At 35.3% G+C, this 144179-nt stretch overlaps 1 protein-coding gene across 1 annotated transcript; it reads right to left on the bottom strand.

Moving 5' to 3' along the window:
- Positions 1 to 37767: 37767 nt before the first annotated feature.
- LOC133326276 (type-2 histone deacetylase 1-like) lies at positions 37768 to 111028 on the bottom strand. The gene is made up of 4 exons (XM_061534958.1): positions 110025 to 111028; positions 67757 to 68094; positions 56442 to 56524; positions 37768 to 37837 (listed from the first exon to the last, which is right to left on the bottom strand). The coding sequence occupies exons 1-4, from the start codon at positions 111026 to 111028 to the stop codon at positions 37781 to 37783; spliced, it is 1482 nt and encodes a 493-aa protein (XP_061390942.1). The 3' UTR covers positions 37768 to 37780.
- Between the last annotated feature and the right edge of the window lie 33151 nt (positions 111029 to 144179).

The following is a 144179-nucleotide window of genomic DNA, read 5'->3' on the forward strand; positions in this document are numbered from 1 at the left end:
GGAATTGTTAATACCTTATCGGATACTTGAAATATACGATTACTGAATAACCACCGGAATTATTTTTTACTTTTTTAATTCACTATAGTGTACAACATCCAGTCCGACCCTCGGGCCTTCTGTTGACCTTAACAATGCTTTTATTTTTTTGGACATTATTTTTTCGTTGAGCCCTTAATGGTACGACACGTTTAGTAATTATATTCCTGATGCGTAACCAATTCATTTTTAAAAGGTTTTTAGTTTCCATTTTCGGAAAAAGTCCGCCCATCACCTCATTAACCTTTAAAAGTCTCTATTTGAAATTACAAAATTTTGATTTTTCCGAAAACCATGCATCGATAATAGTTTTGTTGCATCAAACAAACAGACAGACATACAACAACTAACCACACTGTTGCATGCACGCATACATACATCGCGAACACAACTAATTAATGAATAATTTATCCGTACATGATTCTAATTAATTATTTTCAATGTGCAGAGACAAACAGAGACACACATGAATACATACATTTTAATTAAACACAACAATAAATAAAATTATACACGTAAATAATATTATAAATGCAAGTGTACGTACATATGTATGTGTCCACTTAAAATCTGTCAAGAGCAGACAAATGCTGGTTTACAAAATATTTGTTTGTAATTGTCATAGCCAAAAAATATATACGAAAAAGAGATCGATCGAAACGAATCGTAATTACTCTGCATTTTGGGATATGGGATTTATTGAAATGACAAAGATATAATATTTTAAATTCGACTTAAAATCTAAAACAAAATAATGTTGTTCGTTCCAAGAAAATTGTGGCGGAATCATTGTCTGGTTGCTATTAAATACTATGAGGATTTTTATTATTACCAGAAATACCAAATTACAACCAAAACGGTGGCCTTGTTATGGGCCTTGAAAAATATTCTTTAAAGTAAAACCCCTTCTATAAGGCTCTAAAATATGTACTTAAAAAATCTATGTCTTCTTTAAGGCTATAAAATATTTTCTTCAAAAATAAAAAAATCCACGCCTTCTTTGAGGCTCTAAAAATATTCTTTAAAAAATCCATGCCTTCTTTAAGGCTCTAAAAAATATTCTGAGAAAAATCCACGTCTTCTATAGAGCTCTGAAAAAAATCACGCAATCTATGGAGCCTTGAGAAATATTGTGTAAAAAAATCCACACCTATGGAGCCAAGGCCATCTGGATTTCTCCTGATCAAGAAACGAGAAATTAAATTGATCATGTTGTGATAGACGGAAGGCATCCAGTCAGTGTATTAGACGTTCGATTGATTCGAACAGCGAATATCGATTCGGACCACTACCTCGTAGCAGCAAAAGTGCTATCTAACACAATACCAACACTCGACGTCGAAAAGCTGCAAACACACAGCAAAAGCAACACTTGGGTACCAAAGACCACCATCAAGAAACCCATGGTACGATCACGTAATGCGATGGAGAATTATCAGGAGAAAAGGAGAGAGAGGAGAAACGTATTTGTAGAAAACGGAAGAAAGAACAAAAAAAAAAACGTGAGCGTGAGCAAATCAAGATGTATAGGAGTCAGAATGAAATCCGGAAATTTTACCAACGAGTAAAACACCAAACTGAAGGTTTTGGTGCAGGCACATCTTTCTGTAGAGATGAAGAAGGAAACCTGGAAACCAGACAGCGTATTGAGGATTTTGAAGGAGCATTTTGAAAATAGTGGCGGTGAAGAAGATACTCCAGAATCAGTAAGAGATGACGGTATATAGTGTATACCACCTTACCAAGATGAGGTCAGAATAGCAACCAATCGGCTGAAGAGGAATAAATCAGCAGGAGCCGATGGGTTACCAGCCGAACTATTCAAGACTGGTGTTCAGAAGCTAGTCATGCATGGAGCATGCACAAGCTGATTAGTACAATTTGGCTAGAGGAATACATGCCCAATGATTGGAACCACAGCAACCTGTGTCCCGTGCACAAAAAGGAGCCAAGAAGATATGTGCAATTTATAGAGGAATTAGTTTTCTTCCTATCGCATATAAAGTGCTATCCAGTGTGCTGTGTGAACGACTAAAGCCAATGGTCAATGACATTATTGGACCATACCAATGCGGATTCAAAACTGGCAAATCCACCATTGACCAGATTTTCACTCGGCGCCAGATCCTGGAAAAAAACCACGAAGAACACATCGACACATTCCACCTATTCGTCGACTAAAAATCCGCATTCTACAATCCTATCCGTTCAGAGGTGTTTAAAGCCATGTCTGTTTTTGGAATTCCTTCAAAATTACTACGGCTATGCAGGATAACTTTAAATGGCACAAGGTCAGCAGTTAAAGTCGGAAAGAACCTATCGGAGCCCTTCAATACCGAACGAGGATTCAGACAAGGTGACAGTTTGTCATGTGATCTTTTTAACATCCTGCTGGAAAATGTAATACGAGACGCAAAGGTGAACAGATATGGCACTCTATAGACTAAACAACAAATTTAACCCGCCTACGCCGATGACAGCCATATAATGGGACAAACATTGCTAGCCGTAACAGCCACATTTGAACAGGAGTCTGCCAAAGTGGGTCTGGCGGTAAATGGCGAGAAGACAAAGCTATACCATCAGCGCAAGACGTCCAATAGACTCGGACCCACTGTGGAACTTGAGAACTACAGCTTCGAGTTAGTTAAAGGTTTTATATACCTCGGTACCGCCATAAATAAAATTAATGACATCAGTTTGAAATTCGGAGAATGATAGTGTTGGCTAAAAGATGCTAATGCAGTGTATTTACGCAAGCAGATGAGTGTTTGAGAGAAAAATTCTCCGAAAGATCTATAGGCCGATCTGCGTCGACGGCTATTCTCGGACATCGGCATTGTTAGACGTATTGAGCCGCAGCGACTATGCCAAAAGGCATATAAGTGCGAACCAGCTAATGTTTCACGCAGAAGGGGAAGGCCACGAATAAGATGGAAAGATCAAGTGGGATATAACATTTCTTTCAAATTGGATAGAGCCTTGCAGACATATTCTTAAAAAAATCCACGCCCTCTATAGAGCTTTGAGAAACTATTCTTTAAAAAAATCCACGCCCTCTATATAGCTTTGAGAAACTATTCTTTAAAAAATCCACGCCCTCTATAGAGCTTTGAGAAACTATTCTTTAAAAAATCCACGCCCTCTATAGAGCTTTGAGAAACTATTCTTTAAAAAATCCACGCCCTCTATAGAGCTTTGAGAAACTATTCTTTAAAAAATCCACGCCTTCCAAAGAGCCTTGAGAAAATATTCTTTTAAAAATCAACTCCATCTACAGAGCCTTCAAAAACTATATTCTTAAAAATTCACATTGAAACATATTTAAAAAACTCTCGCTCCGTTGATCATCTCAATAAAATCTTCAAAAAATTCGATCAAAGCCTTGTAACAAAACCAATTTTTGTTTCCCTTTTCCAAGTAGTTCTGCAAAATATTATAATGTTACATTTGTATTGAAATATATTTTTATACGTGTGTATATAATTTATATACTCTTTGTCTATTTTTCATTCATTGTAAACAAAATTCAGGCGCTGTTGTTGTTTTTGTTGTTTTCGATGCTTTACTCTTTTTTTCAACAAACTCATTTAAAAATCAAATGAAAATCATATTGAAATGATTGGTTGTTGTAAATTTCAATCGATACAAAAACAGAAAATATTTTGAATGAATAAAGAGCTGAACAAAAATATAAACGAATATTCATTTTAAATAGCTCTTTCATATTTAAGTAAATACACAAATGGAAAAAATGTATTTTTTCATTATTTCGAATTTTTTGTTGTTGTGTGTTTGTGGTACAATAAAAGTGTTTATAAATTAATAATTATATGAACTAGAAAGGCACACATACATACACACGCATTGAAATGTTAATAAAAGCGAGTTAGAGTGGTAAACCCAGTGAAGAATTGTTTCTGTATAAAAGGGAACATTTGGTCAATAATCTCAAAAAATAATTGGTAAGAAAAAAAAATATAGAATGGGTACAAATCATAGCATGGGCCTACGAATATTATCGGTTAATATAGCGGATCAGAAATTTCAACATCGATACTTTATCAAGTTTGACTGTATTACATTTTGACATATTCCTACTATAGCTTTTATTTATTTTTATTTACGGTACATTTTCCATACCGACAGTCGATGAAATCCGAATTAGCCTTAATTTTTTTTCGTATTTTCCCATTTTTATTAAAAATCAAATCAAATTGTTCGCTGGGTTATTGGGAAATAAAATGAAAATCATCTGTGTTTTCACATCACATCAGCGATACATCAAATCGCAAACTGCTGACAGATGGGGAAGCACTTTTGTTATAGCTAGCATTCAATCATTCAAACGCTTGTGTTATTATTTTATGACCATTTTTTCAGAATATTATGATTTGTTTTGACCATTCATATATAGATAGAACAAACGCATTTATTTATTTTAATATTTATGTGGCTGTTGAAAGATGTTGTTAATATGATATGCTATTTAAAAATTAAAATATATAGCTGCACCACATTAATACTGTGTATCATGATGTTCTAAAACTTACCGATATGTAAACAAATATATTTCACATAATAATAATAATGGGCTTACCTGAAATGAGAAAAAATAAATAAATTAATATATTATATATATTTATGAAAATATTATATTAAAAATTTAAAAAATAAAATAAAATAAATTCTTTAAAAAATCCACGTCTTCTATAGGGCCTTGAAAAAATATTCATTAATAAATCCACGCCTTCTATAGGGCCTAGAAAAAATATTCATTAAAAAGTCCACGCCTTCTATAGGGCCTAGAAAAAATATTCATTAAAAATCCACGCCTTTAAAAAATATTCTTTAAAAAATCCACGTCTTCCATAGAGCCTTGAAAAATATTCTTTAAAAAATCCACGCCTTTAATAGAGCCTTGAAAAATATTCTTTAAAAAATCCACGCTTCTCTAGAGCCTTGAAAAAATATTCTTTAAAAAATCCACGCCTTCTATAGAGCCTTAAAACAATATTCTTTAAGAAATCCACGCCTTTTCTAGAGCCTTCAAAAAATATTCTTTAAAAAATCCACGCCTTCTATTGAGCCTTGAAAAAATATTCTTTTAAAAATCCACTCCTCTTTGGTGCCTTAAATATATTCTTTAAAAAATTCATGAATATATTAAAATTTTATTTCATTGTTGCTTATTCATTTCAAAAATAACATGTTTCAATTAAGTTCGCAATGTTGGTTGTTAGATTTGCTTTTACTGCGATTGAATTTTTGATCAATTTACCACAAAAGCACTTAAATTTCCATTTACAGGCGTATTGTCATCATCACTGTTCCGAACGATTTCTTTGTATGTTGGCCACAAAATAATTAACAATGAGAGATAGTTATTTTTGAGATTCTAATGAAACATTTACTATGGCATTGGGTCATCATAGGGTGGAAGGGAAAAATATCAAAAACATTTTTTTTTTGTAATATAATACTGGAGAAAATTTTGGCCATAGAAAACATTGGATTTTAATAAAAAATGCGAACAAAATGGCCCCAATGTTACAAAATTTCGTATCGCAGTTCCGGACCAAACATTTTAAGGAATTGAACTCCGAATCACTCCTCCATACTCCAATCCAACCCAATCAATTTTTATTCACTTAACTAGACAAACACACATGTACCGAACATTTTGAATATGCACATTCTGATACTAATCGATAATGTGCTGGAAATTCCGCACAACATGAAAATGTAGTTTCGGCGGTATAAATTCAAAGAATAATTAAAGAACCACATTAAATATTCGCAGTGATACAATGCCGCTGTAAAATGCATTACATGTTGGTTTGTATGCTTGTGTGCATGGGTGTGTGTATGTGTGTGTTTGAGCTTCACAAGGGAAATATTCTATGCAGTTCATTGTTTCGCATTTGCCTGGTATTCTAATTGTATATTAGAAAATGCGGGTCGAACCGACCGATAGATAAATACATTGAAGTTTGAAAAGCGAGCCAGTGCATTAATGCAATCAATTTGTTGTAACATATTCTAGTTATGTAGCACAGGCACATACAAACAGACATACATAAATGTTAAAATCCATTTATGTTTTCATTGGTAATAGTATGCGCAAATGTTGATAAAACATTGATAATTTGAGAACACATTTCTACATTAAATTTTGTTTTTCAATACTTCTTTGATTATTGAACTAATGTATTTCAATAAAAATCATAATTTTTGAAAGAAGGCCTTATGAAAGGCGTAGATTTTATAAAAAATATTTTTCGATGATTTATAGACGGCGTGGATTTTATAAAAAAAATGTCCAAGGTTTTACAGAAGGCATGGATTTTATAAAAATAATTTAAATCCTTATTGAAGGCTTGGATTTTATAAAAATCATTTTTCGAAGCCTTCTAGATTTGTGGATTTTATAAAAATCATTTTTCGAAACCTTATAGATTTGTGGATATTTCAACAAATATTTTTTGAAGTCCCTTTAGGAAGTGTGGATGCCTTATAGAAGGCGTAGATATTATAAAAAGTATATTTTTGAGGACTTATAGAAGGCGTGGATTCTATAAAAATATGTTTTTCGTAGATTTAAAAAAATAATTTTCTGAAACCTTAAAGAAGGCGTAGATTTCATAAACATTATTTTTTCGAGGCCTTAAAGAAGGCCTAGATTTTATAAACATTATTTTTGCGAGGCCTTATAGAAGGCGTAGATTTTATAAACATTATTTTTTTTTAACAATTATTTTTTTATAGAAGGCGTAGATTTTATAAACATTATTTTTTCGAGGCCTTATAGAAGGCGTAGATTTTATAAACATTATTTTTTCGAGGCCTTATAGAAGGCGTAGATTTTATAAACATTATTTTTTCGAGGCCTTATAGAAGGCGTAGATTTTATAAACATTATTTTTGATTTTATAAACATTATTTTTTCGAGGCCTTATAGAAGGCGATTTTATAAACATTATTTTTTCGATTTTAGATTTTATAAACATTATTTTTTCGAGGCCTTATAGAAGGCGTAGATTTTATAAACATTATTTTTTCGAGGCCTTATAGAAGGCGTGGATTTTAAAAAAAATATTTTTTCGAGGCCTTATAGAAGGCGTGGATTTAAAAAAAATATTTTTTCGAGGCCTTATAGAAGGCGTGGATTTTAAAAAAAAAAAATATTTTTTTGAGGCCTTGTAACAGTATTCTTTAAAAAATATAATCTTTCTACAGCGGCTTGTAAAAGTAGTCTTTAAAAAAATCACGCCTTGTACAGAGCTTTAAAAAGTAGTCTCTATACATCAATGTCTTCTATAAGGCCTTAAACGTATTAGTGTTAATAGAGCCTTGAATATGTATTTTTTAAAAAATCTGCGCTTTCTGGAGGGTCATGGGAAATCATGCCTTCAAAAGAGCCTTGGAAATTATTCTTAAGGAAGTCCACGCCTTCTATGGAGCTTTGAAAAATTTTCTTAAGAAAAATCGCGTCTGCTATGAAGCGTTGAAAAATGTTCTTTATCCATCCACGCCATTTAGTGAGCCTTGAAAAATATTTTAAAGGAAATCCACGCCTTCTATTGAGCCTTGAAAATTATTCTGTAAAAATTCACACCTCTTATATGCCCTTGAATTTTTTTTAAATCCTCGTCTACTATAGAGCCTAAAAAATATTATTATTACAATCTACGTCTTTTATAGTGTACCCTAAAAAATAATCTTAAAAAAACCACGCCTTCCATACAGCCATAACAAATATTTTTTTTAAAAAAGCCACGCCTTTTATTGGCTCTTGTAAACGATTCATAAAAATCCGCGCCATGTATCGGTTCTAGAAAAAAACAGTAAAGAAAGCAGTAAAGTCAGACGGGGCACTATGAGTACATTAAAAAGATGTATACTAACAGAAGGGCCATTAACATGAAATTGGTGTGACCTTTATCTAAATGTGAACCGACTTAGATCAATCTATAAACATGTCATTAGTTTGTTACAATGGGACAAAATTATTTAAATCGATTTAAAGCAAATATCAATTTTGTAAGTTGTGCAAAATTTCATGTCAATATTACAAACATGAGGAGTTTGGTGCATCATTTTCTTAAAATCGGATGAAAATAGATATGGAAGCTATATCCAAATATGAACCAATTTAAACGAAACTTGTCACAGGTTTGATTATACTAATTCCAGCAGGTTTTTTTGAACATATATATCTATATCTAATGGATTTTCAAGAAATGATATTTTGACTCAATCCAGTACGCTATAACAAATTTCATGGAAATCGAAGGATATGAAGGGACTTTTTTGAACCATTTACCTATATATATATATATATATATATGAACTTTTACACACATAATTCAGACACAATTATATTTAAATTTCGTGCAAATCCTTTGGATTTTCTAAAAGAAATGTATATGGGAGCTATATCAAAATCTGAACTGATTTTCACAAAACTTAGCACACGTCATTCTAGACTTAATTCAGTACGCTATGCCAAAATTCGTGCAAATCGAATGATTTTCAGGGATTTTGGTGCACCATTTACCTAAAATCGAGCGAAATTTTACAAGCATCATTCTAGATTTAATCCAGTACGCAATGCCAAATTTCGTGCAAAACGAAGGATATATAGGGACTTTGGTGCACCATTTACCTTATGTTAGGTTGGGGATGTACGGTTGTTTTTAACAACCGTCCACTCGGAAACTATGTCCATTGTGATCATCCTTTATATATAGGTATACCTATAAAGAAAAGAGAAAAGATTGTGGAAGAGTAGAGAGAAGAATAGTGAGTAACTTGCGGTCTAGGAAAGCGCCAAGATATTTAGCTTCATCAGAAAGGGTTAAAGTCACTCAACCAAGTGATGGCGAGCGGAAACTAGGAATTTTGTGTTTCCTAGTGAAGAGCACCAGTTCGGTTTTAGTGGGGTTTACACCAAGACCCTTGGTGCAAGCCCAATTTGACAGGATTGAAAGGGCACCCTCCAGGATGTCTGATATTGTCGTTACAAACTTACCCCCAACCAGCAAGACTACATCATCGGCATAGGCTACAACTTTTATCCTGAGATGATTGAATTTCATAAGTATCTCATTTATCACCAGAAGCCACAAAAGGGGGGAAAGTACTCCTCCCGGAGCTCTGCCTCTGTTGACAGATTTCCTCACGGAACTCTCTCCTAAGGATGAGTTGATAATTCTGCTTTCCAGCATTCTATCAATCCATTCCGTAAGGAGTGAGGGGATACCTATGCCTACGAGAGCAGAATGGGTTGCCTCTAGCTTCACATTGTTGAAAGCTCCTTCGATATCGAGGAATGCTGCCAACGTGTAGCCAGAGGACTCCATATTCTTCTCGATGCATCCAACCACCTCATGCAGAGCTGTATCCACTGATTTGCCTTTGATGTAGGCATGCTGGCATTTACAAAGTTTACTACGGTCAATGGTATTTCTAATTTCTGAGTCTAGTAACCTTTTTAAAGTTTTTAGAAAGGAAGAAAGGCTAATCGGTCTATAGTCTTTAGGTAACGTATGACTCGGCTTCCCGGCTTTCGGGATGAAGGTCACGTTAACCTCTTGGTAGACTTGGTATGTACGACAGAAGTAAACAAGCTCTAAAAATGTCCTGCAGAAATGATATAATACGTTCATCTGCGTGTTGCAGCATGACCGGTATTATACCATCTGGACCAGGAAATTTATAGGGTTGAAAACTGTTTATCGCCTATACCAGTTTTGGGTATCTTATAGTATCTTCTATCATCTTCTCCTCTTAACTCGTCCGAACTGTAGGCTGATGCACACACTGCGCATCTTCCCTATAGTCCTTGCAACCAGGAAAGTGGGTTGATGATAGAAGATCAAGAGTCTCACTACTAGAGTTTGTCCACGTACCATCACTTTATTTTAAATCGGACGAAACTATATATAGGAGCTATATCTAAATCTTAACCGATTTTCCCAATTTCAACAGGGTTCGGCCTTGGGCCTAATAAGTGACCCATGCCAACTTTCATCCCATTCGGATCATAAATACGACCTGTACTTTGTTTATAATTTAACATGGACAGTCAGACGGACGGACATGCAAAAATCGGCTTAAAAATTGATTCTATGCATATTCTCAAAAGGAACCATGTGTCTCGTTTCCTTTCGCCTGATACAAACATATGCAGAAAGAAATAATACCCTGTACCACAGTGTGGTGAAGGGTATAAAAAGCCCCGCCTATTATCGACTCTCGAACAAGATTTTTGAAAAAATCCAAGCCTCTGTTTCAACCTGAAAAATATATATTTTTTTAAATCCACGCCTTCTGTGGATGCCTGAAAAATATAATTTTTTAAAAATCCACGCCTTGTATGGGCCATTGAAAAAATATTCTTTTAAGAATCTGTATTGGTCTAGAAAAAAAATTTACCAAATCCTAGCATCTAGGTTCCTTTTTTTGAAAAAAATAGCTCGTGTTTGAAGTTGAATATGTTTATATGTTTGAAATATGTTTATATATTTTTCATTTTAAATAACTTTTATTTTCAGTTAATACACTCAAATGCACTCGTACGTATATATAGATTTTAATCAAATATATCGATGTCAATTGTTGTGAAAATTAATTTCTGTGCTTTTGTTGTTCTGAGCTGAGCGTTTTCATTTGTTTTAACTTCTAGCAAATAAACAATTTTAACGATTGATTTAACCTGTCACCATTGTTAATTTGCAAATTAATAAAGTCATTAATTAAACATATCAAATATGCGTGCGTGTGTGTGTGAGTGTATGTAAATACACTCAGACGCATATATAAATATAAATATTATATATATGGACAGCCTTTAGCTGGAATAGCGTACGTAAAAATAAATACATTGTTCGTGACAAAAAACTCACCCACACAACAAAAATGAAATATCTTTTGAAAAATCATTTAATAAGGGATAGGACAATTTGAGAAAAATACATCCTAGAAGGACTAGCAGCCCTTAATAAAAAAATCCTCATATGTGTCTAACATTCTTTAAAAATATATCAATTTAAAAATCCTTTCCTTGAAAAAAAATAAATTTCAAACAATGATGCGTTTGATAGTACTTCGAAAAATATTTTTTAAGAAATGTTGGTGTTTTATAAATAAAAAAATTTTCCTTGAAAAATCGTCGCATTTGATAGTCCATGGTAAAATATTCTTTACAAATACAAGCTTGTCCTTTTAAAAAATTCACGTTTGTGGAAGTCCTAAAAAATCCTCGAATGTGGATCAGATTGTTGGACAAATATTTTTAACTAAAATTCTATCTCGGACAACCCTTAAAATCTATTCAAAAACGTCTACCCCTGAATTTCACTTCCAATAAATCTGCACACCTGCATGTCCTTGCTACGATTCTCCATTGAATTATTCGCGAAATGTTTCCCCCATCAACGAACATCGAACATAAATATTTGTCGATATCATCACGGACAATGTTTATTGCACTTTGCATGACATTCCGGCATATTTGTTTGTTTACATGGTGTTCATGTTGTTTCTGCTGTTTGTTGTTAGTATGATGTTCGTTGTGTTTTCATTTCTTCTATGACATAGAGGCACAACCGGCAGCAATCATACCAGAAGGAGGGGGAGGACATCATTCACTGGCATTACGAAAATAATAAATATTATTGTAAACGTAAGCATTTGCAGTTAATTTATGCTTTATTATGCGTAGAATCCGATTACATGCGAAATGTAAACAATGCTGAATTTTTTGGTGGGGCATGAGGAGATGTATGTATGGACGAATGTGGGGACAATGGAACACAGTGGAAAGAAAATTCTAAAATGGGCTAAAAATGTATTATTTAAATATTCACACTTATATAGATCCTTAAAAACATATTCTTTAAAAATCCATGTCTTCATTGGAGACTTGAAAAAATATTCTTTAAAAATCCACGCCTTCTCTAGAACCTTGAAAAAATATTCTTTAAAAATCCACGCCTTCATTGGAGGCTTGAAAAAATATTCTTTAAAAATCCACGCCTTCTCTGGAGGCTTGAAAAAATATTCTTTAAAAATCCACGCCTTCATTGGAGGCTTGAAAAAATATTCTTTAAAAATCCACGCCTTCTCTGGAGGCTTGAAAAAATATTCTTTAAAAATCCACGCCTTCATTGGAGGCTTGAAAAAATATTCTTTAAAAATCCACGCCTTCATTGGAGGCTTGAAAAAATATTCTTTAAAAATCCACGCCTTCATTGGAGGCTTGAAAAAATATTCTTTAAAAATCCACGCCTTCAGTGGAGGCTTGAAAAAATATTCTTTAAAAATCCACGCCTTCATTGGAGGCTTGAAAAAATATTCTTTAAAAATCCACGCCTTCATTGGAGGCTTGAAAAAATATTCTTTAAAAATCCACGCCTTCATTGGAGGCTTGAAAAAATATTCTTTAAAAAATCCACGCCTTCATTGGAGGCTTGAAAAAATATTCTTTAAAAAATCCACGCCTTCATTGGAGGCTTGAAAAAATATTCTTTAAAAAATCCACGCCTTCTATAAGGCTTTGAAAAAATATTCTTTAAAAAATCCACGCCTTCTATAAGGCTCGGAAAAATATTCTTTAGAAAATCCACGCCTTCTATAAGGCTCGGAAAAATATTCTTTAGAAAATCCACGTCTTCTATAAGGCTATGAAAAAATATTCTTAAAAAAATCCACGCCTTCTATAAGGCTTTGAAAAAATATTCTTTAAAAAATCCACGCCTTCTATAAGGCTTTGAAAAAATATTCTTTAAAAAATCCACGCCTTCTATAAGGCTTTGAAAAAATATTCTTTAAAAAATCCACGCCTTCTATAAGGCTTTGAAAAAATATACTTTAAAAAATCCACGCCTTCTATACGTTTGAAAAAATATTCTTTAAAAAATCCACGCCTTCTATAAGGCTTTGAAAAAATATTCTTTAAAAAATCCTCGCCTTCTATAAGGCTTTGAAAAAATATTCTTTAAAAAATCCACGCCTTCTATAAGGCTTTGAAAAAATATTCTTTAGAAAATCCACGCCTTCTATAAGGCTCGGAAAAATATTCTTTAGAAAATCCACGCCTTCGATAATGCTCGGAAGAATATTCTTTAGAAAATCCACGCCTTCTTTAAGGCTCGGAAAAATATTCTTTAGAAAATCCACGCCTTCTATAAGGCTCGGAAAAATATCCTTTAGAAAATCCACGCCTTCTATAAGGCTCGGAAAAATATTCTTTAGAAAATCCACGCCTTCTATAAGGCTCGGAAAAATATTCTTTAAAAAAATCCACGCCTTCTGTAGAACCTTAAAAAATATTCTTTAAAAAATCCACGCCTTCTATAGAGCCTTGAAAAAATATTCCTAGCCTTATATAGAACCTCGGAAAAAAATTCTTTAGAAAATCCACGCCTTCTATAAGGCTCGGAAAAATATTCTTTAGAAAATCCACGCCTTCTATAAGGCTCGGAAAAATATTCTTTAGAAAATCCACGCCTTCTATAAGGCTCGGAAAAAAATCGACGCCTTAATAGAATCCCCGCTTCCTGTAGGGACATTTTTTATATTTATTCAATATCAATTTGGATATTTTGGTTGGATAACTATTTTTTATCTGTCATTGTATTTCTTAAAGGTGCTGCATTTCACACCTTAAGAAAATTTCCCGCCGTTTTCGTTTTTGATTTTTGTTGGAGTTCTGCCCGTTCAGTATGTTCTGCATTGTAACAAACGACCGAACAAAATGGGATTGAATTGTTAGAATATCTGGCATATTATCAAATGTCACCGCGGATAAAAAGACAACCAGCGAGAATGCATTGCTTGAATTGTATTTCAAGTCAAAAGAAAACGACAGGCACATATATATTCACATAAACATGTCACTATCCAAATATCCCAGCAAACATTTTGGTTTGTATTTTTTTAATTTGAAATAAATTTCTACGCCATTTTAAAATTGTTCCTCACTAGACAGTAATGAGGCATCAATTATTTATTTTTTATCTTTTGGACTAATTTTGAGTTAAAAATGTTTGTTGGGTATTCCCAAAGTTACATATGTTCTACTACAATGGATATCGTGGCGTGAGTATGAATCGCTGCCAAGTAGGAGATAGGCAAAATTAATAGTCAAATAGACACATGAATATAAATAAACTTATGTCGTGCATTTTGGATCGCAAAGCAGCAGGCGGGGGTTACAAGGGAGGGTGAGATATGGCAGAAAAAAGAAAACAAATAAAGTTTAATATAAAAATATCTTTACCCTACATTTTAAAATAGATTATAACATAGTGGATATATTAAATCAGGAACAATTAAAGAAGGTGTTACAATTATTCTAAATTTTATGGCAGAGTTCTCCCCATCCTTCAGCAACGTCATTACATACACACATATATGCAATTTTCGCAAACAAAAACTATTCATGCACATGAAAGCAAGTGAAGGGTAAAAATGAATCGTCAACGCCTGTCAACAGTTTAATTTTTGTAGTTTGACAGGAGAAGGCGTAAAGGGCTTAACATTTGCAATTTAATTAATTCCCATGATGTTTCAGTTCATGTTGCTTTTGTTGTCTTGGGGAGAATGCAAACGTTTATATTATTCTGTTTTGATTTTGCGATAAATACTTTGCTTGTTGTAAATAAAAAGGAATAATAGATGGGGACGAGCAAAGATTTTTAAAAATAACTTGAACTATTTAAAGCATATTTTTTCAAGCTTCCAAATAAGGCGTGGATTTATCTATATATATATATATATATATATATAAGAGCTTAGTGTTAAGTAAGTGAGTGAGTGACTGACTGACAGATCATTGCCCAGACGAAACGGCTAAAGCTAGAAGCTGAAATTTTGAGTATGGGTTGTAGTTGGTGTGTAGGCGTGAGATAGGGCTGGAAATTCGAAACAGGAAGGGTACGAAATGTACCAAATATGGTACCCTTTGTATTAGGCAAACGGGAAGAGCTAGTATTCTGAAATTTGGAATGTGGGTCACTGATGGAAAGTTAGAAAGATGTACAAAAATGGTTTTTGGAAATTCGAAAAGTACTAAAATTACTAAACATTACTAAATTTAGTTCTATGTGTACATATATTGAACATATATATAGCTTGAATCTTGAAATTTTATATGGAATACAGGTTGGAAAGTGGTGTTGATGGAAATGGTTCAAAAAATTCGTATACAAAGTACAAAATTGAACTAAATTTGGTACTATTTACATTTAGTTGGGTGTATAGTGATGGAATCCTGAAAATTGAAATTAGGACTACTATTGGAGTACAGGATTGAGATAGCTTAAAAAATCGTACTTATGTGTACAAAAAGTACTAAATGGTAATAAATTTGGTGCAAGTTGGATTTAGGTGAATATAGAGAGCTGGGGTCTTCAAATGGGGAATTAAAATGACTTTTGGAGTGTAGGATTGAGGTAATTTAGGAAACTCGTACTTATTGGTACGAAAAAGACTATATGGTACCAAATTTAGTGCCATTTGGATTTTGATTGAAAGGATAGAGCTAAAAACCTGAAATTTGGAATTATGATTACTGTTGAAGATTGAGCAATTGATACATTATTGAAAATTCGTATTTATTTGTACTAAACGGCACTAGATTTGGCACAATTAGGACTTGGGTGAACGGAGACAGCTGGAAACCTAAAACTTGGAATAATGGTTGCTGTTGGAATATAGAATTGATATATGAAAGCATAGTAACTATGTGTTCTAAATGGTACTATATTTGGTATAACATGATTATGTGTGAACTGATAGAGGTGGACTCCAGAATTTTTGAATTAAAATTACTGTTGGTAAATGGTACTAAATTTGGTACAATTAAGATTTGAGTGAACGGATGGAGACGGAAAACTTAAATTTGGAATGAAAGTACAGATTTGAGATAGTATTGGAATTTTGTACTTATGGACACGAGCAAAACTAAATGGCACTAAATATGTTAGAGTTCGTTTTGTGTGAGCGGGAATTATAAAATTAGGAATTAAGGTTAGTGTTTAGGATGAAACATGGACTTAGTTTTGACAATTAGTACAATATTGATTTGAGTGAAAGGATAGAGATGGAAAACTTATACTTGATAATGAAATTACTGTTAGAGTACAAGATTGAGACAGTGTTGGAAATTCGAACTTATAAGTACGAAATGTACTAAATATGGTACAATTTGGATCTATGTGAACGGATAGGGCTGGGATCCCAGAAATTATGTTTAAAATTACTCTTGCAGTGTGGAAGTGAGGCAGTTTTAGAAACTCGAATTGATGTGTGCAAATAGTAAATAGAATAGAAAATTCTCTAAATTTGGAACAATTTGGATTTGGGTAACTAAGAGAGCTGGAAGCCTAATATTTGGAATGTGGGTTACTCACAGTGATTTAGAAAGAAAAACCAAAGGGTTTTTGGTACTTAATTTAGTGGTGGTATGAAGGTAGTCTTGAAAATTTCTACTCATGTGTTCGAAAAGTGCTAAATGTGGAATCTGTAAATATTCTCTAAAGTAAATAATTGAAATTCTGATCTATTTTTAATCTGTGTAATGGAAGTAAGAAAGGGATTTCGGAAAATAGTGCTTATTTGTATGAATAGCACTTAATTATAAAAAAACTTAATATTAGATGTAGAAATAGGGGTGGAATTCGGAACCATAGTACAGCAAATTATAAAGTATTCAGGGCTCCCATATGAAATATTATTTTTTTGATTTAGAAAGAAAAAGTTAAAGAATATTTTTTAAGCCACCAAATAAGGTGTGGATTTAGCCTTTAAAGAAGGCGTAAATTTATTGAAGAACATAGGTTCAAGTCTCTATAAAAGGAGTAAATTTATTAAAGAATATTGGTTTAAGGCTCAATAGAAGGCGTGGAGGCTTGAAAAAAATACTCTTTAATAAATCTGTAATGACTATTTTCCAAGCATCCAAAGAAAACGTGGATTTTTAATGCAAATTTTTTTTCAAGGCTCTATGGAAGCGTGATTTTTAATTACATTTTTTTCAATGCTCTATGGAAGGCGCGGATTTTAATGACAATTTTTTTTAAGGCTCTATGGAAGACGTGAATTTTTAAGAATATTTTGTAAGGAATTATAAATTGTAATTAATTTCACTTTTGGCGTCGACCCACCCTAACAAATTCGACCGCTAACATGTGTAGGTACTTTGTGAGAAATTAATTCATTTCGAGAGGAGGAAAAAAACTAATGTACTAACAAACCGCTGACATTTTGCCATAACTCATTGCACCAGTGATTTTTAATATGGTTCTTGATTAATATATTTATAGGGTGGCCATTGACACAACAATGTAAAAGTCTACATTTCACTGAGGATTGATAAAATATAAAATAATAATATAAAAATCTGCAGGTTATTAATCCTAAGACTCCTTATAGACTTTTTAAATAATTTCAAATAAGTCGTCTACAATTCAATTTTTTTTTGGAAAATATGGCAACTTTGCATTTATATATAAACACCGATGACATGCAGACTTATTATGCATTCTTGACCATAAGACCAATACACATTTCATCAACAGCGCTACATATAAACGTTTGTTTTATCTAAAATCACTTTATAACCATAGTGGTGGACCATAGATTTAGTTAGTAAATGATTTAGAACCTATCATGTCGAACACAAGTGCAGACCATAAACTAAAAGTAAGAATCCGAACTGTCTATGAATGAAATTCAACGAGAATGTCATCATCTAAATGAGACACAAGACATATAGATACGATATATTTTTGGGCCAAACAAAAATTATAAATATAAACGCTTAATTTATATGTTAATGTCGAGGATCGCCCTTTTATCTTGTCTGGGGTGTGTGTGCTTTGCATTGGCATTGCTCATTAGATTTGTTTTTGGCATTGCGGGTAGTGCTATTTAGCAATTATTGAGTTCATTAAGAAATTTGTAAATATTTTTGTTATGTTGTAAATATGTTTCGATATTAGGAGAAAGTACTTGTAAACCAATTCTTATGAAATTGCATTCAAATTCAATGGGCTTCCTTTAATATTGTTTACATTTCTTTGTTATTGATAGAATTTTGTTTAAAATCGGGACAACACAATGAGCCAATTTTTTTTTTTTTTAAGAAATATAAATGAAATTGGATAAACTGGTATTGCTCCATATAACGGTACTCCCAATATTCCATATTTTGTGAATTTTGAAGGCTTTTCAATCGAACTGGCTGTAAATACGATACAGGCCAAAGTTATGGACCAAATTTTGCTTGTAGGATTGGTACTGATCAAGTAAGACTTCTATTGTTTTGGTAATTATCCGTTATTATTTAGGGGATGCAATCGACCAAAAAATTAAATTTTCTGCTCGATGAAACTTCACACCAGGAAGTGAATCTGGCCAAGGATGACTGTTAAAAAAATGCAACATTTATATTCTGGGAGTATATAGTTACTTCTGAAGGACAAAGACCCAGGAAGCTGATGGTATATCCAAGAGGAGTGGTTGACATTTAAATTTTACATGAACATCCGTTTATGGTCAAGGATGACGCCTATAATTTTCGGTAGTGTTAAGTTCATATTTAGGGTTTAGTTTTCGGTCAAAACGTTATTTTTGTAAGATTTTCTATTCGCTCTATATATCATTATTATTTAGAACGGCTTTTTAGATGATGGTCGGTCAATATTCCGAGGGTAAAATCAATCAAAACATAATGTTACCAAATTTTTATTTTATGTCGAAAATATTCACCTGGGAAAACAAGATATAGAATATATACCAGGGTTTTGGAAGTTGAGTGGTGTAGGTCGGCCCGTCCGACTTCGCAGCATCCTAGTAGCACATGGACTATGCGAGTATAAGATAAAGATAGGGAAAAAGACGAAATTTTAACAATTAGGACCCATTTTCGGAATATATCTAGATTTATCTAGAATCTATCTAAATTTACCATTTCTAAACCCCTTGGGGAAAAAGTGGTAAAAATCGAAGTTAGGGTCAAATCGGATAATCAAAAAGGTTTGCATTAGATTTACACATTTTCACAAATGTTGGTCCTTTATTGGGGTGGAAATAGAAGGAGAGGGTCCATAAACACCATTTATGGCTGCATCTGAGATTTGGTAAAAATATTACTTTTGTGCGAAGTTGGGGTCAAATCGGATAATCAAAAAGGTTTGCTTTATAAGTTATTTGGACAAATTTGGACATTTTGTGGGAGTGATACCAAAAGGAGTGGACTAATAATTCCAATCTTCAAGGACCATATACTTTTGGTTTTTAAAAATATTTTGGACATTTTGTGGGAGAAAAATTAAGTTTGGACCAATAAACCATCTTCAAGCCTTATACATATAGTATAATAAATTTATTTTTCAGCAAAAGTTTTGAGAATTTGTAGCGGGGCTACCAGAGGGAGTGGTCAAATATTCTTCATCCTTGAGATTGATTTAGGCCTAGAAGAAATATAACGATGTGCAAAGTTTGGATTAAATCTGTAACTCCTTTCGAGAGTTATCGTGCACAACATCCAGCCAGACAGGAATTTCTGTGACAAATGAACACTCCTGTTTCCGGGCCGGGTGTATAAAAATTGAGTTTATAAGTAAAAACGTTTTCTATGTGTATTCTGATAATGAATATTTTATTTAAATTGATTCTTCATAAAAAACCTTAAATTTTCCGTATATCTAGTGTTGAGGAATAGTTCGTACTCATATGCTGTGTTGTCGACTTGAAAAATCAATTTACTACAAAAAAATATTGTGCTGATTGCATTCCGCACAATATTTGTAAAAAACATAGATCTATGCGCATGAGACCATAACAAAACCGCAATCGACCGCAGACAAAAACCAGTAAGGAAAGTAGTAAAGTCGGACCTGGCCGAGTATATGATACTCTTCTTCACTTTGGGTATATTGTACATATCGACGCCTCCGAACCATAGTATGCTAAGTCTGAAAAGTGAGTTTTTCAGTAGAAGCTCTCAAAGTATGGAAGTTTCATATATCTTACGGGCCATGCTAAGTACATTTTTGCTTATAACTTTAGTTTGGATTGGCCGATGGCTACCAAAATTTCAGAGAATATAAATTAAGGACCGTAGTATCTAAAAACGTATAGAACTTTAAAACATGCGAAGTCGACTTAGCATACTATGGTTCGGATGCGTCGATATGTATGTTAACAAGTGCATGTCAATGTTCCCTCGAAGGAACATACTCATGTCTTTCTGCAACCTAAAATAAAAATAATTTCATTCGGGCAGAATTAGAGTATTCTAGGTATCATGGGACAAACAATTACGTCATTAAAACCTCAATTTGATACGTTGTGTAAAATTTTGTGTTAATCGTACAAACATTAGGAATTTGATGCACCATTTATGTAAAATCGGACGAATATATATGTATATGTGGGAACTATATCGAAATCTGAACCGATTTTTCCGAAACTTGAAACACATCACTCTAGACTTTATTCAGTACGCTATGCCAAATTTCATACAAATCCACGGATATGTAGAGACTTTGGTGCACCATTGACATAAAATAAAGGGACTTTGGTGCACTATTTAGCTAAGATCGGACGAAAATATATACATCGGAACTATAAATAAATCTGAACCGATTTTAAATTTAACACACATCGTTCTAGACCAAATTCAGAACGTTATGCCAAATCGAATGATATATTGGTACTTTGGTGCTACAGTCGAATCCGGTTTATCGAAAAAATCTGTTAATTGAAACTAAACATTTTAAACATACATTTTGGGTGAATTTTCAAACTCCTTACATCGCCTAAAAGAAAAACCGTTAAATTGAAAAGTCCAATCATTCTGCACCATCGGCTAAAACTTGAAATTGATGGGTCAACCGCCGTATAACACGGACTTGACAGATAATAACTTGTTCTTAGTCCCGCTCATTAAAACCCCAATGACTTCCGCATATTGTGAAAAGATTGGGTAGTGAACACATCGAACCCTGTTCGATGAATAATTTTCGCATTTTCACCATTAAAAGATGTGCTCCGGAAGAGGCCCTCCTCTCAATTTTTTTAAACTCTATCTAACGAAACATCAACCGGAAATCTATATGTAAATATGATCTGATTTTATGAAATATTGTTACTGTTATATGGCGGCTATACCAAAACAGCGGCCGATATTGATCATTTTTGTTTGTGAGATTTGGCAACCAATAAGTATCCAAAACACCAAATTACAGTCTATTCTGTTGAAAAATTCCAAAATACCAAAATTTTGGGGGTACGGTTATATAGGGACTACACGCAAACATGGGTCAATGTCAATAATTTTTAGTAGGTAGGTTCTCTATAAATTAGGGACCCAAAATACCAAATTACTGCTAATTCGGACGAAAATTGTGCCCAACAAACCCAAAAGACCGACAAATGAGGGGTATCGTTATATGAGGGCCAATCAAAATGTGGACCGATATACTCATTTGCAATACCCTATTTTATGGGATATTCAGTGATATTTCGAGGTGTTGCAAACGGACGGACAAATTTCATATACACTCCACCTTATGTTGGGGTATAGACATTTCAATTACCTATAGAGAAACCAGTGAGCGGAGCAGTATAGTCGGACGGGGCCGACCATATGATACCCTACACAACTTCCACGAAATTCTAACTTTCTGTGGTTAAATATTCTGAGCATGGAAAATATTTCGTTATATTTACACCCTCTTGATCGACTAGAGGTCAACAAACATTACTAATCTTCAGTAAATCCCTTCTAATTACTTGTCCAGATTACCTTCACGGTGGGTTGTGTTGTGATGTTCGACTTTCAATTGTGGACTATAGTTTCGGTCCACCTCATACCAATATTATTATCTGATCATCGCCGAAAATTATAGGCGTTATCCTTGATCATTCCTGGACCTCATGGACATTTTCAAAGCGATCCGCGCTGTATTTCCGCCTCCAGTGTGGTAATGTGTTACTAAATAATATCTGAGTACGTAAGCACCTGTAAATATTTACGTGTAAGTCCCACGTCCGAGTATGTACGACAATATAATTGGTATCAATTTAAAGGTCAACCACTCCTCTTGGATATACTATTAACTTCTCGGCTCTATGTCATTCATGAGTAAATATATACGCTATAGAATACAAATTTTGTAATTTTTCACACAAAAGTTAGGGTCCAATTGACCCGCTAAATATTGATCGATATTTATCAAAACATGAATGCTTATTCTTTGGCCCAATCCCCTTCTCCGTGTAGAAATTCGCGGTGTTTGGGCCATAATTGCGGCCTCTAGAGCGACAAGAAAAACAGACAAAAAGGTAGTTTTTGGTCCATTTCATACCCTAAATATTAACCGATCTGTACCAAAAGCAATAGGGGTCTTCATTGGGCAGAACCCATCCTACATGCCCATTCGTGAAGATTGGTCCATAACTGCGGCCTGTATCGTGTTTACAAATTATAATGGAGAGACGGACGGACACACATGTCTAGATCGACTCAGCTAGTTGAGATATGACGATCGGTATACTTAAAGGTGGTTCTAGGACCAATATTTCGCTGCGTTACAAACTCTTTGGGCTGCACAAAGCTATAATACCCTACAACATAGTTGTGTAGCGTATAAGAAGTGTAATGAATAATTGATCGTTTGGTTTGTTCCCAAGATGAGATATAGGCGATCGATTTTGTTCATTTCTTAGTGGATTCTGAAAATATAGTTCATGAAAAACAGGCATACATAGATTGCAGAAATTTAAGAAAGCGTTCACTAATATTTCAATCGACAAGCTACGGCTTACACATATAAAATTTAATATTTCCAGGCGTTACAGACTTTTGTATAATGCAAGGGCAAAACTGTTCCTAATAGTTTCTTTGTATTGGTCATATTTGGAATTTGATTTTAAAAACCGTTTTCGATTTGATTATTTTTCATTTACCTTCTTTAATACTGTATACATTACAATCACTGTGGCCACTTGTTACTGCAAAGCTGTACATTTTTGTGAATCAATTAAAAGGAAATTTTAATTAAATTTATAAAAAACTAATTTTGAAATACCTATACCCGGATGCATACCAATTTACTGGAAGCTGCGGCTGATGGCCAATGGAAAAAAGTTGGTTAACATCGTAGCTGATTAAAATAGTATATTTTTCCTGGGGTTCTACAGGGCTAGCCAATAAATGTAAATTTACATAGAAAAAGAAAACAAATGATCCTTACAAGGCAAATACAAAAAGAACAAAAGAAGTTATCGCTAAACGTGTGTTACCATCAAACATTGCTTCGTTTGTTAGTGCAATTGTTCTTTTTTTTTCTGGATAACAAACATTTCTAATACCTTCAATTGCTGACCAACACACACAACATATAGACATTAATTCAGTATTACAGATGATTGGTATATATTAGAGAGGGACGAAATATTTTTTTTAATATGAGAAATGTATAAGAATTTTCCACAATAAAAAAATTTATATTTTAAATATTTATGTATATATATATATCATATTTTATTCCATATATAAATTATTTACTAAATTATAAAAAATTGTGTTTTTTTCATACTTGAAATATTTATATTATTTGTATTAAGTTATTTAGTTGCTTTTTAAATTCAAAGACATATTATTATTAAGCTTATGCTCTTCCTTTTGCCCCCTTTTTATACCCTACACAACTATGTTGTCAGGGTATTATAGCTTTGTGCAGCCCCAAGAGTTTGTAACGCCGCGAAATATTGGTCCTAGACCCACCTTTAAGCATACCGATCGTCATATCTCGACTATCTGAGTCGATGTAGACATGTGTGTCCGTCCGTCCGTCTGTCCATTATAATTTGTAAACACGATACAGGCCGCAGTTATGGACCAATCTTCACGAAATTTTGCATGTAGGATGGGTTCTGCCCAATGAAGACCCCTATTGTTTTTGGGAAAGATCGGTTAATATTTAGGGGATGAAATGGACCAAAAACTAAATTTTTGTCAGATTTTCTGGTCGCTCTAGAGGCCGCAATTATGGCCCAAACACAACATTTCTACATGCCTGTTTTGATAAAGATCGATCAATAATTAGCGGGTCAAATGGACCCTAACTTTTGTGTGAAAAATTTCAAAATGTGTATTATATAGGGTATATATTTACTCCTGAATGACATAGAGCCGAGAAGTTGATAGTATATCCAAGAGGAGTGGTTGACCTTTAAATTGATACCAATTATATTGTCGTATGTACTCGGATGCGGGAGTTACATTTAAATATTTACAGGTGCTTACGTACTCAGATATTATTTACCACACTGGAGGCGGAAATACAGCTCGGACCTCTAGTCGGTCAAGAGGGTGTAAATATAGCGAAATATTTTCCATGCTCAGAATATATAACCACAGAAAGATAGATTTTCGTGGAAGTTGTGTAGGGTATCATATGGTCGGCCCCTTCCGACTATACTGCTCCGCTCACTGTTTTTTTTTTTCCTTTTGTCTATGTAGATTAGTTCTTATCTACGGTCCATTCATTTTATGTATCCTACGTTCGCTGGTGAGGTATGTAGTTGGCCATTTTACTGCCATTGTGGATTTGTTTTTGTAAAAATTGGCCAAATCAATTTCCCACACTAGAATTTTGTTGTTGTTGTTTTCCCTAATGAAACATAACAAACGCAATGGTTGAGTGGATGGATTTTACAGCGTTGCAGCTCATTTTTTCTTTCTACCATTTGTGGTTAAGAAATCTGAGAGTTTCATTGTGGTTACCATCAGTGTATCCCTTCATATCTATTGGGCTATGATGATGACGATGATGCTACTCGAAGGATCTGTAAGTTCACTTAACCACATAAGAGTGGAAGCACACACGTAATGTTATCATTACACAAACAAAAATGTGTGGAGATGAGTAAGTGTGTGTGCAGCAAAGTGCATTTTATGGTGATGTATGTATGTGTGTGAGAATGAGTCTAGATATACCAGCAAACAAAGACAAGGCAAACAAGGCTTTTAGAAGGTGATTTTTTAAAGAATATTTTTTCAAGGCACTATAGAAGCCGTTGATTTGTTAAAGAATATTTTTCTATGACACTGTAGGAGGGTTGGATTTGTTAAAGTATATTTTTCTAGGGCACTTGGGTACCAAAAACCACCACCATGAAACCCATGGTACGATCAGGAGTGTCATAATGCTACTGAAAAACGCAGCGTATAGTGTAACCCTGCAGACAGTAGCAACACGTAACGTGATGTAGAATTATCGGGAGAAAAGGAGGGAGGAGAAACGTGTTTTCAGAAAAAAGAAGAAAGAAAAAGAAAAACGTGAGCGTGAGCAAATCGAGATGTACAGGAGTCAGAATGAAGTCCGGAAATGTTACCAACGCGTAAAACATCAAACCGAAGGTTTTGGTGCAGGCACATTCTGCACCAAACCTGGTACAGAAACCTGGTGACAGATACAGACATCATGTTGAGGAATTGGAAGGAGCATTTTGAAAAGCTTCTGGTATCAAATAGTAGCGTTGAAGAAGATACCCCAGAATCAATAACAGATGATGGTATAGAGTGTACACCACCTAGCCAAGATGAGGTCATAAAAGCAATTAATCGGCTCAAGAACAATAAAGCAGCAGGAGCCGAGCCGGGTTACCAGCCGAACTATTCAAGACTGGTGGCCAGATGCTGGTCAAGAGCATGCACCAGCTGATTAGTACAATTTGGCTAGAGGAATGCATGCCCAATAATTGGAACCTCAGCATCCTGTGTCCCGTGCACAAAAAAGAGACAAGACGATATGTGCCAACTATAGAGGAATAAGTTTCCTTCCCACCGAATATAAAGTGTTATCCAGTGTGCTGTGTGAACGACTGAAGCCAATGGTCAATGACATCATTGGACCATACCAATGCGGCTTCAGACCTGGCAACTCCACCATTGACCAGATTTTCACTCTGCGCCAAATCCTGGAAAAGGCCCACGAAAAACACATCTACACATACCACCTATTTGTCGACTATAAAGCTGCATTCGACAGCCCTATCCGTTCAGAGGTATTTAAAGCCATGTCTACTTTCGGCATTCCTGCAAAATTAATACGGCTATGCAGGATAACTTTAATTGGCACAAGGTCAGCAGTTCAAGTAGGAAAGGGCCTATCGGAGCCCTTCAATACCGAACGAGGATTAATATAAGGTGACAGTTTGTCGTGTGATCTTTTTAACATCCTGCTGGAAAAGGTCATACGAGACGCAAAGGTGAACAGAAATGGCACTCTGCACACCAAACAACACATGGTACTCGTCAACGCCGTGACATCAATATAATGGGTCGAACATTGTGAGCGGTAAATTGAAAAGGAGTCTGCCAAAGTGGGTCTGGCTGTAAACGGCGAGAAGACCAAGCTGATGGTATTAACGCGCAAGACGTCCAGTAGACTCGGACCAACTGTGGAACTTGAAAACTACAGCTTCGAGGTAGTCAAAGACTTTATATAATTTGGTACCGCCATAAATAAAACAAATGACATCAGTTTCGAAATTCGGAGAAGGCCAACCGATGCTTCTATGGTCTAAGTAAGCAGTTTAGAAACAAGGCCACCTCCTGCCAGACCAAACTCACATTTTACAAGACGCTAATACTACCCGTGCTATTATAAGGATCTGAAGCAAGGGTACTTGCGCAAGCAGATGAGGCAGCTCTTGGGGTGTTTGAAAGAAAAATTCTCCGAAAGATCTACGGCCGATCTGCGTCGACGGTGAATATCGGCGTCGAATGAACCATGAGCTTTACAATTTATACGCGGACATCGACATAGTCAATCGTATTGAGCTGCTACGGTGGCTAGGACATGTTGTGCGAATGAATGAGAATGTCCCAGCTCAAAAGGCATATAAAAACGTGTAGGTTCCCGTAGAAGGGGAAGGCCACGAATTATATGGAAAGACCAATTAGAAAACAACATCTTGTAACGTGGTCTTTCAAATTGGTGGAATTGCGCACAAGACCGACGCGCTTGGAAATCTTTTTTAAGCTCGGCTTATGGAACAACCGTTCTGTAACAAGCCAGCTAAGTAAGTACGATAGAAGGCGTGGATTTTTTAAAGAATGTTTTTTCAAAGCCATATGGAAGGCGTGGATTTTTAAGGAATATTTTTGGACCATATGGAAGGCCTGGATTTTTAAGGCCATATGGAAGGCCTGGATTTTTAAGAAATATTTTTAAGGCCATATGGAAGGCCTGGATTTTTAAGGAATATTTTTAAGGCCCTATGGAAGCCCATGATTTTTAAGGAATATTCTTTGATGTCATATAGAAGAGTATATTTTTTACGGAATATTCATTGAGGCCATATAAAAAGAATATAATTTTTTTAAGTAATATTTTTTCAAGAACCCAAATATATTCAGTGGGTTACAATAATGCGTATGATAAACGTACACACATATCTATCACTTCTTTTTCCTGGCCCATCAATTAAAACCCACCCACCTTCCAATTTTATCCCCTACTGACTTAGCCCAAGATTTGTTTGTACTCTCCATTGTTGTACACACTCTTAAGCTATGGGATACTGACTTGAAATCTTGAAAGTTTGTGCACAAATTTCGTACTTTTTAACTAAAGGCATACATTGTGTACTACTTAATCGGTTTCATTTCATGTTAATGGGATATACAGACGGAATTTCAATTTTTTTCCATTTCGTTTTGTTTTAATGAATTTTTCGAGTAATTCCATTTGGAGATTTTTTTGGGCAGAGTTTTTGAAAATTACATTAATCTCTAGCAGTGATTTGTTCACACATACACACTCACGTGCAAAGAAATCCTGTCTGAAGTGTATGACTGCATTAAATGGTTGTTTCATGTTAATTCTCATGTTTATGTCTCAAAAGCATTTAATGGCAAATAGTTTAGCATACTTTTAGGAGTTTTGTGTTAATGATGTGAGGTTGTGTTGTGCGGCTGGTTGCGATGTGTTTAAAAAGAGAAATAAGGTGTTTTGGGATCAATAATTGAAAAAAAAATTAATAAACCGTTTATGAAATATTTAGATCACGATGCTACCCATATTGCTACCCACTTTTTAAGGTTATAAAGGTACCTCTCAAACATCGGTATAATGGAACGTGTTAACACGTTTTGAACCAAATTTGATGTTGTTTTATATTTTGGTTACTTATTGTGTAAAAAATCTTATTACCAGAAATGTTTAATATGAGCTCATGTTTCATTTTTATTATGAGCCTCCATAAACTGGAACCGAACCCTTTCCGGTTTTTGTAAGATTTAAGCCGAATTTTTTCCCACCGAAGTGTCTTTAATTTAGCATAAGTGTTTCTTGAAGGGTCACAAATGTTTCTACAAATCTGCCAATGGTTGGACATAGTTCCCATTTTCGAAGTACCGCCACATTTATGGTACCTTGAAAATTTTAAACAATTTTTTCCATTGTAGTGTCTATTAGATTAATGGGTGACGTTTTGACATAATCCCCATAAAATAATCCCACTCCGTATATAGCATTCCACCTTGGCATGTTTTGACCTAATCCCCATATTACCCACCATTTTAGATTTATAAAGATTTTAACGAAATTTTCACAACAAACTGACTGCAATTTGGCATTCCAAAATATTTTGGGCCCGTTTTTATGGAACCATTTTTAGTATATTCAAGATTTGACCCGTCTTTTTCTCCGAAGTTGCGACATTTAACACTTCTGATTCTAGTTGAGTAAAAAAAATCTTACCTATAACATCTTTTAATTAGGCCCCTAAAAGGGTCCCTACCCATTTTCGGAATTTTCACGGTTCTAGACCCATTTCCTCACGAAGTGACTGTAATTTGGCATTCTGTACTCTTATTGAGTAAAATACCTTTTCCGAAAAAAATGTTTCAATATATAAATATATAAAAGTTGCAGCCTATTTTTCTTGGTTATGGGCGCATTTTTCAAATGAAGTGGATGTAATTTGTCATTCCGGGATCTAGGAGCATGAAGTATTTGTGCAAACAATTGTCGATATATCGATGTTTTGACATAGCTCCACCAAAAATTTTTGTCTCATTTTCTGAATTTAGAAGCCTTTAGTCTCTCTTCCTCAACAAATTGACGTAACATGGAATTCGGGGTGCCTGAATGCTAACATTTATCTATCCTATACTCTGGGTCAAGCTATCTCATGTCATTCCAACTTTGAGTTATGCTCATATGTTGATGTTTCTGTCGAGATTGGTTATTAGAATGTCAGGGCGACGTTATTAGCTTCATTTTATAAATATTCTAAAAAAAAAACATTGAAAGAATTTTCTCTCCTCTACTGGGATTTGACACCCATCGATTTGAAATCTGACACACTATACACTGCACTACGCCACCCCACAGTTCCTATATAAAAGTCCAACTATTTGTTGATTGATTTACTGTAACCTGTCCCAGGTAATGATGCCGCTATCAATCGTTGCCTAGAAACAATGTCTCTTAGAATCCTGTGCAGTGGTTGGGGTCCTTGCGTATTTTCCTCCTGCCTCTGGATGGTTCTAACTTCTGCCATTAATATTTTGAGTTGGCCAATGGAATGTAAACCAGCATTTGTAAGTTATTTACAAATAGTCGAAACCCCTTTTGTATGGATTTTTTCTCCTCCGCTGGAATTTGCGACTCACAATCTTGTTGTCTGGCACACTATCTACTACTTACCCCACAATCAAAATATGATGGTCTAACTATGGGTTTATTTATATATTGCAACCTGTCCTAGATGATGGTGCTGCCATCTATCGTTGCCTAGAAATGCGCCTCCTAGAATTTTGTACAATGGTTTGGGCCCCTTGCTTATTTATTGTTGCAATTTTCAGTTTGTTTGGCGCTATTACCTGGCATTCTTATTCTCGGTAATGCTCATGTCCTGTATTGATATTTATGTCGAGTTTGGTTGTTAGAATATCAGCCTCTATTTTACAAATATTCGAAGGATTGCACTCCTCTGGTCCTTGTGGTCGAAAAAAGATAACTATAATCCACACAATACAATGATCCCGCTATTGGTTTATTGGTATAATGCAGCCTGTTCTAGGTGATTGTGTGACACCTATCGTTTTCTAGAAAAAGGGCCTCCTAGAATTTTTGCAATGGTTTGGGTCCTTGCTTAGTTAGTGTTGTAATGTTCCATCTATTTTGTGAATTGTCCTTCACCGGTTTTTCTAATAGAAATAAACATCTATACTCCGCACAAATATTTTATTTCTTCATTATAGCTAAGATGATTGTTCTACTGTAGAATGTCAAAGCTGATGAAACAACCACCTATCATTGTCTAGAAACAACGCCTCCTAGAATTTATGAAGCGGTTGGGGTCCTTGCTACATTAGTGTTGTCTTTTTATTCTAGGTGGCGCTATATCCTGTCATTCCCATTCTGCATTATCGTCATGTATTAATGTACATGCCGAATTTTCTAATTAGAATATCAGGGTGTCTCTGTAAATTTCGTTTTTCTAATATTCAAAAACGACTTTTAAAGAATTTTTCCTCCTTCGCGGAGGATTTAAGACTCGGTTTGTAGTCTGGCACACTATCTCCTTATTTTATTTCACATTTTACTGACAATTTGCAGAACTAACTTTAAAACCATAGTTCTTTTAATTTATATTTTAATATGTGGAGGAGGAAGTGTTTAATGATTTTTGTAGAGAATTATTTACAGAATATGATTAGTATTATAATACAATAAAACTTACTTGGAAATATGGAAGCTTTGGAACCCCAAGAATCTTCTATTTTAAACATAATTCCTACATACATTTCATTTATCGAAAATTCTGCCATTCAAATCAAAATATGCCATATATCGACATACATAGATTTTTCCAAAACATGATTTATTACTTCATAGTTTATATTTTCGTAAAAATAAATTTTAATTACACACATGAACGCTCTTGGCCATAATGAAAATTGATATGTAAATGTAAAATGAGCCAAATCTCTCCTCTTCTCTGCCCGGACCTTCTTCAATAAATGACTATCCAAAAGAAGCAATGAATGAAAAACCACAAAACTATTTTGCGAACAAAAATAATTTCTTTGGAAATGGAAAATCTAAACAAAAGTTATTATTTATGAAAATTGATGTTCTATCCAATCAATAAGAACATAACATTGCACACTCACACATACACAGATAAACATTCACACAGACAGTCGTTCTAATTGATAACCATTAATAATTGTAAAATTTTCATATATTGCAAATGAATGTCGAAGGCTGACTACTACTGACACAAGAGGGGAATTGGAGTAGAAATAAATTTTAAGATATTGCATAGGGAAACAAAAGCATATTGCATTTTTTGTCTTACATACAATTATGTTATTAAATGTTGTTGTTGGTGGGAGAATATCCTTTTGAAATTGGGGTTTGTTTCCAAAAAATTTCATTTCTTTCAATTATATTTTACAATGAAAATGATTTTTCTATTGTTGAAGAATTGATTGCGCCTTTTCTGTGGAAAAATTTGCAATTGTTTACCACATACATACATATGTATGCATGTATGTATGGATTAAGTGAGTAGTCTTGCTTGGTAAGTTATATGACCAATTTACATACATACAATTCTGTACATACACATCCATATCTATCCATTTCCTGCAGAAAATGCATCAACTCCATTCCACACAATACCGAACTACACTCATTTATCTTTATTTCTTTGCATCTTTCAATTCAATGTTAATTCTTTTTTGTTCTCCCTCTAAGCCATTGAATCGATACGATTCGTTCGTATCCATAATATCATTTGCATCATCAACAATTTTTACCATCCCTCCTTCTCGGAACAAGTTTAGAAAAGTTATATGTCGGTGATTGTTTTACATAGATGTGAGAAAGTGTGTGTGTGTGTGTTCGGAATTATCATTCCGAACTGGCTAATACATTATTGCTGTTATAGCTATTACTTCACCATATGATTGTTTTTCCTATTTTTTTGTATTCTCATGCTTTTGATGTATGCGTCTATGAATTGTGAAAATCGAATAGCATTAGAAGTCTTCATTTTAAAAATGAGGAGTGTATGGAATTATTGGCAGGAAATGTCGAAGGAGTTAGTCGCTACATAAATAAAGCAATAAGAAGAGGGCCTAAGAGGGTCGATTATGCGATACGCTGGAGTATGCAGAAGGTACTCTTAGCTTATGATGAAAATTGGAAATCAGGCGATCTATCCATTCGATTTTTTTAAATATTAACCTATGATTGTCCTTGAAAAAAATCTGAATTCTTAAAGGTATAGCTAATTTATTATGTAAACATTAGACGGCAAGAGTCTTTTCCACAATTTTAAACGGTCAATATTGCGGAAGGCGTTGTACGAGTCGAAAAATATTTTATTATTTTTATTGCATTTAAGTCTAATGTAGCATGTGTTAGGTGATATGACTGACATCTGTCGTTATCTAGAAGCAACGCCTCCTAGAAATGTGTGAAGTGGTTGGCGTCCTTGCTTATTTAGTGCTGTATTTTCCCTATTCTATTCCATGTTATTCTCATGTGTTGATCTTTATGCGGATGTTGTAAGCCTCAATTCACAATTCGAAACCCACTTTGTCTCATTCTCACAAATATTTTACTTTTATATTCCAGCGAATTAAATGACTGGTCAGCTGTTGCATACCATAGGAAATTGGGCTACCATCTATCATTATCTAGAATCAACGCCACGTAGAATATTGTACAGAGGTTGGGGTCCTTGCTTATTTAATCTTGTATTCATATTCCCTGTCATTCCTATTCCATGTTATCATCATGTGTAGATGTTTATGCAGACGTTGGTTTTAAAGAATGTCAGGAGCCTCTGTACGCCTCTTTTTCCATGCAGTCTAAAATCTCTTTGAAAAAGTGTTTCCTCCTCCTGGTGTTGTAATCGAAAAATTAACTAGACTTCGCACAAATATTTTATTATTTTAATTTCACTTAAATAGATGATTGGTCTACTGTAGCATGTATCACATAGGACATGGATCTGCCATCTATTGTTGGCTAGAAACAAGGCATTTTAGAATTGTGTGTAGTGGTTGGGATCCTAGAATTGTGTACAGTGGTTGGAGCCCTTGCTTATTTAATGCGGTAATAATATCCCCAGCCGTTCCTATTTCATGTTTTCAAAATCTGTAGATGTTTATGCCAAGTTTGCTTATGAGAATGTCAGGGGCCTCTGTGCGCCCCTTCTTACAAATATTCTAACACCACTTTGTGTTTCCTCCTATGCTGGGGTTGGGTCGAAAAGTTCACTAGTCTCCGCACAAATATTTTATTATTCTAATTTCACTTAAATAGACTTAAATAAATATTTTATTATTTTAATTTCACTGTAGCATGTATCACGTAGGACATGGATCTGCCATCTATTGTTGGCTAGACACAACGCATCGTGGAATTGTATGCAACGGTTTCGATCCTGTCTTATTTAGGGTTGCATTTTCCCACTGAGCGCTCTAATCTCCTGCAGTTCCTATTCTGTGTTATACTTATGTGTTGATGTGTATGCCGAGGCAGTTCCTATTCTGTGTTATACTCATGTGTTGATGTTAATGCCGAGGTTGGTTTTTAGAATGTCAGGTGCCTCCGATGCCTCTATTTTATAAATATTCGAAAATCACATTGATATAATTTGTCCTCCTCAGCTGGGATTTAGACACTTCGGTTTGTAGTTCGGCAAACTATTATCTGTACTACGCCACCCCAATAGCTCTCATAAAAAATCCCGACCTATATAAATAATTATGGCCGACTGTAACATGTCCTAGGTGATGAGTCTGCCATCTATCGACGTCTAGAAACAACGCCTCCTAGAATTTTGTGCAGTAGTTGGGGCCCTTGCGTATTTAGTATTGCTTTTTTCCTGTATGTGGCGCTATTAACTGTCATTCCTATTCCTTGTTATCCTCTTGTGTTGATATATGTGCCGAGCTCGATTATTAGAATGACATAACCTCTTCTGTATGACTATTTTTACAAACATTCCAAAACCACGTTGAAAGATTTTGTCCTTCTTCGCGGCATACTTTCCACGTATTGCGGCAACCCAATAATTCTCATAATAAAGTCCTGTCCTATATAAAGAATTTTGGCCAGACTGTAACATATTCTTGGTGATGCGGATACCATCTATTGATGTCTAGAAACAACGCTTACTAGAATTTAGTGCAGTGGTTGAGGTCCTTGCCTATTTTGTGTTCCCTTTCGCTCTCATTCCTTTTCGGTGTCATATTCATCTGATGATGTTTATGACGAGTTTTGTTATTAGAATGCCATCTTTTTTACAATTTTTTTAAACTAATTTGAACAAATTTGTTCCTCATCCCCTGGGATTCAGATTGTAGTATGGCACACTATCTACTGCATTACGCTACCCCTATAGTTTCATATAAAGGGGAGAATACTGAACTTTATAATTTTGAATATGAAAATCTTCGTGGAGGGTAAACCTCTATTTACAAATATTCGAAAACCACTTTGAAAGATGTTGTCATCCTCTGTTTGGGTGCATACCCATCGGTTTGTAGTTGGTCACATTATTACATGTACTACGCCATCCCAATAGTTCCCATATAAATGTCCAGACATATAAAGCATTTTAGCCGACTGTAACATGCCCTGGGTGCTGGAGCTGCCATCTAGCGATGTCTAGAAACAAAGCCTTGTAGAATTTAATGTAGTGATTGCTAGTTGATAGTTTCCCTCTAGGTGGCGCTAAATCCTTTTCTGTGTTATCCTAATCTGTTGATGTCAAAATTGGTTATTAGAATGTCGAGATTGGTTTAAAAAAAAAAAAAATTAAAATCACTTCGAAACACTTTCCCTCCTCTGGGATTTAGCTGAAAGTCTGGCACATTATCCCCTGCACTACGCAATCTCCATAATTTCATTTGAAAGGAGAATTTTGACGTATATAATTTTGAGGAGTGGAGGGTATAAATATTTCAATCCGGATTTCAGACACATAATAATTAAAAAGTTAATTTTATAACGGAACCCTATAGCTATGTTTCAGAAGGTGTAAAGATCTAATCTTTTTATCGTAATATTTAAAATATTGTTAATTATAAACATTTCTCTTATGGTTGGGCGGTCCCATATTGTTCGTTTCGCTCTGCAAAATGAACTAGGTCACGCAATTAGTTCCATAGTTAATTTAGTCAATGGAACGGAATGATCTAGATGCTCGCTTGAAGAACTAGGTGTAGGAGAGCAAAATCGAAGGTCTGAAATAAACAGAACTAGATAAGAACGAGTCATACCGGTCGTTTATTTTGTGGAATAATTCCCTTGAACTCGTCTGTTCTGAATCGAACCAACTCTAAAATATTGCCCTATGAACGGTTTTACCAGGTTTTGTGTTTGAGAAGAGTCACAATGTTATCGACATCACACTAATGGGTTCTGGCTTTGCTTTTCTGGCGACCACACTGTTGGTTTAATTCCATAGTTAATTCAGTCAATGGAACGGAACCGTCTAGATGATCGCTTGAAGAACTAGGTGTAGGAGAACAAAACCAGTATTAGTACCGGTCGTTCCTTTTGCAGTTTTACCGGTCTTTTTGTTCGAGAAGAGTCACAATGTTATCGACATCAATATAATGGGTTCTGGCTTTGTTTTCCTGGCGATCTCACTGCTGGTTCGTGTCTACACTACGCTAGAAATGAATAACACCATCTGGTGCAATTTTAAAAAGTATTACGATCTCCTTTTTCAATGCACTCCCATCTTTACCCTACTTGGTTTATTGTTTCCTAAATGTATTACAAATTTATAATGAGTTCTGTGATCCATGATATTAGCAGAACCCAGAAGTATACATTTCACATAGAGTATATTCTCGGAGTCGATGCAAACTTAGAATCAAAATATTTCATTTTCTATTTACAAGCCAAAGGAGTGGATTTCTTTCAAATATTTTTCTAAGTACCAGACAAAGGTGTGAATTTTTAAAAAAAATATTTTAAAGGACCAGTCAAAGATGGATTTTTAAATCAATATTTTCCCAATGGTCATTACAAGGTATGGTTTTTTTAAAGACTATTTTTTCAATGACCATCAAAATGTGCGAATTTTTAGGGAATATATTTTTAAGAACCATCACAACACGTAGGTTTTAAAAAGGAATATTTTTCAAGGACCATCACTAGGCGCAGATTTTTTTAAAGAATATTTTTCCAAGGTTCCATAGAAGGCGTGGTTTTGTTAAATAATATTTTTCAAGGGTCTATAGAAGGCGCGGATTTTTTTAAGGATCTATAGAGCGCATAGATTAAAGAATATTTTTTAAGAGTCTATAGATTGTGGATTTTATAAGGAATGTTTTTTCAATGGTCTATAGAGGGCATCTTTTTTTAAGAATATTCGCTGAAGAATCTACAGAAGGCGTGGAATATATATACGGATAAGAATATTTGTCAAGAGTCTTCAGAAGGCGTGGATTTTTAATTAATATTTTTTCAGTGCCAAAATTAGTCGTGGACTTTAAATTAAAATTGTTTCCTAAGTAACACCTATATGCGAGAAATTTGTCTTTATATGTAGACCTTTGAAGATACATTGTCTGAAAATTTTATATGGATTTTTTCTTACATAACATCCCTGTAAATTCATATCGATACTCGATACATTCAAACATACACATTTGTAGACCCACAAACAAATATGTCGAACGGGCGGCAGACAGTTTGGCAAAATTGATAACGTAACAGTAATCCAGCCGCACCCAATCACCCACAGTACTGGCAGCCAACATTTCAACCAAGTGCAATAATCTTTTGAAAAGATGCGTATTGCAATCGATGACGAGATTGTAATTGTAAGGATGAACACAAAAAACGTACAAACAAGGAACTAACTGGCAGGAAACAGCAACACCGACTAGTAAGCAAAAGAAAGAAAAAAGAAACCCATCAGCCTAAAACCGTAATGGGGATCTGGGCAAGTAATCAAAGGATAGGCAATCATCCAATGTGATTGCCAACTCGTAAATGGCAAAGCTTCGGCATAGGAGGATATACTCATTCTACAAAATTTCTTGTAGTTCGAAGTGGGGGAAAACACATTGCTGCTGTTTTTTCTTATGTGGGTGCAAAGAGAAAAAAATCCTCTCATATATGTTCTTTGTAATACAACATGACTGCTTCCTGCTTTTTTGTTCACCCCTCTTCCGAAGCCGAATGCACAACATGGTTACTTTTTATTTCAGTTACTATCTTCCTGGCAACTTTGCCATATTGATTTGTTCAATGACGAATGCCAGCTACACATACACACACTCATACATTCACGCGTACATATAGATTACTTACATTATGGGATTGAATGCGTTGAGGTGCATATTAGAACTGATATTACTTCATGCAGTAACTTCAGTGTCGGGAGAAAGAAAAAAACTTTACCTATTCGGAGTTCGGGAGAAAAAAATCTGCATTAAGACCATGTTTACTGCAATATCTGAAAATGCTTTTATCTGCCTTAGTTTTGTTTTCCTTCTTTTTGGAGTCGTGAAAAGTGGCTAATCTTTAGGCCTTAGCAGGTTATCAAATGCGAAATTATGATAGCTTCTTTGTTATGTCTGCTTCGGCATAAGACAGACAGTCTGTCGGTACGGATAAGTTTGGATTCTGAAATACCGAAGAAGAAAAATATTGTTTTACTTACCGTTACGATTTTCACTATCGGCTGGTTTCATTTGTATGGGATGGTGCATCTGTAAGGGGAACAAAGGAAGACAATTTGTTAATGGAATAGGCATAGATTTATAAAGAATATATTTTTATATTTATCTATATCTATTTATCTATATAGAAGGCGTGAATTTTTTTATGGAGTTTTTAGGGAATTTTTTAAGGTTCTATAGAAAGCTTGGAAGAATTTTTCAGGACTCGTTACAAGGCGTGGATTTTTTAAAGAATAATTTTTCAAGGCCCTAGAGAAGGCGTGGATTTTTTTAACGAATATTTTTTCCGTGGATTTTTTAAAGAATAATTTTTCAAGGCCCTAGAGAAGTCGTGGATTTTTTAAAGAATATTTTTTCAAGGCTCTATACAAGGCGTGGATTTTTTAAAGAATATTTTTTCAAGCATCCACACAAGGCGTGGGGTTTTTAAAGAATATTTTTTCAGGGCTCTACACAAGGCGTGGATTTTTTAAAGAATATTTTTTCAGGGCTCTACACAAGGCGTGGATTTTTTAAAGAATATTTTTTCAGGGCTCTACACAAGGCGTGGATTTTTTAAAGAATATTTTTTTAAGGCTCTTTAGAAGGCGTGGATTTTTAAAGAATATTTTTTCAGGGCTCTACACAAGGCGTGGATTTTTTAAAGAATATTTTTTTAAGGCTCTTTAGAAGGCGTGGATTTTTAAAGAATATTTTTCAAGGCTGTGGATTTTTTAAAGAATATTTTTTAAGGCTCTGGATTTTTTTCAGGGTTCAAGGTTCTGTAGGAGACGTGGATTTTTTAAAGAATATTTTTTAAGGCTCTGGATTTTTTTCAGGGTTCAAGGTTCTGTAGGAGACGTGGACTTTTTAAAGAATATTTGTTCAAGGCTCTTTAGAAGACGTGGATTTTTTAAAGAATATTTTTTAAGGCTCTGGATTTTTTTCAGGGTTCAAGGTTCTGTAGGAGACGTGGATTTTTTAAAGAATATTTGTTCAAGGCTCTTTAGAAGACGTGGATTTTTTAAAGAATATTTGTCCAAGGCTCTTTAGAAGACGTGGATTTTTCAAAGAATATTTGTTCAAGGCTCTTTAGAAGGCGTGGATTTTTTAAAGAATATTTTTTCAAGGCTCTGGATTTTTTAAAGAATATTTTTTCAAGGCTCTGGATTTTTTAAAGAATATTTTTTTAAAGCTCTGGATTTTTTAAAGAATTTTTTTCAAGGCTCTATAGATGTACCTAATAATTTATGCTGAAGAATTTTTCAGGGCTCTATACAAGGCGTGGATTTTTCAAAGAATATTTTTTAAGGGCTCTATTGAAGGCGAAATAAGTTTTGAAAGCACACCACAGTTTGGTCCCTCTCCCAAAAATTAATTACAATCAATGAATTTCTCAGCCTCCGCTCTTATTTAATATTCTGCTACAGTTTACCCATCATTAAGTACTTAATTCCGTATCTTTATCATAGACTTTTGGTGAGGTATGCTGTGTAAACAAATGGACCCATTGCCTTTAGCATCGTCGTAATACCACTGCCAACCCAAAGGGATACTCCTTCAAAGTCAATATATAGAAACGTGTGCGTGATGATAGCAATGTGCGTAATATGCACACAGACACACATGCTAACCATCTCCCACCCATAGAGGCAACTGTGGGCTACATAATGAGTTTACTGGGGGTTAGGGATGGGTCTGGTCACACTTGTTTACCTTTTTACACGTTTCATTACATTTCTAAATAATGAATCCTGTCGATTGTTGTCGTATGTCAGGCGGTTAGCCTGTCGTCATTTTCGGTTATTGTGGTTAGCCGTTAATGTTTTTGTTTATTTTGTTTGGTCTCTTTCACTCTCCACCACCCCTCACACCTATTTTGCTCTTCAATAATTAATGTCATTAATTGTTAGTATGTGTGTGTAATTAATTGCAATGTCCTGGTCGTCAATTTGGTCATTTGGGTATAGGATCGAACATGTGTGTGTGTGTGTGTGGATATGTACATATGTGTCATTTTATTATGTTTATTATATAATTAATTGTATTTTAATTACATTTTATTTAAACTAGAAAACAATTATTAGGATCGGTTTTGTGGAAGTGGAGGGTGGTTCGAATTTGAAGAGGATGAGTGGACAAACTTTACATAATACCATGTTCATCAAAAGTACAGTTCCAGAGGAAATTCTGAACAGTAATATCGAAATGAAATATATCATAAATAAAACTTGGCCACAAGGGTCTTAGACTTTTTTCTGTGGAATAAAGACACCAAGGAATAATGGGCAATGAAAAATAATTCTTAAACAAATCTAAGAAAAATATTCTTCATTATGGAATAAAAATTCGCTATCAAGGGTCTCAGATGTTTGTCTATACAATAAAACTTTGAGATCGAGGGTCTTAGATTTTGTCTATAAAATAATACTTCGACAATGACGGTCTCAGATTTTTTCAATGGAATCTCTCTGCCATAAAAATTATTTTTAAGAAAAATCATTCGTGGATTAATTAAGAGAATAATTTTTCTAGGATCTATAGAAGGCGTGGATTTTTTCAAGAATATTTTTTCAAGGCTCTATACAAGGAGTGGATTTTTTAAAGAATTTATTTTCAAGGCTCTTTAGAAGGCGTGGATTTTTTAAAGAATATTTTTTCACGGCTCTTTGGAAGGCGTGGATTTTTTAACGAATATTTTTTAGGCTATATGGAAGGCGTGGAGTATTTAAAGCATATGTTTTCAAGGCTCTATAGAAGGCGAGGAATATTTAAAGGAAAAATTTTCAAGGCTCTATAGAAGGCGTCGAATATTTAACGAATTTTATTTAAGACTCTATAGAAGGCGTGGAATGTTTAAAGAATATTTTTTCAAGACTCTATAGAAGGGGTGTAATATTTAAAGAATATATTTTTTCAGGACTCAATTGAAAGCGTGGTACAGGGTATTATGTCTTTGTGCATATGTTTGTAACAGGCAAAAGGAAACGAGATAGACACATGGTTCCTTTTGAGAATATGCATAGAATCACTTTCTGAGTCGATTTATGCATGTCCGTCCTTCCGTCTGTCCGTCTGTAGATGTTAAATTGTAAACAAAGTACAGGTCGCATTTATAATCCCATTTGGATGAAATTTGGCACAAGTCACTTATTTGGCCCAAGGACGAACCCTACTGAAATTGGGAAAAATCGGTTCAGATTTAGTTATAGCTCCCATATATATTTTCGTCCGATTTAAGGTAAATGGGGCATCAAAGTCCCTCTATATCCTTCGATTTGCATGAAATTTGGCACATAGTACTGAATTAGGTCCATAATGATGTGTGCCAAGTTTCGAGAAAATCGATTCAGATTTAGATATAGCTCCCATATATAGTTTCGTCCTATTTAAGATAAATGGGGCACAAAAGTCCCGCTATATCTTTCGATTTGCATGAAATTTGGCACAGAGTACTGAATTAGGTCCAGAATGATGTGTGCCAAGTTTCTAAAAAATCGGTTCAGATTTAGATATAGCTTCTTATATATAGTCTCGTCCGATTTAAGGTAAATGGGACACCAAAGTCCCTCTATATCTTTCGATTTGCATGGAATTTGGCACAGAGTACTGAATTAGGTCCATAATGATGTGTGCCAAGTTTCGAGAAAATCGATTCAGATTTAGATAAAGCTCCCATATATAGCTTCGTCCGATGTAAGGTAAATGGGGCACCAAAGTCCCTCTATATCATTCGATTTGCATGAAAGTTGGCACAGAGTACTGAATTAGGTCCATAATGAGGTGTGCCAAGTTTCTAGAAAATCGGTTCAGATTTAGATATAGCTCCCATATATAGTTTCGTCCGATTTAAGGTAAATGGAGCACCAAAGTCCCTGTATATCTTTGGAATTAAGTCTAGAATGATGTCTGCCAAGTTTTGTGAAAATCGGTTCAGATTTAGATATAGCTCCCATATATAGTTTCATGTAAATGGTGCACCAAAAACCCTATATATCAGATCTATATATATATATTTTTTTCGTCCGATTTAATTTAAATAATGTGCCAAAGTTCTTATGTTGGATAGCGTACTGAATTTAGTCCAGAATTTTGTGTGCCAAGTTTCGTAAAAATCGGTTGGGATTTAGATATAGCTGATATGAAGTAATTGACGCACCAAGAAACCAATATATGTCTGATAGGAACTAAACGTACCGAAATTAGTGTAACTTAACCTGTGACAAGTTTCGTTGAAATCGTTTCATATTTGGGTATAACTTCTATATATATTTTCGCCCGATTTTAAGTAAATTGTACATCAAACTCCTCATGTTTGTCAAATTGACATCAAATTTTGCACAACGTACAAAATTGAGCCTAGAATAACGTAGTTACGTTTTCTATAAATATAGACATAGCCCAACGGATGACCTATTGATATTTGTTTGAAGTCGATTTTCATACTTTTGTCCCAAATGAATGACATGCTTATGGATAGATCTAGTCCGATTCACATTTAGATAAATATCACATATTTTATTTTATCCAAATTCATGTTAATAATGCTATATAATATACACATAGTGGTGAAGGGTATCATATAGTCGGCCCCGTCCGACTTTACTACTTTCCTTACTGGTTTTATGTATATTTGTTCAAAGCTCTATAGAAGGTTTGGATTATTTCAAGATTATTTTTTCATAGCTCTTTAGAAGGCGTACGTTTTTGAAGATAAATTTTTCTGGGCTCCATAGAAGTCGCCGATATAAAGAATATTTTTTTCACTTCTCTATAGAAGGCGTGGATTTAAGAAATATTTTTATTACGTCTATAGAATCCGACACCAGGGGTCTCCAATTTTTCTCCATAATCACACTTCGTCACAAGGTTCTCATTTTTTTATATTCGATATACCCATTATCTTGTAATATTAATTGACAATTGTATTCCTTTAGATCCCAAGATTTATTTCTATTACATATCAACATTACCTTCAAGGGTCACCAAAATACAACAACAACATTGCCAATACTATTTACTTAGCAAGGTGAACATTGATTTCACAAGGTCTTTATAACAATTTCGATAACCTTTAACCTTTCCAAAAATAGAAGCAATGGAGGCATGAAACACAATATTCACCACCAATCCGTAGGTGTACATTGAAAGTTTGTCACCCGTGTAGATTAGACACATTATGAATAGCATCATATAGCAAAACGTGTTAACTGCCTACCACCCACGACTAATGTAAACGTGTTGCCTATGTCGTATTGGAAGAAAGTAAGGTAACATTGTTGCACAATCAGATTTAAACGGATAACTGGCCATTAAAATGTTGTGCAGACATGTAAAATGAAAATCTCTGAGTTGGTGTGTGTGTGCGCACAACAACAACGAATAGAAGTTCATTGTGAGTGAGGTGGGTAAGTGACTCTATGGCCATTTAAGCTTCCATCCACTGTTTGTTAAAGAAATTAGCATTTTGTTGCCACGTCCATAGAGTGTGAGCATCATCATCAACACCTACCGATAAAATGGACGCTGACCGTTCGAAATCTTTTGTTTTCTTTTGGCATTCAGGCATGCATTTCTCAGATGAAGACTGTCCTCCTCCTATTTTCTGTGTGCCATCACACATGTGAGCCACATGTATGGATATTTCCATGAAGTTGTGAAGGATGACAAATGATGGAAAATACGTTCTACTAATGAGGGGTTTACTTTAAATATTAACTTTAATTGTATCCATAATCTTTGAAATGGGATTCATATTGAGATCAACATTTTAAAATCAAAAAAATATTTGACATGTTAAAATGTCGTTAACAAAAATCGCATAGGTCCATATATTTCTGCAAGGGTCAATGACCTCATATTGAAAAATTTCGCCAAGAAGCACTCTTGAGGATCACAACCTTTAAAATCCAACAACAATATGAACAAATCAATCACTTTGGTTGGTCGAGCGGCTATGTCCAAACATGGCCCTACAATGAATATTTTATACGCACAGGTTATTAACTTCTCCGAAATGCAATAGCTTCAATTGGGAAATACGGGTAGGACCTTTAAAACTATCGAAAAAAAAAAATAAATTTATGCGAGGAGACCTTTTAGCTTCTGAGAACCAGAAATACCTCAGTTGAAATATGATGCTATAACCTTCAATATATGACGGAACTTATGTTGGACTTAGGTGTAATATATTTTTTTAGGAACTTATTGTACCATCTGTGGACCTATAATACTAAATTCTTGCCAATTTGAGCAAAAAAATATTTTACAATCTGAACTAATCTTCTTAGAATCCGTAATACCAAATTACGGACACTTAGGTTTCAACGTGTGAATAAAACCCTAAAATGGGGTCTGACCTATAAATGGAGTCTATATTCAAGATGGACCAATTTAGAAAAATTTTTGTTGGGGATATTTTACAATTTGAGAACCCTCTATACTAAAAATTGCGATAAGGGAGCTAAAAACGTCATTAGCGCAGCATTGTATTCGCACGGGGCCGACCATATTATACTCTACACAACTACCACGAAACTATAACTTTCTGTGGATCTATATTCCGAGCCTGTGCAATATTTCCCGATATTTCTCACCTCTTGACCGATTAGAGGTCAACAGCTCCTCTTTCTTACCCTGGCATATTTTCCGAATTTTATTTTTCCGGTATGAAAAATATTCCGTAGAATTGATTTTTTGTAATTTTCAAATAAAAATGTGGGTCTATTTGACCAGCTAAATATTAACCAAATATTATGAAAATATCCATCTGTATATTAAAAGGTGATCTAAAATCAGTATTTCGGTTAGGCCCTTACCATATACAAATATGTGGGAACTATTATATGAGGTCTATGTAGAAATACATATCTGTAGTACCAAATAACAGCGACTTTGGTTTGTATATACGTCTAGATAACTCAATATACAAACAATGAAGCGGGAAATTTTTATGAGGACAAATTCAAACACGTATTTATACTGACAATTAACTGTAAGGAAATATTTTACCTTCTAAGAAACCGAAATTAGCTTCTGAGAAACAGAAATAAAAATTTAAAGCTACTTCGGTTAGAAAATGCGCTAAGGATTTTTAAAATATCTTAAAGATTGCGGAATTTAAATAGGGTGGATATGAGTTCCGCAATACAGGGCCGGGCCTTATTTGGGACCTATATTATATGAAACGAACTCGAGAGAATAGTTCCTGGACGAATTGATGGTCAGGTAATGTTTTTAGACGAGCTGAAGGACAATGAATTTTTTATAGATGTCGGTCACAGTCCTTCAATACTTTGACCGACTGAAGCATGGAGTTTTTTGCCGAGTTATTGGAATTTTCATAAAATATAGTTAAATATAGTTAATAAGGAAACAAAGACAATTCTTTTAGCAAAATCATACGAATTGGTCGGAATATAGCACACATTGTGCGAACACAAATTATGGCCAATGCACTTGAATGACAGACATGGGCCTACATTGCAAATTTTTCGGCGAGGAGGAATTTTATTCTTTGAGATTCTGAAACACTTTCCTAAAGCCAAAAACAAGTGAAATATGCGACAATGGAGTGGGACCCTTAAAAAAGACATGGCTCACAATATATGCCTATATTGCCAATTACCAAAACCCATCAAATTACACCCACGTCGTATTTGCAGGCTATCCCCAAATGTGGAACTGTTTCTTTAATTTTAAAGTAAAACTTCTACATCTTCTCGGAAGTGCCCCATATTAGCTTTTAGTCAAGTGTCCTCTCAAACCTGTGTTTTCTTTTGTTTTGAATCTTCATTTGTTTATCTGCCTTTACAAGGATGCTTTTAAAACATTTCGTTAAAAGGTGTGAATTGTGGATGACAATGGAATGGGCAGAAGCACTGTCACCCATTAGGTCACTACCGATATGTATGTATACATATGTACTTTATAAATGGTCTATTCTAAATGAAATTTTAAACATTTTAGAGTGTCATTGTACTTTTGTATCCATGTTTGTTTTTGGACATTTTCATTTTTTGTTCGTTGTATGAAGCCGGTAGTTGGTAAATCCTTTCAGGTGTTTACCCAACATTTGAATACTGTTTTTATAGCTAATTGAAATGAAAATTAAAAATGAATTAATAAAAAAAATGTTTGCTACGTTGGGCTTACACGAGTGGAATAACAAACACATTGAGAGCACAGACAGGGTAAAGTGCTCTTGAGTTTTTGTCAACGACTCGGAATATTTGTTGTAATTTTTTGATAAAATTTGATTAAAAAATCGACACCTGAGATAGCCATCAGGAAATTATATTTCAAAATTTCTCGCTCGTAATGGGCCTTCAGAAATAACCTTTAGAAAAATGTTTGTGAAAAATTCACTACTGTAATAGGTTTAAAATTTTTTACTTCTTCGGAAAATTATTTCTCAAATCCACGCTAGTAAAAATCCTTTAAAAAATTACTTGTAAAAAATCCACGCCATGTGATAGCCCTCAGAAAATTATTTTTAATAAATCCATGCCCTTTAGTAGCCTTCAGAAAATTATAAATATAGCCCTTCAGATTTGTCTTTTTTTTTTAATCCAGGCCTTGTGGCAGCCCTTCAGATTCGTTTTTTATACCCTTCACCACACAGTGGTACAGGGTATTATGTCTTTTTAAGACGATTTATGCATGTCCATCCGTCCGTCTGTTTGCCCATGTTAAATTGTGAACAAAGTACAGGTCGCATTTATGATCCGAATTGGATGAAATTTGGCATTGGAAAAATCGGTTCAGATTTAGATATAGCTCCCATATATATTTTCGTCTGATTTTATGTAAATGGTGTACCAAAGTCCCTATATATCTCTCGATTTGCACGAAATTTGAAACAGCGTACTGAATTAGGTCTAGAATGATGTATGTTAAATTTCCTGAAAATCGGTCCAGATTTAGATATAGCTCCCTTATATATTTTCGCCCGATTTGAAGTAAATAGTGTACCAAAGTCCCCATATATCTTTCGATTTCCACTAGGTCTAGAATGATGTGTGTTAAGTTTTCTGAAAATTGGTCCAGATGTAGATATAGCTCCCATATATATTTTCGTCCGGTTTAATGTCAATGGTGTACCAAAGTCCCTATATATCATCCGGTCCAGATTTAGATATAGCTCCTATATGTATTTTCTTCCGATTTTATATAAATTGTGCACTTGTATGTCCGATTGCCACACAATTTTCTACAATGAACTGTAGTTAATCTCTGCCAAGTCTCATTGAAATCGGTTCAGATTTTGATATAGCTTCTACATATATATTTTCAACAGATTTAACACCAAATTGACACAAATTTTGCACAACGTACTGAAGTTAGTATAACCTAGAGGAAGGATATAAATGCTTCAACAAGGTGGGTCCAAACGGCACAAAATATTGCACTACCTACTGACGTTAATATAACATAAGAAGCAACCCTATATCTGACCGAATGAAAAATTTAGTATAGGTGGCAGAATGACATGTTTATGGATCCATTTTCATGTTAATGGTCCTTCAAAAATTCGACGTCTGTTAGTATTCATCTGTTGAATATGCCAAAGTAGTGAAGGGTATCATATAGTCGGCCCCGTCCTTTTGAGAATATGAGTAAAATCATTTTTTGAGCGAACATGATCCGATTTCAATGAAATTTGGCACATGTCAGATATTTGACCCAAGACGAATCCTATTGAAATTATAGAAAGTCGGTTCAGATTTAGATATAGCTTCTATATATACTTTCATCCCATTTTAGGTAAATGGTGCACCAAACTCCCAATATTTGTACGATTAATACAACATTTTACTCAGAGTACTAAATTAGGTCCAGATTGATACATGCCAAGTTTTGCTAAAATCCGTTCAGGTTTAGATATGGCTCCCATATATAGTTTGTCCGATTTTTTGTGAATGATGCACCAAACTCCCAATATTTGTCCGATTGAGACAAAATTTTGCACAGAGTATTGAATTAGGCCCAGATTGATGTTTGCCAAGTTTTGTTGGAATCGGTTCAGATTTAGATATAGCTCCCATATATAGTTTCGTCCGATTTTATGTAAATAGAGCACTAAAGATTCAAATTTAGGCCAATTGACACACAATTTTGCACAGCGTACTGAAGTAGGTCCAAATTTATGTATGCGAAGTTCTGTTGAAATCTGTTCAGATTTAGATTTAGCTCCCATATATAGTTTCCTTCGATTTTATGTATGTGGTGCAAAATTTTGCACAGACTACTGAATTAGGCCTAGATTGTTGCATGTCAAGTTTTGTATTGGATTTTGTGTGGAGATAAATTTTGGATAGCGCACTGTGTCCATTTATATATTGACATTAAATTTTTCATAAATTTCACGTTGGTACCCTAAGTGGTCGGCCCGTCCGACTTTTGAACTTTCCTTACTAGTTTAAGTCCACGCCTGTGATAGACTCTCAATTTTTTTTAAATCCATGTGATAGTTGTTTGAATAATTATATTTAAAAATTCTACGCCTTGTTATTGCCTTCAGAAAATAATTTTTAAAAAATCCATGCCTTTTGATATTCCTCAACAAATTATTTTTACGATCAATGTCAGCAACAGCTTCTAAGAAAATTATTTTTGAGAAATTTCCTATAGTCTGGATTAACACATGAAACTCTCTACGATTTTCTTTTGGATTTATCCTTCCTTGTCACTTTTTAAAACTCCTCTCTCTTTTAAGAACTTGGCAACTCTGCATACAAAAGTTGCATGTGTAAACCCAGATTTAGTATTTTTTTTTTTTTTAATATAAATCCACCCCTTTTTTAATCCTTTAGAAAATTATGTTTTAAAAACGCTGGAATAAATTGTTGTTATTTTTTTTTATACCCACTTATTAAAGTATTTGTAATTTTCATACGCCACCCTGGCCATTAATTATGCGAACATATTGATCATCCGCTCCCATGTACTATCCTCTATCCTTTAAATTCACATCCCCCATCTATTCTACATTTATTTTTATCCTCCTAAGTACTTAAAAACTAACCATATTTTTTTCACGTGCCATATTTAAACTGTTATTATTCTCCAGCTAAATACCTTTAAACTTATTGAATGAATACACAAACCAAGAAAAAAGAAATCGGATTAAAATCACATCAAGCGTAGAACAATTACAATTTGAACAATACCATCAAGAATAGACCAATGATTAGCAGCTAAAAGCTCTTCAGAAAGACACAGAGACCAATAACAGATTCCACTGACACTGAGTGCACATTAAGGATTTTTCAATTAAACTCTCATCATCAACGTCGTCGTGGTCGTGGTCGGCGTCGTCGACGTCCTTGTCTTAATCGTTGTTTTGGACATTGCTGTAATTATCATTAAGAGTAGAGTCTTTAGAACCAACCATTCGAAGGATCAATGGATATTATTATTTTTTAGAAAGGTAACTTCTGTTCTGACAGCTAAAAATGGTAAAACACAAAATGACAATGGCTTATAAAAAGTTTTATTGGTAAAAAAAAAACGGTAATAATTTCAAATGTCAAAACAATCAGGTGTAACGAATGATGGACGAATTACTTTATGGTTTGTGGGTTGCAGAAAAAAAACATAGCTGTATTTGTGTCAGAGGGAGAAATATTAAATAATAATCCGATGGATGGGAAGGTACTCGGAAATGGATTGGGGAATAAATGATCAATGTGTATATTGGGGTGGTTCTTCAATGGCTCCATTGAAGTTTATGAAATTAAAATATTTCACAAATGTTTAGTTGTATCCGAATCCATATTCTCTATTATCACGAAGTTCTCGGAATTTTTATATTGTCAATTTTATATATTAATTTAAAAACTTTGGACCATTTCAGAATGTCCTGTCAATATTTCAAAAATTATTTTTTTCACACACCATTCGATCTTTATACCTGTCATTTGTTCAGCCATTTCTATGTTTTACATTTTTCCCCCAACTACAGTAAATTAAGTCAATAAAGTTTTCTATGATTGTTTTTTATTTGAACTGTCATCATCATCGTTCCGAACAACAATGATATAAAACTATCGATGAACTACATTTAAATGTCATGTCAACTTTGTTGACATCAACCAACTTTATGTTCTATATAGAATATTGTCAATTTAGTTTTATTTCTGTGTTCCGTTTCTGAGCTGTTTTTTGTTAAAATATTTCCGACAGAAATTGGTTTTATAGAATCAAATTGAAATTGAAAATATGTGTGTTGACATATAAAACAACTATGCACGCACACACACACTCACACCCATGCATTTCACAGGAATTGAATAGCCAGTTATGCTTTGAACGATGCAATGGACAGTTGTGAAAAGGAATTTATTGGAATTAAAAGTTAACACTGCAAAAATTGTTTTATTATATTGTATTAATAAAAAATATAGAAAAGTATAAAAAAATATACTAAAATTTATTGGTTTCAAATTTTGAAATATATTTAATATTGAAAGGAATACCGAGAAATATTTATACACGAATATGTTGGTCATTATGGTGTGGATGTCTTTAAAAATAATTTTTCGGAGGCCTATCACAAGGCGTGACTTTTTTTAAAATAATATTCTGAAGGCCAATTCAAGGCGTGGATTTTTATACCCTTCACCACTCAGTGGTACAGGATATTATGTATTTGTGGATATGTTTGTAACAGGCAAAGGGAAACCAGATAGACACATGGTTTCTTTTGAGAATATGCATAGAATCACTTTCTGAGTCGATTTATGCATGTTTGTACAGGTACAGGTCGCATTTATAATCCGAATTGGTCACTTATTTGGCCCAAGGACGAAACCTATTAAAATTGGGAAAAATCGGTTCACATTTAGATATAGCTCCCATATACATTTTCGCCCGATTTAATGTAAACGGTCCCTATATATCTTTTGATTTTCACGAAACTTGGTACAGCGTAATGAATTAGGTCTAGAATGATGTGTAAAAATCGTAAAAATCGGTTCAGATTTAGATATAGCTCTCATATATATTTTTGTCCAATTTATCGTAAGTGGTGCACCAAAGTCCCTATATATCTTTAGATTTTCACCAAATTTGGCATAGCGTACTTAATTAAGACTAGAATGATGAGTGTTAAGTTTCCTGGAAATCGGTTCAGATTTATATATAGCTCCCATATATATTTTCCGATTTAATGTAAATGCTGCACCAAAATCCCTATTTATCTTTCGATTTGCACGAAATTCGGCAAAGCGTACTGAATCAGGTCTAGAATGGTGTGTGTAAAGTTTCGTGAATATCGGTTCCGATTAAGATATAGCTTCCATATATATTTTCGTCCGATTTAATGTAAATTGTGTACCAAAGTCACTATATATCATTCCCTATATTTTCTTTCGATTTGTCCGATTTCCACACAATGAACTGTAGTTAATATAAATTAATCTCTGGCAAGTCACCTTGAAATCGGTTCAGATTTTTCATTCTACATATATATTTTCGTCCGATTTTACACAAAATAGGCACAAAACTTTGCACAACGTACTATCTGATTTATGTAAATGGTGCACCAAAGACCCACAGTTAGGCCGATTCATACAAAATTTTGCACAACGTACTGATTTTAATATAATCTAGCGTCTGAAAAGTTTTGTTGAAATCGATCGATAGATCTCCCATTTATATTTTGTCCCAATTTTAAGTAAATGCTGCAACAAGAACTCATATCGTATGTGGCCATTATGCACAAAACATACTGAAATTACTATAATCTAAACTGTGACAAGTTTCGATGAAATCGGTTCAGATTTCGATATAGCTTTTATATATATTTTCGTGTGATTTTAATTAAATGGTGCACCAAACTCCTCATGTTTATCAGATATTTATCCAAATAATAAACTGGTGTCAGATTGATATTTGCTTTAAGTGGATTTACATAAGTTTGTCCCATTGTAAGAAGCAACTATATATCTGATTAAATGAAAAATTTGGTATAGGTTGCAGAATGACATATTTATGGATCCAATTTCATGATAATGGTCCTTCAAAAATGGGACGTCTGTTATAATTCATCTGTTGAATATACCCAAAGTGGTGAAGTGTATCATATAGTCGGCCCGTCCGACTTTACTACTTTCCTTACTGGTTTAAAAATAATTTTCTGAAGGTTACAACAAAATGTGGATTTTTTCAAAATAAATTAAATATTTTTCAAATATACCTTGTGTGGATGCTCAAAAACAAAACTCCTTTAAAATAATTTTCTGAAGGCTACAACAAAAAGTGAATTTTTTAAAAATATTTTTTTAAAGGTAATTTTTGAATGGATTATTTTTAATTATTTTCTGAAAGGCTACCAAAGTCGTGATTTTTTTTAAAAAATTTTATAAATAGTTGCCAGAAGCCCCATCTTTTAAAAACAATAAATGTCAATGGACCTACATTAAACACAAAAACACACTTACAAATTTCTATAAATAATAAATAATTTCTAAACCCATCGTGCACATCAAAGGACATTGTACCTCAATATTTCACAGAACAATTCTCACACCAACCACTTAGAATATTTTTTCCCAACTTGACAGTTGTGAAGTGGGCTCTGTGATGATTATCACAAAAAATACTAATTGAGAGAATTACTAAGCAACAACATCATCATCGTCGTCACGTCACATCACATATTCAATTCAGAAAAATAACTACTTTTTCTTTTATTGAAAAGGATATGTTTTTGACATAAATTGAAATAGTTGTGTTGTATATTTTTTTCTATGTCAAAAAGAGAAGAGTGAAAAAATATGTATTTACAACTTATACATGATGTACATCATTTTCAAGCAGTTCAGTTCAAAACAACATTCAAGAGATGTCATTAGAAGAATTATATTTATTTATTTATGTACATGTGTGTATTTTTGTAACACTATTGATCGATTAAATAGGAACACATAAGATAATTCAAAATATTAGATATGACATTTGAAAAAATATTTAAAAATAAAAAAGTAGACTCTTCCTTTGGCTCTTCAAAAAATATATTTTAAATAATCACATGCCTTGGCTCCTTAGGAATTATTATTTTTAAAAATTCGCGCTTGCTTGGCTCTTTATATTATCAAAAAATCCGCTCTAATAGTTAATTTTTCTAATATCCATTTAACTTCAGTCTCCGATCAATCCTAGATCTTTGGAATTTCCATCACAAAATGAAGGGTATAATGTAAAATATGTATTTTTCTTCAAATCTACGCATTGACTAAGGTGCTCGAAAAATATTTTTTAAAAATCTAAAATTAAATATTTTGAAACTATGCCTTGCGTGGATGCTCGAAAAATATTCTATAAAAATTACTCGCGTTCTGTCGATTCTTTAAAATTTTTTTTTAAATATACGGGCAGGTCCTAAAAAATATTTAAAAAACGCCATGGAAAGGTCCTGAAAGATATTAAAAATAAACGCCTTAAAAGGTCCTACACCTTGAAAGGTCTTGAAAAAAATCTGTAAGGAAAGTAGTATAGTCGTGCTGGCCCGACTATATTATACCCTTCACCACCTTGTGTTTATTTTACATATGTATTTACGTCAATATTCCCTCGGAGGAACATTGACATGAAATTGGACGAATTTAAATAAAAGATCTTTATCTATAAGGGGACCGAGTTTCACGAAACTTAGCACACATCATTCATACTTAATTCAATTCGCTATGCCACATTTCGTGGAAATTAAAAGATATATAGGGACTTTGGTGCACCATTTACATTAAATCAGGACCGATTTTCAAGAAACTCAGCACACATCATTCCAGATTCAATTCAGTACGCTATCCCAAATTTGGTGCAAATCGAAAGATATATTGGGACTTTGATGCACCATTTACATTAAATCGAATGAAAATATATATGGGAGCTATATCTACATCTGGACCGATTTTCACGAAACTTGGCAGGCATCACTCTACGCTCAATTTAGTACGTCATGCCAAATTTGGTGAAAATCGAAAGATATACATGGACTTTGGTGCACCATTTACATTAAATCGAATGAAAATATATATGGGAGCTATATCTACATCTGGACCGATTTTCACGAAACTTGGCAGACATAACACTAGGCTCAATTCAGTAAAATCGGATGAAACTATATGGGAGATATATTCAAAACTGGACCGATTTTCACGAAACTTGGTAGACATCACAATAGGCTCAATTCACCACCATTTACATTAAATCGCACAAATATATATATATATATATATATATAAGCTATATATATATATATATATCTGGACCGATTTTCACGAAACTTGCCACACATCATTCTAGACTTAATTCAGTAAGCTATATCAAATTCGTGCAAATCGAAAGATATGCAAGAACTTTGGTACACTATTTACATAAAATCGTGCGAAAATATATATGGGTGCTATGTCTAGATCTGAACCGATTTTCACGAAACTCAACACACCTAATTCAGTATTCAGTCAAATTTCGTGCAAATCGAAAGATATATTGGGACTTTGGTGCACCATTTACATTAAATATATATATATATATATATATATGGGAGCTATATCTAAATATGAACAAAATATGAATCATAAATGCGACCTGTACTTTTCTCACAAAAATACATGGACGGACGGATATGCATAAATCGATTCAGAAAGTGATTCTATTCTCGAAAGGAAACATGGGTTTATCTCGATTCCTTTTGCGTGCTACAAACATATGCACGAAGACATAATATCCTGTACCACAGTGTGGCGAAGGGTATAAATACAAAAGTATAGCCTTGAGAAGAAAATCTACGCCTTGAAAAGGTCCTGAAAAAATATTTTTAAAAAGTGACATGGGTACTTAAAAATATCTTTGAAATCCAGTGAGCGGAGCAGTATAGTCGGACGGGGCCGACCATAGGATACCCTACAAAACTTCCACGAAAATCTTACTTTCTGTGGTTCTACATTCTGAGTTTGGGCACTATTTCGGGATATCTGCACCCTATTGCCCGAGTAGAGGTCAACAGCACCACTTCCATACACTGACACATTTTCCAAATATTACCAATATTCAGTACAGCCCTTTTAATTAATCTTCCAGATTCCCTCCACCGTGGGTTGTGTTGTCATGTTCGGTCTATTATTGGCATCGACTCGAAAAAAACGCAAAAATTAAGTTTTCGGCCCACTTCTTTCCAATATTATAATCTGATCATCACCGAAAATTATAGACGATGTCCTTGACCAGAACTGGAACCTCATTCAAAATTTAAAAGCGATCAGCGCTATATTTCCGCCCTCTGGTGTGGTAATGGGTTACTAAATAATATCTGAATACGTAAGCACCTGTATATATTTAAGTGTAACTCCATCATCCGAGTACAAGCGACAATATAATTGGTATTAATTTAAAGGTCAACCACTAATCTTGGATATATTATCAACTTCTCGGTTCTATGTCCTTTAGGAGTAAATATATATGCCATAGAATACAAATTTTGTAATTTTTCACACAAAAGTCAGGGTCCATTTGACCAGCTAAATATTGACCGATCTTTATCAAAACAGGCAAGTTTATTCTTTGGCCCGAACCCCTTCTCCATGTAAAATTTCACGATTTTTGGACCCTATTTGCGGCCACTGGAGCGACCAGAAAAACGGACAAAAATTAAGTATGTGGTCCATCCCCTAAATATTAACCGATTTTCACCAATCAATAGGGGTCTTCATTGACCAGAACCCATTCTTCTTGCAAAATTTAATGAAGATTGGTCCATAACTGTGGCCTGTATCGTGTTTAAAAATTATAATGGACAGACGGACGGACACACATGTCTAGATCGACGAATATTTCGCGGCGTAACAAACTCTTTGGGGCTGCACAAAGCTATAATACCCTGACAACATAGTTGTGTAGGGTATAAAAATCTTCACTTATCTTGGTGCCAGAATAAATATTCTTTAAAACAACCATGTTTATTATGGTCCCTTGGAAACTAGTCTGTAAAAATTCTGCGCTGTTCTTCATGGTTCCTGAAAAAATTATTCTTAAAAACTCTTCGCTTCTGTGGATCTTTAAAACAATGTTATTTAAAATTTCTTACAGAGGATCCCTTGTTTCATTTTTGATGTACCTAAATAACATATTCCTTAGTTTTTGCTGTTCATATATGTATATACTTTTCATTAAGTTCTTTATATGTATGTATACGCATGTGTGTATGAATGAAAATATCAAAAGCTAATGAACACCACAGACATGCATAGGAAAAAATATGTATAGCAACAACAAAAAATTAACTTTTTATTTCTCCTTCACACATACACTCACACACACATCAATATGCAACATTTACAAATACAAAGGAGAAGATGAAGAAGTTGAATTAAAAACAACCTGCTATAGAAATAGGAAATAGAATGTTAAAGAAGAAAAAAATACAGCATGGAAAACATGCACACATACTATACATACATATACATACACACAAGCACTTATACGTATACAAATGCAGCTTAAGCTTTTCTAAGATGTACTGTTTTTTTTCCTCTGTCTCTATTTTATTTATTCATAACGTATTTATTAAGTATCTTCTTAGGATGACAAGTAGACCAAAACAATCTACTCCTCCTTCTCGTTTTATCTCAACATCGCTTCATTCATTACTTACCCCATCTAAGGTTTTGATGTTGTGCAAAGCATCCTGCGCCTTCAAAGCAGCCTTACGTGTATAGTACGTCACAAAACAGCATCCTGCAAGACACACAAACAAACATGAAGAAGAAAAAAGGAACACAAGCAAAAAAGGATATACAAGTAACCATAAACAACAACAAAAACAACATGTCGTACAAGAAACTGTTACATTTGACAAAAAAATAAAGTATTTATTAACATGGAATAAAAACTATGCTTTGGATAAATGAGCTACAGAGAAAAAATACACCTTAAACGTACATTCAGATTCTGTATATCAGATTCTATATATGGCCTCATCTTCATTAGTCGCATACAATGACAGTTGTTGAAGTACAAAAGGTGTACGAGGGAAAAAATCCCAAAACAACGACGACCATTGAAGACGATATGTAACTTAATTTCTAAAGGATACAAATTACTGGCACTCATATTTCAAAGAGGGAGTGTGGTTGGTGAGGACACCCTTTCATGTTTCTTTTCTCCCATATTATGCACAAAAAATCGTTTTCATAGCTTATAGTGGCATACTTTGATTAAGAATTAATTGAATATCGTATATTGTTGCCATTCTTGACACCATCTGATTAAGTAGTCAGCCGTTTTGGTGTAAAACTACAAGTATTTCATTTTGTACGCTAATTAACATGCAATCATTACAAAACAGGTAATTAACGCTAATAAATACTACACAGACATTTTGGCATTCATACACAAAGGGTAACGAGCACAAAAAAAAAAACGGACAAAAATTACAAACACGTTTTTTGGGTAAAAAACGAACGAACATCATGCAATATATTTATATAGATGGTGGATTATTCCTTTTTAAGGAGTTTGAATGGGATTTTCATGAGAATGACATGGAGGCTATGTTTTATATGAAATTGAATTTGAATAAACTTCTAAAAATAAGGAGGTTATTGTAAGATATATTACAGGTACTTTATACAAACTAAGAGGGGACTATAAGAAATCTATTTAGAAAAAAAATCAGATTTGGGGAATATTTCAGATTCTTTACACTTAATTGTTACAATATTAATCATTATTCAGTCCAGCAACCCTGAATGCATTGTAGATTGGCTACAGCAAAATTTGGACCCATTTCATTTCATTTCAGTTTTTAAACAAGTTCAATTTTTTCAGTAAGAAATGTTATTATCTGCATGAACTGAATGACATGTTTGAATGGGTTTTGAATTTACAACTGATCAAAAGTCCACATATCATAATTGTGGAAACCTGACAAGATCTGGAACTTCTTATAGAAGATTCGTTCTGATTGGTTCATAACAGCGGCATATACATACCTTGATTAACTAGATCGATTCAGCTAGTCGAGATATGGCGACCGATATACTAAAAGATGGGTTTACAACCAATATTTCTTGGCATCACAAACACTTGATTCCATATAAACGTATAATATCCTCAAAGAACTAGTTCTTCAGGTTATAATAAAAATATTCCACAATTTTTCAGGACATGCTATTACAATTATCCAGAGTTTATTAAGGATTGATTTTTTTTCGTTCAATAATATTTAAGGCTACTGAGACATATCTAGTTCTTAGAAAGGCGCGGAGCTCTTAAAAATATTTGTTCAATGTCTTAGACATTGCGAGGAGTTTATTTTTTCATGGCCAAGGACTTAGGTAAGGCGTGGATTGTTTTAAAATATTATTTAAAGCCTACCGATAGGCATGGATTTGTATACCTTACACAACTATGTTGTCAGGGTATTATAGCTTTGTGTAGCCACAAGAGTTTGTAACGCCGCGAAATATTGGTCCTAGAACCACCTTTAAGTATACCGATCGTCATATCTCGACTAGCTGAGTCGATCTAGGCATATGTGTGTGTGTGTCCATTATATTTTGTAAACACGATACAGATCAATCTTCACGACATTTTGAATGTAGGATGGGTTCGGCCCAATGAAGACCCCTATTGTTTTTGGTAAAGATCGGTTAATATGTAGGGGATGAAATGGACCAAATACTTAATTTTTGTCGGTTTTTCTGGTCGCTCCAGAGGCCGCAATTATGGCCCAAACATCTCTATTTTTACATGGAGAAGGGGATCGTGCCAAAAAATAAGCATGCCTACTTTTATGAAGATCGGTCACTATTTAACTGGTCAAATGGACCCAGACTTTTGTGTTAAAAAATGACAATATTTTTATTCTATGGCATATATATTTACCCCTGAAGGACATAGACCCGAGAAGTTGATAATATATCCAAGAGGAGTGGTTGACCTTTAAATTGATACCAGTTATATTATCGTATATTCTCGGATGTGGGAGTTACACTGAAATATTTACAGGTGCTTACGTATTCAGACATTATTTAGTAAACCAATACCACACTGGAGGGTGGAAATATAGCACTGATAACTTTGAAATGTTCCATGAGGTTCCAGTTATGGACAAGTACAACGCCAATAATTTTCGGTGATGATCAGATAATTTTGGGGCGAAGTGGGTCGAAAACCGTTTTTTCGAGTCGATGCCAATAATAGGCCGAACATCACAACACAACCCACGGTGAAGGAATTCTGGACATTTAAGGGCTGTACTGAATATGAATAGGAAAATATGAATCGGAAAATATGTCAGTGTAAGGAAGAAGGTGTTGACCTCTAATCGGGCTAGATTTACAAAATATCACGAAATATTGCCCAGTCTTGGAATAAACATCCGCAGAAATTTGGAGTTCCGAGGTAGTTGTGTAGGGTATCGTATGGTCTGTCCCGTCCGATTATACTGCTCCGCTCACTGGTTTGGATATTTTTAAGGCCTTCGACAAGGCTTGGATTTTTTAAAATATTATTTGAAGCCAATAAACACACATTTTTATACCCTTCAATACACTGTGGTACAGGGTATTATGTCTTTGTGCATATGTTCGCAACAGGCAAAAGGAATCGAGGTATAAACTTGGTTCCTTTTGAGAATATTCATAGAATCACTTTCTGAGCCGATTTATGCATGTCCGTCCGTCTGTTGATGTTAAATTGTAAACAAAGTACAAGTCGCATTTAAAATCCGATTTGGATGAAAATTGGCAAAAGTAAATTATTTGGCCCAAGGACAAACCTAATTGAAATTGGAGAAAATCGATTCAGATTTACATATATCTCCAACATATATTTTGTCCGATTTAATGTAAATGGTACACCAAAGTGCCTGAAAATCATTCGATTTGCACAAATTTTGGCATAGCGTACTGAATTAAATCTAGAATGACGTATATATATAGGTAAATGGTGCACCATAGCGTACTAAATAAAGTCTAGAATGATGTCTGTCAAGTTTCGTGAAAATCGGTCAAGATTTAGATATATATCCCATATATATTTTCGTCCGATTTTGTGTAAATGATGCATCAAAGTCCCCATATATCATTCGATTTTTGTATAGCGTACTGAATTAAGACTAGAATGATGTGTGCAAAGTTTCGTTAAAATCGGTTCAGGTTTACATACACCTTCTATATATATTTTCGTCCGATTTTAAGTAAATTGAGCACTAAAGATCTATAGCTAGGCCGATTGACAACGTACTGAAGTTAATATAAATTAATCTCTGGCAAGCTTCTTGAAATCGATTTGGATATAGATATAGCATAGCTTCAATATATAATTTGTACTTATTTATGTTAGTTGTACACCAAATAATCAATGGGTGTCTGATTGAGATTCAATTTTAAACAGTGCAGCATACCGAATAGCGTGTGTTAAGTTTGCTTTAAATCGATTTACAAAATTCAGCATAGGTTGCAGAATGACATGTGTAGGGATTGATGTTAGTCGGTTTAGATATAGATAAATATCACATATTTAAGTTCGTTCAATTTCATGTCAACGTCCATTCAAAAAGGCGACGTCTTTTAGGATACATACGTAGAATATACCCAAAGTGGTGAAGGGTATCTACCCAGTCCGATTTTACTTCTTTCCCTACTGTTTTTTTAAGGGCTTAGACAATTAGTGAATTTTTAAAAAAATATAGTTTTAATGGCTTAAACAATGCATAGATTTTTAAAGAATATTTTTCAAGCCCTTAGTAGACAATGCGTAGATTTTCAAAAAAATATTTATTGTTAATTTTTTTGTTAGTCCAGAATTACAAGCTATAACATGTGTGGGGAAATAACCCCTTAAAAATACAGGACGCAGCATTGATCTACATTACAAATATTTGTAAATAGGTTTTTGTACTCCTAAAACCTGTAGTACCATATTAAAGCTTCGTAAGTGGTAAATAGATTAAATTCTCAAAAACACTGGTATAAGTTGTGGCTAAAATCTTCCAAATTTCGAAAATAGTGATGGTTCCCCACTATTTTCGAAATATGAATATATGCGTGCTTAATCTTAACATTGGCCGATATAAATATATTATGGTAGAAAGATGTGCCTCCCAGAGAGAACCATAGTATCACGTTATAGCAAAATCGATTGAAAACGTGCCTGAAAATCTTGAAGTACCGAAAGGGGATATACTTATTTGTTTCAGAAAATTATTAACATAGGTCCATGTTTTGAGATAGCTCTCATATAAAGGACCCCTCAAGGTAATTTTCCCATCAAAGTGACTATAATTTGACACTGTAGTATCTTGGACGCTTACATATATCTACGCAGAAAATCATCAATGTATGTCAATATTTTGATATAGCTCCCATTAAATGTTCGTCCTTATTCGTAAAATTTTTTTCTTACTTAAACGGGTGTAATTTCGCATTTCAGGTTGGTGGAAAGCTAAATAACATATTTAGAGAATTTCCGACTTTAGATATTTTGATATATAATGTCTGACCCGTTCGAACTTATAGCTTTTTTACTTGTTTGTTTCAAATAAAGGAGCACATAAAGGAATTTTATACATGGTATCCTTCCTATCATTTTATTTATTTATTAAAAATTATTAGTATATTCAAGGACAAGGCAAATAATCCTTATAACATGTATATTTGCATATATTTTCCTAAAATAGTCAAATACCCTTCCACTTATATTCTGGGCACATAAATGTCATTACCCAAAATATGATTAGAATTTCCCCAACAATGTTACCGGAACATTGTAACATAATCGCTAATATCCATAACATAGAAAAGGGGCTACATAGAAAATGTGGCCGAAATACGATATTTACTAACATAAGTATGCATCGCATAGCAGCAAACATATAGTTTTATGAGCTTTAATGTTAACGATAATATCCTAGGAAAAGGTTTACAAACACACACATACCACCTTATCTATACATCTATATTAACTTATGCCGTAAGGAAACTCACTTATTGGTCTTATATGTAAATATTTAAATGGAATAGGTTGGGGGGTAATACCCATAACATGTAACACAAATTACTTTCAATAACGCTAGATTACCGCTGCACATATTAAGAATTTTGATGGACACTATCGGTGTGTGGTCTGCTATCGGTATTGGTGGTGCAACGTGGTGGTCATAACCCCACTCGGAAGTGTTAATAATAATAATGTATGGAAATATTCTATTTTTTTTTACCACACAAAATATCCTATCGGTATGCGAAGTGTATAGTAGGTCATTTGTGTGAGTGTATTTGTGTATGTGAATGTGTGTGCGCATTCTTCGTGTATATGGCCTTTAACATATGTTTTACTAGCGATAACAAAACACTAACATTCCTAAATCCATAATGCTTAACAGAGGATAAAAACTAATGACAGAGCTGGTCAATGTATTAAAAGTGGGAATGGAAGCCAAAAGGCACGGCTTGAGTTGACATATGGTGTATGCTATGCTTGGTCCAAGGCCAATTATAGATTTGATTATTATTCAACATATTATGGAGCATATACTAAATTTGTTATTCTGCCGGAACCTCTATAATCGGAATAAAATTATTGGTCCTTATACTGAAGACCTCTATATGGCATCTATTGACAGAAGGACTCTATCAGTCTTCTATTGAGACAGAAGACCGATAAAGGAGACTAATAGAAGCCATCTGTCTACAGAAGTCATATAAAGGTCTTCTGTCTAAGGTCTTCTGAGACTATATCGGTCGTCTGTTGAGACAGAAGTCATATTTCTGTCTACTATTGAGACAGAAGATTTCTATCGGCATTCAAATGAGACAGAATACCACCATCGGTCTTCTATTGAGACAGAAGACCTATATCGATTTTCCATAGACAAAAGACCTTTATAGCTATTTTCAAGACAAACTACCTCTAGAAAGAATAAAGATATCTTTAGGTCTTCTATAGACAGATGATCTTTACAAGTCTTCAATGAAAAGAAGATCTTCTTTTATGTATTCTATAGACAGACTGCCTCTATAGGTATTCTACATACAGAAAATATCTAAAAGTCGACTTTATAAAGATGATCTCAATATGTCGACTGTACAGGAGGAAAATACCTCAATCTGTCTGCTAAAGTCAGAAAACCTAAATAATTATTTTGAAGTCAAATTACTTCTCCAGGTCTTCAGTAGGTAGAGGTCCTCTATTGATCATACATATACAGAAAACTTCTATATAGAATATCTGAGAGAAGATATAATTTACAAAAAAAAAATGCTCTCGGTCTTCTATATATAGTGTTTTTGAAGATATATACCTACATATAGGGTCTCCTATAAAAAAAACACACAGTAGGCTGAATATGGAAATTGTTTCAAAATAGTGTCTATATTACATTTTAGTTCCAGCAATTTCCGTCAGAAGTGTTGTTTGTAGCATAGACATGAACCATTTGTTGTGAATTACCGACCCCTGTGATCGTTATCAAAGACACAACCGTTGCGGTCAATATTATAATGTTGATTGTGAAGTATAGATGGCGCTGCAGGTTCTGACAATAATTGTCCGACTAAAATTCAATACACCACAATTCCCACATTCTTCCTACTGTCGTCTAAACTCAATTGATAACCTTTGGAAGTTTTGGAATTTACATCTGTTGGACTTTTTCTATTATAGCCATATAACGGTGATGTCACATTTTAGGGTCTTCGCACTTTTGGTATACCAATTCCCAAACAACTTTTAATAACGTTCCAATGCTTCGGCATATTTCCAATGCAAAGTCCACACCCAATTTTAGTAATTATTTATAGTCTTATTCATATTTTCCAAAAAATGGATGTACATACAGAAGTTCCGCCCATTTTTAAAGTATTTTGATAGTCTTAGTCATACACTTTTTTGATATTTATGGCCCCAATATATTGTAACCCGCATACTCTTTTTACTTTATTCCGTGAACTACCTAAATTCTCTAAATTTCATGCCAACATGAAGTAATCAAACCTGTTAGCTAACTGCCATCGGATGTTGTAAGAGATCTGTTTACCCTAAAGTGTTGTAGTATTAGTAGTAATACTAAATATTACTATAATATCCAGTCGTAATAAAAAATACCACTATTATCGACATGAGCTATACCTCTACATACATACCTCTATAGTAAAATAAATGCTGTTCATGCAACACAAATCGCATATTTATTTATACCTCCATTTTTTGTTTTACCCACAGTAGTGGTATTAACTTGCGATGAAAATATGTAAAAATCACCCATAAAAGTTTATTAGAACACTATTACATACTTAGATGCAATTTTCTTTACATATTTTCATATTTTTAGTTGTTGTTGATGTTGGTATATCTCCCACCAATAACAATATTTCGTTATGTTTATAACTTTGATTAAAATTTGTTTGTCAGATAGAATGTGATGCGATAAAAAACAACTATAACAACAACAGTTTGTGTGAAGAACCAGTGAGGAATACGAAATGAGTTGGATTCGATTTTTTTGGTAGTTCGGAAAATTGTTTGGTTTTGAAGGTTCGGTGAGGGTATATGTTGTGAGAGGTCGTGTATAATGGGATAAGTGGTGAGAAGGGAATATATTCCAACAATATATGCAAATTCTATTTCAAAGAATTAAGTTGTGAAATTATTTTCAGGTATGGTAATCCAAAAAAAGATAAAAATTACGGAGGTATCGAATTGTTTATACTCTCCACCAAGAAGAGGCTTCAAAAACCTAAAACTGGCAGTAGCCGTATTTGTTTGCTATATCACAATATGGAGCCAAACTGAAAATTTTATGTCAGGAGATTTCTTATCCATAGCAAAATCGAAAGACAAATTTACTGGCATATAGGTTGACAGATAAATATAAATAGCCGGGACTTTTTATGGGAGATATATTGACAATTTTCTGCCTAGAGGTCTGCTATCCTATGGAAATAAAAATGATTTAAATATACCAACATCGTTTAAAAAATGTAGACACATGAGGTCTTCTATCGCCAGAAGGCCAACAGCTTCTGTTTCTCGAGGACCAATAGTTTTTTTTTATATATATAGAAGAGGCCTTCTTTTTATTAAAGAACTGAGAAAAGTCGATAAAGAAAAACGATGGAGGCCTTGAGTCTATAGAATAGCGTTGAGGACTTCTGTCTCAAAAGATGAACGATAAAGGTCTTTTTTCTCAATAGACCCCCTATAGAGGTGGTATTCTGTCGCAATAGAAAACCGGTAGAGGAGGTCTACTGTCGCAATAGAAGATCGATAGAGGATGTCTTCTGTCGCAATAGAAGATCGATAGAGGTTTTTATCAAACCGATAGAGGTCTTCGGTCGCAATAGATGAACGATAGTGGCCTTCTATGGCAATAGAAGAGCGATATAGGTCTTCTCTGTCAATAGAAGACCGATAGAGCTCTTCTATGTCAATAGAAGACCGATAGAGCTCTTCTATGTCAATAGAAGACCGATAGAGGTCTTCTATGTCAATAGAAGACCGATATAGGTCTTCTATGTCAATAGAAGACCGATAGAGGTCTTCTATGTCAATAGAAGACCGATAGAGGTCTTCTATGTCAATAGAAGACCGATAGAGGTCTTCTATGTCAATAGAAGACCGATAGAGGTCTTCTATGTCAATAGAAGACCGATAGAGGTCTTCTATGTCAATAGAAGACCGATAGAGGTCTTCTATGTCAATAGAAGACCGATAGAGGTCTTCTATGTCAATAGAAGGCCGATAGAGGTCTTCTATGTCAATAGAAGACCGATAGAGGTCTTCTATATCAAAAGAAGACCGATAGAGGTCTTCTGTCTCAATAGAAGACCGATAGAGGTCTTCTGTCTCAATAGAAGACCGATAGAGGTCTTCTGTCTCAATAGAAGACCGATAGAGGTCTTCTGTCTCAATAGAAGACCGATAGAGGTCTTCTGTCTCAATAGAAGACCGATAGAGGTCTTCTGTCTCAATAGAAGACCGATAGAGGTCTTCTGTCTCAATAGAAGACCGATAGAGGTCTTCCGTCTCAATAGAAGACCGATAGAGGTCTTCTGTCTCAATAGAAGACCGATAGAGGTCTTCTGTCTCAATAGAAGACCGATAGAGGTCTTCTGTCTCAATAGAAGACCGATAGAGGTCTTCTGTCTCAATAGAAGACCGATAGAGGTCTTCTGTCTCAATAGAAGACCGATAGAGGTCTTCTGTCTCAATAGAAGACCGATAGAGGTCTTCTGTCTCAATAGAAGACCGATAGAGGTCTTCTGTCTCAATAGAAGACCGATAGAGGTCTTCTGTCTCAATAGAAGACCGATAGAGGTCTTCTGTCTCAATAGAAGACCGATAGAGGTCTTCTGTCTCAATAGAAGACCGATAGAGGTCTTCTGTCTCAATAGAAGACCGATAGAGGTCTTCTGTCTCAATAGAAGACCGATAGAGGTCTTCTGTCTCAATAGAAGACCGATAGAGGTCTTCTGTCTCAATAGAAGACCGATAGAGGTCTTCTGTCTCAATAGAAGACCGATAGAGGTCTTCTGTCTCAATAGAAGACCGATAGAGGTCTTCTGTCTCAATAGAAGACCGATAGAGGTCTTCTGTCTCAATAGAAGACCGATAGAGGTCTTCTGTCTCAATAGAAGACCGATAGAGGTCTTCTGTCTCAATAGAAGACCGATAGAGGTCTTCTGTCTCAATAGAAGACCGATAGAGGTCATCTGTCTCAATAGAAGTCCGATAGAGGTCTTCTGTCTCAATATAAGACCGATAGAGGTCTTCTGTCTCAATAGAAAACCCAAAGAGGTCTTCTGTCTCAATAGAAAACCCAAAAGAGGTCTTCTGTCTCAATGAAATGAACGAGGACGATGTTTCCTATAATATAATATGTATCTTCTGTCTATAAAAGGCCGACAGAGTACTCTTCTGTCTATATAAAACCGATAGAATTTTTCTGTCTATGGAAGGCCGTTGGAGGTGTTCTGTTTATGGAAGACCGATAGAGGTCTTCTGCCTATGTAAGACCGATAGACATAATCTGTTTTTAGAAGAGGTTCCTTCTATCTATAGAAGGCCGATAGAGGTATTTTCTGTCTATAGAAGACCGATAGATGTCTCTGCTGTTTATAGAAGACCTATAGAATTCTCCTTTGTCTACAGAAAATCGATAGAGCGATCTTCTGTCCATACAAGACCCATAAAAGTCTTATGTCTATAGAGGATCGATAAAGGTTTTATGTCCCTAGAAGACTGACAGATCGAGAAAGGTCTCTTCTGTCTATGGAAGAACGATCGAGGTCTCTTCTGTCTATAGAACTGTCTATAGACACCGATAGAGGTCTTCTGTCTTTATAATACCATGTTGAAGAACCATGGTGGTCTTCTACCCATAGTTATAGGTAAATTTTTGTATTAATGTCTATATATCCTTAGTAGCCGTCTGTTCGAATTTTGAAGGCCTTAACCACATTTTTAGGGAATACAAACCCTCCGTGAAAAAATATATCAGATTGCCTTTCACTGAGCTTTGTGAACTCAGTTCCATTCTCGCCAGTTGGCTAACTGGTAATCTGATATATTTTTTACCTGTGCTTGTAGTGTAGGGATATTTACTCCCGATCGCTAGATGGCAATGATCGTGATTCGTGGTCAACGACACCCGTCGATATGGTGTTATTTAGGTCCTACACCGTATCTTTATCCTTTTTCCCTATTTTCTCTATGTATTTTTGGGTGATATAAGCCGTAGTAGGTGGGCGGTCAGTCTTTCCTCCTATCGTCGGGTTCAGATAGTGGATCTCTTTGCCCGTTTGAAACGATAAAAATTAAAGGACTTCTACGATTTTGTTCAATATTTTGAATGTTGAATATATACCTTCGAACATCCTACTCCATAATATCCCTATTGGTTAATTAACATACCTAATTTTATGATTAACTTAAAAAAAAAATAACAAATGTCTTTTCACTCACCTCTGCTCATCATGGTAACCTTGTCACGCAGCACATTCAGCGTATGCACCCGCCCGTATTGTTCGAAAAGGGCACGTAACTTTGTTTCGTCCCATGCCTTTGGCACCTGGCCGACAAACATTTTTATCGTATCCGGATCCGGTTGTTCTTTGGCGAATTCATCTGTGTTTGTTGTCGTCGTCGTCGTCAATGATATATCTGAACATTCCATTGGTGTGCCGAATGGTACCAATGCTAAACTGTCATTAGTCGATTCTGGTTGCTGATCACTAATTTCAGTATTTGTGTGGGTATCATCGTTGTTGCTAGCTGCTGCGCTGCTACTGCCCGGCACCATACTGTAAAGAAGAAAAATAAACAAAAATAAATTTTTATTATCTTTATGTAAACAGTGAAAACAGAAAAAATAAATTCAATTAGTTATTTTCGTAGTGGGTGGGTATCCGCCATCTATTGAAGGTGTTGAAGGTAGCCACTCCATCAGATATCCTGCATCACTTTTACACCCCAACTGAACAAACGACTTAATTTTGTTTTTATAAACTACGCTCCCGGTTTAGCCGGAAACCCCTTCGGCTCTCCATTACATTTGTAATGCTATGGAAATCTGACCAGTCCTGAAACCCCCACACACACCCCTCCTGTTACCCGTGTAACTTCATTAAACTTTTGCCGGAAACTCAATTTTGTGTTCAATGTTTTGCTTTGGTATTATAATGTTTTCGTTGCTTGGTTCACCAATAACGAATGCGTGGTGTTTTATTCATAGCGAGTGGGGAGTGCGAAGGGCAGGGTATTGCAGGGGGAGGCTTTTATAAGTTCCACCGAAACAACAAAAGCTAATTTACAGATACAAGAATTCTGATTTCACATCATTACATTGTAAATTGTTTATAAATTTTCATTATTGCCGCTCACAATAGTTATGTGTATTGGTGTTGTTGTTGGATATTTTCCGGCATTTTTTGCAAATATGAAATACTTCCACACAGAGATCCAAATTCAATACAGCACACATTTGCCACGAATTTGTACAATTTATTGAAATAGAGATTAGATTGAATATTTATACCTTTTTAATGTAATTCGCAGCGAATATGCTGGGCTACATGCTGTGGAATAAAACATCTGCCACAATTGGCCAATAATTTAGGAGGATGGGGTCAAAAGGTTAGAAAAATGATTGTTTAACAATTAAATTTTTTTAAGGGACTACAGAAGGCGAGAATTTTTTAAAGAATATTTTTTCAAGGCGTGGAATTTTTAAAGAATATTTTTTCAAGGCTTATTTAAGGCGTGGCGTAGGGGCTCTGATTGGCTTTAACATGGCGAAGTCAAGGCTTATCTTGGTCCAGGCCTCTTTCATCTCTATTGTGGACACTGACGTCCCCGCGGTGCCACCTTGGGAGCTATTTTCATCACCCGATGAAATAGTGAGCTAATATGTGCCGCGAGTTCATCCATAAGAACTATAAAAAATGGGGTTAGTTGTCCACTCTCGGAAAACCCAACCTACTATGAAAAAACAAAGAAAAAACAAAACCCCCTAATGTTGACGACCCCCGCAAACGTATAAAGGACCACGATCTGGGAATCTGCAATTGGAATGTGCGCACGTTGTACAGAAATGGTGCAGTGTTCGCTTTGGCGGATGTACTCAAGAAGTACAAAGCAGGCGTAAGTAAATCAGATGATTACGCCCTGTATTATAGCCACCATGAAACGAGACATGAATTTGGCTGCGGATTTATGGTTATTAGGAGAATAAAATACCTCGTCTCCAGATTCACTCCAGTAGATGAGCGAATTGCTATAATCCGTATAAAAGCGAAGTTCTTCTACATCAGTCTCATTTGCGCCCATGCTCCGACCGAAGATAAAGATGAACAGACCAAAGACATATTTTACGAGCGCCTAGAAACAGCATATTACCGTTGCCCTGGCCATGACATTAAAATTCTGCTAGGAGATTTTAATGCAAAAATCGGAAGGGAAAATATGTTTGGCCCCACCGTCGAAAAATTCAGCCTCCATGAAGAAACATCAGGCAACGGCATGAGGTTGATTGACTTCGCGGCAGCAAAAAACATGGTAGTTAGCAGCACCAGATTCAAGCATCTCGATATACACAAGGCCACTTGGATTTCTCCCGATCGAACAACGAGAAATCAAATCGACCACCATTAAGAAATCCGTGGTACGATCAGGAGTGTCGTAATGCTACTGATATGAAAAACGCAGCGTATAGGGCAATCCTGCGGACGGTAGCAACACGTAATGCGATGGAGAACTATCGGGAGAAAAGGTGAGAGGAGAAACGTATTTTCAGAAAAAAGAAGAAAAAGCAAGAAAAGCGTGAGCAAATCGAGATATACAGGAGTCACACTGAAGTCCGAAAATTCTACCAACGAGTTAAACACCAACCCGAAGGCTTTGGTGCAGGCACATCCTCCTGTAGAGATAAAAAAGGACATCTGGTAACAGATACAGACAGCGTGCTGAGGATCTGGAAGGACCATTTTGAAAAATTTCTGGTATCAAATAGTAGCAGTGAGTTGGATACCCCAGAACCAATAATATATGACGGTATAGAGTGTATACCACCTAGCCAAGATGAAGTCAGAATATCAATCAATTGGCTGAAGAATAATAAAGTAGCAGGTGCCGATGGGTTACAAGCCGAACTATTCAAGACTGGTGGTCAGATGCTGGTAAGGAGCATGCACCAGCTGATTAGTACAATTTGGCTAGAGGAATACAACATGCCCAATGATTGGAACCTCAGTACCCTATGTCCTGCGCACAAAAAAGGAGACAAGAAAATATGTGACAACTATAGAGGAATAAGTCTCCTTCCCATCGCATATAAAGTGCTATCCAGCGTGCTGTGTGAACGACTGAAGCCAAAGGTCTATGACATTATTGAACCATACCAATGCGGCTTCTGACTTGAAAAATCCACCCTTGATCAGATTTTTACTCTGCGCCAAATCCTGGAAAAACCCACGAAAAACACATTGACACATACCACCAATTCGTCGACTATAAAGTCGCATTCGACAGCCCTATCCGTTCAGAGGTGTTTAAAGCCATGCCTTCGTTTGACATTCCTGCAAAATTAATTCGGCTATGCAGGATAACTTTAACAGGTACAGGACAGGGACGTACGCAGGGGGGGAGCACCCCGAAATGAATTTTTTCCACTGTAAATTTATGTTTACAACCGCGAATTTTTCATTTTGTACTACCGGGGCTGATACTGATACTACCCTTGCTGTTATATGGATCTGAACCATGGGTAGTTACGCCAGCAGATGAGGCAGCTCTGGGAGTGTTTGAGAGAAAAATTATCCGAAAGATTAAGGGCCGATCTGCGTTGACGGTGGATACCGTCGTCGAAAGAACCATGAGTTGTACCAGTTTTTCCCGGACATCGACATTGTTAAACTCATTGAGCTGCCTCGACTACGTTAGCTAGGTCATGTTGTGAGAATGGATAAAGATGACCCAGCCCAGAAGGCATATAAAAGCGAACCAGCTGATGGTTCGCGCAGAAGGGGAAGGCCAAGTATACGTTTGAAAGATCAAGTGGAAGAAAACAATGCCGAAAATGGTCTTTCAAATTGGAAAAACTGCGCAAATGACCGACGCGTCAGCAAATCTTTTCTAAGCTCTCAGTAAGTAAGTATTTAAGGCGAGGATTTTTTAAAGAATAATTTTTCAGGCTTATTAAAGGGGTGGATTTTGTAAAGGATATTTTTTCAAAGCCTTATAGAAGGCGTGGATTTTTTAAAGAATATTTTTTCAAGGCCTTATAGAAGGCGTGGATTTTTTAAAGAATATTTTTTCAAGGCCTAATAGAAGGCGTGGATTTTTTAAAGAATATTTTTTCAAGGCCTAATAGAAGGCGTGGATTTTTTAAAAAATATTTTTTCAAGGCCTAATAGAAGGCGTGGATTTTTTAAAGAATATTTTTTCAAGGCCTTATAGAAGGCGTGGAATTTTTTTCAAGGCCTTATAGAAGGCGTGGATTTTTTAAAGAATATTTTTTCAAGGCCTTATAGAAGGCGTGGAATTTTTTTCAAGGCCTTATAGAAGGCGTGGATTTTTTAAAGAATATTTTTTCAAGGCCTTATAGAAGGCGTGGAATTTTTTTCAAGGCCTTATAGAAGGCGTGGATTTTTTAAAGAATATTTTTTCAAGGCCTTATAGAAGGCGTGGAATTTTTTTCAAGGCCTTATAGAAGGCGTGGATTTTTTAATGATTATTTTTTCAAGGCCTTATAGAAGGCGTGGATTTTTTAAAGAATATTTTTTCAAGGCCTACTTAGACAAGGCGAGGATTTGTAAGGAATGTTTTTTCAAGGCCTTAGACAAGACGTTGATTTGTTAAAGAATATTTTTAAAGGCCTACTTAGACAAGGCGTGGATTTGTGAAGAATATTTTTTCAAGGCCTTAAAGAAGGCGTGGATTTTTTAAAGAATATTTTTCTCAAGGCCTTATAGAAGGCGTGGATTTTTTAAAGAATATTTTTTCAAGGCCTTATAGAAGGCGTGGATTTTTTAAAGAATATTTTTTCAAGGCCTTATATATGGCGGGGATTTTTTTAAAGAATATTTTTTAAGGCCTTATAGAAGGCGTGGATTATTTAAAGTATATTTTTTCAAGGCCTTGTAGAAGGCGTGGATTATTTAAAGAATAGTTTTTCAAGGTCTTATAGAAGACGTGGATTATTTAAAGAATAGTTTTTCAAGGCCTTATTGAAGACGTGGATCATTTAAAGAATAGTTTTTCAAGGCCTTATAGAAGGCGTGGATTTCTTAAAGAAAATTTTTTCAAGGCCTTATAGAAGGCGGAAATTATTTAAAGAATATTTATTCCAGGCCTTATAGAAGGCGGAAATTATTTAAAGAATATTTATTCCAGGCCTTATAGAAGGCGGAAATTATTTAAAGAATATTATTTCAAGGCCTTATAGAAGGCGTGGATTTTTTAATGGATATAATTCTTCACCCCTCCCTCGTAAAATTCCCATAGTTATTTTTGGTATTGAACATGGTATTAGTAAAACATGCATAACTAAAATATTTGACACTTTATTACCATTTGCTTGTAACTAGGATGCTCATACATGTATTTGTTTTATGTAAATATGCATAAATTTGTACCACTACAACTACTACTAATAATAATACATGCGAGCTCACACACAGTCACTGTTATACATTGCCAAACGAAAACTAACTTAACAGAAACGAACACAGGCACACACTCCCATACAGTCAATTTAAATAGAGTCCTAATCAAAACAAATAAGCAAATAAACTAAATCATATTTCATTATATTATTGTATTATTTTTGTTTATTGGAAAATTCGTTGTCGCCGTTGTTGTTGCTGCTGCTGCTGCTGTTGTCACTTTGTATTTTTATAATTGGTAAATATTTTCGATCGCTCTCCCCTCCGTGAACAGAAATTGCATGCATTTAATTTAATTGCCCAACAACAAATAGCGTAATAAAATAAAAATAATAGTAACAACAACATCGAGAGCGATAAATGATATAAATGACGTATTGACAGACAATTGGTAACAACAAAGGACAATCGATAAGTAGCGTTTAGCGAAACACACACACAGAAACAAATAAAAACAAAAATTATTCTATTTTATCGATTATTGTCTATCATTTGTTGTCAAATTGTATTTTGCAAGAATTTGTTCAAAAATTAAATTTAATGATTGCGTTCGATTAGACATAAATAGGTTGTTGCTGTTGGTGGAGAAAAATGCGTAATGGTTTTAAGGTTACATCTTTGGAAATGTTGTTTAAAAATTTTAAATATTTAAAATATTCTTATAGGCGTGGATTTTTAAAAACATATTTTTTAAGTATTTTAATAGGCATGGATTTTTATACCCTTCACCATTCTGTGGTGCAGGATACTATGTCTTTGTGCATATGTTTGTAACAGGCAAAAGGAAACGACACATGGTTCCTTTTGAGAATATGCATAGAATCTCTTTCTGAGTCGATTTATGCATGTCCGCCCGTCCGTCCGTCTGTAGATGTTAAATTGTAAACAAAGTACAGGTCGCATTTATGACCCGATTTGGATGAAATTTGACACAAGTCACTTATTTGACCCAAGGACGAACCATATTGAAATTGGTGAAAATCGGTTCGGATTTAAATATAGCTCCCATATATATTTTCCTCCGATTTTAGGTAAATAGTGCACCAAGGTCCCTATATATCTTTCGATTTGCACGAAATTTGGCACAGCGTACTGAATAGAGTCTAGAATGACGTGTGTTAAGTTTCCTGAAAATCGGTTCAGATTTAGATATAGCTCCCATATATTCGTACGATTGTATGTAAATGGTGCACCAAAGTCCCTATATATTCTTCGAATTTCACGAAATATGGCATATCCTACTGAAATAAGCCTAGAATTATGTGTCTTAAGTTTCGTGAAAATCGTTTCAGATGTAGATATAACTCCCATATACAATTTCGTCCTATTTTATGTAAACGGTGCACCAATGTCCCTATATATCATTCGATTTGCACGAAATTTGGCATGGCTTACTGAATTGAGAAGTAAGTTTCGGGAATATTGGTTCAGATTTAGATATAGATCCAAATATATATTTTCGTTCAATTTTAGGTAAATAGTGCACCACGATCGATTTCCACGAAATTTGGCATAGAGTACTAGAGTAATTGAGTCTAGAATGATGAGTAGTAAGTTTCGAGAAAATCGGTTCAGATTTAGGTATAGCTCCCAAATATATTTTCCTCCGATATTAGGTAAATAGTGCACCAAAGTCTCTATATATCTTACGATTTCCACAAAATACTGAATTAGGTTCAGAATGATGTGTGCTAAGTTTCGTTGAAATCGGTTCAAATGTAGATATAGCTCCCATATATATTTTCGTTCGATTTTATATAAATGGTGCAATAAAGTCGCTATATATTTTTCGATTTTCACGAAATTGGCATGGCGTACTAAATTAAGTCTAGAATGATGATGAACCTGAAAATCGGTTCAGATTTAGAAATAGCTCCTACATAGTTTCTTCCGATACAGGCACCAAAGTCCCTATATATCTTTCGATTTGCACGAAACTTTGCATAGGGTACTGAATTAAGTCTAGAATGATGTATGTTATGTTTTGTGAAAATCGGTTCATATTTAGATATAGCTCCCATATATATTTTCGTCCGATTTAATGTAAATGTGGTACCAAAGCTCCTATTTTTCTTTCGATTTGCTCGAAATTTGGCACAGCGTAATGAATTGGGTCTAGAATGATGTGTGTTAAGTTTTGTGAAAATCGGTTCAGATTTATATATAGCTCCCATATATATTTTCGTCCGCTTTAAAGTAAATGGTGTACCAAAGTCTCTATATATCTTTCGATTCGTACGAAATTTGGCATAGCGTACTGAATTAAGTTTAGAATGAGGTGTGTTAAGTTTCAAGAATATCGGTACAGATTTAGATATTTCTCCCACATTCTATTCTAAATCTGCCCTTTTGAAATTACCTTAAGGATAATAAAGGATTAAGGATAAGGCGTGGTTTAAAAAAAAAATATTTTTTCATGCTCGGACGTAGGTCTGGCCAATATTTTCAATCAGTTCCTTACTACCACATACTTTAAAGTTCTGGTTTTATTTATTTCAAATGGCAAAAATGGTGGGAGAAAAGATATAAACCTTTCTCCCACCACCACCCCCTCAAAACTCAAATTTCAAAAACAAAACAAAAATTCCTCCCTCAATTTTAATTTTTAAAACGTCAATTTCAAATCGCTGTAATTGGATGAGAACCGAAAACATCTGTTACGATGAATCGTACACGCCACCTTTAACACAAAGTTGTACTTCTCTATAATTACACAGACAATTGTAATCACTTTGGCTAAGGAATAGAAAAAAAAACAACGAAAAAATATTGATTGGAAATGTAATTACCGGCAATTTTCTACAATCACACACACACATAGTTAGATCCTTAAGAGTGGATGTGGAAATTAAAAAGGGAAAATTTCTTTAGTTAAAAGTGTGTCATGTCAAACATAAACAGACAACTGTTAAGCAGCCAGTCAGCTAAACCAGTAACCCAAATAACCACACGCCATATTAGAGAGAAAAACAGTGAGCCGGAGAGGGAGAGAGGAAACACTGGGGGAGTTAACTATGTTGTAAAGTAGACCGTGTGATAAACCACAAGTGTAAATATTTTTAGTAACACTTGTCGCCCGGTACACCATTTCTCAGGGGAAGAAAATAGTTATTACTTCGAAGGGATATAGGACTTCGCAGGATTTTTATCATTCTTGATTAAAAAACTTTGAGTGGTTTTCAAAATTTACAACAATTGAAAATAGAAACTTCAATATGAGCTAATATGATACTGACATTTTTAAATACCCAATAAAAGCGGAACCTCAAGAAAACTTAGCTTATTATTAGAGGATTTTTCACAGGACCTTTGGAAGACGTTTGGGTTACCATTTATATTTTGTTATTGTAAAATTGTCAGGCGCAATCCCAGTTTGTTGTTTTTATAAAAGAAATATTTACTAGTAAAGAAAATTATGCTTCGAGTTATAGGAAAAAGTCTATTTACAGTTGTACTGCTGACTGAACAATTTTAGACTTCTTCTGAAGTTTGAAATCTCTTCTGGAATTCATAGACCTGTAGATTCTATACAACACCATACGTCAATAAATCCTTCAAAAAGTCTTCTATGAGGTCTTATATATAGAATACCAATGATATGGCTTCTATGGAGAATCTGACTTCTAGAAGTCTGCTTTAAAATTCTACAGACATTAGTCCTTCTGAACGACTTTAAAAACGTCTGAATTCCTTCAATCGGCACAGTTAATCTACTCTTGAAATAACTTCCGGAGGTGCACAATAAACTGCACTTAGAAAACTCAGTTTTTATGTTGTTTAGCTTCTATTTCGATGGGTTTTATTTAGTCGTTTCATTTGTAGCAACCCGAAACATTTGACGGAGATATCATAAACTATAATTCGGTTAGTATGTCTATATATGAAAATCCTAGTAGTTTTGGTATTAGAAATGAGGAGGAGAGAACCATACAGTTTGCACAGGATCTCATGTATTGGTACAACCGATAGTTTACTCCCCCTAACCTAACCTAAAGACGTCGGTGGTCCACCCTGGCTCCCTTAAACGGAGTAACCCCAGCTAACTTTAACCGCTAATGATCAACAATGCGTGTTAGCATGATCTTTAGATAACGGGCGAGTAGTTACCAATGACTTTCACGGATACTCCCAGACGATCAGAGCGTTGCCATTATGAATTTATTGTCGAGTTGTCACAGGGGACTTCTAGGTCTAAATTTCTTCCTCCCCGTGGTAACCTTAACCTTTCCCTTCTTGACAAATACTAAGCAAACATTGAAGGTTCCTGTGAAGCTTTGTCAATTGGCCCGAGTTTCATCTTCCCCAAAAAATCCTTTCCACTATCCCTCTAGGCTACTATCGGAACATGAGAGGCTGAAAAATTTGTGTCAACAAAGGTTTCCTCACAGCCAGTAGTTGTTCCTACATCCATCTCACCCTCTTCAACAGGTGTTGAGGAGAATTAGATCTTGGTCGGAATATTTTTCACTTGAGTCACCGATGGTACCGCATATACAGTTTCTATCTTCGATTTCGTGCTTTCCCATGCTTTGATGCTATAAAGGGAATTTATTTTACGTTATATTTGCTGGAGGTACCGCAGGTTTCCACGGTACGGGAAATAGGAATTTGTTAGACTAAAAAATTCCTAGAGGGTTTGTGAGGATAGACTTTTTTGTACTTCCTCACGACCCTTAGGTGAATTATTTTCGCTGATCATGTTGAGGTCCTTATCGTATCGTTGACAGTAGTAAATTACCCAACGTATACATCGCTTCTTTAGATTTTGCCATTTTCGGATTTCAAAACGCCTTTGGAGGCGTGGATTTAAAACAAAAGGGGCGTGGATTTTTTAAAAATAAGGTTTTCAACGACCAAGCGTGGATTTTTTTTTAATGTTTTCAACGACTAAAGAAGGGTCGATTTTTTTACAAAATATTTTTTTCAATGACTTAAGAGGCGTCGATTTTTTACAAAATATTTTTTTCAACGACTAATAAAGCGTCGATTTAAAAAAATAGTTTTTTTTTCAGCGACCCAAGAGTTGTGAATTTTTTTAAAAAATATTTTTTCAACCTCCTGATGTTTTTTTAAATGCAAAATCTTAACCTTTTGCCGCATAAGCATCGGCTTGCCGACTGAAGTCGACGTAGCATTGGCATTTTCCACGCTGCAGAAGCCCACATGAACAACGGACATATTTGGCGGCCTTGACTAGTTACATCAGCATACTGCTCTTCCCCTGTCATTGGGATGTAGTGCCAAATGTCGGCGGGGATGCTCTCCAGACGAAAACTGTCATATTCCTCTCTGGGAGTTTCAATGTTTGAGTATCGATAGGCATGGATTAAGTGGGGGACCAAAGGTTGACCATGGCAAGAACTTAGTATTTAAACTAATATTGATAGAGGCGACAAGGTATCGATGTTCGCATAATAGCCAAAACTTTGCCTAGTCAGTCCAGAAGATCGTTGGCATTTGGTCATTTCCTTCAAGACACTTCATTTAGACCCGCTGACTTTATGCGACTGCTTATTTTAATCATAGTTTGAGAATCCATAAGCATTGGCTAAGGGTTGGACTTGAGATTGGCCATGGCAATGACCTGGTAACTAAATAAAATACTCATCGATGCGCCACGATATCGATTGGGTAAACAAGAGTGCAAACCGTATACACTGATTGGTAGTCAATCTTTAGGGTAGAATACTGGTGGCATTTTGTAAGTTGTAAGGGCGCAATTTTGCCTCATCACACTCGAACATTTTCTTCTAGACCCTCTCATTAGACCAGCTCACGTTCCGCGACTGCATATTTTTTGTTTTTTTTTTTTTTTTTTTTTTGCAGCAACCAGTGAATTCGACATAAAGAGTAGTGGAGTAATGTTATCATGAAATGCTGATATCCGCGATGGACGAAAATTTATGCATAAAGGTCCTGCCCTATATACAGGTCCTGCCCTATATAACTAAAGGTCTTGCCCTATATAAAGTTGCATTTTCCCACGAAAGTGTCTGTAAGTCGGAATTACGGAAAGGTTTCAGAAGGGTAAAAAACTTGGCCGTAATTTGGCATTCCGGTTTCTTGAAGTATGAGAAATAGTTTTTATACCCTACACAACTATGTTGTCAGGGTATTATAGCTTTGTGCAGCCCCAAATGTTTGTAACGCCGCGAAATATTGGTCCTAGACCCACCTTTAAGTATACTGATCGTCATATCTCGACTAGCTGAGTCGATCTAGACATGTGTGTCCGTCCGTCCGTCTGTCCATTATAATTTGTAAACACGATACAGGCCACAGTTATGGACCAATCTTCACGAAATTTTGCATGTAGGATGGGTTCTGGCCAATGAAGACCCCTATTGTTTTTGGAAAAGATCGGTTAATATTTAGGGGATGAAATGGACCAAATACTAAATTTTTGTCGGTTTTTCTGGTCGCTCCAGAGGCCGCAATTATGGCCCAAACACCGCGAATTTTTGCATGGAGAAGGGGATCGGGTCAGAGAATAAGCGTGCATGTTTTGATAAAGATCGGTCAATATTTAGTGGGTCAAATGGACCATAACTTTTGTGTGAAAAATGACAAAATTTGTATTCTATGGCATATATATTTACTCCTGGAGGATGTAGACCCTATGAGTTGATAACATATCCAAGAGGAGTGGTTGACCTTTAAATTGATACCAAATATAGTGATGTATCTACTCAGATGTGGGAGTTACAGTCAAATATTTACATGTGCTTACGTATTCAGATATTATTTAGTAATCCATTACCACATTAAAGGGAGAAATATCGCGCTGATGGCTTTGAAATTTTTCAAGAAGTTCCAGTTATGGTCAAGAACAACGCCTACAATTTTCGGTGATGATCAGATTAAAATTTTGGGATGAAATGGACCGAAAACATAATTTTTTGTGTGTTTTCGAGTAGAGTATAATCCGAAAATCACAACACACCCACCTTGAAGGTAATCTGGACAAGTAATTAGAAGGACTGTACAAGAGGGGGCTGTACAAGTGGGGGCAAATATCAGGAAATATTACTCAGACTCGGAATAAACATCCTCAGAAAGTTAGAGTTCGTGGTAGTTGTGTAGGGTATCGTATGGTCGGCCCCGTCCGACTATACATCTCCGCTCACTGCTTAAGAATTATATCGATATTTGGCATATTCCCTTTATAAAGTTCCCGAACGCATTTTGATATCGATGCGGCTCTAATTTGGCATTAAAGGTTCTTGTTGAGTTAAAACCCTTTTTGCAGGAGATTTAGATTAGAGAACGTTCATGTTCTGACATAGAATGATACGACTCATTTTAGATATTTTGATGGTTCTTCATGAACAAATCTATTATTGCCAGAAATTTTTAATATCAACACTCCTTTTTTTCGGAATGTTGAAGTTCTTAGCCCAGTTTGGTCAATCTGGGTGTCTGTAATTTGGTGTTTGATTTTCTCCAAGCATAAATGGTATACAAGTTCGTATAGATTTAAATATATCTCCCATATATATATATATATATATATATATATTCGATCGACTTCCTAAAAATGGTGCACCAAATGCTAGTTTTATTTTAATCGAAACATTTGGTGCCCGTGCTATATATGGAGATACGCTGCACATCGACCTTCTGGGACAGGATAAAATTTGTTTTGACTTTCAGCATGTTCTTTAAAGGATATCCTATTTTTCAGAGCATCTACAGATAAATTCATGATTTTAAAATCACCATAAAGGCTACTTAGGCTTCAGTTCTACTACAGAAACAATTCCCACCTTCAATTCGTCGTTAGAATATCACCACCACTTTAGCTCGCTTCTTCATCTACAGAAGAATTTATGACTTTCAGATTGCCATAAAAACTCATCAGGCTTCAGTTTGACAACAGAAATCATCCTGAACTTCAGTTTGTTTTTAGAAGCTGATTTGTCTTCATCTTGCATATAGAATAAATTTTGTTCTCGACCTTGACTTCATCTATAGAAGGCACCCGAACTGAGGTCTTTAGAAAAATCTGCCTCCTCTATAGATCGCTTCTTGACCTTCAGCTTGTATGTAAAGGCTCAGGTCATCTACAGAAGGATTTATGACTTTCAGATCGACATAAGGAACCATTAGGCTTCCGTTTGACAACAGAAAACTTCAGTTCGTTTTTAGAAGTTGCATTCTCTTCAACTGATATATATATATATATATATTACATTTTGTTCTGGCCCATACAAGAACCATACCTTCACTTGATCTTTTGAAGGATGCCTGAATGTCAGGAGATCTTTAGAAGAATTCGTGATTTTTAATTCGTATATAATGATTAAGTTTTTTTTTTGTACAATACTACATAGTTCTTCTTCTTTTAGGGTCGGTCCGGATTCCGTCCCTTATTTCTTTCATATTGCTATTCTAGCCTACAAACTATTTCCTTTTCAAATCAATTTATTTGGCAACGGTGTAGTTAGTTATTCAACTTTAATTTTTTTTCTTACCGAACCCTCAAGCCAAAGGATTATTAATGTCCCAGAAAGGGGGGGATCTCCTTAACCTGCTTTAAGTGATAAAGCAAATCTCAAAATGTAGAACAAAAAACAAAGAAAGAAAAAACCCCGACTACAACAACGACAATAACAAGTGAAGAGAATTATGAAAATCTCATTATAATTACCCACTAATAAGTACAAGGCCATTAGGCCATAACAATTTCGGTGGAATATCCCACGTACCAGACATTCATTCAAGCGAAGTCAAATGGTTTTCTGGGGTCTTACCAGGGAGGGAAGAGCGGGAATGAGTGGCAATTGTGAAAAAATGTCTAAGGCACTACTCTGGCAGGAGAGTATCCGTTACGTTTATAACAGCCATCTTAAATGTGGTGATGGTTGTGACGTTGTCATTCGAGAAGGTGAGTAAAGCGTATCAGTGTGTCAGTTGCTGTTTTTTTATTTTTTCCAGGCCTTAAGAGATTGCCGTGATAGCTATGACACCACACGCCATACTCAAGCGGAATATGACTTTGTGATATTTATCATTAAACTACCTGACGACATGTTGCGGCTCGTCTCCAATCCCCCCTCTTTGGTGGCAATAATATTATATTGGGGGCAGATACTATTTGAAGGAGGGATACTGTGGCATTTTGTTAAGTATTTGTGTGTGTGGATGAGAAGGTGGTTGTGTGTGCCAGAGTGTGCGTATACCAGATGACACACTTAATCAAACCTTAATGAAAATTCCGACAATTTAAATTAATTTTTCTATAACTTTATCATAAATGTACTTTCTTTCTACGTGTTCGTGACTCTTCTTGGCCTCCTTTATCCTCTCGGTGTCATCTTCAATTGATGACAGAATATAAGAAGAAAAACTATGAAGCCAAAGCCGTGGCACGCAATTAAGTTTGCCACAAGCATTTTAACAAGCAATCCCAGTTACGCAGTCAGAAGGATAGAAGATTTGTTGCTGCTGACAGAGTGCCACACATAAATGTGGAAGTCGCCATAAAAAATGGCCTTATCTCAAAAAATATGTAATGCCAAGGATATATTGGGCTTGTTGCGTTTCGTTTTTCTTGGTGAGCAGATTTTTTGATATAATGCAGTTTAGGGTTGCCAAAGAAAATATGTATGTAGCAGATGAGTAATGGAATTAATACGGCGAAGTTTTGAATGGAAATAAAAACGTTGTTCGGTTCGGCAGGGCCAAACTTTGTATACCCTACAACCTAATATGCACATCCACAAAATTAGTAGGAACAACAGCATCTCGAAGAGGGACCTTAGTATGGGGATGATGTAAAAAATTGACATTGAATTGTGTGAAAATTTTCGGGGGAGAAGCTTTTTATTCGCCCGGAATCCGGAATGCCAAATTATAATCACTTTGGTCCAAAATTTCTGCAAAAAAGATTTTTTACTTCCCAACTACACATACTACACATTTTCTTCGATAAGGAGTTATATCCCCTGAAAGCCAAAAATAGCCAATAACTGCAACTATAAGTATACCGAATTCCAGAATGTTATACCTTAATTTCACATTGTTATAGATGGTGGGATATTTTGGGCGATTTATGGTCTCACTATATCCAGAAGTTTTACTGCACTTTGGCAACCCTATCGACGACATTTGATTGATAAAAAAAACGTTTGTTGTGCCCTATATACATTTCGGGGTTGATGGTGTGAACATCTCTAAAAGATAGATTAATCTATTAGCCTCTATTTACATAAAACGAAATTGTCGGTGTTCTCATTTCTTGTTCTGGCTGAATGAAATTACAAATGAAAAATGTTTATTGCTTTCTTCGCTAAATTATTACCATGTCAAGGATAGGGAAATTATATAGTAATGAAATGAAAATATATTAGACGAAGTGGCACCCAAATATTTGGAACATTTCAATTCTAAGCTAGAGCCATTAATCAAGTGTGAGATTTCTTAAGAGCATGACATTTAAAGACAAATGTATATAGTTTTCCCCTGTTCTTCAGTCTTGAAGCACCAAGATTCTATGGCATTTATATCGCCTATGACGGATCTCTGAACTTCAATTCGCCTTTATCCACTGGTATTAATCTCATTTTGTTCTTCGGTTCGTCTATAAACGCCTTCGGTATGCCTAAGTATTTCTATTAGTCCATCTAAAAGACTTTCTACAAGGAATTGCTTCAGTTCGTCTATAGAGACAATGTTATGTTATTGGTTTCTAAAAGACCCCCTAACCTACAAAACAAGTCATGACTTTCCTCTCGGTATAAACACTAATTAGACGTCATTTCTTTTCATCTTGAAAAGATTGGCTCCTCTGTGGTAGTGCATGGAAAATCCGCTAAGCTTCAGTTTGACAACAGAAAACCTACTGGCCTTCAAATCGTTCTTAGAATACTGACTCCTTTTCAGCTAGTACCAACATTCACATGATACACAGAAAACTCCAGAAGAAGTCATGACTATTCGCTCGGCATAAAGACTAATTACACTTCAGTTCGACAACAGAAAACTTCCCGAACTGCAATTCATCTTGGGAAAAATATCTTCTCTACTATATAGAAAATAGACATAACATTTGACCAATAGAAAGCTCCCACACCACATGAAGCCTGCAACAAAATTCATGCCTTTCAGATCGCATATATACACCTTAGGCTTCATTTCGACTACAGAAATTTTTCTCATTTGATCTGTAGAAGGCTCTTTAGCCTTCAAGGAGCCTACAGAACAAGTCATGACTTTTAGATCGCCACAAATATCTATCATAGATATTTTCTACGGTCTGCAGCTTACCTATGAGCTTATCTATAAGATTACCTAACTTTCATGTTATTTACGAAGGAAATCCTGGCTTAAACTCTGCCGTTACGACTCCTTAGCCACCAGCTCTAATACAAAATAAAACTCTGAACTTCAATTCCTTTTAGGTTAAGTAGAAGGCATTTTTTTCTCGTCCATAGAACAAATATGTCTTCACCAGATCTATAGTGGCTCCCTCATTCTGCCAATTTAAATTTTTTGGTCTTCAGTTGACCTCTAAACTATCACTTCCTCCCTCCATAACCGACTGTTCGCCTGTAAATACTCATATCATTGTCTATAAATACTTTTTTCCTTGTAAAATGAACTCTTCCATAGATACTTCCTAGAAGTCTTCTTCAAAGATTTAATGACTTTCGGCTACTCTCAGCTGTTTAAAGAAAATCTCTTAAATATTTAATTATTTAGGAGGTCTTCATCCAGGACTTCTATAAAGACGAGCTCTAACTTGTCTTCTGTAAGTACATCTATCAGCTCTTCCATAAAAACATTTGTCTAACTGGTTTCCCATGTTCCTGTTGTAAACATTTATAAAAGAATTATCCTGCTCGTCTGCAGAAGAGCTCTCCTCTTTTCGATATGATAGACTCCCGTTAGCTTGTATATAAAGACTTGTTTCATCTCGTCTATAAAGACTCACTGCCTATTGTATATAAAAATTGAGCTCATCTACAGAAAAAACCCTTCAGATCCTCTATAACATACTTCCGCCAGAACTTCTAATGATGACATATCACCACTCTATAGGAGACGGTTTTCGAATAGGACTTCTTGTTTCAGTGGTCCCTTCAGCTCTCTATAGAAAAACTCTCTTAGGATTGTCTATGAAACATTTCCTGCTTCAGCTTGTTTATAGAAGACTCCCTGTTACAGCTTGTCTCTAGAATACGTCTACAAGTTTATCTTCAGAAGCTTCTATGGAAACACCTTGTGCCTTTATCTAAAACTTCTTGCTTCAGCTCACCTCTCTCAGAGCGTTTAAAGGAATTCCTTTGTTCTCCTAAAAGACTGATGTATCAGCCCGGATAAAAGGCTCTGTTCAGCACGTATATAAATACATCCTTCAGTTCGCATATAAAGACTCGCTCCAGCTCGTCTCTAAAAGAATCCCTTAACTCTTGCATAAGCTCGTGTATAGAAGATGTCCAAAATACTCGTCTATAGATGACGTCCAAACTTTTCTGGTCACACTAGAGGCTACAATTATAACCCGAACACCACGAAACTTTTCTCAAAGTATAGAGTGTACCAAATGGACCCAGACTTTTGTGTGGAAAAAGACAAAACTTGTATTCTGGGACGTATGTATTTACTCCTGAAGAATATAGACCCGGAAATGTCGCGCTGATCGCTTTGACATTTTACATGAAGTTCCGGTTATGGTCAAGGACGACGCCTATAATTTTTGGGGATGTCGATAAGATATTTAGGGGGTGCAATGAACCGAAATTTTTTTGTAAGATTTTCTAGTCGCAAACGCCACATATTTAACACGGGGAAGGGGATCTGTCTAAATACTTAGAACGACTTTTTAGCTGATGATCGGTCAATATTCCGAGGGTTAAATAAAACTAAAAATCAAAGTTTATATTTAATGGCATAAATATCCACATCGGGTAAGAAAGTGGAACTGTTGATCTACAAGAGAATGAAAATATCTCGAAATATTGCACAGGCTCAGAATGTTAGTTTTTAGTGGTAGCTGTGTAGGGTGTCATATAGTCAGCCCCGTCCGACCATACTGCTCCGATCACTGGTTTTGTTCTGTATATGTTTGACTTTTTTGAACATTTTAAATTTATAAAGACCACTATAAAGTCTCGCTGCCTTCGCTTGCCTATAAAAGCTCCCTTCTTTCATCTATAGCCTGCACTCAAGTCGTCTATAGAAGATTTCCACATTCAACTCGTCTGTAGAGGATTTTGAACTACCTGCAGTCCGTCTATGTATATTCCAGAAAAGCTACCTTCAAATGACTCCCTCACCTCGCCCATAGAAAAGTTCTTTCAGTACCGGAATCATAAACGTAACAGTTTTTCTAATGCATATCGTTAAAGTGTCGTTAAGAGTTTTCATTTGAGGTAGAAGAGGAACTAGCTCGAATTTTGAAAACTGAAATCCTTGCCTAAGGCCCTTTCATCGGCGAGCTGGAGGGAGTCTTCTATAGGCGAGGTAATAGAGGGAGACTTTTTAGAGGAGTTTCTACGTAATTGGAGTCTTTTATAGACGAGTTAAAGGAGTCTCTTTAGTAGCTCTGGAGGAAGTTTTACTAAAAATACTAATCTTAAAATCTGAAAAAAACTTAGTTCTAATTCGCTTTTTCCTTAACATTTCTACACACTTCTCCATCTTCCAACCAATCCCGTATAATCACATTTTCCTGAAAACTCTCCCATCCAACCCCGCATTGTTCAGATCTAACACGGTTTGTTAACTTTTTTAAGCGTAAACGCTTCAACACTTGCTTAAATATCAAAGGCAATAAAGAAAACAAAAATTATACAACAACGGTAGCGGCACAACAGCAACAATAACAGCGGAAGCATTAAAAGCAAACTTGGCAAATCCTAATAATTTCACAGGATTCCCAAAGCAAAAATGTTATTCAAATGCTTAGAGGCCTAAAGCTAAATACGAGTACATACCTACACACACCTCCTGCCACACCCCACATCTACCGCTTGTATTTGACTTGAAAATGAAAACTGATTTGAAATCCATATGAGAAAAGATCCATTTTATGCCACAACTCCACAATAAGGTTTGTCTGTCTGTCGGTCGGTCTGCCAGTTGGTTGGTTGGCTTGGTGGCGTTGTTGCACAAAACACACAGGGGAGTAATGAATAATTTACATTATTTAAATGTTTATCCATCTCCGACCTTTTCCAACCGATTCCCCCCTTGCTCGTCCCATTACTCATCACACACTGGGTTACAGACATCATCATTGATGTGGTAACGAGTGTGTGTGTGTGTGAATGCGTGTTTTGCATTTTGTGCATTTGTTCGCTTAGGGAAGTTGATGTGTTTTTAGGTAAATGGCAAGGATTTCCTTTAATCTGTGTGAAATGAAAGTTCATTTTGAATTTTTGTTGGGGAAATGGAAATAGAAGAAAGCAGCAGCAGCAACTTTTCATTCATTTACCCAGAAAGAGCAAAATATCTCATGTGGTTTCGACAAATGCTAATAGGGTTTCTTGGTTTTTTAATCGGGGTTTTTACTTTTTTATTTTTCTGCTTCCTGCTCTTTTTTACGGGATAATGCATATAGACATGTGTGTGTTTTTTTTTTTTAATTTCTTCCCTTTGTGTCTAATATGGTATTCATTAACATTTAGGAATGATATTTAAGGGCATTTGCATAGAGGGACGTGCATGGAGTCAGTGGCATTACGAAAAATTCTGAGGGGCTGATGCAGGGAGTATTTCTGTAGGCTACTCGAGGCAAGGCAATTTTCTAGGCGAGCTGATCCAATACAAACGTCCACTTATTTTACCAAAAAGGAGCTGAAGAGAGCCTTTATAGGTGAGTTAAAAAAGGTCATTCGGGCTCCTGTTCTAAAGGCGAGCTGAAATAAGGTTATTCTATAGAGAAGGGGAAGGGAGTCTTCCATTTAGCATTTCTTCTAGTCAAACTGAAGTAAGGAGATTTTATTAGGCGACCGGAATCAGGACCAGTTTCTGACCTTTGGTTGGTCAGGTGAACCAATACAAAGTTCCACGTATTTTTCTAACAAGGAGATGAATGGAGTCTTTATAGGTGCTGCGGTGAACTGAAGCGAGCCTTTATTATCGACCTGAAGTGAACATTTATTAGCGAGCTGAAGGGAAACTTTATAGACGAACAGATGGGAACCTTTATAGGTGAGCTTAAATAAGTCTTTATAGACGAGCTCTATAGCAAGCTGAAGAAACCTTTATAAGCGTGCTGAATGAGCCCTGCTAGGCGAGCTGAAGGCTTCATTCATAGACAAAACCAGTGAGCGGAGCAGTATAGTCGGACGGGGCCGACCATACAATACCCTACACAATTACCACGGAACTCAAATTTTCTGCGGATGTTTATTCCGAGCCTGGGCAATATTTCTTTATATTGGCATCCTCTTGCCCGATTAGAGGTAAACAGCACCTCTTCCTCGCACTCAAATATTTTCCGAATATTACGAGTATTCAGTACAGCTATTGTCCAGATTCCCTTCACAGTGGGTTGTGTTGTGATGTTCGGCTTTCATTTGTGGTCTATATATCGACTCGAAAATAACACAAAAAATTAAGTTTTCGGTCCACTTCATACAAAAATTATTATCTGATCATCACCGAAAATTATAGGCATTGTCCTTGACCATAACTGGAACCTTATGGAACATTTCAAAGCGATCAGCGATATAGTTCCGCGCTCTAGAGTGATAATTGGTTACTAAATAATATACGGATACGGAGATACCTGTAAATATTTAGGTGTAACTCCCACATCCGAGCACATACAACAATGTAATTGGTATTAATTTAAAGGTCAATCACTCCTCTTAGATATAATATCAACTTCTCGGGTCTATGTCATTCAGGTGTAAATATATACGCAATAGAATACAAATTTTGTCACTGTTCATACAAAAGTCAGGGTCCATTTGAGCCGCTAAATATTGACCGATCTTTATGAAAACAGGTATGATTATTCTTTGGCCGGATCCCCTTCTCCATGCAAAATTTCACGATGTTCGGGCCATTATTGCGGCCTCTGGAGCGACCAGAAAAACCGACAAAAATTTAGTATTTGGTCCATTTCATCCCCTAAATATGAACCGATCTTTCCCAAAAACAATAGGGGTCTTCATTGGCCAGAACATGCAAAATTTCGTGCAAAATTTCGTGAAGATTGGTCCATAATTGTGGCCTGTATCGTGTTTACAAATTATAATGGACAGACGGACGGACGGACGGACGGACGGACGGACACACATGTCTAGATCGACTCAGCTAGTCGAGATATGACGATCGGTATACTTAAAGGTGGGTCTAGGACCAATATTTCGCGGCGTTACAAACTTTTGGGGCTGCACAAAGCTATAATACCCTGACAACATAGTTGTGTAGGTATAATGAAGTGAGTCTATTACGGAAGGGAGTCTTTTATAGGGGGGTCTTTCCGAGACAAGCTGAAGGGGGTCATTGAGAGACAAGCTGAAAGGAGTCTTTTATAAACTATCTGAAGGGAGTCTGCTATAGACGATAGGAGTCTGAAGGGAGTCTTTCATAGACGAGCTGAAGGGAGTCTGTCGTAGACGAGCTGAAGGGGATCTTTCCTAGATCAGGTGAAAGGAGTCTCCAATGGCAGGGAGTCTTTCATAGAGACAAGCAGAGGGGAGTATCCTATAGACGATGGGAGTCATCTATAGACAAGCTGAAAGGAGTCTTTCATAGACCTGTTGCAGGGAGTCGTTCATAAACGAGCTGAAGGGCTTCTTTCTTAGATGAAGGAGATTCCTATGGAAGGGAGTCTTTCATAGAAGGGAGACTCCTATAGACGATGGGAGTCTTTTTGGGGACCTAATGGGAGGCGTCTTTAAATTTAAAGGTCTGAAGAGCCATTTTTGGCAAGGATCCGTTATACGCGATCTGAAGGGAGTCTCTTGTAGGCGTGATTAAGGTAGTCTTATATAGACGAACTGAAGCAAGGAGTCTTCTGTAGCTGAAGCAGGGAGTATTCTTAAGACGAGCAGAATTTGGAACACTTCTGTAGATGAACTTATTTACAGGCTAGCTGAAGGTAGTCTTTCATAGACGAGCAAAAGGGAGTTTTCTAAAGACAAACTGAAGGGAGTCTTCTGTAGACAAGTGAAGGAAGAGAGTTTTCTATACAGGTACTGAAGGGACACGAAGGAATACAGTGAATCTTTAGAAGGCAGTGGCTCTTGAAGGGACTGAAGGGAGTCTTATATGAACGAGTTGAAGTTACTCGTTATTGGCGACTGATGGGAGGTCTTTCATAGTCCAGCTGAAGTAAATCTTCTATAGACGGTGTGCCTTAAAGCTTGGAGTCTTTATAAGTAAGATAAATTCGGGTTACTTTATAGGCGATCTGGAGTCGAGAGCCCTTATAAGCGAGCTGTAGCAGGGTGCCTTTATATGCGAGCTATAACAGGAAGGGTTTTAGGCTAGCTTTAAGACCTTTATAGGAGAGCTTAAGAAATAATTTATAGGCGGGCTAAAGGGAGTCCTTACACAGATGGATGTAGTCTTTACATGCAAGCTCGATGTAGTCTTTAAAAGAGAGCTGGAGACTGGAGAAAGTCATCCTTTGGCAAGTCCTTATTGAATGGTGGAAAGACACTTCTTTATATGTGATCTCAAATAAGTAATCTATATCGGTGGAACGAAGCAAGGCACATTCTATGCGAGCTGGAGCAATAGACTTTTATAGGTGAGCTGAAGCAGAGAGCCGAATTCTAACAGGGAGTCGTTATAGGAAAGCTGTAACAGGGAGTCCTCAAAGCCAAGCTAAAGTATATAACTCTTTATTGGCTAGATAGGGCATAATCTATCTTCAGCAGGGTTCCGAAGCATGCATTCTTTATAGGAGATATTAGGTCGGTAGCCTTTACAGTATAGCAGAACGTATAGGTAAGTCCATAAAATCCTTATCTCAAAATGTGACCAAAAAAGGTTCATTCGAAACTTGGAATCCAAATTTAAAAAAATTTAGACTATTCCCTTACCCCCTGAATTGTCTGCTCACCAAGTATTCCTCTGACCTCTAATTACTTAAAAAATATTTTTTAATGCTTTTCAAAGCTACTTAACTTCTCAACTAATATTCTATGATCTGGCGCAGGACAACGAACAAACTTAATTACAATGACATTACAAACCTCGAAATTAAAACATTTATCTTTTAGACTCCCGCACCATAGCCAAAAATTTATGTTCCCAGCCTGCCAACCATTCATCCATCCATCCGTACATTGACATGCAAATAGCCGTAACTTCTTAATGTTCATGATATTATTTTTTTTTCTTCTGTCGTATGGCCTCTCTGTTTCGCTGTCTTACGATGTGCCTTATCTGCTTTATGACATTTCCTTTTATGCCAGACAATAACGAGCCTTATTGCGTGTTTTCACTTTACCATCAAACGTTAATATGTCAAGTTATCTCCTTCTTTGGACCGTATCGTTGAATTTCGTTCCATTCCATGCCACCCACCCAAAAACATGGCATTTATTTTGACATTTCTGTCCATTTCATAATCATATTTAGGAGAATAATGTACCCTCAAATTAAGTTCTAAGAAAATATATAAAATACGAAAGAAAGAAAAAAATCGGCATGAGCATGACAAACAGTTAAAGAGCTTTTGAATTTGGACGGCCCTGTGAATCGTGTCACTCGAGTCCTTCGAGGTGGGGGAAGACGATACAAATCTCTTTCATGTACGAGAACATCTTCGAAACGGCAACATTACTTTTAGGCCAAACAACATTGCCCAATAAGATGGCGGAATGGAGGACTACTACTCCACCGAAATTTCCAACAAGTTGTGTTGTCTTTGCTTTGAGCAAACATTTAATGATACGCTAAGTTGCCTTTGGTGTATGACGAGAGAGGTTGGTTAGTTCGAAGTTCGTTAGAGGCTGATGTTGTTGTTGTTGTCATAGCTATTAACTTTAAAGCGTCTGTGTTTGCATAGTAAGTGTCATTCATCTACTTTTGATTTTAGTGCAAACAAGTGGGTGGGTGCGTGGCGAGGGGTTTCAGTTACGACAGCTACATTTAATGGGATTGTTCTTTGACAGTTTCAAACCTCCGATGGGAAATGTTACAAACTTAGGGCCGTCTTCTGTGGGCGAACTGAAGGAAGGTAGTGTTCGATAAACGAATTGAAGGCCAGGCATTATTTATAGTTGCATAAAATCCAAGGATTATTTATAGGGTGCTGAACGCCAGGCGAGTTGAAGAAAAGATCTTCAATAGGCGAACTGGAGGAAGCGGTTATAGGTTACTTGAAGGGAGTCGTGATAAAGGCGTTTTCTATAGAAGAACTGATGGGGGGAGTCTTCTATACACGATCTGAAGGGAGGCTTCTATAGCTGGGCATAAGCACGGTGCCTTCTTAGATAGAATGTATAAAGTATTCTATAGAAAACTGAAGCAGGGAGTCTTCTTTAACCAAGCAGAAACAGGTCGTCTTTTATATATGAGCAGAAGCAGGGGGTCCTTTATAGATAAATAGAAGCAGGGTGTCTTTTATAGACGAGCTTGACGTGAGTCTTTAAAGTCGAGATGTATTGAATCTTTATAGGACAGCTGAAGAGAGCCTTTAAAGGCGAAGTAAAGGTGGCCCTCATAAGCGATCTGAAGGGAATCTTTATAGACCTTGAGCTGTCCTATAAAGATTCCCTTCCGATCGCCTTCAGAGCCTTTAAAGGCGAACTGAAGATAACCTTTATAACCGAGCTGAAGGTGGCCCTTATGGGCGAGATGATTGGAACCTTTATGAGCGTACTGAAGGGTGCCTTTATAGGCCAGCTGAAGAAAGCTTTCTTTTATTGGCGAGCTGCAGAAAGTATTTATATATTTCTTATAGGGAATCTGAAACGACCCTTTGTAGGAGAGCTAAACCAGAGAATCGATTATAGATTATCAGAAGCAGGGTGTATTTTATAGAGGAACAGAAGCAGGGTGTCGTTTATAGACGAGCTGACGTGAGTCTTTATAGCCGAGATGAAGCGCATTATTATAGGCTAGATGAAGAGAATCTTTAGAGGCGAGGTAAAGGTGGCCCTCATAAGCGATCTGATGGCGAACTGAAGAGAACCTTTATAACCGAGCTGAAGGTGGCCCGTATAGGCGAGATGATTGGAACCTTCATAAGCGTGCTGAAGGGAGCCTTTATAGGGCAGCTGAAGATAGCCTTCTTTGGCGAGCTGAATGCAGCTTTTATTGGTGAGCTGCGGAAAGTATTTATAGGGGAGCTGGAGAAACTTTTTATAGGGAATCTGAAACGACCCTTTGTAGGCGATCTGATGACACCCTTTACAGTCTAGTGAAAATGAGCCTTTATTCGTGATATATGTGATCTGTACGGAGCCTTCATAGGCGATTTGTAGGGATATTTAGAAAGCCTTTACATATGGCCAGATGCAAGGAGGTGTTATAAACGATTATAAGAGTATATACCGTTTATATCATAAGCACTTCAAAACAAATTCTATGGATTATTTGAAGTAGCATTGAAGGCAGTATTTTTGTACAAGCGCAGGTGTAAAGTGATAATTTTTATATGAGCTAAATGCAGTATTTATAGCAATGCAAGAAATTGCTCATTATAAAGACTCGCCCTTTCAGGTATACAAATAATCCCTTTAACTCAGTTGGGGATTGCCATCTAGAATTTGTATACCATCCTCCATAATATGGATGGTATATTAATTATGTCATTCCGATTGTAACTCATCGAAATATTCATTTCCGACCCTATAAAGTATATATATTCTTGATCAGGGTAAAATTCTAAGACGATCTAACCATGTCCGTCTGTTGTAATCACGCTGTCTTCTAAAGGAATTGAGATAGGGTGCTGACATTTTGCATAGGTTTGTCTTTTGTCTGCAGGCAGGTCAAGTTCGAAGATGGGATATATCGGTCCACGTTTTGGCATAGGCGTTTTTCAACCGAATTCGCTGAATTTTGGTACATTTGTTTTCTATTGTTTACTGAATGTCTCCACAAAATTATGAATATAGGTCCACTTTTTCTAGTAGCTCCCATATAAAGGTACCTCCTCATTTTCCGTATTTTTGGGGGTTTTGATCGTATTTTTCCACCGAATTGGCTGTAATTTAGTATTTTGAGTTCTTAATAGGTACCAAATCTCTCCATAAAAAATTATGAATATAGGTCAATTTTTTCGGATAGCCCCCATATAAGGGTACCTCCCAATTTTCGGTATTTCGGGGTACTTGAGTGCGTTTTTCTACCGAATTCGCTGCAATTTGGTATTTTGTAGTCGTATATGGTAACACATGTTTCTGAAACAAATTTGGTCCACAGAAACATGGTGTCTAGAACCAATATCGATGGGGCACATTTTCAGAGTGTCAAGGTGTATATACCCTCATTAGCAATAAGGCTGAAAGTTTAATTATCCACGAAAATTTTCTGAAATTTTTATTATGGTTTCATTATGGTTTACATAATCCGTTTTTAGAAATGTCGATATAGGTCCACTTCTTGGTATGTTCCCTATATTATCATTTCTAGTACCTGTCAGAATATCTATGGTGGAGGGTATCCAAAGTTCGGCCCGGCCGAACTTAACGCTTTTTCACTTGTTATTTTTATACCCTACACAACTATGTTGTCAGGATATTATAGCTTTGTGCAGCCCCAAGAGTTTGTAACGCCGCGAAATATTGGTATACCGATATTGGTATACCACCTTTAAGTATACCGATCGTCATATGTCGACTAGCAGAGTCGATATAGACATGTGTGTCCATCCGTCCTCTGTCCATTATAATTTGCAAACACGATACAGGCCGCAGTTATGGACCAATCTTCACGAAATTTTGCATGTAGGATGGGTTCTGCCCAATGAAGACCCCTATTGTTTTTGGTAAAGATCGGCTAATATTTAGGGGATGAAATGGACCAAAAACTAAATTTTTGGCTGATTTTCTGGTCGCTCTAGAGGCCGCAATTATGGTCCAAACACCGCGAATTTGTACATGGAGAAGGGATTGGGCCAAAGAATAAGCATGCCTGTTTTGATAAAGATCGATCAATATTTAGCTGGTCAAATGGATTCTGACTTTTGTGTGAAAAATGACAAAATTTGTATTCTATAGCGTATATATTTACTCCTGAATGACATAGAGCCGAGAAGATAGTTGATAGTATATCCAAGAGGAGTGGTTGACCTTTAAATTGATACCAATTATATTGTCGTATGTACTCGGATGCGGGAGTTACATTTAAATATTTACAGGTGCTTACGTACTCAGATATTATTTAGTAACACATTACCACACTGGAGGCGGAAATACAGCGCGGTCGCTTTGAAAATTTCCATGAGGATCCAGGAATGGTCAAGGATAACGCCTATAATTTTCGGTGATGATCAGATAATAATATTGGGATGAGGTGGACCGAAAACTTAATTTTTTGTGTTTTTTGTGTTTTTTCTAGTCCATATATAGTCCATAATTGAAAGTCGAACATCATAACACAACCCACCGTGAAGGGAATCTGGACATGTAATTAGAAGGGATTTACTGAATATTAGTAATATTTGCTGACCTCTAGTCGGTCAAGAGGGTGTAAATGTAGCGAAATATTTTCCATGCTCAGAATATATAACCACAGAAAGTAAGATTTTCGTGGAAGTTGTGTAGGGTATTATATGGTCGGCCCCGTCCGACTATACTGCTCCGCTCACTGGTTTATTATTATTATTGATTTCAGATCATTTTATTATGGGTCCCCATGGACTTTTATGCCCTATGGTTTAAAACTAACAACATGTCTTGTTAAAGAAACCTTCCTAATACTAACATCTTTAACATCTTGATCCCATTTTATTCCGATTCCATTCATGGATGTAGTCTTTTTTTAATTTATTATGACACTTTGCTATGGCAGTCCTGTCACATTGGTAATGAGCCCAACCAGAACGAACCACTTCGCCATTATCATTACAAATATGAACAGCTAAAATGTAAAGCAAGGAATGGCTATGTGAATTGTCTGTTATAACAATAACCATCTACTCTCCCACTACAGTCCTCATTTGAAATCTTATTTCTCAATGGAGGCTTTTAGAGTATAGAACCAAACTTATCCTGTGGCTTGTTTATTGGACAATAGCGCATAGAATGCTGTCCCACATTTTTACGCATACAAATGACCTTTCATAAATTTTCGCTTGGTTTATTATTTAATGGTGACAAGCACCAACAACAACAACAACCAAAAAGAAAAACATTTTTATTTCATTCAATGTGAAGATATTTATAAAAGCAACATCTACTACAATTGCATGATGTTAAGCCGCCACGGTTCGGGATATATTTTGAAGCTCAACAATAGCCATTGTTATGGAATTTTTAATATTTTAGCAGTTTGCAAATTGTATTAATATAGGACAAATGGAAAATGAACATTTTTTTTGTGGGGCCAAATTAAATTTGTAAGAATATTCAAAAAGTGTATTATTTTCTGAAGTACAGTACGGGATATTTAGATTGCAGAGCAAAACGGATAAATGAATTATTTTTATATGAACTTTAGGACTTTATTTAACACGCTCCGATGCACCGTTTTGTTGTGTGATTTTTTTGCTATTTTAAAGGTAACTTCATAATGCCTCTCTCTCTCTTCTAATGCTCTCTCTCTCTCCTGCTCTCTATTTGCAAAAAACACTAGTAGTCGATATCCACAATCCCCCCTAGATACCAATTTCTTATCATGAAAGAAATTTTGCAATGCAAGAAAAATAAGATAATCGCTTGGTGCCAAGTCCGGACTGTATGCCGGATGCATTAAAACTTCCCAACCAAGCTTCCGAAGTTTCCGGCGAGTCACTGTAGATGTGTGTGACCTAGCGTTGTCGTGTTGGCCAATTCTGACCGTTTCTGGCCAATTGTAAATGGTTGAAACAGTTTTATGGTCGTCTTTAGCTCTTGGGCGATGTTACGACTGCAAACATGCCGGTCAACTTCGATAATTTCTCGATTTTATTGACATTTTCGAAGACCGGCCTACCTGTGCAAGGTGCATCTTTAACATCAAAAATTGCTGAACGGAATCTACGAAAATATATACGAGAACTATATCTGAATCTATATTGATTTCAACAAAACATAAAACACAATTTTTTGGACTCAATAAGTAAAATTTCCATATGTAAAATGTGCCGATTTCAATGACACATAACATACTATATTCAATACTCAACTTAATACTTTATGCAAAATTTCGTCTCAATCGTAAAATCGGAAGAGAATATATATGGAAACTATATCTAAATATTAACCGATTTTCACCACACTTAGCACATCATAACACTATACAAAATTCAGTACGCTATACAAAATTTCGTGTAAATCGAAAGAAATATAAAGACATTGCCGCACCATTTACACAAAATTGGGCGAAAATATATGTGGGAACTATATCCTAATCTGAACCAATTTTCACCGATTTCAGTAGGGCTCGTCCTTGGGTCAAACAAATAAGCTGTACCAAATTTCGTTTAAATCGGATTAGAAATGCAATATGTACTTTGTTTACAATTTAACATGGACAGGCGGATATGCATAAATCGACTCAGAAAATAATTCTATGCATATTTTCGAGTGGAACCATGGGGGTATCCTGTTACAAACATGTGCACAAAGACATAATATCCTGTACCACAGTGGCGTGAAGGGTATAATTATTGTTGTGATTAGAATACTGTTAGAATATACAACACTCTTGAAGACAGTAAAAGTTTCGCTGGGAAGTTAATTCATCGATAGATTCTTTGTCTTACACCGGTAACTTTTTCAGATCATGTTTTGCCGGAGCGAACCTTTATAACATAAGATGCAAATGTTGTTACTTTTGTCACTTTGTACCTTTATAAATTCAACGATCAGTGCCAAAATAACCTATCGCCTTCCCCATTGGAAAAATTGTTATTTTCGGCTTAAAATAGAGCGCAAACCAGACGAAATACAGCTTTCGGATCACTTCATCGCCTATACGAAATTTCCGCAGTCTAGTGTGGTAATAGTAATAGTGACAAGTGAAAAAAAGCTTTAAGTTCGGCCGGGCCGAACTTTGGATGCCTAATTAGTCAAACCAAATATTTTAGTTTTGTTTCTCCATTCTTTCTTTCAGGAGGTATAATTATATGGGGGAGATGCCCTGTAATTATATGGGAGGCCAATATATTTCGTTATAGGCAGGTTCGAGTTTTTTTAATCACGATATGTTTAGAAGGCGGAATCAGATGGCTAAATTGTCTTCATCACTTTGTAGGGTAAAAAGTGATTATTTTTAGTAACAACTATCCCCTTTACTATGGCAGAATACTACTAAATGGGGACAACGAACATTGGGGGGTACCCTTATGTGGAAGTTATGCCCATCTTCGAACTTGACCTACCTGCACGCAAAATACGATTCTATGCAAAATGTTGGCGATCTATCTTAATTCGTTTATATGCTAAAGTGATTTCAACAGATGACCAGACGGACATGCTTAGATCGTCATAGAATATTACCTATAATATATATATATATATATATATTATAGGGTCGGAAATTATTTCGATGAGTAACAAACCAAAAAAAAAAATAATATACCCTCCATACTATGTTGGAGGGTAAAAATATATCAGAATAGGTAGTCTTCAGAAATATTTACGAATAACTCCCTAATCTGAGTATAAACAACAATATAATTGGTATCCAATTAAAGGTCAACCACCCCTCTTGTATAGACTGTAAACATATCTGGTCTACGTCCTTCTGGAATAAATTTATTCGCCATAGTTTTGTAATTTTTCACACAATTAACACTCTAAATATTGGCTGATCATATTTCTTGGTCACATCCCTTCCTCCATTAAACTCTTCATGATGTTTGATCCTCCAAATATTAACCGATCATTACCAAAACTTCAACAACCCTTGTGTTAGCATTAAGTGGCCGCAAGAGTGATTCTCAATCTCTAAACAGTGTATTTTCGAATGGCGGAACTATAGCTTAACAAGTGGAAAAGCGTTAAGTTCGGCCGAACCGAACTTTAGATACCCTCCACCATAGATATACTCACAGGTAATTGAAATGAAAATATAGGGAGAATACCAAAAAGAGGACCTATACCGACATTTCTACAAAGCCATTTTGTAAGCATAATACAAATTTCAGAAATTTTTAATAGCATGGTGAAAATGAGCTTCATCGAAATATTCGTTTTAGACCCCATGTTTCTTTGGACCAAATTAGTTTCAGAAAATTTAGATTTCATCAAAACTTTGCCCATCTTATTATTTCTTCCAAACTTAGTTCGAATTCAAAGATGGGGTATATCGGTCCACTCCTTCTGGAACCTCCACACAGGGGCTAGGTCTAAATGCGGCTATAGTTCATTATCGAACTTTACGTTCTAATTTTTATCTCGCTATCCTCTGAAGGAGAAATGATTACAACAGAGTCTTAGAACCAAACTCAAAACGCGGAATAAATCAGATAACTATTTTAATATAAAAAGGGGGTTTTATGGGGACTACCCCGAAGATGGGGCGAATACTAATAATTTTTGGTAGGGAGATTTATTACCATATACGACTACAAAATACCAAATTGCAGCAAATTCGGTTAAAAAAACGCGCTCAAGAATCCCAAAATACCGAAAATTGGTGGTACCCTTATATGGGGGCTATCCGAAAAAAAGGACTTAAATTCATAATTTTTTGTGGGGAGATTTGACACTTATTAAGAACTCAGAATACTAAATTAGAGCTAATTGGAGGGGAAATACGATCAATGCCCCCAAATTACTGAAAATTAGGAGATACCGTTATATGGGGACTACCAAAAAAAGTGGACCTAGTGGACCTATATTTTTTGTGGAGGCATTGAGGGGTACCGTTATATGGGGGGTACCAGAAAGCATTGACCTATATTTACAATTTTTAGTAGAGAGATTTGGTACCCAATACGAAATCGAAGTAACAGCCAATTCGGTCGAAAAATGTGACCAAAACACCCAATATACCGAAAATTGGGTGATACCCTTATAGGGTTGCTATCCAAAAAATATTAAATAATGTTTAGTGGTAGGATTTGCTACCCAATAAGAACACAAAGTTCCAGATTTCAGCGAATTCGGTTGAAAAACGCGCTCAAGAACCTCAAAATACCGAAAATTGGGGTACCCTTATATGGGGGCTGTCCGAAAAAATGGACCTATGTTTATAATTTTTAGTGGGAAGATTTGCTACCCAATAAGAAATCAAAGTACGAAATTTCAGCGAATTCAGTTGAAAAACACGCTCAAGAACCTCAACATACCGAAAATTGGGGGGTACCCTTATATATACTTTATAGGGTCGGAAATGATTATTTCGATGGGTTACAAACGAAAAACCCAAACTAATATACACTCCATATTATGGTGGAGGGTATAAAAACTAATAATCCAATCGGTTTAAAATTATCGTGGAAGTTCTACCTTATTTCTTATTTTAGTTTGTGTTTTAATTTGCGGATTCTGACTCCGCACAATTAAAACAACTGCCGAAGATTTCAAAAACGACAGATGCTGAAGGTATATGTATATTACATATACATTAATATTTCTTTAAAGAAGACTTGTAGCATAATAGGCTTTAGACTCAGGCAAATCCAATATTTTATTCTTATAGAGTATCAAGAAACGGTTTCAAAGGATAGGTCTACGTCTACAAGTCTACGTCTACAAGTCGTTCTTTCATTAAATAACAATTTCTTATTTTTTCATAGCCGTTCACCAAACGGACCTTGGGCACATTTAATTCATAATTAAAGAAACTGAGTTTTAAAAAAAGTAAAGCCCACCACCCGATCCAAAAAAACTACAGCAACAACAACTCGTTGGTAATGTGGTTCTGAATATTTAAAATTATAATGACATTTCTCATTAACATTATTAATTATGAATGACACTTTTGTAAAGTTGTTGATAACCGTAGTTGTTGTTGTTGTTTTAGTTGTTGTCATTGTCGTTGTTGTGGCCATTTTGTAAACCACTTAGCTACACTTTAAGGAACAGAAATATGTAATTATGACATTGGTGGTCCGTGGGTGGTTCTCTTTTTGTTCTTCTGAGAATATTAAAGATGGTGTCATGTTGTGTTTTTCATAATTTGTTTCACTTTGAATGGCCGATTCCGACTGACAGAGGACAATCAAGGAAAGGTAGCTGAAAACAAAATGAAGAAGAAGAAACGACACATGACAGCTATATTGACAATTCAATGATGGGCAAACTGGGACACACATGAACACTCACCTCACTTCGTAATATGCCTGCATGTGAGAGAGAAACAAAATGTCTGAAATCCTTGTCCTGATGTTTGTCTGTCTGTCGGTAGCTAGTCAAGTAGTACATATTGTCTAAGTTTACTACGTTGGCTACGTTACGTCCATTGACGACAAACAGTATCGGGTCAAAGGCAAGACAATATTCTCCAGGCAAGAGTGTGTGACATGCCCCACTTATCACACCGACACACTTGTAATGACAACAACAACAATACCAACAAAAAAAAATGGGGAAACTACAGAAACAAGCTATTGAAGTATAAGTGGCACCACTAACAAGGACAACAATCTTAACGCTACCACTACTACGACTACTACATGGACAACGTTGACAACAACTACTACTACTACAACGATGACGACGACAACAACAGCAACAACGTTGAAAATGACAGCAACAACAGCTAAATGGAAAGCCTTCTTCTACAACAAACACAAAGGAATGAACAACAACAAAAAAATTAAAAATAGAGAGTAAAGCCAACTGAAACAATCAACACCCCTGACATGGTTTACACCCACAAAACTCAGCATGACCTGAATGTAAAAGTTTTCCCCCGTTTTCAGTAAAATACATTGTAACACCTTCAGTTACGCCCCTTTACCTCACGGTGTGTGTTCTTTTTCTTTTTTTGTTCTTTAAGTTTTTTCTTGTTTCAGTCCAGCTGGGATTTTTCCATGAGAATATTTACATCAGGCCAGTCAGCCAACTAAGCTAAGGAAATATTAACTAAATTTAAGAATTAAAGTAAATATATAGTGTGGCAATATATTTTATGGAAGAGGGGTTATATTTAAATATATGTATTAATGGATCAATCTCAAGATTGATTTTTTCCCGGGACTACCCAAGGCGTAGATAAAAAAAAACCTGGGTCTGCCTAAGGCGTAGATTTTTAAAATCAATTTTTCACTTCACCACTCTATGGTACAGGGTATTATGTTTTGTGCATATGTTTGTAATAGGCTAAAGGAAACGATGTAGACACATGGTCCCTTTTGAGAATATGCATAGAATCACTTTTTAAGTCGATTTATGCATGTCCGTCCGTCCATAATTTTTCCTGGCACAACCGAAGGCGTATATTTTTGAAACAATTTTTCCTAGCTTTTTGTAAATAATTTTTATACCCTTCACCACACTGTGGTACAGGGTATTATGTCTTTGTGCATATGTTTGTAACGGGCAAAAGGAAACGAGATAGACACATAGTTCCTTTTGAGAATATGCATAGAATCACTTTCTAAGTCGATTTATGCATGTCCGTCCGTCCGCCTGTCTGTCCATGTTAAATTGTAAACAAAGTACAGGTCGCATTTATTATCCGACTTGGATGAAATTTGGCACAGCCCACTTATTTGGCCCAAGGACGAAACCTATTGAAATAGGAAAACTCGGTTCAGATTTAGATATAGTTCCCATATATAGTTTCGTCCGATTTATGGCAAATGGTACACCAAAGTCCCTATATATCTTACGATTTGCACAAAATTTGGCATAGCGTACTGAATTAGGTCCAGAATGATGTGTGCTAAGTTTCGTGAAAATCGGTCCATATTTAGATATAGCTCCCATATATATTTTCGTCCGATTTAAGGTAAATGGTGCACCAAAGTCCCTATATATCTTTCGATTTGTACGAAATTTGGCACAGCGTAATGAATTAGGTCTAAAATGATGTGTGTCAAGTTTCCTGAAAATCGGTTTAGATTTGGATATAACTCCCATATATATTTTCGTCCGATTTAAGTTAAAGGGTGTACCAAAGTCTCTATATATACTTCGATGTAAATAGTGCACCAATATCCCTTTATATGCACCGATTTGCACGAAATTTGGCTTAGCGTACTAAATTGAGTCTAGAATGATGAGTGGTGAGTTTCGGGAAAATCGGTTTAGATTTCGACATATCTCCCATATATATTTTCGTCCAATTTTATGTAAACGGCGCACCAAGGGTCCTATATATACCCTTCGATATGCACAAAATTTTGCATAGCGTACTGAATTAAGTCTAGAAAGATGTGTGTTAATTTTCGAGAAAATTTGTTCAGATTTAGATAAAGCTCCCACATATAGATTATATTTTTAACAACGCGGCGTACCGAACAGCGTGTATCAATTTTGCTATAAATCGTTTTCCATAAATTTTCCCCATGTTACGCAGACGGCTCTAAATCTGCTCGAGTGAAATTAAAGTTAGGATAGGTTGGAGAAAGAGGGAACATAGACATGCAATTGTTAGGATACATATGTACCAGGGACGTACGCAGGGGGGCGGCCCGGGGGGCCCGTGTCCCCCCCGAAATGAATTTTTTTCACAGTAAATTTATGTTTGCAAAGCGATTTTTTTCATTTTGTACTACCGGTCTCCCCCCGAAATGAAATCCTCTGTACGTTGCTGATATGTACAATATACCCAAAGTGGTGAAGGGTATCATATAGTCGGCCCAGTCCGACTTTACTGCTTTCTTTACTGGTTTTCTTTTTAGATTTCAATTTTGTTAATATTTTTTTCCTGCGACTACGCAATGCTTAGATTTTTAGATTTAGTTTTTTTATATAATTATAATTTCCCGCCACTACCCAAGATGGAGATTTTTAAAATAATTATTATTCTCCTCAGGAATATATGGAAGATTTTATTTTAGGAAATTTAACAATTTTCAATGTTTCTCCTGTAATTTGGTTAGAACTCCACAACCACACCCCAATATTAAATTAATAGACCCTTTAAGATATCTAGACGACAATAAAAAACACTTCAATCTCAGCAGCTGAGCTTCCGACACCTTACCTTTTGCTATGACAAAGAAAACGCTTTTCCGAGTTACTTTTTTTTGTGATTTACTTTGATTTCCTGGCCGAACCGCCTTTCCGTCATGACATTTTCCATATTTCATCAACTTATAGATGGATTAATAATTTGCATAAAAATTGTTTTATGTTAAACATAAAAATTCAATTTTCGGCATCTTTGTGTGTTGCAAAAAAGAAAAAGACGTAAGAAAAGCAAAAAACGCTTAGAGAAAATATTGCGGCGATGAGATTTGGAATGGAAGTTGAAAAAAAAACAACAACTCACACAAAATCCAACGTCGTTACACCTTTATTTTTTATGATTTCAATTCGTGGCGGGGATTTGAAGCTGGGGTTTGTTTTGGTGATGTCCCGCGTGGCATTAACAAAAACGAACCAACCAACTCCCCTCCCCTCTCAATAGAGTGAAGGAACGAAAGAAAAAACCAACAACCCAACTTCTAGCAAATGTTTCTCGAATGATATAAATTTGTGAATCTAGACGGAATAATGTTGGCATAAGTATGAAAAACGATTTTTTAGACCCGCTGACGCGCTTTAAAAAACTCTTAACCCAAGGTGCGAAGTAAAAAAAAATACAGCTGGAGGGAGGTCTGTTCACAAAGATAAGTAACTGCTTAGGTGGATGAATGCCAGAAGGGATTGTAAAGGTTTTGGGGGAATGGTGGCTGTGGTGATGGCGGTGTTGTTGTTAAAAAATATTACCGCAGGATATTGTCATCCACTTTTTCGGGCGCTCTTCTTGTTGTTGTTACTGGTGCTGCTGCTCGCGTGTCTCTTGCTCGCTGATTGCGGTTTTGCATAATTTTCCAGTTTGTATGATGACAATATCAAAATATGGCCAAAAACCAAACCAAACCGAACAATTTTATTTATTCATATTTCATGCATTCCAAATTGAATGTTAATGTAAGTTAGACGGAAATTAAACTTTATGGGAGTTTATTTTTTATTTTGATGTTTTGAAAAAAAGAAAAACAAAATGTTTTACCTAATGCATGCATTTGCATTTGTAGTAGGAATGGTACTCGTAACATTTATTTGCATACTATAAATACGTTGTCAATTAAATAAATTTATTCGTAGAATAAATTATTATAAATTATGTTAGGATTGGGACATCCTGTCTTAAATAAAAAGAAAGTGCATTTCGCCTGCTAATGTCTTTAAAATGAAGTGGGGTCGGAACCGTTATATTCGAAATAAACCAAAAAACTAAGGTAACTGATGACGATCAGTGGCGAAATCCGAAACTTTAGTCTCCCCATCCTTACCCCTTGATGGAAGTGCCATATACATATGGCATACCAAATTTGGTCGCCAAGACCTCTGAAAATGTTAACCGATGTTGATAACTTTTTGATTTGAAAATCTGAAAAATCAAATTAGAGCCAATTAGGTTAAAAAACGTGCTCCACAAAATGAAGAGTAATAGGGGCCCATATTTAAAAGCTTGTTAGAGATATTTTCTTCTAAATTTAGAAGTGTTGCAAACGGAATAACAAATTTAGTACATACTCCATCTTGTGGTGGATGGAATTTTCTACGAGGAGGCCTTTACAATACTTAAATAATAAACCGTCAACTAAGTCCTAATATGGTCGTTTATTGGAAATATTCTGACAAGAGGTAATTTATTCCCCGAGAACAAATTACTGTCACTTGGAAAATAATGTTTAGATATGCAGATACTCAAACCTTGGTGATACCTCAATATGGATTTATGTCGAGGTATTTATCTCCTGAGTACTAAAAATCTGTCCCTTAGTTTAGAAGTGCGCAATGACAAATTTTCTACCAGCAGTTTTCCCCTCTGGTAGCCAAATACACTACGGTGTAGCCACTTTTGGTGAAAAATGAGTCTAGGAACTTCATAATACCTAAATAGCGACTGGTCCTTATATGAAGGCACCAGTCAGATGGTAGATAAATATATAGAGAGCATAGTAATGCGAGGGCAATAAATTGAGAAAAAAACGGGATAGACAAAACTAACCAGTAAGGAAAGTAATAAAGTCGGATGGGGCCGACTATATGATACCCTTCACCACTTTAGGTCTATTTAACAGATGAATCGTAACAGACGTTAAAGGACCATTAACACAAAAAAACAGGTCCAAAAACATGTCATTCTACAATCTATACTAAATTTTTTCTTTTGGTCAGATATTGGGTTGCTTCTTACAAAATTATGTAAATCAATACATATATATATATATATATATATCTGAACCGAATTCAATGATACTTGCCAGAGATTAACTTATACTAAACAAAATTGTGTGGCAATCGGACAAACTGTGGGTCTTTAGTGCACCATTTACATTAAATCGGAGGAAAATATATATGAGAGCAATATCTAAAACAGAACCAATTTTCAGGAAACTTAACACACATCATTCCAGACCTTATTCACCTTTCGTGCAAATCGAAAGATATATATGGACTTTGGTGCACCATTTACATTAAAACGGACGAAAATATATATGGAAGCTATATCTAAATCTGGACCGCTTTCCAGAAAACTTGACCTAATTTATTACGCTATGCCAAATTTCGTCCAAATAGAATGATATATAGGGACATTGGTACACCATTTACATTAAATCGGACGAAAATATATGTGTGAGCTATATCTAAATCTGGATCGATTTTCAGGAAACTTGACACAAATCAGTCTAGACCTAATTCATTACGCTATGCCAAATTTCGTGCAAATCGAAATATATATAGGGACTTTGATGCACCATTTACACGAAACTATATATGGGAGGTATATCTAAATCTGAACCGATTTTCTCAAAACTTGCCAGACATCACTCTAGGCTTAATTCAGTACGTTATGACAAATTTCGTGCAAATCGAAAGATATATAGGGACTTTGGGGCACCATTTACATGAAATCGGACGAAACTATATATGGGAGGTATATCTAAATCTGAACCGATTTTGTCAAAACTTGCCAGACATCACTCTAGGCGGAATTCAGTACGTCATACAAAAATTCGTGCAAATCGAAGGATATATAGGGACTTTGGTGCACAATTTACATGAAATCAGATGAAACTATATATGGGAGCTATATCTAAATCTGGACCGATTTTCACGAAACTTTCTAGACCTAAATGATTAGGCTGTACCAAATTTCGTGAAAATCGAAAGGCACATAGGGACCGTTTACATTAAATCGGTTAAATGTATATATGGGAGATATATCTAAATCTGAACCGATTTTTCCCAATTTCAATAGCGTTCGTCCTTGGGTCGAATCAGTGACCTATGCCAAATTTCATCCAATTCGGATCATAAATGCGACCTGTACTTTGTTTACAATTTAATATGGACAGACAGACAGACGGACGGACGGACATGCATAAATCGACTTAGAAAGTGATTCTATGCATATTCTCAAAAGGAACCATGTGTCTATCTCGTTTCCTTTTGCCTGTTACAAACATATGCACAAAGACATAATACCCTGTACCACAGTGTGGTGTAGGGTGTAAAAATGGGTCTCTAAATCTTCCCTCTTTTGCAATTGACGAAATGGAGACTGTCACTAGATATCAAAATGTGAGGAAATATTCAAGTAGGAAGATTAATTTTAATCACTTGTAAGACGTAAATCTCAATAATGCCTACATTTAAAAATTGTTTCCCACTACTTTGAAGTTGACATAAAATATAAAATCCTAAAGACCATAGCTCTGCAAAGCAATCCGACGAAGGAATAAGCTTCCTGTATTGTAATGATGTGTACAAATCGGCTGGGAAACCGCCCAATTTTAGACGTTGTTTAACAACATTTCTGCCTTTCTACATAATAAGTTAGGGCCTATTATGACATATAAAAGTTATCTCTCTTTTCGATATAGCACATCACTACAAATTTATACATAATTCCCAATAAAAGTATTTTTCAAATTCTGTCCTCATTACTTCTTATATTTCCCTAGCAAGAAAATTTACTAAATTCCCTCATCTCAAGTGGTCAACAAGTGTTCACAATAATAATATTGTTAACTCAAAACACCGCTGAGCTATGGAATTAGTGATTGTTTTAATTCTTGTCGTTTTCTCTCCCCACAGGAGGGTGAACCTATTGTCCCAGTGAGGAAAAGTTTTCTATTTCCTAGTTTAGTAAAAACAGAAATACGACACCAATGGCTAATACACACTCTTCTGCCAATTTACAGTTATGGAGTGGGGAGGGTATACTCACACAGTGATGCCAACTACCTATTTCTTGTGTCCTGCTAACCAGCTCATTGAATGAAAATGCACTACAAGGATAAAGAAGCCATTACCACAACACCACATTACCAATGTGGTGCCAGGTTATATCAATGACGACGTCTACCATCTACCATTTCGTTCCGATCAGGCTATCTACCTAAAATCGTTTCAATAATTAGACCCCTAACTTCATAATATTTGAACGGCGTACCTTCCTGAACCATGAAGAGGTTTCAGAGACAGTTTTCCAATCACCGCTTTAGAGCTTAGACTCTCGGGTAGCAGAAAGGAATTTGCAGATAATTGTCACTACAGCTGCAGCACGCTAAATATCTCCTGACAATTAACCAAATTAAGATCAAGCTTTCCAGCAGGTGCAATGATTTTGGCCAATGAACGTAAGCGACATATTGCCAACCCTTAAGACCTAAGGGTGAGAAAATTTGGTCTGTAATCAGCTGTGTTCCTGCTATTTTTACTGGCAGTTTACGAAGCACACCAAGTGTGACCAGACGTCAGATAAGAGTCCTACCAGACGTAGAGGTACCACTACAGTTTACGAAGGAATATGTTGAAGATGTCAATAAGAACACAGAATCATCTAAAGTTTTGGGTCCGGACAGAATTTCCATGGTAATACTTAAGCAATTGGATGAACCCGAAGTTTATCGTTTGGCACCCACATAGTTCCTGAAGCCTCGGAACCCTACTACTACATGACAATAGTACCACTAAAGGTAATTTTTCAGGCCGATATCTCTTCTGTCACTAGTAGGAAAGACACATGAGGCGCTACAACTCCCATTCACGAGAAGCAGTTTTCAAGCAGCCCAACACCAACATGAATCCCGTAAAATGCACAGTACTACAGCATTGCGCGCCATTACCGGACATATTAGTAGAGAGCTGTCATGGCCGCTCGAGGCCTTAGATAATGTCAACCATTGCATACTGTTCGAGGATTCAGTAAAGGCCAACGTCGGGCCGTGCTTGAACTCTCGAAATTACTGGCCGAATGGTGCGGAAGATTGGAACATGTACCCTTGCAGGAGAGAAGAGTATTTAGGCTGAAACCATCGATTCTATAAAAACTATTCTTTGAAAAATCTACACATTCTTTTATGGTGCCTTGAAAAAATATTCTTTAAAAAATGCGCGAATACGTCGGTGCATTGAACAAATATTCTTTAAACATTTACGTCTTATACGGGACCTCGAGAAATTATTTTTTTCGAAAATCTACGCTTTCTATGGTGCCTAGAAAAAATTGTCTTTAAAAATCCACGGTGCCTAGAGAAAATGTCTTAAAAAATCCACGCCTTCTATGGTTCCCTTGAAAAACAAATTCTATAAAAAATCTACGCCTTGGTGGATCTTTGAAAAAATATTCTATAAAAAATCTACGCCTTGGTGGATTTTTTAAAAAAATATTCTTTAAAAATCCACGCCTTGTTGGATCAATGAAAAAATATTCCTAAAAAATTCCCGACTAAAAAAATCTTTAAAAAATCCGTGTATTCCTTGATGTCTTGAAAAAATATCCCTTGATATTTTTTTAATTTCAATTTTTCTAAAAACCTCTACATTGACATCACTATATTTAAATATTTCACAAAAATTGTATTCATGTTCAAAACTTACGGATTAGTTTCTGAGGATTGATGTTGTTGTTGCTGATGCTGTTGGTATTCCATATTGTTGTTGCTGTTATTGTTACCGTTGGCTAATAAAGTTCCTGACGATGTTTGTGTAGTTGGCAACTGTGATGATAATTCTGTTGTTGTCGTCGCCGAAGTTGTTGCAGGCAAAGTTAATAATCCACTTGATGCTGTAGAAGTGTTTGTAGCACTGTTGTTGTTGTTGCTGCCGCTGTTCGCCACAGCTGTAACAGCATTTGTTTTTAAATTCCCAATGGTGGAATTTATTTGTGTTGCTGAATAGCCAAAGGACGATAAGCACAAAGCTGGCGATGTTGTTGATGATGCTGATAATAGTGAGAGGGGTTGATGGGTGGCAGCTACTGTTGCCGCTCCCGTTGCCAGTGGTGGAGGACGTGAATAGGGATGAAAACTTTTCGATGCTGCTGCCGTTGTAACTTTGCTTGAATTAATTGTGACCGCTGTTGCTGTCTCAGCAGCCATTGCAGTTTCTAAATACTGGCTCTGATACTGTTGTAGCTGTTGGTGTAGTGGATGTTGTTGTTGCTGCTGTTGTCTATTATTTAAATGATTATTGTTTACCATCATCATATGTTTATTGTTATTGTTAATACCGAGCCCGGCTAGATTACTGTCGCCATTGCCAATGATAGGAGTAGTACTAGTGCCGTTACTGTTGTTGTTGCTGCTATTATTATTAGTGTAAACAACTACACCAAGTCCATTAGCATGAGCTGTGGCAAGTGCCGCCGGTGCTGTTGCTGCCACAATTCGGGCAACAGGTGCTGACAATGTCCCGGCATTAGTGTTGGTAGTCGGACTGTAAAGTTGGGGATTTAATGTGGCTGTGGATGGTGTACCAAGACCATTGTCCACCATTACTACACCAGTTGTGTTGGAGTTACTATTACTACTAGTGTTGTTGTTGTTGCTGCCGCTATTTGCATCGGAAAGTTGATCTGTACGCAATTTCATAGATTGCAACATGGTGATGTTGATATTTGTTTCTGCTGTTGTTGTTGTTTCTGTAACGCGTTATATTATTTGTTTTACCCCAAAAGATGAGGATGCGGATGCTGATAATTTTTCTATTCCCGTAGCAGAAAAACTTTTTTGTTGTTGCTGCAAATGGTGTTTTTATTAGAGTTAGATTTCCGTTTGGTTGTTTGTTTTTATTTGGTTTTGGGTTGTTGGTTTAGTTATTTTTGGTTGTTGCTGTTGTTGTTTTTTTATTTTTGAGGTTTGTTGTTTTAATTGCACGCAAAATTTTGGCCAGCATTTATTTAGCGATTATTTTTTTTTTTTTTTTGATTTGGTGGCGGTGGATTTTTATAAACTTTTATTTGTTGTTTTAGTTTGTTTAATTATCACAGTATCAAAAACAATTTTTACTTTTTATTTTAAAACACTTCGTAATAAAGGTATATGATTTTGTTTCTCAATTCACTTAAAAACATGAACTTTCACTGAATTTGAAATATGATTTTTTATTCATAAAATTTGTATTGCATTTTATTGTAATAACTGAAAAGAGAGAAGGGAAAATGAAATGTAAATCAGTGGAAATGGTTAAAGAAAAAAAATAATTTGAATAAATTCAAAATAAGAATAAATCACAGAAATAAATTGTAACAACTTATCAAAAATATACTTTTTCATATACAAATTGAAATTAGTACGTGCAAAATTAAAAAGTCTAAGCCTTGGCTGAACTTTGAAAAAAATATTCTTTAATAAAAAGTCTACGCTTTGGCTGAACTTTGAAAAAATATTCTTTAAAAAGTCTACGCCTTGGCTGAACTTTGAAAAAATATTCCTTAACAAATCCACGCCTTGTATGGATGAATGCATGAAAAACCAGTAAGGAAAGTAGTAAAGTCGGACTGGGCCGACTATATGATACCCTTCACCACTTCGGGCATATTGTACATATGGGAAATTACAAAAATCTTTTAAATTCCTTGAAGTTGAGGTTTGCAAGGTTATAACTCGCGAAATATGAACATATTGCATATAATTTAAATTCAATTCTATAAAATGAAGTGTTCTTGTCAAAATCTTGAAATATTGGTAATAAATAATAAGTTGCGTGGAAGCTGTGATGGTGGTAATGTAAAAAAATGGGTGAAAATGTGTTGAAGCCAACGAGTTTTTTTGTGTTCGTTCCCGATTTGTGGCTAAACTACACAACGCACACACATGTGATCAGTGACTAAGTTGCAGAATACCCCATGGACAATATGGTTCTAATGTATGATTTTTCGATATAATCACTGCATCCACCCAAAATGGATGCTGACATTTTGAAGCCGGATTTTCGGTGTTTTTTGAATTTTTCTTATAATTAGGATGCGCATCCAGACAATAGAATAAACTAATTATAGGATCGTAGAACTCGTGATTCTGCTTCGTTTAGTGTATATCTCATGAATGTGCTCACTGTAGCTTCTTTGCAATTGGGTTCCAAAGACGAAAATTTAGTGCGTAAATTTTTATAAAAAACATATTTTTTGAGTCTAAAATTAAGAAAGTCCATTCAAATTCCGTGGAACCCCGCGTGATTTTAGTTTTTTTACGTGCCGGATCTAATGAGCCCATCCATGTTCAATTCCGCCCATTAAAACGGCGGATATAGGTACCTTGAATGTGGGAAAAACTGCAAAAACTTATTTTGACAAATTCGCGTAAATAATCGCGGTTTTCTTCGAATTAATTTTACATGCATTTATGCTTGTATTGTCAAATTCGCGAATCTGCGTGGAAATAGGTCAAAAATACATCGATACGCGAATAATATGCGTATTTTATCCAAAATTGATTGTGGAGGCACATCCGCGGTTCTTAACCGATCCTTTTAAAATAGGTGTCCTTTTGCGTATTTTCATAGGAGATTACTAAAATCGGATGCGCATAAAAATCGTATGCACGTTGCGTGATTTTTAGCCATTTTTAGGGTTTTTGCATAGTAAAGTGCATCGAGTGGCACACTTTGACCGCTAAATTAAACATTGAAAAATTAATAATTATTGAAAGACATTGATTCGGTTTATACGAAAATCGCATGCGCATCAACTGATTTCAATTAATTCGCGAATTGCAAGCTTTTCAATATTGATCATTTATATGTATTGTAAGTGCAATATATTTAGCCATTAATGACGTCGAAACTCTTATCAGATGAATCTGCCGATATTTAACAATCATCTAAAAGAATTTGCAGAAGAAAGCGTCGTATATTTTAGAAGATTAAGGCAAAACCGTATCCTCTTAACCATACTAAAAAAATCGAAAATTCAAAAAAAAAAATTGTTTTAATTCAAAAAATAATTTATTTTATTTTCTTATATCTTCATGTTTCTATTTGTTTTTCGCGACTATTAAACCGAATTTCAGTGTGATTTGACTAGTATGCAAAGAAAACAATGGTGTTTAAGCATTTGTGAAGAAATTCGCGAATTACAACGAATAGGAATCCATTTAATATATATTTGAAATACAAGATTTAAAACCGCTATAACTTTTGTGCGCAGCATCCGAATTTGTGAACGCGAACAGATTTCGAATCAGCATATTTTTCTTAACCTATGTACCAAAAATCATAAATGTGCTCGCAAAAAAAATTTTCAAAATTTTTTTAATGGAATTTTAAAAGAATTTTGTAATTTCCCATATGTATCCTTACAATTGTATATCAATGGTCCCTCGAAGGGACATACTCCTCTCTTTCTGTAACCTAAGATAAATTTAATTTAATTCGGGCACATTTAGACAAATTTATGGAAAATGATTTATAGTAAAATCGCTATTCGGTACGCCGCAATGTTAAAAATTTTATCTCAATCAGACACTGGTTCGAAATAAATATGGAAGCTATGGCTGTATCTGCACCAATTTCAACAAAACCCAATAACGTCATTCAAGTCTCAATTTGATGCGTTGTGCAACAAACATTAGTAGGAGTATGGTGCACCATTTATGTAAAATCGGACGAAAATATATATGGGAGCTATATCTAAATCTGAACCGATTTCTACGAAACTTAGTACATATCATTCAAGACTCAACTCAGTACGCTGTGGCATATTTCGTGCAAATTGAAAGATATTTGAGGACTTTGGTGCACCATTTACCTTAAATCGGACCAATATATACATGGGAGCTATATCTAAATCTGAACCGATTTTCACGAAACATAACACACAATATTCCATGCTTAATTCAGTACGCTGTGCCAAATTTCGTGCAAATCGAAAAATATTTATGGTCTTTAGTGCACCATTTACTTTAAATCGGGCAAAAATATATATGGGAGCTATATCAAAATCTGAACCGATTTTCAAGAAACTTTGCACACATCACTCTAGGCTTAATTCAGTGCGCTGTGTTAAATTTCGTGCAAATCGAAAGATATATAGGTACTTTGGTACACCATTTACCTTAAATCGGACGAAAATATATATGGGAGCTATATCTAAATCTGAACCGATTTTCACGAAACTTAACACACATCATTCTAGGCTTAGTTCAGTACGCTGTGCCATATTTCGTGCAAATCGAAAATTTTATAGAGACTTTGGTGCACCATTTGTCTTAAATCGGACGAAAATATATATGGGAGCTATATCTAAGTCTGAACCGTTTTTTAGGAAACTTGGCACACATCATTCTTGGCGTAATTCAGTACTCTATGCCAAATTCCGTCCAAATCGAAAGATATATAGGGTCTTTGGTACAACATTTATCTTAAATCGGACAAAAATATATATGGGAGCTATATCTAAATCTGAACCGAATTTCACCAATTTCAATAGGGTTCGTCCTTGGGCCAAAGAAATGAGCTGTGCCAAATTTCATCCAAATCGGATTATAAATGCGACCTGTACATTGTTTACAATTTAACATCAACAGACTGACGGACATGAATAAATCGACTCGGAAAGTGATTTTAGGCATATTCTCAAAAGGAACCAAAGGTCTATCTCGATTCCTTTGCCTGTTACAAACATAGGCACAAAGACATAATACCCTGTACCACAGTGTGATGAAGAGCATAAAAATCCATGCCTTGTGAAGGTCTTGTGTAGGCCTTTGAAAAAATATTTTTTAAAAAATCCAAGGCTTGTGTAGGTCCTTGAAAAAATATTATTTAAAAAATCCACGCCTTGTATTGATCCTTGAAAAAAAATATTTTTAAACCAGTGAGTGGAGCAGTATAGTCGGATGAGGCCTATCATATGGTCGGCCTACACACAACTTACACGAAAATCTAACTTTCTACGGTGTTGTCCTGAGCTAGGGCAATATATCGCGATATTTGCACCCTATTGACCGACTAGAGGTCAACAAATATTATTAATATTCAGTATAGCCCTTCTAATTACTTGTCCAGATTCACTTCGACGTGGGTTGTGTTGGGATGTTCGGCCTTCAATTGTGGCCTATAGATCGACTCGAAAAACACAAAAATTAAGTTATCGGTTCACTTCATCCCAATATTATTATTATATTATTATTATTATAATCACCGAAAATTATAGGCGTTGTCCTTGACCATACATGTATCCTCGTGGAAAATTTCGAAGCGATCAGCGCTATATTTCCGCCCTATAGTGTGATAATGAGTTACTAAATAATATATGAATACGTAAGCATCTGTAAAAAAAAGTACGTGTAACTCCCACATCCGAGTACATACGACAATATAATTGATATCAATTTAAAGATCAACCACTCCTCTTTTATATATATTTTCACCTTCTCGGGTCTATGTGCTCCACGGGTAAATATATACGCCATAGAATACAAATGTTGTCATATTTCACACAAAAGTCAGGGTCTATTTGACCCGCTAAATACTGACCGATCTTTATCAAAATAAGCATACTTATTCGTTGGCCCGACCCCCTTCTTCATGTAAATTCGCAATGTTTGGGCCATAATTGCGGCCTCTGGAGCGACCAGAAAAACCGACAAAAATTTAGTATTTGGTCCATTTCATCCCCTAAATATTAACCTATCTTCACCAAAAACAATAGCGGTCTTCATTGGGCCGAACCCATCCTACATGCAAAATTTCGCGAAGATTGGCCCATAACTCATTTTTACAAAATATAATGGACGGACGGAGGGACAGACGGACAAACATGTCTATATTGACTCAGCTTGTCGAGATATGACGATCGGTATACTTAAAGGTGGGTCTAGGACCAATATTTCGCGGCGTTACAAACTATTGAGGCTGCACAAAGCTATAATACCCTGACAACATAGTTGTGTAGGGTATAACAATTCACGTCTTGTGTAAGTCCTTGAAAATATAAATTTAAAAATCCATATGTGTATTGGACTTGGAAAAAATATTTGTTTAAAAATCCCGCTTGTATTGATCCTTAAAAAAATATTTGTTTAAGAATCCACGACTGTATTAATCATTGAAAAATATATATATATATATATATATATATATATATATATTTTTTTAATCCACGCCAGCATTGCTCCTAGAAAAATATTTTTTTTAAATCCACGACTGTATTGGTATTTATTCATTTCAAATTATTAAATTCATTTGAAATAGTTATTCGTCCATTTCCTAGTAAATTCCAACCACATTGATATTTCTACGATCTGCAATTAAAATCAAAATCCCTTTTCCATGATACCGTACCATACCAATTAATTGAAAACTGAAACACCACATACCGCATCTCCCCACAGATATTCCCAGTTAAAATTGTCATTAAAATTGAATTTGAAAATGAAATATCTCTGCTTAATTATTTAGAGCTGTATATACATGTGTGTGTAAATAGTATATCAAAAATCATTACAAGGCGATTACATTCATTCACATACTATAACAAATCGAAACATTTCAATTCATTTCATTTGAAATCAATCTGCTGATCAACTATCTAAAGATGCTGTATCAAGATTAACAATCCCACCGCAATAAACACTTATCATTAACGAGGATGTCGTTGATGATGTCGATGTGATGACGATGATGATGCCGATATGGCTGCTGCTGATGCTGATGATGACTTGAAGTAATTATGACGATAATAGTCACAATATTGAATGGCAATGAACACATACTCAAATCTCTATGAGTGTGTTTGTGTGTATGTGTGCGTGTATCTATGTGTTGTATGTAGTGCTGTTATTACCACTACATCATTAATGGGCTCAAAAATGACCATTACTGTGTGTGTGCGAGTGTGTAGCTAGATAGCCATACATTTTGATGTTGTTGTAGTTCTTGTCGTTGTAGTGGTATTTAACGATAACTCGTTGTCAACTAATTAGTTAAATTGAAATCGAATTATTCGTTGTCGCACTTGAATTAACCGCATAAACACACACACACACTCTCACACACAAACTCACTCACAAATAGGTAAGTCAGTTGGTGTGTGTGTGAATTGATGCTGAAATTCAAAACCTCATTTAATATGAATTCAAATGCAGACATACACACTCACTCACACGATGATATATATAAATGAAGGTTTATGCACAGACATGGCGACTTCTACACAACAATCATCGTTCAGCATAATTATAGGTCAGTTGATATTTACAGGTTTTGGTTATAGCTCTCGTTCTGCGGTATATTTATGTATCTAATAAGCAAGCACACACATACATACACATGTATATAGATTTTTACAACACGTAGTGAACAAAGAAAAAAGCGTGATTTTTTAAAGAATATTTTTTCAAGGGCCTATACAGGCGTGGATTTTTTAAAGAATATTTTTTCAAGGGTCACAACAAGGCGTGGATTTTTTAAAGAATCTTTTTTCAAGGGTCACAACAAGGCGTGGATTTTTTAAAGAATATTTTTTCAAGGGTCACAACAAGGCGTGGATTTTTTAAAGAATATTTTTTCAAGGGTCAAAACAAGGCGTGGATTTTTAAAGAATATTTTTTTAAGGGTCTATACAGGCGTGGATTTTTTAAAGAATATTTTTTCAAGGGTCAAAACAAGGCGTGGATTTTTTACAAAATATTTTTTCAAGGGTCTATACAGGCGTGGATTTTTTAAAGAATATTTTTTCAAGGGTCTATACAGGCGTGGATTTTTTAAAGAATATTTTTTCAAGGGTCACAACAAGGCGTGGATTTTTAAAGAATATTTTTCAAGGGTCTATACAGGCGTGGATTTTTTAAAGAATATTTTTTCAAGGGTCTATACAGGCGTGGATTTTTTAAAGAATATTTTTTCAAGGGTCTATACAGGCGTGGATTTTTTAAAGAATATTTTTTCAAGGGTCTATACAGGCGTGGATTTTTTAAAGAATATTTTTTCAAGGGTCTATACAGGCGTGGATTTTTTAAAGAATATTTTTTCAAGGGTCTATACAGGCGTGGATTTTTTAAAGAATATTTTTTCAAGGGTCTATACAGGCGTGGATTTTTTAAAGAATATTTTTTCAAGGGTCTATACAGGCGTGGATTTTTTAAAGAATATTTTGTCAAGGCTCTATAGAAGGCGTGGATTTTTTAAAGAATATTTTTTCAAGGGTCTATACAGGCGTGGATTTTTTAAAGAATATTTTTTCAAGGGTCTATACAGGCGTGGATTTTTTAAAGAATATTTTTTCAAGGGTCTATACAGGCGTGGATTTTTTAAAGAATATTTTTTCAAGGGTCTATACAGGCGTGGATTTTTTAAAGAATATTTTTTCAAGGGTCTATCTATAAGGCGTGGATTTTTTAAAGAATATTTTTTCAAGGGTCTATACAGGCGTGGATTTTTTAAAGAATATTTTTTCAAGGGTCTATACAGGCGTGGATTTTTTAAAGAATATTTTTTCAAGGGTCTATACAGGCGTGGATTTTTTAAAGAATATTTTTTCAAGGGTCTATACAGGCGTGGATTTTTTAAAGAATATTTTTTCAAGGGTCTATACAGGCGTGGATTTTTTAAAGAATATTTTTTCAAGGGTCTATACAGGCGTGGATTTTTTAAAGAATATTTTTTCAAGGGTCTATACAGGCGTGGATTTTTTAAAGAATATTTTTTCAAGGGTCTATACAGGCGTGGCTTTTTTAAAGAATATTTTTTCAAGGGTCTATACAGGCGTGGATTTTTTAAAGAATATTTTTTCAAGGGTCTATACAGGCGTGGATTTTTTAAAGAATATTTTTTCAAGGCTCTATACAGGCGTGGATTTTTTTTCAAGGGTCACAACAAGGCTTGGATTTTTAAAAATAATTTTTTTCTGGGGTTCGCACAAGGCGTGGATTTTTAAAAATAATTTTTTTCTGGGGTTCACACAAGGCCTGGATTTTTTTCTGGGGTTCACACAAGGCGTGGATTTTTAAAAAAATATTTTTTTCTGGTGTTCACACAATGCCTGGATTTTTAAAAAAATAGTTTTTTCTGGGGTTCACACAAGGCGTGGATTTTTAAAAAATATTTTTTTCTGGGGTTCACACAAGGCGTGGATTTTGAAAACATATTTTCTTCTGGAGTTTAATTAATAATTTTTAATTATTCTCTTGGTATTTTCTCCCTGAAATGTCCCATATATCACCACCACCACTGTACACTGCCTTCGATTGGCTGTGATTTTAATTAATTATAATTTCACTAGAAATGTGTATTATTTGTTAATTACATTTATTGTATAACACAACAATTAAATAGCATAAACATCCTCCGGGGAGGATGGATGGCCGAGTGAAATGTCATTGAATATTTTAATCAAAAACTTTAGAGAGAACATAAAAAACAAAATAATTTGCGGTAATTAATTTAAGTTTATCGTTTAATCAACTTGATGTTGATGGTTGGTTAATGAAATTATATATAAACAATATTAAATTAAAATTTAATAATATTATTTCAGGAATTATGTAATTCATTAGAAACGGGGAAATATAAAAACTATAAAATGCAAAAAATGGGACAGACAAATTGGAATTCATATGAAGGCATTGTGACATTGTGAGGAGATTTAATAGTTCTTCGGATGAGGTAAGATTATAAATCGCCTCCAAAGTGATTAACATAAAGCTTTGAAAAATTAAACCTTTTGTGGGGTTTAGGACGTTTTTAAACGGAATAGAGTTTGCATTGATGTATTGTGTTATCTCCCTGTGAGAATCTTCCTGCCAAAATTCGGATTTTTGGAAGTTTGAGACTGTTTTGCAATTATTTTTAATTATTTGCTTAAGTTTTAGGACAGGAAGGGAATCGTGCCAAAGAATAAATATGACTGTTTTGTTGAAGATTGATTAATATTTTGCGGGTCAAATGGACCCAGTCGTATGTGTAAAATTTACCCTTAAAGGCCATAGACCCGGCAAGTTGATAGTATATCCAAGAGGAGTGGTTGACCTTTAAATTGACTGATTGATTAATTTATTAATTATAATATTGTTTTGTAGTACTATTTCTCCGCTACAGAGCGGAAATGTTCCACTGATCGCTTTGAAATGTAATATTAAGTTCCGGTTATGGTCAAGGGCTACGCCTATCATTTTAGGTTATGTTGAAATTATATTTAGGGATGCAATGAACCGAATTTTTTTTATTATCAGATCTTTCTAGTCGCTTTAGAGACCATTATTATATACAGAACATCACATATTTTACACTGTGAATTGGATCAGACCAAATACTTAGAGCGGTTGTTTAGATGGATCAATATTCCGAGTGTCAAATCGACCAAAACCTGAAGTGACAAAATTTTTATTTTATTATAGATTTGGAAAATATGCAAGGATTAAAAAGTGGAGCTGTTGACCTATAATCGGTCAAGATAGTGTAAATATCGCGATATATTGCCAAGGTTCAAAATATAGAACCGCAGAAAGTTAGATTTTTCTGGTAGTTGTGTAGGGTTATAATATGGTCGGCCCGTCCGACAATACTGCTATACTCACTGGTTTGAATTTGAGTATGTTCTAGGTACCATCAAATGTTCCAACCAGGGACTCTGTAGTTTGGTGTTTCGTTTTATCATTGTGGGAATTTATCTTGACATAGCCTCTACATAAAAGTTTCGCTCGATTTATTTATTTCTTTAAAAAATAACAATAGTAGTCCTCGTTTTAGTGTAGCCCTCATACAACATTAACCAAATTTATTGTATTTATTTTCAGGAACCCTTTATATTCTTTACCACACTGTGGTAGAGGGTATTATACCATTGTGCCTATGTTTGTAACATGCAAAAAGAAACGAGATAGACACATGGTTCGTCCGGTTTTATGTAAATGGTACATTAAAGTATCTATATATCCTTCGATTTGCACGAAATTTGGCATAGCGTATTGAATTAAGTCTACAAAGATGTGTGTTAAATTTCGTGAAAATCGGTCCGGATTTAGATATAGCTCTCATATATATTTTCGTCCGATTTAATGTAAATGGTGCACCCAAGTCCCTATATATCCTTCGATTTGCACGAAATTTGGCATAGCGTACTGAATTAAGTCTAGAAACATGTGTGTTAAATTTCGTGGAAATCGGTTCAGATTTAGATATATCTCCCATATATATTGTCGTCCGATTTTAGGTAAATAGTGCACCCAAGTCCCTATATATCCTTCGATTTGCACGAAATTTGGCATGGCGTACTGAATTAAGTCTAGAAAGATGTGTGTTAAATTTCGTGGAAATCGGTTCAGATTTAGATATATCTCCCATATATATTGTCGTCCGATTTTAGGTAAATAGTGCACCCAAGTCCCTATATATCCTTTGATTTGCAAGAAATTTGGCATAGCGTACTGAATTAAGTCTAGAAAGATGTAAAAATCAGTTCAGATTTAGATATAGCTTCCATATATATTTTCGTCCGATTTTATGTAAACGATACATCAAAGTCCCTACATATCCTTTGATTTTCACGAAATTTGGCATAGCGTACTGAATTAAGTCTATAAAGATGTGTGTTAAATTTCGTGAAAATGGGTTCAGATTTAGATATAGCTTCCATATATATTTTCGTCCGATTTTATGCAAATGATTTTCACGAAATTTGGATTTATAAGTAAATGGAGAACTCAAAATGTGCCCGAATGCACAACACATACTTAAGTAAGTGTAACCTAACATATGACAAGTTTCGATTTCGATATTTTGCTTTAAATTTATTTACATAATTATGTCCCATTGTAAGAGGCAGCTCTATATCTGACCAAAACTTAGCAAAGGTTGCAGAATTACATGTTTAATTTCATTCGATATGTTGAATATACCCAAAGTGGTGAAGGATAACATATAGTCGGCCCCGTCCGATTTTACTACTTTCCTTACTGGTTTTGTTTTAGTTAATTGCAATATGATCCCTATGTTGGAGGATGTATTCATTTCGGCCGAACTTTAATACACTTTTACTGGTGAAATCTTCCTTCTGAAAACTATTTATGTTATTTTGTGGATTTCGGAATGTTCAAGGACCTAGGCAAAGTTTCTGAGTGTCCAAATGAGGATATTTGATTGTCTCCAGACAGGTCTTACGAATGTCCTTATCATGGTGGAGTGTTCGGTCTTTACGAATTTAACGATATATTTTGATTTAAAATTATTTGCAGAATTTAATTTAATCGTCACTTTACCTCAAATACTATTTAAATTGTTATTCAAATCATTCTGACAATTTAAAGATTCACTTTCATTTTTTTTTTTATTTTTTTCAATTCACCTTCACTTAAATTTTTAAACTTTAAATTATTTTATATTGGATTTTATTTTTTATAATTTTAATTTGTATTTTCAAGTTGCACAATTACAACAACCACAAACAACAAATATGTAATTTAGTGCGCGGCAAAGTTTTTCGATACTATAGCTTTCCGGAGAGCACGACTAACTTGGCACACTCTGTGTATCATCATTGTTGTGTGTCCTGTTACTACTACCGCCAGCATTGCGTCTATCGCACCAACTGAAGCAAGACGATAAACAACACCTTGGCAGGAAAATATTAAATATTTATTAATATCCTTCAAACGGGGAAGGGGTGCATGGTGCACGCCGAGAGGGTAGCTGTGGTTGTTGTTTTGTTACATCTTTCTTGGCAACTGTTCGGGTCTGGTTGGTGGAAGGGCTATAATATTGATGTGCAGGACGAACTATTGCAAGTAAGATGCTAAAGGATGCTTATGGTTCTGTTTTTTTTTTATTTATTTGCTGTTATATTTTTGTGTTGCTCATCTATAGAGGACTAGTGTCGATTTCTATGTAGGTGTATATGTGTGTGTGCCGATGTTGACATTAAAATGAAAGGCGTGTTGCTATCACTATCATCTTTCCCCTGCCAATCCACAACTAATGCCTCAGAAGTTGACTACTTCCCCCCTAGACCCTTCAAATAGTCCTTACACCCAGAATATTGAAAATAATAATATGTATTTGTATTAGTTGTGGCAGCAAGTGTAAGTGAGTCTGTATATGTGTGTTTCGGTTGCGAGTCAACATTGCACTTTTGATGGATCCTGTGGTGTATCGCCGCAGCGTATTTGTCTCTCATGACAATGAAGACGATGTCGACGAGGATGATGATGAAGATGTAGTTGTTGTCATCATCATTTGATGTCAATGCTGATGAAGATGATGCTCTCCTCTCGTTTAGTAGTGTCCATGATGGGTGTCTGTCTGTTTTTCCTTTTTTCCATTCATTGTTGATGACTGCAAATGAACATCAGAACCGAAAGTCGAGCAGAGCATCTTAAAGTCGAAAAACAAAGGCACACACATACAGAACTACAAATTTCGCATCTGAAATTTTTCAAACTATACATCTGTGAGAACTAAAGCTCTCACTAGCCTTTGCTTTGTAATATACAAACATCATCTGTAGTCTAGAAGTAGTTATGGCAACATTACTGGTAGTTGTATTGGTTAGATGAATCAGCCATCAAAACCGGGGTGAGGACGACTACTGTTTTTGAACTACCAACTATCAGTTGTGTACAAAACAAGATAAGTATATTTGTTGAATGCGTTTGTATGTAGGTAGGTGTAGGGCGTATTAGAATTGGCACAGTGGGTTCTAAGAATTAACAATAAAAATCATTTTGTTTTTTGTTTTTGCAAAGTAGTCAGGCTGAATCCCAGTTTTTTGTTTTTATAATATCCCAACAAAAAACTAAGGGAACTGATGAGGATCAGTGGCGTGATCCGAAACTATAGTCCTCCCTGCCTTACCCCTCGGCAAACAATGGCATACCTTCCTCACTAATAAACAGTTGTTTTTTATAAAAATAACAAACTGGGATTCAGCCCGACTATTTTGCAAAAACAAAATACAAATGGTATTCCAAATAAACCGCCAACACTAGATGGAAAATGGTCTTCCAGAGACGACTTTCTATTATTCTTCGGAAGAAGGGACGATGTTCTACTCCAAAGGAAATGTTTTCCAACTTCTAGAGAAGAACAATTCTGGGGTCATAAAGATTACTTTCCAGTGTTCCATAGAATTTTCCTTATATAGAATAATATTTTTTGTTTGATTCCATCCGAACTTCTGGCTAACTATAGAACCAGTGAGCGGAGCAGTATAGACGGACGGGGCCGACCATACGAGACACTACCCAACTACCACGGAGTTCTAACTTTCTGCGGATGTTTAGTCGGAGCCTGGACAATATTTCGTGATATTTTCATCCTCTTGTCCTATTAGAGGTCAACTGCACCTCTTCCTGACACTGACATATTTTCCGAATATTACTAATATTCAGTACAGCCCTTCACATTACTTGTCCCAATTCCCTTCACTGTGGGTTGTGTGGTGATGTTCGGCTTATAATTGTGGCCTATAAATCAACTCGAAAAACCTTCAGGGGTAAATACACACACAAAAGTCAGGGTCCATCTGACCCGTTAAATATTGACCGATCTTTATAAAATTAGACATGCTTATTCTTTGGCCCGATCCCTTTCTCCATGTAAAATTTCGCGATGTTGGGGCCATAATTGGGACCTCCGGAGCCCTCAGAAAATCAGACAAAAAAAGGTTTTGGTCATTTCAACCCCTAAATATTAACCGATCTTCAACAAACACAACAGGGGTCTTCATTGGCCAGAATCAATCTTAAATGCAAAATTTCATGAAGATTGGTTCATAACTGTGGCCTGTATCGTGTTTACAAATTATAATGGACAGACGGACGGACGGACACACATGTCTAGATCGACTCAGCTAGTCGAGATATGACGATCGGTATACTTAAAGGTTACAAACTCTTGGGGCTGCACAAAGCTATAATACCCTAACAACATAGTTGTGTAGGGTTTAAAAATTATATCGAAAATAAAAAATAATTGCCCTTAAAAATGTCCTTCCTGGTCGGAATATAAATTGAGGTGATTGTCCGGATCTAGGGGACAACTTCACTTGGAACCTACCCATCTAACCATAAAATTGAAGTGGTTGGCTGGATATGGGTAAACAACTTCACCATCGACAGATTCTAATGCAAGATATACAAATGAATATCTTATACAATCGAAATTACTTCTACATATTGCTTTCTAAACCTGAAGAAATAGAAGTGGGTGGCAAACATTCGCTGAAATTTCAGATTTTCGCCTACACAACAAATCTCTTTTTTTTTTAGAAATTTTGTCGTTGGTTCTTGTCAAAATTCCCACAAATTCCCAAATTCATGCTATAGCCCATGAATAAAATATACATATATCCTGTTGTAAGTGTTTGAAATGATTCGCGGCAGGGCTTTAAATTTGGTTCTTTGGGAAGCTAAAAAATTATCCCTTCCCATTATTAAAATCTTTGTTCCAAAAACTATTTATCTTCGCATTTGTTTATAAAATATTAAATAAAAAAAAAAAATGTTTCAAAAATATGTTTGACAATCAGATTCACAAACAAAGAAGAAAAATCTTTGAAACCATATGGTTGTCACTTACAACTTATTTAAAACACCTTGCATGGCATTTTCTAAAGAGCATTCGAAAATAATATTATGCAAAACCATCGCCTAAGAAGCACATCTAAAATCCTACTTAAATTGTTATTCTAGCGACAAATACGATCTACTAGGCTATAGGATGGGAAGTATTTTTTATTGTACAAAAAATACTAATTTACAGACTAAGGATGGAAAATTCGACTAGGACCTTCCACATCTTGAAACTGACATTTATATAATGGCTGTGAAGAATTTTGTATCCACTAAGAACGGAAAATTCCAAATTACAACCACTTCGATTGAAATATATGGTGTATGTGCCAAAACATTAACTTATATTAAAAGGCTCAGAATGCCAAATTACAGTAATTTCGCTTGGGAAATGTGGTTAAAACTGCAAAGTACCGGAAATGCGACGGGACCATGCAAAAATGTATACATACTTTAAAAATGTTCCGCGAACAATTTTTCCCGATAATAAGCCTGATGGTGGAAGGTATAAAATGGTTACAAATAGCGGGTCATGATCCTCAAACCTAACAAATGCAACCTCTTTATATCTGGAAAATGTATTTCTTATGATGTAGAGAAAATAAACTCTGATAGATCGTGGTGAACACAATTTGGACTTGTTTACAACGGTCTTATCATTTATTCACCCTGGTGGCCACTGTTATTACGCCTTGGTTTTGTTTTGCTGGCTCTCTGTTGCAGTTTGTATGTGAACATTGTCACCTGGTAAATTCTATTTACAATCTTATAGATATTGGTTATTGGGATATCTATCATTTATTATCCTTTCCTTTCTCTTTCAAATTGTGTCGTATTATCTCTGAGTTTGTCTATTTGTTTGCTTTGTGCGTTTTTTTCTGGGGTTTTTGTTTTATTTTATTATATTGCTATAGATTAAAGCGCAAGTGAGATACAGTGACGCAAAGTAAACATAAGATAAAAAATATATAAACAAATTTGTTACAAACAATATGAAACAATATGAATTGAGATCTAGGGCATGCCACACATAGAAATTTAGAACTGATTTGACGTCCTATGACCTCCATAGGCTTACATTTTCTATGTTCCCTGCTTTACTTTATATCTGTTACCCCCGCCCACCTTTGATCCACTGTAAACAATTTATTTTATCTTTAGTTGGATTTCTGTTTTCTTCTCTTGTTGTTCGCTTTTATTTATCCAAGGTTGTTTGTATGTTGGTGCGGCGCGCAGCAGGTGTCCTTTAGAGATCTTAATTAAGTTACCAACATCCTTCGTTGTTCTAGTTTTCCCTCTATTTGTTGCTGAACAAAGCCAACATCCGTAAAGATGAACACACACAAACAACGACAAACAGCCGGATGATGACAACGAAGACGACGATGATGATAACATTCACTCTTGTAACGCCCTCAATCCTTCGTAGGCAGTTTTCGATTAATTATCTCAACGGGAAATATTCATTTGATTAAATTTATCCAATATACAAATTTCACCTAAATGATTTTTGTTGTTATTTTAGTTCCTACCGTTGTCAATATTTGCCAAACATGCTGGGCCAAGTGTACTGTTCGGTGGGTGGTTTAGGGATCTTAAGGACAAAACATATTGTATTAATTTGTCGAAGAAATCAATAGAAAAGGAATGCGTTTGGAAATTTAATCATGTTTGAGATAATAGGCTTTAATATTTTGGTTTGGAAAAACTAGTCAGAAATCAATCAACAAGAAGAAGTTAAATTTTAGTATTATTATAGAAATAACAGTAGGTTTTTATACCCTACACAACTATGTTGTCAGGGTATTATAGCTTTGTGCAGCCCCAAGAGTTTGTAACGCCGCGAAATATTGGTCCTAGATCCACCTTTAAGTATACCGATCGTCATATCTCGACTAGCTGAGTCGATCTAGACATGTGTGTACGTCCGTCCGTCTGTCCATTATAATTTGTAAACACGATACAGGCCACAGTTATGGACCAATCTTCACGAAATTTTGCATGTAGGATGGGTTCTGGCCAATGAAGACCCCTATTGTTTTTGGAAAAGATCGGTTAATATTTAGGGGATGAAATGGACCAAAAACTTTATTTTTGTCTGATTTTCTGGTCGCTCCAGAGGCCGCAATTATGGCCCAAATACCGCGAATTTTGCATGCTGAATCGGGTCGGGCCAAAGAATAAGCATGCCTGTTTTGATAAAGATCGGTCAATATTTAGCGGGTCAAATGGACCCTAACTTTTGTGTGAAAAATTATAAAATTTGTATTCTATAGCGTATATATTTACCACTGAAGGACATAGACCCGAGAAGTTGATAGTATATGAAAGGGGAGTGGTTAACCTTTAAATTGATACCAATTATGTTGTCGTAGGTACTCCGATGCGGGAGTTACTCTTAAATATTTACAGGAGCTTACGTATTCATATATTATTTAGTAACCTATTACCACACTGGAGGGCGGAAATATACCGCTGATCGCTTTGAAATTATCCATGAGGTTCCAGATATCGTCAAGGACAACGCCTAAAATGTTAGGTGATGATCAAATAATAACTTTTCGGATGAAGTGGACGGAAAATTTAATTATTTGTACTTTTCGAGTCGAAAGCCAAACATCAGAACACAACCCAAGGTGAAGCGAATCTGGACAAGTAATTAGAGGGGCTGTACTGATTATTAGTAACATTTGCTGATCTCTAGACAGTCAAAAGTGTGTAAAGATCGCGAAATATTGCCCAATCTCAGAATATAGAACCACAGAAAGTTAGATTTTCATGGGAGTTGTGTAGGGTATCGTATAGTCGGCCCCGTCCGACTATACTGCTCCGCTCACTGGTTATATATGGTTTTAAGGATTGCAACTCCTACATACGTGCAGCTATTAAAAATCAATTGGGGGGTTATTAAAGTCAATATAAATTCAATGAGTTGTCATATGGAAAATTAATAGACATTTTCTATGGAAATACTTTTAGAAAGTAGTAAAGTCGGACTGGGCTGACTATATGATACCCTTCATCACATTGGGTATATTTTGTATATAGCGCTGATTTGCTGCAAGACTCAAAAAATGTGATTTTCGAGATTATCATGCACGATTGTTCGCTTTAATAGATCTCATGTTGTGTAAAAAATCATATGAATATCTCTTACACACTCTAATTGTGAAGCTGTGGAAGTTCCTCTGTCCCATACAATGTTTGAGTAAATTGAAAATTTAAAACGCATTTTCTGCAAAATCGGTTTTTTTGAGTTATGCCTGTCTTGCAGCAAATGAGCGATATGTATACTAACAATTTCACGTCAATGTTCCCTAGAAGGAACAAACATATGCTACATTTAATTTTATTCAGGTAGATTTAGAGTCGTTTGGGTACAATGGGACAAACTTCCATATCTATTTGAATAGTTGTGCAAAATTTGGTGTCAATCTGAAAACCAGTAAGAAAAGTAGTAAAGTCGGACTGGACCGACTATATGATACCCTTCACCACTTTGGCTACACTGTACATATGTACCCTTACAATTGCATGTCAATGTCTCCTCGAAGAAACATACTCATGCCTTTCCGCAACCTATGATAAATTTTATTTCATTCGGTACGTCGCACTGTCAAAAATTTAATCTTAATCAGACCCCCATTCGAAATACATATGGAAGCTGTGGCTACATCTGCACCAATTTCAACAAAACGCAATAACGTCATTCAAGTCCCAATCTGATACGTTGTGCAAAATTAAATCTAAACAGATTTTCACGAATCTTAGCACACATTATTCTTCACTCAATTCAATACGCTATGCCAAATTTCGTGGAAATCGTAGGACTTTGGTGCATTATTTACCTAAAATCGGACGAAAATATATATGGGAGCTATATCTAAATCTGAACCGATTTCCACGAATCTTAGCACACATCATTGTAGACTCAATTCAGTATGTTATGCCAAATTTGGAACAAATCGAAGGATTTATTGGGACTTTGGTGCATCATTTACCTGCTGATGACCAGAATGTCTTCATAGAGAAGACCTGAAGGTTTTCTTGTGGAAAACTGGAAGTGTCATCTTATAGAGGAAAAAAGTATATCTTATTGCGAACTAAAGAATCTTGTATATACGACTAATCGGTCTTCTTAACCCTACGGTCAATAACCAATGCGTAGATCAATAACCGGGTTACATTTGTACACATCCAAAGATAGCTGCGTAACTCATTAAAAAATTGGGCTATCGTGAGGTTTTTATACCCTTCACCACACTGTGGTATATATGGTACATAATACCCTATGTCTTTGTGCATATGTTTGTAACAGACAAAAGGAATCGAGATAGACCCATGGTTGCTTTTGAGAATATGCATAGAATCACATTCTTAGTCGATTTATGCATGTCCATCCGTCTGTCCGTCCGTCCATGTATTTTTGTGAGCAAAGTACCGGTCGCATTTATGATCCGAATTGGATGAAATTTGCCACAGCCCATTGATTTGGCCCAAGGACGAACCCTATTGAAATTGGAGAAAATCGGTTCAGATTTAGATATAGCTCCCAAATATATTTTAGTCCGATTTTAGGTAAATGGTGCACCAAACTCCCTGAAAATCATTAGATTTGCACGAGTTTTGGCATAGCGTACTGAATTAAATCGAAAATGATGTGTGCTAAATTTCGGGAAAATCGGTTCAGATTTAGATGTAGCTCCCATATATATTTTCGTCCAATTTAAGGTAAATGGTGTACCAAAGTCCCTATATATCTTTCGATTTGCACGGAATTTGGCATAGCGTAATGAATTAGGTCTAGAATGATGTGTGTTAAGTTTCCTGAAAATCGGTACAGATTTAGATATAGCCCGTCCGATTTAAGGTAAATGGTGTACCAAAGTCCCTATATATCTTTCGATTTGTACGAAATTTGGCATACGGTACTTATTTAAGTCTAGAATAGTGCACGTTAAGCTTCGTGAAAATCGGTTTGGATTTACATATAGTTCCTATATAAATCTTCGTCCGATTTAATGCAAATGGTGTACCAAAGTCCCTATACATATTTCGATTTGCACAAAATTTTGCATAGTGTACTGAAATGAGTCTGGAGTGATGTGTGTAAAGTTTCCTGAAAATCGGTTCAGATTTATATATAGCTCCTATATGTTTTTTCTTTCGATTTTCTTTTCGATTGTGCACTAAAGACCCAAAGTTTGTCCGATTGCCACACAATAAACTGTTAATATAAGTTAACCTCTGCCATTATCATTAAAATCGGTTCAGATTTTGATATAGCTTCTACATATGTATTTTCATCCGATTTTACACAAAATTGACACAAATTTAGGTAATTTTGTCCCATTGTAAGAAGCAACCCTATATCTGAACAAATGAAAAAACTAGTATAGGTTGCAGAATTCGACGTCTGTTAGCATTCATCTGTTGAATATACCCAAAGTGGTGAAGGGTATCATATAGTCGGCCCCGCCCGACTTTACTACTTTCCTTACTGGCTTTGTTTTAAATTAGTCTATACGGATATGATCTAGATGCAGGAACTCGAAATTATATATACATTAACATAATATATATTTAAATCCATTCTTAAATGTAGATGATCATTTATATCATTGTAAATTCGTTATAGCTTTCAAATGGGTTAGGGTTTTATAGTTATCTTTTTATTGGAATCCTATTTAGGTGTTCCCCAATGCCTCTGCAAATTTTTGTGGCCCAAAACAACATGGAGCCATCAGGACGACTCGTGGAAGTCAGAAACTACCTGGGTTTTCCTTTGGTATACAGGGTCTAAAATGAACCAAAACCTCTATTTTGGTCCGTTTTTCTGGTCACCATAGAGACAACCATTTTTGGCCCGAATACCACGAACTTTTACACTAGCAAAGGAAACTGACCAAATAATAAACATGACTGCTTTGATGAAGATCGGTAAATAGGTAGAAGGTCAAATGAACCCAGACTTTCGTGTTAAAAATTACCAAAAATTTTTTTGCGGTGAATATATTTACTCCTGATTGACTTAGATATTGATAGTATATCCAAGAGGAGTTTTTGACCTTTAAATTGATACCAATAGTATTAATGGGGGTTATACGTAAATATTTGATATGGTTAAGTATTAACATTACTACAATAGAGGGCATAAATGAATCGCTGAAAGGTAAGAAATTTTGCATGAGGTTTCGGTTATAGTGTAGGACGACGCCTATAAATTTTGATGAGGTATCAGATGATAAAATGGACCGATTAGAAAAGATCTCTAATCGATCAAGAGTGTGCAAATATCGCGAAATATTACCCATGCTCAGTATATGATCCGCAGAAATAAAGAGCACAGTGATAGTTGCGTAGGGCATCACATGGTCGGCCCCGTCTGACTATACTGTTGCTCTCACTAGTTTATGAGTCGCAAAAATGGGCCGAAATTTTGCACAGAATAGAGATTTAGATCCAGTGGTAGTTGTGAGGATATCATATGGTCCGACCCGTCCTACTATATATAAACGCACTACTTTTTAGTATGTCCTCTATAAAACGATTCCGGCGGTTTTCGAAACAAATTTCAGTAGGAGTGCAGATCCTATAAAGTCAGAATTCGCCATGTAAAAGTTTTTTTCATTTGTATATAACAACCTTCGATGAGCAGCCACTGTTAACACTTTTTTTAGTTCATTAGTAATTTCATTTTATTGTACTTTAAATATGTAGTTCACATTGTAATTTCTCTTATCGATCGGATAAAGCAACGCTATCGATAATAGGCACACATGACTGGGGTAATAAGTAATTTCACCTGTTGTCAGGTTTATAACTTCAGTAGAATATTCACATTTCTCAAGATTCCAAATTTTTTTATTTAGAATTGGATTTTATGTAATATAAATTAATTTTTTTTTTTTAATTTTTCTCTTTGTTTAACTTTCAAACTTAAAAAAAAAAATAGTTTAGAATTTGCACTAAATATGAATTTCACAATAATTTTTCACAATTCACAGGCGGAAAATTGTATAACGCCGATCGCGGTAATCACGTTTATTACACAAAACCGTAAAGGTATCTTTTTCTCTCCAATAAGATATTTAAATTTTAACAATTTCGCCGCGATAAAAATCTAAACGAGGACAAAAACTAAAAACAAAACGATCTCGCTCTTTAACGTTGTCGGGTAATGATTACGGAAGAGTTTACGGGCCGCAACTAAAAACACAAAACTATGGAATTCTATGGACAACCGCTCTAAATGCACTTATTTTGCGCCTCTCATTTGGTTTTTGGGAAACCACGACCGGTGATATCTTTTTTTCTGTTCAGGCGCTCTTCAGCGGTGGTTTTGTTGTTATAGACAATTGTTTTTGTTAGCGTTCTCCAGCGATAAGGATTTTTGTTATCTTCATTTCTGTTGTTGTTGGACTGATAACAAAAACGTTTTTGTGAGCGTGTGTGTGTGCGTTTCGCGTTCATTCTTATCTTTACCGCACTTTGTGTATTTAGTTGAAATATTTGTTGTTGCTGTTGTTGTTAATATTTGTTTTGATCGTTATAATGAGAAAACGTACGAACGATGGCACACCGCACCGCAGCAGTGCATCATTTAGGGCTCGAAACCACATCAACTACTTTAGATTATTATTACAAACCGGGGGGAAGTGGACATGTGTGTTTGACCGAACGTCCGTCCGACCATACAAACGATGATTGTCGTCAGGCATGCGGCAGCGTGGTCGGCATTGTGTTGTGTGTATTAGGTGATAAGTGGGATAAGTACAGGTAATTTGTCAACATGGAATGTGTGTGGAAAAAGAGAACTTGGCATGTGAAGAACACCCTACAAATGTTTTACAATTTAATTTACATGGTTTGCGAAGGGGAAGGAATTAATGAATGAATGCTTAACAAGGCAAGGTGTGTGTAATTCATAACTTATTTTTCGGTAATATTTCATATGAATATCTGTAAAAATGAGTACAAGGTGATAAAATCCATCAAAACAGCGTATAATTGGGGCAACCCAGAAACTTGATCCAATAATAATAATTTTTAGTAGGGAAACTTTTTACTCAATAAGAATTGAAAATACCAAATTATAGCCCAAAATATGGACCAATATTAATAGTTTTTGATAAGAAGAATTTCTACCCAATGAAAATCCAAAATATTAAATTAAAACCAGTAAAGAAAGTAGTAAAGTCGGACTGGGCCGACTATAAAATACCCTTCAGCACTTTGGGTATAGTCTACATAGGTCTCCTAACAGACTACGCCTTTTCGAAAGAACATTGACATGAAATTGAACGATCTTGAATATACGATATTTAGAATTTCTGGAACCTATGCTAAATATCATTTCATTGAACCGATTTTTACGGACGAAATGTATATGAGAGCTATATCTAAATCTGGAACGATTTTCACGAAGTTATCGCACATCATTCTACGCTATGCCAAATTTCGTGCAAATCGAAAGATATATATAAACTTCGCTGCACCATTTACATAAAATCGGACGAAAATATATGTGGGAGAGAACGGGTTTTCTTGAAACTTAGCACACATCATTTTAGACCTTATTCAGTACGCTGTGCCAAACTTTGTATACATCACTCTATACTCAATTCAGTACGCTATGCCAAATTTCGTGCAAATCGAAGAATATATATATCTAAATCTGAACCGATTTTGAAGAAACTTTGCACACATAATTCTACACTCAATTCAGTACGCTGTGCCAAATTTCCTGCAAATCGAAAGATATATAGGGACTTTGGTGCATCATTTACTTTAAATTGGATGCAAATATATATGGGAGCTATATCTAAACCTGAACCGATTTTCTCGAAACTTTGTACACATCATTCTAGACTCAATTCAGTACGCTATGCAAAATTTCGTGCAAATCGAAGAATATATAGGGACATTGGTGCACCATTTACATAAAATCGGACGAAAATATATATGGGAAATCGGTTCAGATTTAGATGCTATATCTAAATCTGAACCGATTTCCCATATATTTCCCCCAAATGAGCTGTACCATATTTTATCCAAATCGGATTATAAATGCGACCTGTACTTTGTTTACAACTTAACACCAACAGACGGACCAACGAACATGCATATATCGACATAGAAAGTGATTTTATGCATATTCTCAAAAGGAATAATGTGCCTATCTCGTTTCCTTTTGCCTGTTACAAATATATGCATATATATGCAATATATACCCTGTACCACAGATAAATCCCATTTTCCGTACCAAACATCGGAGTTTAAATATTGCGAGCTCTGTCGTGATTTCCAAAGACGTAGCCATACGTCAACTGTCAACATAGAATTTTATTCTGAACAAAAATATATATAGTTTATGGGGTTTCAGGTGAATATTTCAGGGTGCTCCAAACGGATTATTTTACACACAATGTGACATGTATGGTGTTTGTAAATTATAATGGTCAGACAGACAGACGAACACATATGTCTGAGCTAGTCCAGATATGACGATCGATATTCTAAAAGGTGGGTGTAGGAAAAATATTTCGCGGCGACAAACTCTTGGGGCCACATAAAGCTATAATACCCTTACAACATAATTGTGTAAAGTATAATTAAGGAGGATCTTAATGGGAATATTTAAAACAATAAAAAACAAAAATTTTCAGCGAAGATTGATTGTTTATAGTCCACAGCAATTCAAAATACCACATTACAGAGAATACTGAATATAGGGCAGCAACTTTTTATGTGGAGACTATATGGAAACATGGAATTATATCGAACATTTTCTGCATGTACATATTTCACGATTCAAGAACCCGGTATGCCGAGTTACATCCATTACGTTGAAATGAAAATACCAAATGTGGAATGACAAATTCCCTCGATTTTGGTAGAAATATACATCTAAAAATTTCAAAGATGTTGCGGGACCGCTATATGGGATGTATGTCAAAATATTGACCTACATAGAAAATTTCCTTTAAAGATGTTATTCACTCTTCAAGAATTAAATTAAAACAATATCATAAAACGAAGAACCCTGTAAAATTTTATATATAACATCATATCAATTTACATACAACAATTATATTCGTACCACTCCTCTTGGATATATTGTCAACTTCTTCAGTTTTTGTCAGGACCTGTGTAAAGTTCGTGGTGTTGAGGCCAATCAATATAAAAAACAATTGAGGTCTTCTTTGATTGAAAACTGACGATCATGCAAGATTTCGTGATGATTGATTTATAATTGTGGCCAGCACTGTGTTTATTATTTATAATGGACAGACGGGCTGTTGGTCTAGGACCTATTAAAGGTGTGCTAGGACCAATATAACAACAAAGTTGTGTATGTAATTAACATATTCACAAAGTCTGTACCTGAACATTGTGCTAAAAGTTAAATACATGATTAGATAAAAAATTCCGCCTATAGTAGGGGAGACTGTGGCATATTCAGCACTTTTTGTTTAGAGCTCTATATCTCAGTACTTTCAAACCATATTAAAGGATTATTTTTAAAGACAAACTCAAAAAAAAAGTATTTTAAGGAAATAGTATTGCCTTATCTGTATATGACCGAATGTGCCCCACTTCAAAATGCCGAATGTACCCCGAAGATACTTTTTATACCCTACACAACTATGTTGTCAGGGTATTATAGCTTTGTGCAGCCCCAAAAGTTTGTAACGCCGCGAAATATTGGTCCTAGACCCACCTTTAAGTATACCGATCGTCATATCTCGACTAGCTGAGTTGGCCTAGACATGTGTGTCCGTCCGTCCGTCTGTCCATTATAATTTGTAAACACGATAAAGGCCACAGTTATGGACCAATCTTCACGAAATTTTGCATGTAGGATGGGTTCTGGCCAATGAAGACCCCTATTGTTTTTTGGAAAAGATTGGTTAATATTTAGGGGATGATATGGACAACAACTTTTTGTCGGTTTTTCTGGTCGCTCCAGAGGCCATAACTATGGCCCAAACACCGCGAATTTCTGCATGGAGAAGGGGATCGGGCCAAAGAATATGCATGTCGGTTTGGATAAAGATCGCTCAATATTTAGCAAGTCAAATGGACCCTGACTTTTGTGTGAAAAATGACAAAATTTGTATTCTATGGCGAATATATTTGCCCCTGAAGGACTTAGACCCGAGAAGTTGATAGTATATTCAAGAGGAGTGGTTGACCTTTAAATTGATACCAATTATATGGTCGTATGTAGTCCGATGTGGGAGTTACACTTAAATATTTACAGGTGCTTACGTATTCAGACATTATTTAGTAACCCATAAACACATTAGAGGGCGGAAATATAGCGCTGATCGCTTTGAAATTCCAATTATAGTCAGGGACATCGCCTATCATTTTAGGTGATGATCCGATAATAATTTTGGTATGAAGTGGACCGAAAACTTAACGTTTTGTGTTTTTTTTTTATCTATAGGCTACAATTGAAACCCCAACATCGGTAAAGAGAATCTGGACAAGTACAGCCCTCGTCTACTCAATATTAGTAATATTTGTTGACCTTTAGTCGGGTGTCCAGAGGGTCCAAATATAATCTAATAAAGTTAGATATTCGTGGAAGTTGTGTAGGGTATCATATGGTCGGCCCCGTCCGACTATACTGCTCCGCTCACTGGTTATAGTTATTTTCATTTATGGAATGGAAATATTACAAAAACATCTGTAAAAATACAAAAAAATGTGCATCTAAATAAGTTTATTAGCTACATATATCAAACTTTGCGACAGTTATTTATTTTGATATTCAATACCTATGTATCGAAGCTAGTGATGTACGGTGAGAGCTTCATATCGAAAAGCTTTAAAATATTCCTGCTACAAATAGTTCTTAAAAAATTACTCTTTAAAAAATCTTCGTACTATAATAGGTATATTTTTTAATTTCATGCCTCTCATGGTGTAGGGTATATAAACAAGTTTTTATACCCAAAACCTATTCTCTCCCGCAACCACAAGTACTTGTGTTTTAATATAGCCAAAAAAGTTGTTGTTGTTGCACACAACGACAACACCAACAACAATAATAACATTTTCCAACAAAAAACCTCTAACCGTATTTGTTTTTCGGTTTTGTTTCATATTGTTATATTTATTGTTTACTCTCTTTTAATGTGTCATTTTTGTGGTTGACAGCTAACTGACATGACGTAGCAGTGAAATGTGAAGCACATTTTTTTAACATTTCTTCATTACCCAATGGACGACGAACAATTATTAAGTCTTTAAACAAATTTCCGTTTATTTCATTTCCAAAATACGAACGATACGATTATCTTGTGGGGTGACACATTGACATATTGTCCGTCTGTATGTCTGTCTGTCGTCGCCGTTGTTGGGTTATTCAATTTGTTTCTTTAGTCTTGTGACAACAAATTATTTAAATGACAATGCAATTTTTGTTATGAATTAATTGGAAAAAGGTGCCAGGTTTTTTCGTTTTCGGTTCTTGCATAAAATTAACCTATATAATTTTTTCCTGCAGACCGGAACTTATGTGACATTATGTGTATTCATTTCTTACATAATGGGGATTTTGATGTATGTGAATAATAAGAAATTTGGAAATTAATATGTTTAATTCAAAAAATCTGAAGGTCCTAGAAAAATTATTCGTTGATAGTCCTTCCATGGACTAAAAAATCCACGCCTTCTAAAAGTCCTCAAAATGATTCTTTAAAAAATCCACGCCTTCTAAAAGTCCTTAAAATGATTCTTTAAAAAATCCACGCCTTCTAAAAGTCATTAAAATGATTCTTTAAAAAATCCACGCCTTCTAAAAGCCCATAAAATGATTCTTTAAAAAATCCACGCCTTCTAAAAGTCCTTAAAATGATTCTTTAAAAAATCCACGCCTTCTAAAAGTCCTTAAAATTATTCTTTACAAAATCCACGCCTTCTAAAAGTCCATAAAATAATTCTTTAAAAAATCCACGCCTTCTAAAAGTCCTTAAAATTATTCTTTACAAAATCCACGCCTTCTAAAAGTCCTTAAAATTATTCTTTAAAAAAACCACGCCTTCTAAAAGTCCTTAAAATGATTCTTTAAAAAATCCACGCCTTCTAAATATTTTTTAAAAATGATTCTGAAAAAAAATCCATCTTTCTTTAAAAATGATTCTTAAAAAAGTCCTTAAATTATTCCACATCTCAGATAGTTCACGCATCTAATAGCCATTGAGAAAAAAATTCACATTTATGTCTCAAGAAGTCCTTAAAAAAATCCTCGTCTCTGTTCGTCCTTCAGGATGCTTCTTGAAAAAATCATGCCTAATTAATACAAATTATCCTAAATCAGACATCCCCTATTTTTAATTCCAAACCAGCAACGATGTCACCTAACTCCACTATTTTCTTAAAATATAAATTCTAAAAATAAAATTTATGAATTGAAAGATAAAATGGCATTTATTTCCCTCACCTCGAAGAGATTTTTATTCTCCAGCCTGGAGAATAATTATAAATGTATAGATATATAAATGTGATAAGATAATCCACAAATTTTATATTAAGATATGACATTACAGGCATTTCTCTCACTCAATCGCTTGTGTAGATACATTTTATATTCTCTTCATGCTCTACAAATATATTTATCAAAATATAAACAATAATTGTTGTGGGTACTACGTACTTAAATCAATTTTGATAACGGAAAAAACGGAGGTAAGGAGATTACAGTTGTGGAGATGTGAAAATTTACCCAATGGAACATTGAGGACAGCAACAGAGTGTTTTACAAAATTTCTACAGTGGCTCATTTAATGATAGTATAGTGTAGGCAAATGAATAGTATAGTGTAGGCAATTTTAGAATAGTTGATCATGTTATCATTGAAGGTAGACATGCATCCACTTTTTTAAACGTTCGATCAATACGAGTAGCGGATATCGATTCGGGCATTTTGCAAAGCTTCTGATCTGAAATAGTAGCGGTGAAGAATATACCCCAGAACCAATAAGAGAGGACGGTATAGAGTGTATACCACCTAGCCAAGATGAGTTTAGAATAACAATCAATCGACTAAAGAATAATAAAGCAACAGGTGCCGATGGGTAACCAGCCGAACTATTCAAGCATGAACATGCAACAACTTATTAGTGTATATTCAATGACTGGAACCTTAGCATCCTATGCCTCGTACACAAAAAGGAAACAAGACGATATGTGTCAACTATCGAAGAATTGGTTTCCTTCCCATCGCATATAAAGTGCTGTGTGAACGACTGCAGCCAATGGTCAATGATATTATTCGATATTACCAATGCGGCTTCAGGCCTGACAAATCCACGATTGGCCAGCCTTTCACTTTGTTCCAAATCGTGGAAGAAACCGATGAAAAACACATCGACACATTTCACCTATTCGTTCAGAGGTGCTTAAAGTCATGTCTGCATTTGTCATTCCCGCAAAATTAATTCGACTATGCCGGATAACATTAACTGCCACAAGATCAGCAATTAAAGTCGGAAAGGACCTCTAGGATTCAGACAAGGTGACAGTTTGTTGTTTGATATTTTTAACACTGGTAAAGGTCATACGAGAGGCATCGGTGAACAGAAATGGGAATCTGAACACCAAACAATACATGTTACTCGCCTACGCCGATGACATCGAAATAATGGGTCGAACATTGAGAGCGTTAACAGCCACATTGGAACCAATTGAGAAGCAGTCTACCAAAGTGGGAATGGCAGTAAACCTTGATAAGACCAAGCTGATGGTATAAACGCGCAAGACATCCAGTATACTCGGACCAACTGTGGAACTTGAAAACTACAACTTCGAGGTAGTGAACGATTTTATATACCTCGGTACCGACATAGACAATACTAATAACATAAGCTTTGAAATCCGGTGAAGAATACTGTTGGCCAACAGATGTTACTATGGTCTGAGTTAGCAACTCAAAAGCAAGGCCACATCTCGCCATACCAAACTCACACTCTACAGGACGCTGATATTACCCGTGCTCGGACATCGACATAGCCAGACGTATCGAGCTGCAGCGACAACGTTGCCAAAAGTACATGTCGCATTTATCATCCGAATTGGAGGAAATTTGGCACAGCTCATTTGTTTGGCCCAAGGACGAAGCCTATTAAAATTGGGAAAAATCGGTTCAGATGTAGATATAGCTTCCATATATATTTTCATCCGATTTAAGGTAAATGGTGTACCAAAGTCTCTATATATCTTTCGATTTGCACAAAATTTTGCATAGCGTACTGAATTAAGTCTAGAATGATGTGTGCAAAATTTCGTGAAAATCGTTTCAGATTTAGATATAGCTCCCATATATATCACCGTCCGATTTAAGGTAAATGGTGTACCAAAGTACCTATATATCCTTCGATTTGCACGAAATTTGGCATAGCGTACTGAGTTGAGTATAGAATGATGTGTGCAAAATTTCGTGAAAATCTGTTCAGATTTAGATATAGCTCCCATATATAGTTTCCCCCGATTTTAGGTAAATAGTCCACTAAAGTCCCTATATATCTTTTGATTTGCACGAAATTTGGCACTAATGAATAAGGTCTAGAATGGTGTGTGTTAAGTTTTGAGAAAATCCGTTCAGATTTAGATATAGCCCCCATACATATCTTCGCCCGATTTAAGGCAAATTGTGTACCAAAGCCCCTATATATATTTCGATTTACACGAAATTTGGCATAGCGTACTCAATTAAGTATAGAATGATGTTTGCAAAGTTTTGTGAAAATCGGTTCAGATGTAGATATAGCCCCCATATATATTTTCGTCCTATTTAAGGTAAATAGTGTACCAAAGTCCATATATATCTTTCGATTTGCACGAAATTTGGCATAGCGTACTGAATTGCGTCTATAATAATGTGTGCTAAGTTTCATGAAACTCGGTTCAGATTTAGATAAAGCTCCAATATATATTTTCTCTGGCAAGTTTCTCTGAAATCGGTTCGGATATAGATATATAACAAACACGCGACGTCTGTTAGGATACATATGTAGAATATATCCAAAGTGGTGAAGGGTATCATATAGTCGGCCCAGTCCGACTTTACAACTTTCCTTACTGGTTTAAGCTTGATTTATAGATTGATTGCCTCAAGCCAGGTTTCCTTTTATCACCCAGGCTATCGAATAATAGAAGAAAAATTTAAGATAATTGCAAGTACAGGTCGCATCTATGAGCTGAGTGAGATGAAATTTGGCACAACTCAATCTGAAAATCGTTCAAAATGAAAATCGTTTCAGATTTAAATATAGCTCCCATATACTTATACCTCATCCGGCTCCATGATGATACACCATAGATCCACCGTTTATCTGACCCAATGTTACACAGAGTACCGAATTTATTATAGAACCAGTGTACGGAGCAGTATAGTCGGATAAGGCTGACCTAGTTGTAGTGGGATCTATATTCTAAGCCTGGGCAATATTTCGCGATATTTGCACTCCTTTTACCAAGAGCTCCTCCGTAGCATCCAGGTACATGCAAAATTTCTTGAAAATTACTGTGGCCTGTATCGGGTTTACAAATTATAATGGACAGATGGACATACGGACGGAGGGACACAAATGTCTAGATCAACTCAGCTCAGTCGAGATATGACAATAACGCGGCGTTACAAGTTCTTGGGGCCACATAAAGCTATAATACCCTGACAACATAGTTGTGTAGGATATAATTATTATACTGATATAAAACTTCTATGCAAACGATTTTATAGTCAGAATATTCTCAGAAGTTATTCCGTAGTCGGGTGACTTTCAGATGGTATTCTACACATATGTGTGATTTAATTGATTGATATTTTTATAAGGTATTCCGCAGACTGTTTGTTTCCTGTAGGTCATCCGAAGCAAACGAAATGCCTTCTATAAAGGACCAGATATTAATAATATAAAGAACCAGATATTTATGTTACCCTCATTATCAAATTCACTTATTGTCATTAAAATATTTAAAACTCACTTGTATTCCAAAAAATTCCAAGAAACTAGCCCACAAAATATGTTTCAAGCCATGGATTTTGATACTTCACTTTAAAGTCAATTACACATTTTTCCATTTATGATTGAATAAATTCAAAACTTTTATATTAATTTAAAATTTTTCTTCTTCTTCATATCCTCCACTTGATTTGGCAGATTTATAGGTTTTTTGTTTCACTTTTTATGATAAATTACAATACTGATATGCACGAATTACCCGCTCCGGATGAATGTTGTGATAATAACGTTTTGTAAAAAAAAAAAAAAATAAAACCGAACACATAAAGATTATAGAGCAGACAGATTACAGGACAGGACGAAACGATTCGGCAAAAAGGTATAACGATGTTATTGTGGTCGGTCGGTCGTTCGCTCGGTCCCGAAAAAAAAATAAGAACACAACTAAAGCGATAGCAGTGATATCCGTTCGATAATAACAATAAATATAAACTAAACTTTATAAGTTCAATAAATACAATAACGACTGAGGGAAAAAATAACGGAAGGACATGACGCCAACAACAACAAAAGGACATACGTGTATACCTCTTCACAATGGTGGTCAATAGTTCATATACAAGCACAAGCTGAGTAACAATTTGCTGTCTGTCTGTCTAGTCTAACGATTTTTTGTTGTCTGTCTGTCCATTTAATTTTGTTGCTGTTATTTTTCGTAGTATACATGTATGGGTTAAAGCTTACACACATATGAGCGGGACCGCATTATTGTTTGTTATTATTGTTGCTTTTGGTATGGTGGCAACAAAATCACCGGTTGAAACGGAAACCGCAGAGAACTCTTTGGAAAAGCTCAATTCCTGGCAAGCAGACAGACAACGACACATACACATATGTATACATATACAATTATTATTGATGTATTTTCATTTTTATTCAAATATTCACACACACATCCCCAGGTTTATACAAACCTCCCCCTCCGGGTCTTTAATCAAACCATTGGTAAAATGTGTAGTTTGTCGATAAGTAATCATTATTAACTGTCAAATCCATTAAAAGTAACACATTTTCTAACTTACTGTCACCAACACCATGAAAGCGAGGAAGACAGAGAGAGAGAAAAAAATCCAACAAGGAGTCCACATATTACCCATTCACACACTCACACACATGTATTTCCTTTTTTACCTTTATGCATAACAAAAACCGCTGAGTACAACAAGCAAACAACAATCGATACGAAAATATCCACTTACTTTACTCTTCGTACG

This window comes from Musca vetustissima, unplaced genomic scaffold (genome assembly GCF_032173495.1).
Source record: "Musca vetustissima isolate MV318-11 ecotype Yass unplaced genomic scaffold, APGP_CSIRO_Mvet_v1 utg12705, whole genome shotgun sequence".
NCBI classification, from domain to species: domain Eukaryota; kingdom Metazoa; phylum Arthropoda; class Insecta; order Diptera; family Muscidae; genus Musca; species Musca vetustissima.

Excerpts from the sequence above, each read along its gene's own strand:
- LOC133326276 (XM_061534958.1), bottom strand. The coding sequence starts at position 111,028 with ATGTTGCAATCTATGAAATTGCGTACAGATCAACTTTCCGATGCAAAT. Across the intron at positions 56,525-67,756 it reads GGTTACCATGATGAGCAGAG|GATGCTGTTTTGTGACGTAC; the intron begins GTGAGTGAAAAG and ends TGTGTCTTGCAG. Across the intron at positions 37,838-56,441 it reads ACATCAAAACCTTAGATGGG|ATGCACCATCCCATACAAAT; the intron begins GTAAGTAATGAA and ends TTCCCCTTACAG.